Source organism: Thunnus albacares, chromosome 24 (genome assembly GCF_914725855.1).
Source record: "Thunnus albacares chromosome 24, fThuAlb1.1, whole genome shotgun sequence".
Taxonomy (NCBI): Eukaryota; Metazoa; Chordata; class Actinopteri; order Scombriformes; family Scombridae; genus Thunnus; species Thunnus albacares.
Window position 1 is genome coordinate 2,236,947 of NC_058129.1, and position 144,179 is coordinate 2,381,125.

Here is a 144,179-nt window from a genome sequence, read left to right on the forward strand (position 1 = left end):
CACTTTTTTTAAATACTTTTTTTTTGTACTTGCACTTTTCCTAAAAAAGGAAAACTGTAATAAAAAAAAATCACTTCAGAGCAGCAGAGAAGGAATTGTGGCCCTTGATAAAAAGCATAAAATTGCTGAATGCCATGACTAGCAAATTACAATTCAACTATAATGAAGTGGTTGAAGGAAAGACTTAGAATTTGTTGAGAACAAGGTCTGTTTCATGTCGCCCCTGTCAGAGACTTAGCCCAGGAACATAATTTGCAGATAAATTGGGGAAGGTGGAGAAGTATGAAGAGCTGTTTTCACTAATCCCACTTCACCTTGAAGCCCTTTTCTCTCATTTTTTTGCAAGACCATCAACTCAAATCCCACGGCCTGGAAATCAACTTCTAAATTTCGCTCTTGTTCGTGGACAAGGGAGGGAATGGAGCCAGCGATTCTTGTGAAAAAATAAATAAACTGTCAGTATAGAAAGGTCTGCCTTTTTGTTGGAGTTCTGGATGTTCCCTGGTGATGCAGAGAAGACAGGTAATCCACAGTGAGATTATCTGGCTCTCTCATGTTGCACAGGTGCCAGTCGCTGATATGACACAAAGTAATAGGCCTCTAACAGCCCATGTGGAGATGGCGTCAGGAAAGCTTTAGATAGCAGCAGATAAACAGCAGCAGCCTGCCATTATGTCAACAGCAACAAAAGCAGGGCAGCGTTTCCAAGATTTGACTCACGACCATCATTCTGACATTACAACTTACTGTCATATAATGATGACAAATGGAGCAGCATTAACAATAAATTCATATATTGGTAACACTTTCTATGACACCCATCTCTAATGCATTATATGTGTTATAATCTGCTTATAGCACTGTATAATTATAGTCATAAGGACTAAGGAAACATAACACATTATGAAGCATTTTATGACTTAGGTCAAATCATAATACTTCATAACTGCTAGTCACTCACTTGTTGATCAAATGTTGACATACAGCTACAGGTAATGTAGTATTCTTTCAGTTATTATCTTTAATTTGAGTCAATTGAGTCTTCCGGGTGAGTTTTTTTTGGAGGGGTGGAGGGGGGGGGGGGGGGGGGACATTACATAAGTGAAATGTAAATGTCCATCATTCATCATTCATCATCCATTATTGGAGTACCTTACCAGTATTCAGTCTATTGTCTGTTATGACCTGTTATAACTATAAATACTTTACAATGTGATTATTATTATAGCATTAGGCATATTTATGAGTTCTTATAACTATAATTATACAGTGCTATAAGCAGATTATATCACTTCATAAATATTTTTATAATGCATTATAGATATGGGCATCATAGAAAGTGTTACCAATGATTTTTTCATTGCTTTATTCATTTCTTGATAACCTTCTATTTGTCTGGTTATGGCTCTTAAGTGATGTTGTTGTGGACTATTAGCTGTGGGTGTATTCAATGGATCTGGCCAACAAGTAGCTTTGGAAATGAATGCGCATCTTTAGTGACCACAATGCAAGGAAGGCATTGAGATTATAATGAAGCATAATTGTAATACCATTGCTGTATTCCCTAAAATGTGGAAACTTGTGTTTCCAGGTGTTGGAGAGTACTACAGCATATGTATAAAAAAAAAGAGGTATAAAGCCTTTTGTGTCTCCAGAGAGAGCTGTGTGTGAAATCTGATAAACTGCCTCAAGTGATGTCACTTGAGTCAGCGTCTGTTGGGGCTGAAGACTACAAGTTTGAAAATGAAAATATCTGGGGGTGTGGAATTAGACATTCCTCATCTCTGCTGCAGGCTACATTAGCCACTACTAGCATAACACTCTTGGACTGAACAGTTGGCGGTTGAGTTGTGGATAATTTATGAGCCTGGTTGTTGATTGTGAGTCCATTCATTGTGAGTCCAACAATGTGATAGAAGTGCAATGCTAAATCAGAGTACTCTTTTAAAAGGAAATACAAGCAAACAAAATGACTGTAATAGCATTTTATTTAATCTCTAGTTTAGTGACTTGATTCAGTTTCTACATATTTTATATTTATATGTTTTCATGCTTTACAGGTAGAGCTCATGCATTAGGCCCCACCTTCTTGCTATATTTATGGGGGCAAATCAATAACAAAGTGCATGAACCCAGCCACCACCATATGGGCAGAGAGGTCTGACATACAGTGGACCATCTTCTCCCTTTCATTGCATTCATTTATGCCTTCTAAAGTCAATGGAGAAAAAAGTAATTGGTTCCCTTTTTTTAAAAGTGCACATCCTGTGGAAACTTAGTTGGCCGGTACCTCCAAAAACCCTGAGGGCCCGAGCCTGGAGCCAGGTATGCTGAGACAGGAAGCGGTTTGCACATGCTCAAACATATTTTCACAAAATTAACTTAGAAACAGAGGGATGAATATTCAAAATATATAAAGAAAACAAATCAACTTACATTAAAAGTAAATAAGTTAAATATGCCCTGCATGAGTTTGAGGCTGGAGGTTTAAATCAGGAGGACTTTTACGGCAAAATAAAGAATCTAGAAAATTATAAACATATTTGAAAGTTAGAATTTACAGAAAATGCTTTTACAATAAAGATACTTTTTTAAAAATTATGTTAAATACAAATCAGATCAGGACATGAAATACAGATGATGTGTGTGCTGTAGAGGAAGATAGAGAGTGATTTGGGATTTTCTCTTGTTGGTTTGAAAGAGTAGAAGGACACATATAAAACATCACTTCACACATTATCACAAACATACATTTGAATGGTTAAGAAACAAGGTTTGTTGAGGCAGATTACAGTATCAACAGAACGTGTGTATGTCTGGAAAAGCACACAGAAAATAAAGAATTTGAAAGGTTTGACAGATGCTGACATCATCTTTGGTGATTAGTGGTGGTTACAATGACTTCACACCAACAACAACACTAGTAGTGTCTTGATTCTAGGATTGGGGTTTACTGTAGTTACTGCATATGGACTAGGACTATCACTGTAGGAGAAATTCACAGACTGAAACATTTGTTGAGTTTGATTGCATAAGGGTTGCTACCCTAATCTAGTGCAACAGGGCTCATATTAGGACAACATGGTTTTAGTAGTATGTTCAATGCCTGGAGTGTTTCCTCCTTTTGGTTCAGTTTGTTTGGTCAGGTGTGAACAAGGCTATTGATACTCCAAACTGCAAGGATTAAAGGGTATAAGGATATAGATTCGGACATCTGACAGCCAGCAATTCCAACTACAACAGAATGAAACATCTATCTGGAACAACCACCATGGCTGAGTGTGTACATCAAGCTGTATTTCATCAAATGGCCACTAGATTCAGGACTGAGGGAATGTTACAAGTAAGACTGAATCTTTAACACTGAATCATCAAGCTGAATGAATTATCCTTTTCACTAACTGAATTTTTATCTTTTGGCCGTGAAGCTCAACTCACTGGTGACTGAAAAAGTCTTTATTAGCTCACCTGTGACAATACTTACTTACTTGCTGATATAAAGCTTATTGGAAAATCTGCAGAAACAAATAGGCCTATTAATGTAGAGCTGAGCTATTAAACTAATAAATAGTTACTCAGCTGAGCTAAATTGTTCAAACAGACTGCAAACTGTTAAAAACAGCACTGTAACATGGCGTTATGAACCATATGGTGCTAATTTAGCTTAGCTTAGAAAAGAAAACAAATTGCATAGTCAGTGGCTACAAAAGTTTGAATTCCCACCTCTACCTGGCTCCAAGAAAAGTCTGACTGTATTTAAATGTAGTTAATACAAAGTCACAATGTCTTTTTTCCAGCTGGGGTTTGGCTCTCAGTTACCAACTTCACTTCATTGAGAACCTTTGTTAGCATTTTCAAGTGAGTCTTTGTAACTTTTGAAAGAACAAATAACATATTATTCCTCTTACAAATGAAAAGTGGAATTCTAAGCAATAAAATAACACCTTGCTCAATTCAAACACACCCAGGGCTTTTGCTGGCTAACTCCATTTGGTATGAATAACTAGCTTATGGTGGCTAATTTTAGCTAATCTTAGCTACGTTTTAGCATTTTCCATTATTTTTAATTGCCACTTGTGGCAAACGTTACATTAGGTGTTTCCCAATACAGAGTACACCAAGTCTGAACTCACATTCTTGGGAATTTGAACTTGGCAAGTTAAACATTGGAGAGACTTAATTTAAAATTGGGACAACAGGGTTTTTGCCGACATCAACAGAGCTGCACACCAGAGCATGAACGTTTGTGAAACTGTATACCATCCTCACTGTATGTATATATAAAAGAACATTTTCATGTATTTTCATTCAAGTGTGGTGAGGTCTTTTCATATGAGTTTCCAAAAGTACACAGAGGCAGCACTATTCAACGTTAACTATACAATATGAAATATTAAACTTAACTTTACCAATAAAATACTTAAGAATCAATGTGGCAACAAGTATATATTTGAGATTGAAGTTTATCTTCCAAAATGAATTGTATTTTTTGTTTAAAATGCTTTTGAGACATCAGAGCCAGCAACAAATTACCAAAAAGCTTCAGTTCTCGGGGATGACCATGGATGCCGTCTGGCTGGTTTTGCCAGTCAGCATTAAATTTGATATCACAACAACAGTTTTAGGATGAACAGTTGTGAGTTTGGCTGTCTTCTGCCATTTCTGCTGGTTGATATGAAATGCATGCTGGGATACTTTGCTGGGATACCCCAAGTCCACACAAGTCAAATCCTGAAGCATCCTGGATAAAATACACAAAGTAAGAACACTTGAGGGTGTTTCACAAGAATGCAGATTGAGAAATGCTTAGACTTGCTTTAAAAAAAAAAAAAAAGCTGTTTTTGGTTGTATTTCCCTGACTGACAGTTGTGTCAGCCTATCACAGTCAGCCGTGGTGGTTATCACTTGCACCTCTCATCAGCTCCACCCAGGCTTTCTCCCCTTTGACCAAATTTCAATTTTCTGGCAGCATAGCTTTAAAATATCCCTCCAGAAAGCTGTATGTGATGCCACAGACACTTACTCTACTGTTTGTTATTTTACATTCCGGACTGATACACATTTACAGTATATAAACAATTTTGAACAAGAACAGCGCAGGCAAATCCACCATAGTTAGCTAGACTGGAATCCCCATACCTAATTTGGCGGGACCCTTTAAATTTTGCTTGTACCACATACAAAAAATACATCAGAGCAAACTGGTCTTTGAATTGGAGGGTGGAGCTGTGAAGCATTCTCTCTAAAAGTCATTTTAGACATCTGAGTGTGCGTAGTCTCAGCTTAAAATAAAGACTATATCCTTGCAACCTCAACTCTGCGGGAAAACCTGCAGCAAACCAGATAAAAACACTGTTTTATAAACAGCAGGGGGGACATTCTCAAGCTATCACAACACTGATAATTTGAGATCACAATACTGAACATATTAACAAACCTTGTACTGCAGACTTCCTATGAATTTGGTATAATCATACATGCAAAGTGAGTAGATCACTATTCTTATAAAAACAAGTGCCGTTTTACCTACAAGTTTCCATTCCCAAAGTCTTTTTTGTTACATTTGTCCTTTGTATAAAGTTGCATAACTGACTGAATAATAATCTTTTTCAAATATGTACCGCTGGCTGAGAGGGATAGCATGAAGCTATAAAAATCAAGGTGGAATGTAAAATCCATGGATTCTGACATCTGGATTTGTTGCCTCTTTCTTCCCAGTTACACACAGTCCAGTCTCAAATCCAACTCCATGACAATTCAGAGGGAAATATAAAATTCCACCAGTGAAACTTTCACAAAGTAAAGCCAGCAGTTTGACATGTCAAACACTAACTCAGGTGGTGAGTGCAAACTGGTCCTGCTCTATAGGTTTCTTCACCCAGGCGCCCAGTCCGGCTTTGTGGAAGGCTCTGAAGAGCGTCTGCTTGGCGGAGTGATATTCCAGCGCCGCCTGCTTGGCCTCGTGGTAACTGCTGGGCCTCACTGTTCTGATCCGCAGAGTGCAGGACAGCTACAGGACATGGAGAGGGGGGGGGGTCAGTCGGACAGACAACAAAGCTTGTTTGCTGGAAAAAAATCACAAATGCCAAAGAAGCAGGATGCATATCTTTGCTTAACAATTGCTTTTTCACTAAAGATTACTTTTTTTTTTTTGCCTGCCAGGGCACCTCTACCATGGAACGACCTGCCCGAGGAACTCAGACTTGCAAAATCAGCATCTTCTTTTAAGTCGCTCTTCAAATCTCACTTTTATCTGAAGGCTTTCTTGTAATCCTGTGCATGTGTGTGAGGTTGGGTGTGTATGTCTGTTCATGCTTTTGACAGGTCCTGTATGTACTGCATATGTTTACATATGTGTCAATATATGTGTGTATACATTGCGCACGTACATTTATGGTTGTATTGTTTTAGCATTACTTTATTCTCACTATTTTATCTACATTTTTCACAGTTTTGACATGAATTATTTTATTACCTTATGCCTTATGCTCATTATTTATTTATTTACATATATACTGTTTATTATTTATAGTTTGAGTAATGTATATGGTTCTACATTTCATATCTGCAGGGATTGACTTCAATAGGTTTAGATGAAATTAATGTAGCAGCTCATATTTACTATGCAGATGAAAAACACTGAAGCTTCCTCTAAGGGGATATAAGGCCATTAAAAGCAGCATATTTTATACCAACAGGGTAAGAGTGTTTAGATTGATTTTTAGATATTCATATTATAGTTGTGTATAGTTATTTATTAATGTATTTATTATTTATTCCATAGTTTTAAAGCATATAGCTTTGAATGTTTTTTTTAGCTCTGTGATAATATTTGTCTTACTTACTCCTATCTACTGTGTGTGTATGGGTTGATCTGGGTGTTGTCCTTACAGAGATAAATAAAGTTGTATTGAGTTTTTAGGGAAACAGATTAAAGATGCAAAAAAGAACATGATGCATGATGGGGCCATGCATCAGCAAAAGTAGCATACAATAGAAATACTCAGGTAGTAGGTAGGAAGTAAATACAAGAAACTCAAAATTGTTCTTAAGTCACTACTTGAGGAAATGTACGTAGTTACTTTTCACCCATAAGTATCCTCTACCTTCTAATGCCCTTCCTACAGTAGAGTACGATATATTACAGTACCATCAGTAGAGTGTGCTGAGTGTCAGCAGTCTGTTACCTTGCAGTGCAGGCGTATCCAGCGGCTGTAGAGAGCGTGTTTGCAGAGCCTGGACGGTCGACCCAGATCATCTTTCCCCGTGGTGGCGTTGATCACCTCCAGACCTTGGTCTCCCACTGTCCAGTTCACACTGAAGTTGGGTGCTTTTCCTGGTTGACGAGCTTCTGCGTTACTTATTCCTACAGACCACAGACACATGTCAGAGTTTCAGGTAACAGTGGACATGAGGGGGAAGCGAAGGTGAAATCCATTCTATAAAACAATATACATATATATATATATATATATACATAAACTTGATTGAGATTCTGCTTGTACCTGTATATTATATATTGCTCATGAACAATTCATATATTCCAAAAGACTTCAAAGGATCACTACATAGGAGGCCTTTCTCAAAACGCTGAGTATACTAAGTCTGGACTTGTGTACTTGGGGAGTTTGAACTTGACAAGTTCAACTCGGGAGTCCAAACTGGAGAATATGGGAAGATGCAGTATGATCATTTGCAGTTGGAACAGCAGCGTTGTTGTTGAAACCAGCAGCTCAGATAAGCTCTGGTGATCCAATCTGCTATGTATATCCAATTGGTTAAGTATATTAAAGGAGACATATTATGCTTTTTGTGGTTTTCTGTTACTTATACACTGTTATGATGTTGGATATCTATGCTAATCATGGTCAAAGTTCCAAAACTTCAGGTTAACGTGTATAGAGATGCTCCCTGCAAGTCAAAAGTCAGGGCTTCAACCTGTTCTGAACGCTTCGTTTTTTAAAATTTTTTCTACCTTGACAGTAAGCTGACGTCAGTTTGGTCATGTATGAACGGATTTGAGAAGTTGACATTTTCAGCAAAGAAAAAGTAATGAAATCCTACTACTCCTGATGTGCTGATGTAGCCTCCAGAGAGGCTGGACGTTGGCTGTGAAGCAGCTTCCAGAAGCTGACCAATCAGAACAGAATGTGCTCATCAGGAGGAGGGGGGCCTTAAAGAGACAGGAGCTAAAACGGCCTCTTTCAGACAGAGGCTGAACTAAGGGGCTGAATAAACAGTCAGTATAAGATAAATAACGGTTTTATTTTAACTTTAAATCATGCAGATATTATAGTAGAACCTCAGATTAAAACCACCTGGAAATGTGCAGAATATGTCCCCATTAAAAATTAGAACAAAACTGAATATAGACTTTTTTCATGATTTTAAGTCTGAGCCTTTAAATATTAAAACCATTCTTCTCTCTTTTGTTTTATTAATGAGACAAAATGGAAAACATACTTTCCTACAAGCTTTCTTTGCCTGAAATATACTCCTCCAGTTTCCCCAATACTCCATCAAATTCATGACCTGTGAGATTCCTGCTTTTTTGCTCTTAAAAATGTCACATCAGTACTGTGGGTGTGCTGGGCATGTTTCTCACCACTGAGCAGTGGTCTGTTCAAGCTGAAAGACTGTGGCAGGTCCTCGATCTCAGTAATCCTCTGGTACATGGCTCTGGAGAGGTGGTCGGCATGGTACAGGCTGCCCAGGATGATGCTGGAGAAGTAGATGGGCTCAGTGAAGTAGCTCATCAGAGAGCCTTGAAATCCAACAACGTTCCACCTGCGGGGGACAGAGCGAAGCTTTCATTCCATCAGGAAAAACACCGAGCCACTTTGTCAGCACATAGATTTTATTAGATCACGTGCCTTTTTTTTTTTTTTGTAAACCACCAGGACAAAGAGACAAAGGAGGTCAAACCTGAGGGAGCCCCAGCAAGTCTTCAAAACACAAATCTGCAAAAATCAACATTATTGTTCTGATTCATTCTCCTGAAAATACAAATGTGATTCCAGCTCAGAGGAGTCCCGAGCTGTGAGCAGCTCCCCGGCGATTCATCAAGAAGCCTAATCAAAGCTCCAGTGGCCTAATGACACCTGAGAACTGCAGCTGACAACACAGGCAGAAATGGAGTGATTGCAATGTGACACTGAGATAATTCAGCCTCTTTACACATGCACATAATCATCAGGACTCCAGCTGGTCTGGTGAAAAACATCTATCAACAGCTCATGAGGGACTCCTTTTAATATTGTGAAAGAGTAAAGTAGCTAGATTATCGGTAACGTTGATTCATTTACTCACACTGAATGTATGTGTACTATAAGCTTTTCTTTACAAATATTTTTTACATTTCTCTGTAAAAACACAAGATCCTGTCTACTGACCATAATGTATGTACTATTACTCTATCAGAGCACTAATGGGGTTTATCTTTAAATGTAAGTATGTGTAGGAAGTAGTGTGATACCACGCTACTATCTGTATCACAAAAACATCTGTAAGAAACTAGAGGTTGTACATGCAATGAGAGGAGGCCCAGATGAAAATAAAGCTGGTTTGACTGTGATAAAAAAAAATAAGCAAGTTGACAGAGAACATGTTATAATAGCTCACTGGGACACATTGTGTTATAAATAACCAAATAAATACAAAGGATGTTGTGCATGGAATTGCAAGAGGTCCACAGTTATTTTAAAGGGTCCATGTAAAAAACTATATCAAATATTACTGATGAAAATATGACATTTTTTGTTGGTCATTTTGTAAGCACTTTTTCTTCATAAGCCAAAAGGCTTTTCTTTTCTAATTTTTTTCTTATTTACCTTTTTTTCCAAGTATATCTTGGCTCATTCAGGAAAAATATACAGCTGCACAGTGGCCGTCAGTCTTTAACACACTAATAGACAATGATTCTATTTAAACATTTATAGCTGTTTTTATTGCTCCTTCATGTCTGTTCTGTTCTTTCAGCAATGAACAGATTTTAGGCCTAATCATCAATCTGTGTTATTTCTATCAGTAACATTGTGTGTGACCGCCAGACGCAGCTATAGATCTATAATCAGTATTGGAAGTTATCAGGCGTCAGGTGTTTTTCCTTTAAACTGTTAATTTTGATAGTTGACCTCTTCATATTTGACAATGGAGGTATGTCATGAGTAGACCTCGTTGTCCCATTTTGGTGAATTAAATTCCTCCATCCTTGCGTCTCTTCCTCACATCCTCGCTGGGAGGAGCAAAAACATGAGGAAGAGATGCGACTGAGGGAAGCGATGACACACGTTACCCAAATGGAAAGCACCCCATGTCTTCTGTAAAGTGGTTTATCCTGCACTGACATCAAATTTAATTTATGATCTTATTCAAAAGTTATTGAGAATGAACCTTACTGAATATCTGAATATCAGACATGTTTTTTTAGCGTGTTTTACATTTATGCAAATCTGAACCAGTCATGCTGCTTTGTCTGCTAGCACTGTAATCATGGATGTTCAGATAGCAGTCACCTGGATTAGGTGACAGGTCAACTGGTATTTGTTTAAATTCTGCTCACAACCTACAAATGTTAACATCTAAGAGCCAGTGAGCCAATGAAAAGTCAGAGAATTATGAGGTAATGAAACAACACAAACCTGGCGATTTTGTCGCTGCAGGACATGGTGAGCAGCCTCTCACCCTGAAGAACCCCGTCCCACGTCTGAATGGTGTTACTGGAGCGCACTGGGATGGTTCCTTCACCAGACTCGATTTTAGTTCGGAGCTGCCCGCGAGCCTTTCTGTTGGGATGTCTGTCCCCCTGGTCTGACAGACAAAAAGCAAGTACAGAAAAGTTCAGGATCTTATAGCACACGATATATTTTCATATGTCTTAAGTCAGAGCCACACAGAACGTGTACAGCCAGTTATTTTCCTCTTGATCCGCTCACCCTCCACTCCAGCTTCATGAGGTGAGAAGATACGGGCGTCACCGCAGGGGGAGGTGCTGATGTACAGGTGGAACTGGACGTTTTCCTTCAGCCTGAAGCCCTGTCTGTTGTCACACCTGGTGAAGATGGATTTGTGGTGCTCCTCTTCAATGTTACTGGAGAGAAACAAACGTGTTTAGTTCTCCTAGCTAAATGAAAGGACTAAAGCAAGAGACATCATATCATGTCTATGGAATGTATCAGTTTCTGACGGGACAGCAGGTGTCTGATTCTGTGACTTTTATTTTTAACTGAGAGCAAGTCAGTCTGGTGTCTGCCACACTGTTGCACTGGGTGACATGTTCCTTCATTACCATGAACACACACACTGTACTTTATTTTGACTCAATCCCACACACACACACCGTCCTGCTGCCAGAAATACTCACTAGAGCACCTAATGTGGATTCATCCACCGCTGAACATAATCCCCCAAAAATGCACTATTTCCTCCTGTTTAAGTAACTTTTGTTAAAAAAAACTACAGTGAGCAGCTGTTTTAAGAGATTACTGAGTCTTTTTTAAAAAATGAAACTATATATTTATGAGCCATTTCAAAGATAACACCACTGACAGGGACAGAAACACACTTGTTGACAAAAACAGGAATACTGAATGTTACCTTGCACTGACAATTTTTGACAAAGTGCCTTTGTGGTGTTGAATATTGTTGACCAGTTATTGACTGGCCACTGCTATTACCCCTTGTGTATTTCAACTCTTTTTGACATGATCATCAAACATCATTCAGTTTTTGTTTTTTTTTTGTTTTACCAGTTGACCAGAAGACTGTAAAGAGCTTTGTGCCTGAAATGTTGCCTTCACTCAGTCAATTAAGTTTTAGAAGTCCAGGGCATTGATACACTGTACTCTCCTAGACTTCCCTTTCTGAGATCTCTATTTCCATGTAAAGTAATCCAGCTTTGTTTAAGGCAGACGACAAGATGACTCACCTGAGGAAATGCTCCAGCTGGGAGTACAGGTACCTGATGAGGGACCGACGAGCCACGATCTCAGCATGGCAGTCGTTGAGGGCCAGACCTCTGTCGCTCATGTATTCACCGTTGATGCACTTGGTCCCGGTGGACACACAGATGACCTGAGCCTCCTTCACATCTGTACCTGAACAGAGAAGCATGACCATGATCATCAATCATTCAGATTGATGGATTTATTTATGGATTCTTTTATTTATTATTATCTATCATGCGTTTCTTATCGTTACATATTGGGGTTCCATCGTGATTGGTCCGTCGACTGATGAAACAAGGTGTTACACCTCTCTTTATCCCTCTCGTCTCTGTACATTTATAAATTGAGTCAAAGGGGAGATCTTTTTAGTTGAGTTGTTCAAGTCAAGTCAATTCTGTTTAGCCCAAAATCACAAATTTGCCTCAGGGGGCTACAACACCCTCTATCCTTAGGCCCTCAATTCGAATGAGCAACAGAAGAGGGATCCCACTTCCAGGACAGACAGACATGATTTTGTGTGTACAGAACAAACCAATCAAAAGGCCTTCTCACTGTAGAAAGCATCTATGTCAAAACATCTGTCTCTGTGCTGTGCATGTAAGTTAATAAAAAGAGAGATTTATGTGTGAAACCTTTTTTTGACTTTTGATTGTTTCCCTTGTGGAGTGTACCTGAACTAGATATGTCATTTATTGGTGCATATTCCCAAACAAATTTGTAATGAATACATTTAGCACAAACCAAAAAGCCCAGGAGCTACGATCCTGCTGTGCCCATGAGGTTTTGATATTTGCTAAACCACCGCTCTTTCCCCAGTGTCAACACACAGAAAAGCAGCAGTTCTTTCATAATCACTCCCCAAACTGGCACATTCTGGCTACCTGGACTACTTCTACTGTCTGTAAGGTGTCTGCTGACACAAATGACACAGCGCGGCTACATGGCGCTGCTGATGTGTGTAGCACTTTATAGACTTATGGGAGCTGTAGTTGGCGAACCCTATCAAAATAACCGTTGTATTAAATTGACACTCACATTTTACTGTCCAGAACAGAAGTATGGTGTCATGTTTTAGCTTTTCAGAAAGAAGCTCAAACTTTTCTATACAAGGAAAAAAAAAAAAGACTTTTTAAGCATCTTTCTGTTGTCACTTAGTTTGACTCTAAAACTCACAGAGTGACAGAACGCCTTTATGGTCTGTGTGAAAGGAAAGCTGGGGTCATAGCTGGGTTAGTTTGAATATTTTACATAAAAATACAAAGAATAAGTTAATGCAGCTGAATCAGGTCCCTGCTGATACAATATTCAAAGAGTATAGAAACATTTAGTGAAAAACATGCGCAGCAAACATCTCTTTAATCACTTGACTCTATGTAAATGCACAGCTGCAGTGTTCCAGTATCCAATCCTCTTGACATTTTCTGCATCGCTGACACACTTAGAGCTACTAAATGCTTCTTGGATAAGGGTTTGAATATTTTCTACAGCAACTGTTTGACTCAAGGTCTGTCAGGAGTAAAAGGGACACACACACACACAAAAAAAAAAAATACCTGTTGTCATGACGACACCTGCCAAGACTTTCCTTCGAGCGTGCGGGGACGTGAAGTTGTCCGTCAGTTCGCTGAATTTGTCGACGACCAGACGAGAGACGGCGTCCGCGAGGACCTGAGGTGGCAAAAAATGTGGATATGAATTACACATAAAGCAAAACGGTTGAATGATATAAAATAGGATAGAACTCTTTGAAACAAAGAAGTTTGAAATTTTAATTTCATGAGATTTTTTTTGTAATACTAACTACCTAATAGCAGAAGACAACAATGCAAAAGTGGGATGAAAGCTCTTCTTATCTGCACTGAAACTATTACTGAATATTTCAATTAGGCAGCGCTGCACTGGTGTGAATGACAGGCAGGGATCTTAGCAGCTTAAAACAGTCAAATCCTCTGCTTCACTGACTCCTCTGTAACTAAAGCAGACTGACTTGGAAAGTCTGGTATAATGAACAGCAGTGTTTGAATAGCACTCAGAGGGTGATGGTAATTAAGATAGCAGCTTTGTTATCAGCATGCAGGGATTAGAGGCAAGGATTAGTTCATGTGTAAATAGATTCCCGGTGTATTGAACTTCTCCATCTTCAATCAGACTTTGTCAGGTTGGTCACGAGCGATGACATCCGTAGACGAGATCTGACAAGGTGTTTGTGGCGCACAATCGAACAGGACGCCGCCTCTTTCAGCCAGATATTTTATCCGTATTTGACGACATTCATGCGTTTCTCATGTTGTTACGGCTCCGTTTTTGTCTTTTGAAGACAGTGAGGACTTCATTTGAAATCTTGATACTTTTGCTGAAACGTTACTCAAGTCTCCTTCCCGATCGCAAAACGATGAGTTCTTTATGAGATGCGGTTGAAAGCTCTGAACACCAGCAAGTTGAAGTTACAGATGCTTTTGTACATTTACTCAAGTACTGTACTTAAGTACAACTTTAAGGTAATTGTAATTTACTTGAGTATTTCCATTTGATGCTACTTTATACTTCAATCCACTACATTTCTGAGGGAAATGTTGTACTTTCTACATATATTTTTACATAAAATAACATAATGATAAGCTACTAAATTACACTGCATTATCAAAGAGTAAACCAGTGGGCCTGCCCCCAGTAGCCTACTGGTTAAGATGCATGACATATAACCGCAATGTCCACAGTCCCAATCCAGCTGCAGACCCTTGCTGCATGTCAAACCCAATCACCCTCTCCCTTCAATTCCTGCTGTCTCTCCACTGTCTCTACAATAAAGGCATAAAATGCCGCCAAAAACATATATATATATATAAAAACTTTTGTAAAGCTCTTTACAAAAAATCTGTGTGTACTTGTGTCTCTTTGTCATGTTTCAGATGTGGCTCAGTTCATGCGGAAGTGGCAAATGAGCTCAAAAGTATGACAACGTGTGATCTTTATGTGGCATTTAAACAAGAGCTTAAACTGGAAAAGTATCTGTTGAATGAAAATCAAAAGTACAGACAGGCTACTTGTAACTTAAGGGTGAACAACACCAGAATTCCCAAGTTCAGTGGAAGATGTGAAGGGCTGAATAGGAATCAGAGGATGTGCAACCTTTGTAATGACAGCCGTCTGGGAGATGACATTCTTACATTCATATTTTGTTTGAATGTAAGCATAATGAATTATAGAGAAAGTTACTTGCCAAAGTATTATTTAAACCACCCATCTATGTTTATTATTACAATCAGATAAGCTAAAAGTTATTTGTGAATTAAGTACCTTTTTGAAGAATGTCCTTCCATTGTTTAAACGCACAGTATGTAATTTCAGCCGCTAGGGGTCTCTCAATCAAAACAATAACAAAAGACGGAGTGTGATGACGGTGTGAAGTAGCAAGGGATCATGGGAGTTGTTGTCTTCGTTGTTAAATCATGGATTTATAAAAAGAACTGGATACAGGAAGAGCGCCAGGCTTTGAAGCAAATTTGACATAGCGGCCAAACCGTGTAATTACAACGTCATGTGACGCACACTGGCCCAAAAAGACTTTTCCCCATAGACTTACATTGTGAAAGAGACGTCTGTAAATCAGCGGATAAATTTTTCTGAGCGTCACAACCCCCGCGAAATGACTTGTCTCGCTATCAGAATTAAATCCGTTCGGTCCGATCACGTTTCAAAAGCCTAGAAGAGCCGAATGATTGAATTGTTTTATCCCCATTCAAGTTAGCCGGAGGGCTAAACCGGAAGTAGGCGACTCGGCCAGCGGAAGTCACTAGTGCGCATGCTCTATGGGCCGCACAATGCGGAAGATCCGGGTACTTTCATACCGGGAAGTCGATTTTTTATTGCTTCATGCGCCACTGAGCAACTTTCGCAGGAATGAACGAGGCCCCGTGTCCGACGCTGTATCCAGTTCTCTCATCCATGTGTGAAATAACCAGCCTCACCGGGATAGGATTACTCCAGTGTGAATCATTCGGGATGTTTTTACCTCTCCAGAACAAACGGACCCGGAGATTACAGGTAAAAACACCGAATAAAGCTGTTTCACCTAAAAAAATCAGTGTTTCTCCGACGATGTACGGCGACCACCGGACGTCTGGTACGGGCTGTTAGCCGAACTGCTGCTAACACTTGTTCGGTTTGTTTCTCTTATAACGTAAGATCCAGACATTCGGTCGGTTTTTCCCTGGAGCCAAATTATCCGCAGAGGTCTCCTCCTATCCAAAAACAAACGTACACGCAGATTAAAATCATTAAAGATACTAATTAAAGCTGTTTCACCTAAAAATTTAATATTTCTCCGACGATGTTTGGCTACCACCTGACTTCCTGGAGGGGCTGTTAGCCGAGCTGCTGTTAGCCGAGCCGCTGCTAACATTTGCCCAGTTTATGTCTCTGATAACTTAAGATCCAGACGTCCAATGACTAAAATCCTTCTTCCGGCTAAAAGGTATAGTTAAAAGCGACCTAAATTTATCATGGAAATGTGGCTTAAAACTGAAAAAAAGTTACTTTATAAAAGTTTCTGTGGAACAACCACAACGCTGATGTATTATCTTGTATTTGTGTAAGTTACTCTTTGGTAGACGTCATTGTAGCAGACAAACACAGCGCCGCCGTATGCATCTTGTGTGTGTTTACTCTTTGGTAGAGGAGGTATGACGCCATTGACATGCGACCAAATTAAACGGTTCGTTACTTTGATTAAATTACAGATTTCTCTGGGTTTATATAACATAGGTCTAGTTGTTTTTAGACAATTTAATGTGGAATAATTACATATTATACCTTTAAGTAACACTTGTACTATCATTTTGTTATTATTTGTATGTTCTGTTGTTCCATACCATATGATCACGGTCTTGAGTCAAAATAAATGAAAATTAAATGAAATGAGAGATGGAGAGAATCAGCTGATTTTTTTTAAATCTCACCTCAAAATGTCATATTATTAAAAAATTAAGTGCTGCTCTGGCACAAAAACACTGGACTGCCCACAGCAAAGGTCCTCTACTTCATATTTTACTGGACAACAGGCTTAACTGACGGAAGGACTGATGTATATATAGAACAGACTGGATGTGTCAGACAGTAGGTTTAGATAGATGTTAATGAAGTGCCATAAAAACCTGTGCGCACAAGATTAAAATCCCTAAACCCTTCAATAAACATATCTCTCAGACCTTTATGGGCCCTGAAGGGAAACAAACAATATGCATTTTTGTGTGGTTTTTTACAAGGTTTTTCAAAGTAGTAGTAGGTATAGTAGCTACCAGTATAATTACTCAGTATTGTGTATACATATGATGCAATGATACAAAGAATACAGTACATAAAGGCTTTTTGAGCATCAGTTATTTATCTGTTTGGTAAATGACCAAACATCTGGTTGAGTCGTCAGACAACTTAGAGCAAACAACAAAACCACTTCCTTGGCTTTATTCTTATGTCTTTTTTTCTTTTCTTTTGTAAAGTTGTGTATTTTTTTTATAGTAGTAACATTTAATAGCCCCTATTAGTCATTTTATGCTTTGGGAAAACAGGAACAGAACTTGCTAACTGGGAAACTAAGAAACTGCTTACTTCCTCATGAGCCCTGTTATTTTTTTTACAATTTTTTTTGTCTGACACAAACATAATAAGCTTGATACTGTATATTTGCTTGTAGCACCCAGGGGATGCAAAACCAAGTGAGTAATAGCGAGCAGCTATATAAAAACTGAAAATAGATAAAAAGAAGTTTCATGCTGCATTGCTAAAGGTGTCCCATATGATCAAACCTTAAGTAACCCTCCTGCAATGCTACCATTAACTCTGCACCCTGTCCTTACATCTTTAAACAAGATTCAACATAGTAATCAACAAAATAATGAGGTATTTCAGTAGTCATTTACCTTCCAACATGCTTACCTGTGGCAGGTGAAGCTGCAGTCCCTCTCTGGGTATTGGCTGTCGTGATGGTGCCTGATCCAGCTGCATGTTAAACAGAGCGGACAGAGCAGCCTGGGCAGCCCGGGCCTTGGCCAGCTTCTTATTCCGCCCAGAACCCTGGAAGTTCTGAGCATCTACCTTCACAGACATGACAAAGTTCTTGGCGTGGCTCTCCCCACTCTCCGACACAAAGTCATACTTGAGGCCCGGCCGTAGCTCGTTGAGGATCATGACAGGGTTCTTGCCGCTTGTCGGGGAGATGAAGGTGGAGGGGGCTGGAGGTAAGGGGGCCTGGACCAGGTTGGGGACGGGGGAGGGTAGTAATGGGTACTCTATTCCCAATGAGCTGAAGGAACCGTTACTGTTGGAAGCGAGGTAAAATGGGTCATCTACTGGGGTGGATGTCTCAAAGGCATTAAAGAGCATGTCCGGAAAGTCAGCCTGGTCTGAAGTGAAGTCTGTGTGGACAGACAGAGTCCGACCCATGGCCATGTGGGCTTCAGATGCATTGGGGAACTGGACAAAGGAGCGCAGGGCCTTCTCTGCTGCATTCAGCTTGGCCTTCTTCTTGGTAGGACCTGAACCCTCGAAGAGCTGCCCATTGACCTCCACAGTCATCACAAAGACAGGTGCATGGACCGGCCCGGTCTGAGAGAGCAGTTTGTACTGCAGCCCCGGCTTGATCTCATTCAGCTGCATAAGGGCATTCTTAGGCAGAATGGGCCCAGGGACTTTCTTACGCTTCTTGGGCCTGTACTTGGAATGTGTATGCCCATTATTGCCCTCCTCTAAGGGACGTTTCCTCCCACCCCCAGCACTCCCATTGGGGAGCTGAGCAGACTCAGCTGCAACCCCCTCTTTGGAGAAGAGGTTGTCCAAGTTCCGATTTTCCTTAACATCTGTGCTGCATGAACCTGCGGTGCCCAGAAAGAGTAACTTACAATGCCTTCGTTGCAGGATCTTGTAAATGTAAAATTTAGAGATTCCTTTATCTCTCTTTGCAACTGAACAAGTGATGTGTGTTCCTTAATCAATACTTTTATGGTGATATTAGAATGAAAACAGTGACAATAAATTATATTGGTACAGATGTATTCTGAACAGATTAACATTAACTTATGACAACCATAACATTAGCTAACACACAATAAAGACTAATAGGTCAGGTATGTACAGCACTAGGAGAAAATTTAGATGAAATTACATTTAAGCAATAAAAAGTTCAACATTTCATATTTCCTTTACCAAAGTACAAGTATGACTAAGTTTTAATATGCATGATATTTGTTGCAGTACCATCCTCCAAATATTCAAACTGATTTTTTTCAAAATGTACTCTTTCTTAAATATCTTTTCAGAAAGATCTTCTGTGTTTTGGGAACACATATCACCAGGCCCTGTTAACAAAGCCGATGGAACTTAATGTAAATTTCCATTTATAACATCCTCCAGCAAAAGCTCGATAGGTTACTCCTTTCGGTGCTCAGGACAGAAAACAATCCTATAAAATGCAGGTTTAGAGGGGGTGTGGGGGAAGATGGGGCTGCAAACAAGGTTGTCAACTTTTTTCCCAAAATAATTCTGCATTTCAATTGAGCCTGAAGAAAAATACCAGAGAAATTATATTAACTCTTAGCATTTGATTGGTTAAATAGGGCCACTTGAGACAGAAAAACCAACAGCTACTGTACATTACATTGAATTTGGGTATGAATACAAAATACTTACTCCTGTCAGAAATTAGAAACTATGCCAACCAGTTAAATAAACCACAGTTTAGACACTACGGTAGTTGTTTTCTCTCTATAGTATATAACTTGACAGAATTTTGTGATAACTGTAAGACAAATTAGGCTGTAAACATGCCAATATGAATTTTGAATCACTACGTTCCGAACCAATTGCACAGAGTTGAGTTGGGCGTTCAGTCACGGCACAGTCGACTATGCAAAGTAAATAACAAGCATGCGAGAGGGGGGCGAAACTCAAACATGAAAAACACAATAGTAGATAATGCCCTGAGCAACAAGAGAGGGAGAGTGATTATAGGTCTGCTGGGGAAAAGGGAACATACTGTTATTGTTACTCCACTGGAACAGCCAGTGCTGCAGCTCGGCAAGCAAAAATATTCACTTCAAGCAGAAACAGAAATTGTCTTCATGAAACGGACTGAATCCAACTGTAAGGTTAGGGTCTAAACGTGTCTTAGATTTGATTTGTCCCATGAAAAGCGATTCACTGCCACTATCTCAGTTCATAACTTCATCACAAAGCCTTTGACAACCTTCACAACACGATTACAAGCTGCCAACTGCCTCAATGAAACTGTTAAGATAACATAATCAACATGAGGGGTATGTCCACTTGTAAGGTCAGTACTAAATGGTTGCCTGGCATTATATTTGATTTCTTCTATGACTTTTTGTTTAGAATTTTAGCAAAAAGCCCTTGAACAACCTTCACTACTCCCATCATCAGCCTGCGACCAATCTTCCATACGCTGCCAGACATAATCCACATGTTCTCCCGATTGGTTTCACTTTGGCTCACACCAAACAGGGACAGGATTTCTGCTGTCCGAACACAAATAATGAAGTGTGTAAAGAGGCCCCATCAGTTAGCGTTGGGGTAAAGCAGCAGCAGTCCGCATCACGATGCCAAATTGGCTATCTGGCTCATGTCTTCGAGCTTTCCTTCTACCCTGACAAAGAGCCAGAGCCACTCTCTCTTGAAAATGGAATGCCATCGCAGCCTGATGCTTGATCGTATCATTTTTGCAAATAAACAGCCAACTTATCAAGCCAAGCATCCTTTCCCTGTGAATAAACCATCAGCCTTGAAAAAAGCAAATACTGACACATGAATGGTGTCAAATGAAAGTAAAGCTTGATTTTGTTTGCTTTTCTATGCATGTTAACTTCACTTAGAGCCTTGCTATATCCATCGTTTCCATAAAGTCCTATCGAGGCTTATCCTGGGTCAGGTGGTTTTAGGCTGAAATAGAACTATGTTTCAAATCTGGAGGTGGCTCTCAGGGGACTTTAAGGAGCTTTTTTTTGTTGAGAGCAAGAGGACAAGCTTAGAACCTGCCATCAAAATGGACTGAAATCTCACAGTGGATACACCCTGACCCTGGGATTAAGCTCTGATCCTGCCTCCTGAGCTGCCCAAAGGAATTGGATGGTACATTTTCAAGGACAGACCTAGAGGATAATAGTGGTGCACAAGGGATATTTATTCCCTTTCCCAGTACAGCACCCAGTACAGTACATGCAGAACATATAAAACCTGGAACCAGTGTCATTCTCTGGTACAAAAAAAAGTAATTAAAAATCTAATTATACTGGAGGATGAAAAATACACTGTGTAAAAGGTACAAAAAGAAAACCACACAGATATCAATAACCTTTATAGACTTGAAATGGAAAAATGGACTCACTCATGCTTTCAACTTCGCCACTCTCAATAGTGAGCAGCCTCTGTTGGTTTCGAAGTGGCCGGGCTCCTACTCGACCTAGAGGAAACACAAATTTGACCAAGTTTAATAAGAGACACTTCAAGGAAATGACTGTTTAAAGCAAACGGTTAGATTTGGTGGAAAAGGCTCTGCTGTTTGAGGGAACTCTTGAAGAATCCGACCAGTGATGAAAAATCTTGCTGAGAGCTAGTCCCTCTTATAAATATACATGAACAAAAAACTTTGGTCATCAACATTTACTATGTTTACATGCGCACTAATATTCCACTATCATTCCAAATTTGACAATATTCTGAGATGCAGATATCTGAAGATATCTTGTGATTCCCATTCCCACTGGAGCAGAAGGAAACCCTGAAAACCTTCTACATGTAAATATTAGTGGAATATTAATTTTCATTAGCCATGTAAACAGCTTAGTAGGATACTGTCTTTTTTGGAATGAGGGAGAAAACTGGAAACTTTTGTGCATGTAAATGTAGTCACTGATAATAGCAGATGAGGAGGAGGTTTAGATGATAGAGGGAGCTGCTGTGGCAAACTGCAGCTTTTTCCGCCACAAAGAGTCTTCTTGACCAGCATGGCAACATCTTATTTATCACCTTGGGGAATATGAATAAACACTATTAATATGTTTCTACAAAACATTTAGTACAATAGCAAAATTCTTAAGATTCTACAACCCTTTATTAAAAGAATGATTGTTTTTATGTTTGAATAATAAGAAATTGATGATTTCTTCAATGAACTGAATTATTGCAAAAAAGAGCCTAAGGTGGCATTTCTTGTTCTGACCACAAGTCCAAAACCCAAAAGATATTAAGTTTACACTGATATTAACAGAGAAAAGCAGCAAATATTCACATTGGAGAATTACTGAGCCTGTAGCATTTTTGATTGATGAAGGGCTTAAAAGACTGACTAATCAATTAATCAACAAATTGTTTTGATACTAACTGTATCAGTAGCCTTTGTTATCCAGGTCCTGCAGTTGTGGAACTCTGTACCTCTCAATATCAGCCTTGCAAGATTCGTCAGCTTTTTAAATCAATTCTTAAAACGTGTTTTTATGCAAATGCCTTCCTATTGTTTTTTTTTATCATGCTTTCCTCTCTTCTATAATTCTGTCTTTACTTTAAATATTTCATTGTTCTTTTTACGATGCTTTTGCTGTGTAAAGCACTACACAACTTTGGTTTGAAGAAATAAATTATAATATTGTTTATATAACCACACAGCAGCAGACAGACAAATCCTAATGCAGGGAAATTTGCTCACTGCAAACCAGCTTGGCAGAGAGCACAAACACTAACTGGCAGGTGAAACATTAACATTCATCAGACAGCACCCAGAGAAGCCTGAGCAGTCTTTTGGGACTGATACGTTTGACTAACTCTCATATTCTAACAGCTTTTTATTCATTCCATATGACATGCTGAACATTTGGAAATGAAAATAACTTTTCTGAAGCATTTTGGTTTTATTTGATTTCACATAGCTCAGGGAAAGAAGAAACACGAAGCAGTCGTCACAGTCAAATTGGTGGTCATATTTGGAAAGTTACCAACAACATATAAAAGTGTGCTTGACAAGAGTTTTGTTTTGTAGTGTTTCTCTGTTATCAGTATTGTATTCATACCTTGTGGTTATGATTATATTAGTTTTCATTTATCATATAGCTACTCAACAGTGGGTTTATGATATTTGTCTTATAAGTATTATTTTTATTGGGGCTGTCAGTGTCTGTGTCCTCTCCAGAGATTTCCAGATAACCAGAGATAGTAGGTGGAATATTCATAAAAGGGCCGTATCAGGATTACTGGCCACTGGCATAATACAGTATATTTTATGAAAGATAATAGTAAAATTGTAACAGAATGTAGCAAATCCCCATTTGGCATTTTTCCTTGAAAAATGACTCAACCTTGTTGCTGGTCTGACTTACGAAGCAAAGGATCTTAAAGGAGACATATTCTGCACATTTCCAGGTCTATGTTTTTAATCTAGGGCTCTACTGGAATATCTTTGCATGATCTGTCTGAAACAGGCTGTTTCAGTGACTCAACCTTGTTTTTAATTTTCTGTCCATGTACGCTTGACTGTGTAGACTGTTAACTACTGTTTGATATATTTTAATAGTCTTATTGTTTCATAGCTTGTCTTTAATATATGTCCCCAGGGCTGCCTGAAAAGCAGAACTGATACTTAATTTATCCTGCAAAAATTAAATGAATTCAATTAAATTAGAATGATGAACTGATTAATCTTAAATGTGTTGTTTCAGCTATACAAATATTATATTATGTTCTGATTATAAAGTACTTATTCATCTTTATTTTTAACTACGTGCCTGTTATGAAAACATTTACATAGCTGAATGTTGAATCTTATTCAAGCAGATCTGTAGCAGGAACACATCATTTAAGCTAAGCGAAGTATATTTGAAGCTTTGCTCATAAAAAGACTCAGAGTAGATAACACTGCTTGGATGTTTCTCAGGTAACAAAGCTTTCATGTGGATTCATTTGATAGCAAAATCACATGAAACAAGCTATTTAACCAAACTGCTAGATAGATCATAAAAGATTGAAAAGTTGTAATTGTTTCATCTTCTATGATTTTTGATGTTTGCCCAGCACGATGCTATCAAAGAAAGTTGAAAAAAGATCTGTGATTAAAAGAGAAGGTAAACATTGGCTTGCTCACTGTCATCTCTTTCATCAAGCCATGATAGTTGATGGTGTACTTCTTTACAAACCTTTTGTTATAATATATCTATCATTGATATTGTCCTGTTAGAAACAATCCAGCTTCATTCCCCTCCTTTGCTCACATGTCACAACTCATCACCGAAGCTTATTGTCCCCTTCAGCTAGCCCCCTCCACCTCCACCCCCACCCTGCCCAGAGCTACTCCTGTCAGACACAGGTACTCGCCTCTCAGGCCGATAAGAGACACTGAGCTGCCATTATTTCCTCCAGTCTAATCAGGAAGCTGTCACTCAGTGTGCCAACCCTGGACATAAATAAACAAACGGAGGCCGAGAGAAATTACATGATAATTATGGTGGCTGTGGAGAGATGAAGATGACGGCAGGGTTTCACTCCTCCGTCCGGCTGCGCTGCTCAAAAATTATGTGGGGTTTCTGCCAAACGATGGCATGCATAGAACAAAAAGTGCTTTTTGACTATCCACTGATATAGAGGAGCATCTGAGTTTGTTTCATGTCTGACAAGTGGAAGAAAAAAAAAATTTTTTTAAATAAGACAACAATCATAACCTCACTAAACATGTAAAGACAGATGGGAAAGAGCAACAGCTCTGGTAGCTCCTCAAATAAGCTTCAGCATACGAGAACCAGATTTCAGCACCATGGACAGCAACCCTCTGAGTAAAGGGAAAATCAAAGCAGCAAATTTGGAGCTATCCTGACTTTTAATCCCCAGTATGGGCCAAGATCCAAAAACACTTCCCATAATGCAATGTAATGGCATCTTTCATTAGATCCTCTCTGCTTGCTAAACACTCATGTTGTTCAAACTCTGTGCCTGCTGTTTGTATACCAGGCTGCAAGTCGACATAATTTTAAGTCCCCCTCCACTCAGAAAATTAGTTTTTCTTATTGTTACCTCACTGTGATGTTTGAGCTTCCCTGTGCAGAATGATGCATTTGTGTTTTCACATTCATCCGCTGTAGAGGGAAAGTTTCTCTGTGCTCACCTTCAATCACACGTATGCCTATGAGCATGATTTCTGACATCAACTCACAGCTAACCAATCCTGGTCCAATATGCAACTTACACAAGTGTGATGTGGAAACTTGAAGCCTCCAGTGCACAAACGCTGAGAATGGACTTTACAGTGAAGTAGGAGACATCTTGTGTCCAGCAGTTCAACTTCTGAAATCAACAATATTTACACATTTAGAGGTTGGATTTTTCAGTGAGGGAGAAGGAGATTTTAAGGGGGTAATAAAACATTTTTGTGCGTATCAAAGCAGAATATTTTTATATATCTCAAAACTTGTCTGGAGGGGATCTTTAAGTTGTGTGACTTAAGTAATAGTTTCTAAGGCTACAGATAATTGATTGATTAATTGTTTGGTCCAGAAAATAGTGGAAAATGCCAATGACAACTTCAACAACTTCAACAAACACTTCAAAGCCTAAAGATATTCAGTGTTTTCTACTATTACATAACACTAACAAAGTAGCAAATTGTCACAACTGAGGAGCTGGAATCAGGTTACATTTTTGTTGATAAATTCCTTAAACAATCAGAAACAATTATTAAAGTATTTGCTCATTATGTCATTAATGGTTTGATGAATCAACTAATTGTTTTAGCTCTAATTTGACGTCTCCAGGCTGAGTAGTACTCCTCATGACAAGAAAATTTGATGTGGAGTGACTCAACCCATTAGCTAAGTTTGTCTTCATCTTCAGTTCAGCCTATTTTTATAAAATTCTGTGAAGCTAGGTTGCTTTTTTGTCCCTGCAGGAACTCCATATATAGAAGTTGTTGGTTCACATTGTTTGCTATACTCAGCTACAAGTGAGAGGACCTCAATTAGACTCAATGAAATGGCTAATCAGCTTTCCTCTGGAAGAAGAACACAGCACAGCTCCAAGCCAATGGGATTGACAGGAAAGGCTCCAGTCTCTATAATCGCTCCTCTGTTGGCAGATATGGCCTTCTGCCCCGCTGCCACTCAGCTGTGTGGCTCCAAACATTAAAAATGACAATGTTATCAGGGTTCTCGGGTTCTATTGTGTGAGACGGGTGGAAGGAGAACAGGGCTTAGGTTGCCTTTCTCAAGATAATGGAAGCAGAAAATTAACTCTGGAGGGAGTAAAATGTCAACAAATGTAGTTATCAGGAAGGTTTGTCACCACATGATGTTGGCAAGAAGAGAAACAGAAACTTTGGAGGGTTTGAAAACTGTATTGTGTTTATTCAAAAACCTTGTTTACCTCATTATTTACAGTCTAATTCTCATATACGTTATGGTGACTTCTTGGCATTTGCTACGGATGCAGACAGTAGTTTAATATGCACTGTTTCATATGTACGTATATATGTGGAACATTGTTTGTTGAGCAGTAACACAAAGCGCCATCAACAAATTGGAAAGAAAATGAGATTGTGGAGGATAAACAGCCAGCAGGAATGGGAAGTGGCATGTGTATTAAAGAAATCCGTAGCCTACCATCCATGTCGTATGGAAAATCTGTTTATCAGACAAGCAGGACAAAATAAATAAAAATCTATTTACGCTGCCTAGTTCCACGCTCTGACACACTCCTGCCTCAGATCAGGCATCGAAGCACACAAACCGCAACAGCCCTCGCACATTTACACGCCGAGGAGAAGAGGCAGACGCTATGCACATTTTGAACAAGGTTAGGAGCAGCTAGCTGGTTAGCATGCTAACTTCAGTAGATATCTCTGCAACACAATACATAGATGTCTGATTTTGGTTAATTTTTGAATGTTTTGAACTAAAATTCTTACATAAAGCCACCTTAAGTAACATTGTCAAAGAAAACTTTATATTTATTGCAAGTTTCATGTCCCTGCAAGTTCATTTTAATAGTGTACTGAAATTAATTGAAACCAATGGCTGCCTGGAAAGGAAATCCATCTGATAAGTAATGGGAGGCTGTGGAGAATGATTCATTTGTTAACAGACTAAAGCATGCTAAATCAATTGGTCTTATTAACTGTGTAGTGTCTCTACCTCGCATCAGTGCTTTGTTGCTCATTCCTGTATGTAAAGAAATTGAAATAACACACATCTTTCAGTTCATGTTCTCAGTAACATGAACTTGGCCTGTTGTGTAGCCCTCGGGAAACCCGTCAGGAAGGACAGAGAATTTGGACACTGGCCATCAGCAGTAACTAGCCACTGCACCGACAATGATAAATGGATTTTTGGAGCCTTTTTTTCTGGTGCTTGAGGCAAGTTACAATCATAGCCTGAGAGGAAAAAGATGTGAAAACAGCTGTCAGAGAACTCTTTTGGTGGCCTAATGCAGATGGATCGATTTGGAGGCGAAGCAGACAGCGAGGGGAGAAAAAAAAAAACGAAGGCCTCAAACATGTGATGCAGAGAGAAGAAAAAAAAAACTTCCTTGAATGTTGCCGGCAGCACTGCGCTTTTTCTCACACACAAACTCCATTTTCTCCCCATGAAATGACATTTTGAGATGTGCAGAAATTGGACCCTGACGGACCAGGGTGTGACATATTGATAGGCCAGAGAGAGGTGATGAGATGGTGGATGAGAGGGGGACAGAGAGGAGAAACCTGGAAACATTGGAGGGAAGTTTCTGTCTCATCAGATGGGAAAACGGTTGTTTATCATTAAATTAAAACATTAGTTTAGCGAGTGTGTTAAAAACACTGAATAGGGCTTCAATTCCGTAATTAAGCAGCCCTACATCAAATAATACAATCTACAGTGTGGTATTGTACTAGAATGTAAATGTAATTCACAGTTAAAATGTGACATTTTGACTGTGAACAAAAGTATCTCAAAAAAAAGACATTTCAAGTTTGCTCAATTCAACAGTATCATTGTGTGACCTTTTCAGCTTGAAAGGTACAAACAGAAAGCTTATTAACCCGCCTCTGGAAGTTTCTCCTTTTTAAATTCACTTTTCACAGGCTTCTGGAGCTGCATGGAAATGTGACATTTGCAGCAGATTATAAGGAAATCATAACAGAATCTGCCTAATACATAACTGCAAAACCATTTTATTTAATCACAGGAAGCAGCGGGTGACACACACACAAACAAGCGCACACACACACACACACACACACACACACACACACACACACACACACACACACACACACACACACACACAAGCATGCACATACACAGCTGTGGTTTATTTACAACCTCAGTGAGAATACATAGAGCTAAAAAACACATGGTTAAGTTTGTTCTTGTTAACAATGTGGTAAAGAGACACTTGGATCAATACACATTCTGACAGTATGAACACCTATTCCTTTCTATCAAGTCTGCAATACTGCAAAATATTCCATTACAAGTAAAAGCCATGCATTAAAAATCTCAGCAAAATGTTCTTAAAGTATCAAAAATAAAAGTACAGTAATCATAATTAAGGAAAAAATGTGTGTAATATTATTATATATTAACTTATTGGATGATTATTGGTGTTTAATTTTATGTTATTTAAATGGTATTATACTCTGTTCAACATAAAGACACAATGACTTGCTATGACTATGCTGATGTATGTACTATATACACACTGGCACATTTATTCATCTAATATCATTCAATATACTTTTAAATGGAAAAACCTGTTAACTTGTGTCTTAATTCCACCAACATACAAATTACACACAAAATGTACTATCCACTAAATATCATAGTAGGCTCTTTTTTGCGGTTAGTATCCAAGAAATAAACATATTAACTGTTCTTTTCCAACAGGAAATGACAATATATGTGTACTACGAACCCAACAAAGAAAAAATGTTTTTCTAAAAATGTAATACTTTTGTAGCCGTCTCACCACCGACATTTTTCATAGCTCCTCCATTTCCTTTGTGCAGTGCATGATGTACATAACTAACACACTCAAATATCAAGAGATTTTTAGTATGCATGCTGACTGTTGTACACATCATTTGGTCACTTGTGAACACAGTACAGACTCAAAACCTGCTCAGAATGAGTCTGGGATTAATTGTAAATTTGTTAATTAAGTTTATTTAATCAAGATACTGAAGCCTTTATTTCTCCCAATCTGTGTGTACAGTATATATGGGGAAAAATAGTTGCTTTGAAAAAGTCTGCCAAATGAATGTAAAATATAATCTTGTCAATAACCAATGATAAATACACAAAAATCCTGTAGGCTAAATTTAGAAATGAGGCATAAAAATCCTGCAAAGTGTAACATATGTACTGTAAGTGTAACATGTTTCCTACATGAATAAAATATCAATCTCCGAATACTTTATTGTCTGTGGAAGAAATAAAGTTTCATGTGTAATAAAGGCTCAGTAATTCCCTAAAACAGCTGCTCAGTTTTTATGAAACTCAAACAGGAGGATTGTGCATTCGTTTGGGAACTATTTTCAGTGGTGGATTAATCCACATTTGGTGCTCTAGTGAGTGTTTCTGGCAGCGGGACGGTGTGTGTGGGATCGAGTCAAAATAAACTACAGTGTGTGTGTTCATGGTAATGAAGGATCATGTCATCCAATGCAACAGTGTGACTCACTGATGTGTTTTAAATAGTTTTTGGACCATAATTGAGCTCTACAGCACAGAGGAATAAGATATATCAGGCTTTGATACACACACCGTGTTTGCAAGTAGATCCAATTCATAGGTGCAGATGAAATTTGTTGACAAGAGGAAAAATACAGAATATCACTTATTATAATGATTGTAATGATTTAAAAAGTGTTTCAAGTAACTTAAGGTGGTTTCCTCTTCACTGTCTCTCTGTATACAGTTTTAAAACAGCCCCGTAATTTAGCTGTGCTGCAGCAACTCTGCTGAACGAGAGCAAATAAATTCCTCACTGCTTCCCAAGGACACTTGCTGGCTCCAGCCATCTTTCTAACATTTTCACGGCGACTCTGTGAAATCTTTATGACGGCTTTAATTTGCTGCGTGGCCCCGGCGGTAGCTGCAGGGGCCCGGGCAAATGCTGTAGCAATTCCACACGCTAATGCGAGTCACTTAACCAACAGGGCTTCCATGCAGACCACCACACAGCCTCCCCCTCCCAGAGACATTTGTGCTGCTGACAGCAAACTATTCAAACTGCTGTAGTGCCCTCTCCACTGGGGGCCAAGGAGAAGTGCCAGCCTTCCTGAAGGTAAAGCAATTAAGTGGATTATATACTTCCATATACTACAGTGGAGACGGAGAGAGAGAATGCTTCAAGAGTGCATTGAAAATGAAGCCTCGGGGCGAACAACCACAGGAGGCACTTATGAAATAAGCTCATGTATTTAGCTCAAGGTCATTTGAGGTGTGGATGTAGCAGATCACTACACTCTTCAAAAGATACAATATGTAAATTTGAATATGTAGTTGTTAGTCCCACATTCTTCCCCTTCTGTTTGCTGAACCGTGCTCCTGACACCTGTCAGTCCTATCAAGCCGTCTTCTAGTCTGACGTTGAAGTGACCGCTACCCCCTGAACTCTGATCCTGATGCTTACTGTTCAATTTTTTAGCTGTAAACACATCAACTGAAATATATTCTCAAGAGCCGATGTGTTAGCAAACAGTTCTCTTTCCATCTGATGAATGAAAGTCCAATATTCACTCTGTTTTTTGCTCTCTAACAACTCCTGAGGGAAATATCTGGCTCTTTAGCTGCTAAATGCTCACAGCTAACTGTGTCTGTTTGCTGTTTGGTGCTGAGCATGTAGTGCACAGTGGGTTTTTAGAGCTTTTTCTTTGAAAACGACTGAAAACGACACCGTGAAAGCACTGAGAGTGAACCAAAACAGTAAAGTGGCAGCCGGACAGCTAAACAATGAGCGGAAACTCACTATGAAGCTCCGTAAAGACAAGAGGAGCTGCAAAGTGGTTGATAATTCTCTGTAGGTTCATCACTACGAGCCACGACCATCACATTACACACTGACACTTGACACATTGTTATTACAAAAAAATCGAGCTACAACAATTAGTCAATTAATCGATTAGTTGCCAACTATTTTGATAATTGATTAATCATTCTAGTTTTTCAAATAACAAGCCCTTTTGTCATGTTTTAGAGGATAAGGTATGTATAACTGTACAGCAAAAATGTTCACAAAATGTACTTTGTTGATGACCCATATTGGTATGAAGCAGCCTTTGATCTAAACCTACCCTTAATGATATGTAAACAGTTGTATGATTTCACTGCAGCTGTAATAAGTGAATGCCTATAGGTTGCGATGATACATTTTCCCTGTCAGCCTCAGGACTGTCTGCTGTCCATTTTGTGCAACTTTGCCAGTTTATTCTCCCTCTCTTCCCCACTGTTCCCCTGGCAAACACTCTCATTTTCATTTAACGCTATCGCAGGTAGCCTGGGCCTCCTGGGCCTGAAAATTGCTGCTGACTACATGCTTGTGAAAGCTCTGCTTGTGGTGGTCAACTGGGACATGGAGACACACATGCTGAAGAACCAGTGGAGTTGGAATGTTCTCCCATGGGAATACTATTTTCTTACAGTGGTAAATCTGCTCACTTTAATGTTTTCACCTTTTCGCTCTGTTGACAAGCTATGTGGATTATATTGTTTTCCCAGGTAGCTGAAGGGGTTATAGATGCATAAATTAAAAAGTTAGTATTTGGCATGTGTTGAATTATGGTTTAAGGAGCAGCTAGCTTATGTGTGAAAATCATTTCACAGTGGGTCAGGCCAACAGCACAAACATCCCGTCCTCATAGTGAGGCTGCAAGCCTGCATAAAATATAGTTAACTCTTGAATGTGATGGTGACTATCCTGCTAGCTAAAGAGATCAACATGTAAATAAGACAACTTTAGAGATGATGGAGGGTGTATTTCTTCCAAAATGTCCCATACTAGTGTTTTCTGATCTGCTACCTCTATAGTTAAGGCTTGGTTAAGTTAAAGCAACTGAAACCACTAAAAGATGAGTAATATAGTTAAAAGAAACCAGTTTTGACTGCGTGAAAAGTTGTGGTGCTTTAGTTAAAGAGTAACTTAAGTTTTGCCTCTCAACTTGCTGCAGTGATATAGAAGTGCACTCCAGGGTCTAACAGCACATCATCATTGTGCATGCCCATAAATGGCCGTCTATGCCGTAGCCTTAGTTGTTCCCAAGATTTTTGCTCACTCTCATATTTCGGATCGGATTCCAGCTCGAACATATACAGTATTTGAGAAGTTGACATTTTGAGTAAAGAATGAGAAAAAGAGGTGAAATCCTACTACTACTGTTTGTTTTCGTAGTGTCCTGAGCCGCCAAAAATTGGCTGAGATGCAGCTTCCGGAAGCTGTCCAATCAGAACAGAGTGGGTTCATCGGAAGGGGAGCCTTAAAGAGACAGGAGCTAAAACGGCCTGTTTCAGACAGAGGCTGAACTGAGGGGCTGCGTAAAGGGTCAGTGTGAGTTAAATAAGGAGTTTTTTGAACTGTAAATCATGCAAAGATATTCCAGTAGAGGTCCAGATTAAAAATATAGACCTGGAAATGTGCAGAATATGTCCCCTTTAAACTCACATTGTAAGGTCAGATACTGAAACTTTCCACGTGTCCTATTGTAAAGCAGTACAACTGAGCAAATATCAAATGCAACACACACATGCTTGATAGCACCAATTTCAACCCTGCTGTCTTGGTCTGCATTGTGCATCAGGGAAACACAATTTGAATACAGATCATATATTCAGACATTGAAATATTGTAAAATTCTATGCATTGCATTCATAGTGGAGACTACTCACGCAGGAAAAAAAAACACATTTGATGTTGACTCCATGTCAAAGTCGATGACAGGCTTCAGGGTGATTTTTGAAGCTTAAAGATTAATTTGCAGTCATTACTGTAAAAGGTCTCTGACTGGGTGAATACCTCTGAATTCAGTACTCACTACTCACTACCTCGGGGTTCCTTACCTTTCTAACTACATCCAGCTGTTTCTAACATTACTTCTTGCTCTACAAAATGAAGCTAATTTTGCCTTTACAGCCACTGAAAGTTGCTCTGCACAAGAGCATCAGTTACATATTTAAAATATGAACTCTGATGGCTTCACTGCCCGTGTCACAGCTGTCTAACAATATCTCCTCTGACAAGGTGGACTAAGGTGGTGGGCTTTGACTTTGCCGGTGCCGAGTGTATTGGCATTCAGTCATTTTGTAAATTTTTCAGAAGGTCTCAGAAGGTCGGCGTGAGAGATTTCAGGTTCCCCCTCGCACTCACTGACCCCCTTCCACCCCATTCTCTCTGCATCACTGGACTCGACACGCACAACAGATGGCTATCACTGTTCTCCTCACCCCAGTCAAGGCCAGGCCAGGTCCTGCGCTATCTCCCAGAGAGAGAGAGAGAGAGAGAGAGAAAGAGAGGAGGGGTGGAGGAATGGGAAGCTCGAGGCTGATGTTGAATTTCACACCCCACGGCGTCGGGATTAGCGAGAGCGGGGGGCTGATGGACAAGGCAGGTGGAGGGTGGAAGGTTGGTGCTGTCTACTAATGCCTAACAAGCAGAGTATGTGTGCATACTTCAGAGTGACTGTCCACTCCGCGCTGTGATAAACTCTTGACAGTTAATGAACACAGTGGTCATTTAGATTCAGGGTTTGGAGTGAGTCCATGGACCAAAGCTGTTGATCCAAAGATTCAAAAAATTCCACAAACCTTTTAGACCTTCATGTGACTGAAACTCAGCTGAATTCTTTCCCAAATCAGTAAATGGCAGCTGCTCGAGGGAGGCAGATTATCACTGCAGGCTGTACACACTGCTCAGTAAAATCCGTGACCGATACCACACAGGAATGATTTTTCCGCTCAAGACAGATGATTTAAATACAATAGTGATTAAAATATATCACATATTGGTGTAGAATCTGCCATTTTAGTTGGCAAGCGATGTTTGTCTTTGAGGAAAAGATGTAATTCTGCTGAATGCAGCTTTTTTTAAGCACATAAAGAGTCATTCACTGCTGTTATAAAAATACTCATCCACATATCAATAGATGAAGGTAGAACAAAAGTTCTGCTACAAAAGTTCTGCTACACAAATTTGTGTACATTTTTTGTATTTTCTCTAATCTTTGCTCTCTCTCTTTTTTGTGGGGGTAAAATATTGCATACTTTTAGCTCTTTGGGCCTTAAACAGTTATTTAAATGAAAGCAGGTAAGAAGTTTAGAGGTGAAATGTTTCTCTAGTGGAACTGCAGAGAATAAGTTTAACAACTATGCAGGTAGTGCTGGAAAGTATCCAAGTACACTTACTCAAGTACTTAAGTATAGTTTTGAGTAACAACTTTCATTTTCTGCTATTTTATGCTCCCACTCCTCTACACTTCAGAGTAGAGACTGTACAGTGAGAAGTTTCATCCAAAAATATGAAGAGATCATAAAATACAGTTATAGGTGAATTCAACAGTATATAAAGTAGTTAATGATAAGTTTCATAATAAGTTACTTCTGTACTTTCAATTAAATAACATTTGAACAAAAGTGATAAACTCCTGCACACTTTGACCGTAGCTACTATGTATTTATTTACAGCGTGAGTTCCTAAACCAGTGCTGTGCAGTACTGGAAACCAGTCATCTTATCATTTTATGCAGCAGTCATGTGAACAGTTAGTGGGAATCTTCAGAGAGTGTTTTAATTAATCACTTTCTGTTGACACGCATGATTTGACACCTGACAGGAGAACTTAACATGGACAAATATGGTTAATAAATGAAGGCAGATGAGATGATCTGATGGAGCAGATAACATGGATGTATTTTAAATTAAATCTTGCCTTAAATCTGCTTTTAAATTGAAAGTCAATATTAGTAAAACTGATCATCAGTGTGCCCTTCATGGTGTTGCCTCCTCTGTGCCTGCCTGATGGGGCATTCTGATGGACAGTGGGGGTGGAGAAGAGATGTGTGTATGTGTGTGTGTGTCAGAGCCCCAGGCAGAGCTCACAACCCTGAGTCTCCGGGTTTGAGGGGAGAGCCTGGGTTATCAGCAAAGCTTCAGGCCAAACCCCAGCTGGTGGGTGAGGGGGGGAAGTCGGAGTTGGGAGGAGGGTGAGGGGAGGTGGGGTGGGGGGTGGGAGTGAGGGGGGGGGGCTGCATCAACTCCTCCACATCACAGAGCGGCGGCTGTTTGCCAGACAGATATCTGCGGCTGCGGTTTTGGGCCGACAGACACATCCCTTAGCGGCAGCGTGCTGTACACGCCTCACAGAGCACATCGGCTTATACCTCGTCTGAAATTCACTTTTGCTCCCAGTAGATTAAACTCACACTTCAGTTCATCTCACAACACCCCGCTTAGCAGGGACACGGAAATGATGGGGTTCTTACTCATCCTGCATGCAAAGTATGTACAATGGCTCCATTTCTTTTAAACATTAATACTGTTTACCCCGCTTTCTATGAATAACAGTTCAGGCTAAATTGTATATTCCCGAGTGGTATAAAAAGATGAAAAATCACGGTGCACCTGCTGCTTTGGCTTTTTGTGGTGATAGCTGAAATTTGAATTAATGTGAGGATTAAGTGCACTTGAGTTTTGCAGCCAGTGAAAATATTAGCAGCCATTTGCAATCATGCACGGAGCCAATGAAGCAGGATGGAACAGAAAATGACTTGAGCAGAGCTGTAGTGCCGGTCCGTGCCTCAAGAGCCAGACACATGTTCAACCAGGCTCACTTAGAGGCTGAATACATGTATGTCTGACATTTACTAAGTGATGAAAGAAAATTATTTTATTTATTTGACCGAAGTCTAGTGCGGTTAGACGCTTGATATTAATGCTGTAAAAGTGTGCAGAAGAAGAACTGCTTTTTTTTTTTTTTTACTGTTTTTGAAAGAAAGGCGTAAATCCACTCTTTTCATGGATAAAAAAAAACATGGCTGCACTGGCGTCTATGGGCTGAAAGATTTAAGTCTGCTGAACCTCTGACCACACACACACACACACACACCATCAGGTTTATTAGACTGGGTGTGGTTACTCATTAAAACATCAGTGTACTCACATCATTCTGAATCGTGAAATCACTTGTAAATGACACTGCAGCAGTGGTGGAAAGTAACTAAGTAAGTACTTGTGCTTTACTTGAGTATTTCCATTTTATGCTACTTGACAGATATTTTGCACTTTTGACAGATATAATTACAAGTTAAGCTCAGAAGCAGTGCTTCTTAACCTTTTGCTTGTGACCCCTTACAAACAAGCAATGTCTTGTTAGAGCATCTTGTCATGTTTTAGATATCTACATTTCACCACTAAACTTCTCAGATGGCTTCATTTATTAACTGATCAAAGCCCAAAGAGGTGAAATGATCTAGTATTTCCCCCAAAAAACAAAGATTAAAGAAAAGACAAAAAAATGAATATACATTTTTTTGCTAGAACTTTGTTTTTTCTTCCCTGTCCCATTAATGTCTGTACGTTTACTTAAATAGGATTTTGAATGCAGGACTTTCATTTGTCGTAGAGTAGTTTTACATTGTGGTATTAGTACTTTTACTTCAGTAAACCATTTGAGTACTTATTCCACCACTGCACTGCAGACAGTCTGTAAGATTCTCAGAGTTTTTAGGGTCTGAACAGCTCAAAGGAAACTATGTTCATCAAAGCTCATGTATCAGACTTGAAGTCTGGTTCTTCAGGACAGGCCAGTGGTATACCCACCCACTACAGGCACTGATTCTGTGGGTGCACAGGAGCTTGGGCACCCATGAGGAAATCATTCTGCAGGGCAGCCGCAAAATATCAGAAGAATAATAATATTACCCAATGAAGATAAAGGATTGGATATTATGTCAGATTAACTTTAAGGTAAAGTAAGTAAGTTTATTTTTATTGCGTCTTTCTAGATCAGACATCACAAAGCGTTTCACAATCAAAGACTAAAGCACGAGACGAGAAGTAAAAGTATAAAGAGAGTCTAAACGAGGTTTTTAAAAGATTTACAGTCATCTTGGAACTTCTGACCACTCAGTGGTTTCATACAGTGATATAAAACTCCTTATTTTGCATAATTTTTTCAATCACAGTGGGGGATGCAGGTTAAACAAGCACACAATCACTTTAAATCAGTAACACATCTTGTCCATTAACAACCAGACCCTCTGAAAAAGAGATTTAGGTTTTTAGAGGGGACATATTCAGCTTTTTGTGATTTTCTGTTTTTTATATATTGTTATGATATTGGATATTAAACATGGCCAAAGTTTCAAAACTTGAAGTTAACATATGTAGAAATGTTCCCTGCAAGTCAAAATCCAGGGCTTCCACCTGCTCTAACACTTTGTTTGCAACGTTTTTTCAACCTTGCAGATGAGCTAACATTATCGTTGCACATACCCATAAACAGCCATCTGCCCCATAGCCTTGGTTGCTAAGGTTGTTGCTAAGGTTTTTGCATGTGTTGTTTACACTGTTCACTCTCATATTTCAGATCAGATCCCGGCTCGAACATGTACGGATGTATTTGAGAAGTTGACATTTTGAGTAAAGAATGAGAAAAAATAGTGTAATCCTGCTACTATAGTTTGTTTCATGGTTTGTTGATGCAGCCTGTAGAGCCGCCGAAAGTCTGCAAAGGGGCAGCTTCCTGAAGCTAACCAATCAGAACTTAAAGAGACAGGAGCTAAAACAACCTGTTTCAGACAAAGGCTGAACTGAGGGGCTGCATAAAGGGTCGGTAAGAGTTAAATATGAAGATTTTTGAACTGTAAATCATACAAAAGATATTCCACTAGAGCCCCACATTTAAAATATAGACCTGGTAATGTGCAGAATATGTCCCCTTTAATAAAACACCATATGGACACAGGTAGAAGCTGTAGAGACCTGAAGTGAGCAGTGACAGAAACACCAGTATCTGGATGAAATCTGCTGTATGGTTAATCACATTACTTTGAATCGGTATATTGGAGGCTATTTAAACAGAGTTCAGTAATGTGTGTATGTGGTGGGAGTGTGAGCGTGTCCCAACAGCAAAACGAACAAACTTTTATTTGCAATTGTTTTACTTGGTTGGTGACAGTCTGGCTGTTTTGGCTGATATTACAGTATATTACAGTGTATGGTAAAGTGACTGTTTAGCCTTAAAAGTATTAATATCTCCTGTTAGAAGACTTTTAAATGCTGACTGATATGCATTTTGCTGTTTCCATTGTTAATAAAGTACTAAGAAAGTTGTATTGAAATCTTTCATGTCAGTGAAAATAAAGGTTTTGCACTGACACTGAGGTATTCTACTTGTGTCATCCTGTCTCCTGCCTGTATCCGTTTAATACTTTGGTGACTCATTGTGTTCTTGACTGTGCTGAAGGGAGGTGCAGGACACAGCAGGGGTTCTGTCAGTACAGATTAAGTATTAGCAGTGATACTACTAGATGGAGTGGAAGTAGGGGTAACTTCTAAATTTTTTAGGAGGTAATTCTGTACATATTTTAAATAACAATGAGCTAAGACTGTTATTATTTGGTGTGTTTTCCTGAAGACACCATCTGCACTCAGTATAAAGCATGTGATAACTGGTTGGTGATGTCTGAATACTTTAAAGTATTGAAGCTAATCCGTTCTCTGGTTCTCAGTCAGTCTTCTGAGCTTTAATAAGAGTCCGACTTCAAACGAGCTATGACTTTCTATCAGCTTTTATTACAAACTGACTGAGTTTCAAATCAAACCTGTGATGCTCAAAGTCAGTTTCAAACCCAGCTAGCCTCAAATGTAATTTCTTTGTGCCTGTTATTTTGGGGGGTTTTATCAGCTCAGAATAATAAGGATCTATCGGGGTATCATGCGGTTCATCATCATCATATCATGTTGTTCTTCCGTCATGAACGATCAATCGAGCCATTTTATGATTTAAGGATAAAATTAACTTCAAACACAGGCCGTCTACTTTACTTTTTATCCGACAGTGTTTCCACTTCCCAAACCCTCAATCAAGGTCAAAATAATCAGTCTGTCTTGTATTGGACCAGTGGACAAAGTTGTCATTTTAAACACTAAGGAAGGGACAATGATGTTGTAAAGATGTTACATGCATATTAATCTTTACAGAGGGTGGAAAAATCACTCTGGAAAAAGAAAAGAAGCACAGTTACACCTCTTAAGGATGTTTAAAATACTCTTTAACTATAGGAAGATGAAGTTAACTTTGGCCGTGATATTTCAAGCAAAGCCAAGTTGTTTACTTCAAGGGCTCAGTCGAACCGGGATGTCAGAGGAGGCTGACGATGCTGCAATTCACACAGGAAAGTAAGTAGAGATTTCACCAGTTGATCTGCAAACATCAGGATCAAGACTGATTGACACAATATTTTGATCAGTATTGGCTCAATTCTTCCCCGTCCACCTCCAATCACTAAGGTGGCTAAACTGCACCTGAACTTGCAGCTGTTCAAATCTTGTCTAAGACATCACTATCACCACACATCCACACTGACAGACACATATAATACAGTAAACGCTATAGGGAAGGGGAGTTTTGATACAGGCTATATTTACTTAATTCAGATCTCTTCAGCTGTCAAACACGTACTTGCTTAAGGCTGTTGTATTACAGTATGAAACCACAAATATATTAGTATATATCAAATTGCTCAGATGCAAGTTAGAGCTAAAACAACTTAGGAGGAACATTCTTAGCCTACCATGTCTCCCAAAAATTATGTTATTTTGCTTTTTTTTTGCAAAACTAAAAACTTTTTATGGTTAAATTTAGGCACTGGCAACACTTTTTAAACCTTCCTTTTCGTCAGACTTTAATATTGGACACTGACTCACAGTATTCTCACGGAGAGGCACACCTACTATGACCAAGACGGTCTCTGAGGAAAGGCTGAGCTAAAAAAAAAAAAAGATTCATTGTCTAAACATCTCCGTCATTTGGGATCAGAAACAACATTTCTTTAAGAGGAGAGTGGTCTGATGTCAGATTTGCTCTCTTGCAGCAAATTATATAATCAAGACACCCAGAGTAATGACATAAGGAAATGACTGAATGATCAAAGGATAAGGATGATGTTATTCTGTATTTTTGTTATTGTCAACAAATCCCACGAAAAGATCTAAACCAACAATGTGTTAGTCTGTCTCTTAGTACTTTCTGACTTTCTAGCTTTCAGATCCAAGCCCACTGGTTCCTACTGAAGACATAAATCTTAAAAAAAAAAAAAACTCCTCACAAATATATAGTTTCATTTTCAAAAAAGAATGGGTAATTTACTAAAACAGCTGGTCGCTGTAGTTTTTAACAAACATTATACAAACAGGAGGAAATGTTTGTTGGGGACTATTTTCAGCAGTGGATGAATCCACATTTTGGTGCTCTAGTGAGTGTTTCTGGCAGCAGGACGGTGTGTGTGGAACTGAAAAAATAAACCACAGTGTGTGTGTGTTCATGATAATGAAGGAACATGTCACTCAGTGCAGCAGTGTGGCTCACTGACTTGTTTTTAATAGTTTTTGGACAACAATGGAGCTCTATGGCACAGAGGAATCAGATATATCAGGCTTAGATACACACACAATACTTGTTAGTAGATCAATTCACATGATTTGTTGGCAATAAGGAAAATATAGAATATCACCTGCCATGTACTTTAAAATTGCATCCTTTTTGTATTTTAACTAACAAAGTTTTGTTAAAACTTATGATTCATCACAAGTATATAGCATGATTTACACTTGAACTAAAATTATTTTGTGTTATTGCCATGATTAAGCATGTTCAAAAGTTTGGATAGCATTTTCTCAGTATTAATGGTTACAGGGCAAACATGAAAAACAAACCACTGAAAGAGCAAAGAAAAAAAGTAAAGAACCACTGAGATGAGAGATTAGATATTTCAGAGTTTATGTACAACTCAGTCATCACAACATTAAGTATCTGACAACAAGCAGCTCAAAAACAGACCAATCACTTTCAAACAGTCTCAGAGATTCACCTGACCGTCCCCAATGATGACAATAAAACCATACTATCCATGAAGCAAAACTAACACAACAGCGCTGTGTTTCACTCTGCCTCTAACACAGCATCAGACTCACAGACAGCAGCAGGTACGCATCATACCTTTGCGTTCAGAGCGTTTCTTTCTCCTCCTCTTGAACCTGCGGCGGATCAGGCAGTAGTAGGCTGCTGCCGTCTGAGAGCTGTCCAGCAGCAGAGCCATGGCTCAGGCTCAGAGACGCTGATCTGTCCCCCTCAGCTACCCTGCGGGGTCTGATGTGTCCTCACTCTCTGCCTAACGCCAAGTATAGACACAGACTGTGCCTATACAACTTTGGACAGAGATGGGAGGGAGGGGGGTGGGTGGGTGGAGGAGGGGCAGCCAGTCTACCATGAAGAAGGCAGGGAGCTGTTGGCACATTGACTCGGTGTGGTTAAATGGCTGTCAAATAAATGGGCTGGGATGTCTCCTCCTCCCTCCATCCCTCCTCTGTCAGCCTCTCCTCTCATCCCCCCCCCACATCCCCCACCCCACCACACACTCTAAAAACCACACTGTGATGAATGACACAAGTATTTAAAGTAGCTGTTAAAGTGCTAAGTACAAGGAAAAACAGCCGGTGCTGTACGGGAAACACTACTTGTCATAGTGGATAAAACAATATAAACACCATCAAACATCAATCTGTCTTTGTCACTGACCACAATCTGTCCACTGACTGGCGTCCAGATGTCTGGTTAGGTTCATTAACTTGCTTAGTATTTAATCAGATAATAGTACCTGATTTAAGCCAATTTTAGACTATTTTATTTGGGAAATTCAGTGTTTGAAAACTTCAGCTAATTTCATTGAGTGAGAAGGGGGTTAAAAACATTCTTTAAACTCCCTTCCAGACATATTTTAAGACATAAAAATACTTTTTCTTAAATAATAATTTCTGTCTGATATAGTTATTCCACGAAAACTTTCAATTAATTAACTGCTGGACACAAGATGTCTCCTACTTAACAAGTTCAAGTTTCCACATCACACTTGTTTAAGTTACAAACTGGAGCACTATTGGCTCCAAACTAGTAGTGATGTCACAAATCCTGCTTGTAGATACACGCCTTAAACTGAGATTTAAGGTGAGCACAGAGAAACTTTCCTCCTTCAGCAGATGAATGTGAAAAAAAACTCTGCACATTCATCATTCTGCACAGAGCAGAGCTCAAACATCCAATATGAAGGAACGAAAAGACAAACACATTTCTGAGTGGAGGAGGACCTCAGAGTAAAGTACTAATACCAAAACTTTACTTTGTTCAGCTATTTAAAAAAGTAAAGTTTTGGTATTAGTACAGAAACAATAGAAAGATGTCTGGCAACAAAACTATGAATGCTATGAAGCTTTACATTACTGTATGTAATACAATACACCTGTTACTTTATCATAATGATAATGATCACAAGTATTACAGTTGAGTAAATCTGCATTAAAAACTATGCTTGCTAAAGATAAACATCAGCCCAAATGCTTCATGAAAATGACCTACTGCACTTCCTGCATGAGTACATTATTAAGCTTGTTATTTCAGTGGACTTCTTGTATGCACCAATGAAATTACATATCCAGTGGAGAACCACTTCACTTGGTGGATACTAGTGCACTATTGGAAGATATGAGCCTTTTTTAAACAATACAATCGACAAAAAAGTCAAACATGAATCACCATCTGTCTCTGGTAGATGATTGGCTCTCATAGAACACTGCAAAATATAATCCTGTTATATATATATAAGTACATTATATACAAGTACATTTACACCCAATGTGTGGTAAAATTTCACATCATTTTACACACACTTCACATTTTTGAAGAATATTGTTGAGTGTCTATAAATGTACAGTTAATGGTATTTTTTTTTTAGATTTTCCTGCCATCAATTTACAATCAAATTCTATAATTGCTGAAACAGTCCATCTTTCTTTTAAAAATAAGGTCAACACTTGTTATTCTACAGCATGGCTGTGTTTTTGCTGTATTTTCCCAAAAAACATATAAACCCCAAGAGAAAAGAGAGAAAAGTAGATCTCAGTTGGATGTAGACAGGTCTTGCATGTCAACGCGTGACTAGCACCGATGGGGGAGTTATATAATCCATTTTGCTGTCCAGAGAACATTAGAGAACATTAGGCAACGTGATTGTTGGAACTGGCAGTTTGTATGGGTTAACAGTTAGCCTAGCTTGAACACCTCCGCGCTTGCCCCGCTTCCACGTCCTGTTGCGCCACTTTCGATGTTTCCTCACCAGCACAGCTCCAGGCGAGACTGTGGTCTCCTTTGGGTCCACTGGGTGTAGCAGACAAAGCACGCTCAGCTGATTTAGCTTCCAACCAGTATTTCTCATAGCAAAAGTCTTTGTTACAAATGTTCAAAAGAAACTGACAACCATAGACATATTTCCCTTGCAATCCACACGATGACATAGATGTAGACATAGACAAAGACAATGCAATATCTGAACTAGGAGAGACCACCGCAAATGTTGGTCGCATCGCCATCACACCAGTTCATGGAGAGAGAGAGAGAAAGAATGCCACCATCAAGGAGCCCTTCATTTCTCTGCTTGTCTTCACAAATAACTCTTCTGTTAGCTTCCTCAGTGCAGTTTCTCCTTTGGAATGTTGGTAACAGTGGCAAGTAGCAGTTAGCAGTTGACAGCTAGCTGTTTTGATTTTAAAAATATATCCAAAGATGATATCTCCTCTTCTGTTCTTGTTTATAAATGATGTTGCCTCTTCTTTAGAGTCTATAATAATATATATAGTATAGTATATATAGTCAATAATGTATAATAGTCCATATAATATATTTCTTTTGTATAATAAAATTACAATGAACCTAAGAGCTCGAACCAACTTCATTGTCTGCTCCCCTCTACTACTCATCATTATCTACCTTGTACTAACATATTGACATTTTTTTTTAATCTTTTTAATATCTTTTGAATGGTTTCTTGTTTGTTTTAATGTTTTATGCTGTAGTTCCATCCATTACCTAGAGCACTTTGAATTGCCTTATTGCTTATTTTAATTGCAATTGGATCAAAAGCAGATTGCTGATGAACAATGTGAGCACTGTAATTATTTATTGCTACAGACCTTTATTTGTTTCTAATAAAGGAGACACGTTATGGTCTGATTATCGTAATTAGGTCTGAAAGGGCCTTTACATGGATCATTTGGAGAAGTCGGGGCATTACAATGTAGGACAGTTTGAAAGCCAACACTGCCCCCATGTGAGCTCAATTGAAATCACAACACAGTTGAGTAGACACTTGCAGCACTTTGTCGTCATTACAAAAGGTATTATGATAATGAGTTTTATTGCTATAATTGCTGGAGAAATTAAGATTAAACTTTAAATGATCCCCTGGGGAAACAGAGTACACTTTGAAGAGAAGCACAGGTGTAACTAATGATATTAATAATGGCTGCTTTCAATTTAGGTGTTCCAGTTCCAGGGCTCTGGTCTTGGAGCTGGGAGCCAGGCTCACTGTTACACCTGTGTTTTTCCTGCTATGACAAGGCACAAAGGTCTGCCAAGAGAAAGGTTGTAAGATATAACCCTAACCCTAAACATAATGGTATAAGTATATAAGGATGCCTCTCCACTCATACATGCAGGTTTGAACAGCCTTTCCTCAATGTGTTCATTCATTCATTTATTCATTCATTCATTCATGTATTCACAACCTGAGCAGTGTCAGTTAGACCTACATGGTCACTATCACATTCTGCATTTTCTTCTTTACTATTGTAAACCACACTAATCATCTTAATAAGCTCCTTCTCAAGTGAATTTTGCTCAGTTGAGTTGGAAGAAATCCTGCCTAATGTTACTATTTGGTACAAAGAGCCCCTTAATACATTCCCTATTCATCAATTAATGTTTCAGAGAGGAATGGCAGACTGCAACAGTGTTTGCAGTTCTCTTATCATTTTTCACCTAAAGACTTGAAACCTGTTTTATTAAAAAAATCATTATATACTCCATTATGGATGTGGATGTAGACAGCACTGCAGACGGCAGATGCCTTGCAGTCCTGTACATACTGCATCGGATGACTGTGTAAACGTCTTTCATACACGTCAGACCCTCATGGTTAGGTGGATGTATAATTTTCCCTTTAAGAGGACAGTATGTCCTAGGCTGAAGGAGGCCTCATTAAAAAAGGAAATACATAAATCAAAACTAGGGGTGGATGATATAGCCTTAAAATAATATCATAATATTTCAACATATTTTTGTGATATCTAGGACAATATAATAACGTTGTCACTCACACATGACCCCCTAAATACAGACTGAGTCATTTCTCAACTCAATTTTTCCCCTTTATGGTGAAGAATCAGATTAACTACTGTGAGGTAAATGTTCAGTGTGGCAGATCAGTTATTGTCACCTGATCTGGGGTCATGTAGCACCTCTACTCTTTTTCTCTGAAGGTTTCTCTGAATTTTATCAAAGCTCTTCCACAGCAGAGCCAACTGCAACGTTATTTTGACTTTTAGCCATGCATTTTGCTGCTGTATGAAACCATGACGTATATACTGTACATCAACATGCAGACACGTTTTTATCACATTTAGATATATAAGGTAAGGCACAATTTAAATATGAGAAAGAATTATGGAAACTAGCAATGCTGGCCTTACACCAAATAACTTTTCAAACAATTTCACTGTCGCAAACAAATTTCCAATGTCAGAATAACATCATGAGAGTTTTGCTTAAGTTGTGGCGCTCCCATCATCCTGATTGTTTGGTGTATTGTGGTCATAAAACTCAGTCCAAGCTGTCTTAAGTATTTTTTTTCTCATCTTGACATTCCGATAAAATCAAACGTGTTTGATTTAAGTTTAATGATGTGATCATTGTCAACAACCAATAGGTGCACTCTCTCCAGCAAAGCGAGTAGATAGTAAACATAGTGGGGACTCCAGGGAGGCGCAATTATGTGAACAAGTCTCAGTTCTCTTGGACTGTGGAAAAGGAGGAAAACCGGTGGAGATGTGGAGTGAACAAGAATGCCTCTTTAATATGTCCTCCCATTTGTACCACGGTAGAGTGGAGAAGGAAAAAAGTGGACAGAAATTGCTACAGCCCTGGTTTTTCCGAACAAACCACTGCACACACAAGGGCAGCTGTGGCCAGAAGCTGCTTCTGTTTCTACTTCATTGTTCAACAGTTTTTCTTCTTGTAAAGTTCCACCAAGAGCAGGATGGGAGATAATCTCAAAAGAAATCTAGTTGTAGTCTTGCAAATAGTGACCCTACAAGATCCCCAGTCTTTGCATCTGTGACTAAAAACTCATGACTTATGACACATTTTGTTTTGATGTAAGAGGGTGTCAACTTAAGTCTTTTCAAAGTCTTCTAGTGTATGGTAGGCATTAGATAAAGCCAACTTCAACCTGAGCTCTAATCAACCAGAGTGAGAACACCTGTGTACTTGTACAGCTGACTGTGGCCACAGGGTGGTGCTACTGAGGCCTGTTTCTACAGTATTCTCCTGAAGTAAAATATATGGATTTTTATCAGCAAATTAATCAACTTTTATCTGTTCATTTTAACTCTCATTCAGCTCTGTTAAATCTAAATTGTCAAATTCCAATTGAACATTATTGCAAGTTTGGTATCAGCCAAAGCCATAGAGGCAATTTTCCAGCAATCCAGCTATTTCATATATTCAGTTTACAAGCCACGGTTCAGTTTGTACTTGTGAAAACAGTTGTATGTATAATGTATATTGTCTTCTGTGGAGCTTTGTCAAGCTTGAAAATAACCCTGATGATGTCATAGTGATGTCATCAGAGACTATATTTATAACAGAAAGCCTGTGTTATAAACAGGAGGTGTGGAGTTTGAAAAATATGCATTTATAAGGTAGGTCAGCAGGTCTAATGAACAGATGCTGTTGAGTTGCATGGGAAATGTAGGCTCCAGAGTTTCTGGAGTCGACCCATACTAAAGGATATCTCTCGGCCACTGCTGCTTTGATTTTGATCATTCTTTTTGTAATCTCTTGTGAGACTGCCAGCTTCACAGTAATGTAATACTAAACTGCTGGAGAGCCATTTTAATAAGGAAATAAGCAATAAGCAGTCAACCAACCTGGTTTATGTTGGCTTCAGGGTCTGGGAGGACTTTACCAATATTGTGCTCTGAAATAAAAAGAGACAAAAAAACTGTTAATTTGATGATGCAAATTGTATTCCGCAGACTACTATAATATTCAATATGTTGCACTGCAAACTGAGAGAAGACATAGTGATGTGAAAGGATGAGAGCAGCAGGTAAAAGGTTATATGGGATCGATATTAAGTATGATAATCTCTGATATAGTTATAATGCAGTCCGATTGATTACATATTCATTGATAATATTCAAATCCAAAGACATTGACTATCAGCACAAAATCAGCAGGCTCAACATTTAAATATCTCTATCTGCGTCAGTAAAACCTGAGATTACAGTGAGCAGCCTGTAGGTGGAGCTGCAGTACTTTCCATCCACACACGATGCGAGGCAGCAGATTGGAGTGATATTCCATCTTCCTACACTGTTCCCTCTCCTCCCACTCTTCTATGCATCTTAACATTCATCACAGCTGAAGGAGCTTATTAGGAAGAAGCGGCTTCCAATGTTTCAACATACAAGAGGAAGCTATGCAGTCAGTACATGATCTGACTGAGTGGATGTGGCCTGACAAGCAGATAGCACACACACACACACACACAGAAAAATAATATTAAAAGATTAGAATTACACGATACTCTGACTGCAACTTTGAAACCATCAGGGTGTCACAAAATTTCTTTTAATCAGTTCATTCAGTTTAATCAAGTCAAAGAAAAGACTTTAATGTCTATTTGGGAGAAATTCTGTATTTAAATACTGTGATTTTACACATATTTCAGTTGAATCTCATTACTGTAATGACTAATGAGAATGAACATCATAGAACTGGGACACTAGAGTCATTGTTTGAGTCAGGGTATCTTTTGATCTTTTGTTGTTCGGCCAAGGACAGCCCTAAACACAGTGCGGGACAATGACTTAAAGCTCAGAATACTCAGCTCCTACCCCTCTGCAAGGCAAAGAGAGGGGTCAGGTGATACCCGGTGGAAAAGGTGCAGGGTCTGATGTTGGGGACCTTGATAGCAAAAACTGGCAAAGGTTATGAGTACATCTCCCAGCTGGCTGAGAGTGCTTTTTAGTGAGCTGGAGGATATAAGGGTGGAGGATGTTTGTGATGCTCTGTGGCAACCAACACTGGTATGGAAGTCTAGAGTTGCCAGTGGTAAAATTAAGTAATTTATTTAAATTGAAATTTCATTCATGATTTAAAATGTCAATATTCATTTTACAGTTCATGTTTAAAATGCATCACTACTGCCAAAATTCAAATTTAAATGATAACTCCATTAATAAATCATTTCCAAAGCATAACATTGGCAATGAATGCGAAATGTACTTTTCATTTACATTTTCAAATTGGCGGTGTGCAACCTGAATTTGAAAATCAAATTGCAAACGTAACTTCGGCAGTTTCCTAATGGCAGGACTGTCCCAGGCCACTTGTGTGCAATCTGTTAAAATCAACCATCAAAACCACTGAGTGGGATATAACATCTACTGGCCATAACTAAAACCACCAAACTGCGGGAATACGTTGCTTTTTCACTGCAGTAAGAAAAAATCCATACCATCACAGCCCTACTATTAAGACTTACTTTTCTGGATGTTGTTTTTCCTTTTTTTTGTTGTTGTTCTGTTTGTTTTTTGTTTTTTTCTGACCTGCTCATGCAATATTCAGCTTATTTGTGTCTGGATGAATAATAAAGATTATGGCAGTGTTGCATGCTCTGGAGTACACTGAAAATGAATTTCCACCATCTTTTTAATTTGTCAATTAGTATTTAATTTGTGGCAGAAAAAAGTGAAAGGAAAATCATACATTGTGAGAATGTAAATACTATTTAAATTTGATAAAATGATTTCATTTAAATATTGGCAGCCCCTTTCCTCTATATAACTGGACCTACTAAACAATAGATGGATGGATGTATTAAGACCATCCAGTAAGAATCATGTCAGTGCCACTGGGCTGGTTACTCATCCAAAAATTAAGCAGAAAACAGCAAGCAAAGTTACCTAAATTTACCTTTAATACGTAAAGGCTGTGTTCATTAGAGGTGAATGTAGATACTTAAATTAAAGACATTTTAAAGTATTTTTTAAGTATTTAAATCTACCTTTTACTGTAGCCCTAAAACTAACAAGCCCTACATTTGGGCTTTTATTTCCACCCGGGTTAGAACCTACAGACAATAAACAATAAACCCATTGAAACACAATGAATGGACCACTTTTCCACCCCTGATACACTCCTACATCCCTAAAATTACAGAAAGAATGTGCGCTGCTTAGTTTGGACTGCGGAACAGACTTGCACTAGACCTGAAACAATACACACAGTCACCATCTGGAGAACTACTGTCCTCCTCTCCAACACTAATACAAGCTTCAGCAAATGAGTTCAACAGCACTGTAATCAGATTTACCCAAATCAAAGAAAACTATCCCAGCCAGGGTTGTGATTAAGTCAAGCCTCAGATTTTAATCAAAGAAAATGTCAAGAGGGAGCAAATTTGGACTGTTTGGACAAGGACACACAAAAAAAACAAAAAAAAAACAGCAGTGGGGGCCAAAGCCGTGGTGAATGACAGAGTAAACACAGGCTTCAGCAGCGGTGACTCGTTTTCCTGTCAATTGCACAACACCAGCGCAATTACATTCACATCATTTGCTGTTCCTTTTCTCAGTTTAAAATAATTGTGTTTACTGCTTTTGGTCACTTTCAACAGCTACAAATCTAAGAGTTGATTCATTACTTTTTTGTAGTGTTTGTTTGAATGTACAGTACAAAGACCCCTAAACTGAGGAGTCTGGATCAGATGCATCAGAGGAAGACAAAGCTGAGCCAAAGATACATTTCCAGTCAAGTATCTGAATTCAACATGTCCTCAATGTCAATCACAAAGCACTTCAAATGCTGTAAAGAGGAGACAAACTGTGTCTCTTCCTGACAGTGTCTCACACACACACACACACACACAAAAAACCCCTCAGATGATGGGGGTGTTATTTAGTTTACTGAGTGGCAGCTTCATGGACAAGGTCAGAGTGACAGTGAAAGTGAAGATGTGATTATATCATAACCACCCCCTAAACCATATATCAAATATATTGTAATAATATTTTAATATTCATCATGGCAAAGGTCATAAAACAAAAAGTGTTATTTTGTTTTTCTGAATATTAATTTTTAATTAACTGGTAATAAAATATTCAAAACACGATCAGCTTCCAGGTGCGCAGCTCTACTGCTCCTGACCCTGTGCTCACTATTGTATGTTTTTATACTTTTCCGTACTGTACGTGTTTTTGTTGACTGTTTTAACAAACCTAAGTGGTTGCATTTACTGCCGCTAGGAACTTTTATGCATTCTGCATTTTTTTATAATGATATTGACTGTGTGTGTCTTCATTGTTTTCATTGTTATTGTTTTTTTATTGTGTTGTTTTTAAATGGTGATGCAAAGAAAAGATTCCTGCCGTCATGGGATAATAAAGTTCTATTCTATTTAGAAGATATTATCTCCAAGAATTGTTTGGTTGATTCAGGCATACTTTCCGACTTTGCACAAGTGAATGACCCACAGTGCAGTTACAGTGTGTGACATTAAAACAGCAATGAGAGTGGAATTTCCTGCAGGCGCAAACTGTACTCATAAAAGATGAATAATAAAAACTTGATTTCAGCACCAGGAGCTGTCCACAGTTCTGTTAAACAGGACACAACATCGCATCAGTACTCAACTCTCTCAAAATGAAAAAAGTTGATTGATAAATGATACATTAGCATTCTTTCACATTGGCGTTTACATCACTTTCATACATTTCTGTCAGTAGTCATTTTTTTAAATAACCAACAATAAACCTAAACCTTAAATGTTTTAATGTCATTGTTGTTAATAGTAACTTAACAATAAGAAAAACACACTTCTGAATTTTGAGTTAAACATTCACTGAACTGAATGGGAAAAAATGAGTTGAGCTAACACTGGCCTTTAGAACAGCTTCAGCAAGAAACGCAGTAAAAGTTGAAAATGTATTATTTGGGAACAGGCCTGCCATGCAGAAGTGCAAAATACATGTTTAAATTTGATTAAACAGAAAAGTGGATTTCACGAAAATGTACGCTCTGTGCATCAATATTACTAATCGACCTGAAATACAACACCATATTTTAATATGCTGTAAGCATTGATCCACAGGGATCACTAAAAGGCCAGTGTTGATCTACCTCACTGTCACAGTGTTTGGCTTTCACTTTCACTTTTCTTTGACTCTGCTGCAACACATCATGAGTTCACAGAGAAAGGCAACTTCTGGTAATAACTGTATGTAGAAATCCAACATTCCTGTGGTTCAAGTGTCTGTGAAGTAAACTGTCCTCTATCTTTGGAGGTTGCTTGGCAAAGAAGTAACAAGGCATTTGTCTAACTGAAACCGTTGTTTACTGAAGCAGTCCATCAGATGGCCTTTGGCGTCATGAGGAGAAATTCCCACGATGCTTCTTAGATGCAGCCAATGGGTGAATGATCAGTCAGTAAATGACCATTTTAGTGTTCTCATGTGAGAGGAATGGATTCTGAAAGTGAACTTAGAACATCATGGGGCACCAAGCTATCATAAACCATAATCAAATTATTTTATGGTTTACCACTTTATAACATACATGACCTCATTTTGTTATAGCAACCAATAACGCCCCAAAATCCCAACTAAGAATTTCTGTAAACCTAGGCAGCAATGATGTTATCTTTCATTGCAAAAATCACCAGTTAAACAGTAGAAATACATGTTCACATTACAAAGAAATGGAGACTGCATTAGCATGTGTTTGATTGGCCAATGCAGTGCCTTGCTGGACAACACTGCATTTTATTCCAGGCGCCAACTGCACCCTCTGCAGTGCTGTTGTCTGTCTGAACATGACCTCATTGACAAAATAGGTCTTTTCTTTTTTGTCCTAAAAAACAACCTATTTTTTTCTGCTGATTCGGCTGAGACAAAAAGCGTTTCTGATATATCCCCAAAGACCCTTTTCTTCATTCAAATAACACAGACCTGCCAACCCTGGACAAATTTTTTTGAGTACCACTTTGGCGACCTAGATGCGAACCACTGCTGTTCACATGATGAGTTATTGTGCATAATCTCCACAGATACGCATTACAGTATATTGTTTGCATACATGAGGCATACATGCATGTTATGCAGACAAAAAAAAAGTGAGGGATGCAGTGATATGAAAATTCTTGATACCATTAACAGATTGTTTACAAAAATATCTGCAGATGTCAGTGCTGTTAGTTGGTCATTTATGCCTGTTTGTCCATTTGTTTTTCACTTGCCTAAACAAAGCTTACCAAGGAAGACAATTTCACTGAGGCTACACACTAACCTACCACTACTGCTGCATTTATATAGTTTCTATTGTTTACAACTCCACAATAATCTGGAAATAAATAATAATGATTTTCAGCTAATTTGAAAAGATGACAATGTAGCTATAAAACCCAAACTAGCTTAAACAGGCTATTTTGTGGCTAGCCTGAAATAAATATTTAAGAGCTGGTTAATACAATTGTTCTCATTATAGGAAGGCTATTACTTAATGGTATGATGACCTAATTACAATACAGGCTGAATATGAACATGGCTGTTAAAACTTAATTTGCAGTGGGGGTGTTTCCTGTCCTTGAAATTTTCCTAGAGTAGGCTAATTTATGGACTACAGTGCCAACACACACACACATACACACACACCTAGCAGGCCAGAGGCTCATTCTGCCTTTTAAACACACACACACACACACACACCACTCTCTCCCCTCAGCTCTCTCCTTCAGTATCTCATAGTGAGTTTTCCTTTCTTGCTCTCCTCACTTCAAAGTGTCCTCAGTGAAAAGCTAGCCAGGTTACTTCTCCTGTGCAACGTTAACGTTAGCTAGCACTATTGAATCACATGCATTCGTGGTTAGAACGCCTTTTTTGTCAGTCGAATGTATATCAAACCTGTGAGTGCTACAGTGTAATTTGATGTCAAAATGCAAATGCATACAGGTTGGCAGGTCTGCGGATGTGTTTGAGAAGTTTCGAGTAAATAACAAGGAAAAAGTAGTGAAATCCTGCTACTATAGTTTGTTTCATGGTTTGGTGACATAGCCTCTGGAGCTGGCTGAAGTCTGCCGAGGGACAGCTTCCTGAAGCTAGCCAATCAGAACAGAGTGGACTCATCGGGAGGCGGGCTTAAAAGAGACGGGAGACAAAACGGCCTGTGCCAGAAAGAGGCTGAACTGAGGGACTGCATAAAGTGTCAGTATAAGATAAATAAGGAGTTTTTTGAACTGTAAATCATGCAAAGATATTCCAGTAGAGCCCCAGATTAAACATTTAGACTTGTAGATGTGCAGAATATGTCCCCTTTAAGGTTAGAGATGGATTATAATTATGGTTAAAAAAAAACAACAAAAAAACACTGATAGATAGGAGATTGGAAGTGACCTGCCAGAGTCACACACATCGGTTTTGCAGACACAATGTCACACTATTTCATCATTTGTTTCTCAGAGACAACAGTCATTATTCACATGAGCACATGTGGGCGCTGGTCGGGACAGAGTAAACATACGGTGGGTTGTTTTAGGCATGTGAACTAACAATCAGTGCTGTCGTTTTTCTGTTGAGGATACTCATTAAAATTTGGAAAATATCAACAGTTAACAGGGAGGAAATTTGGGATTTATTAGCAATCCTGTCAAGCATACATTAGGTCTTTAAATGATTATGAAATAAAATAAGGGACTCGATTAAAATCAATCAAAGGAACCATTCAGTAAAACAAATACGTGATGAAAATGCACTCAGGGATCATATGAGGTGAAACTTTGAGGTTTAATATAAATATTATATAATCCAGCAGTTCAGGATGCTGCAAATGCCATGTGCATCTCTGTGAGCAGGATTCCTCATCCAGCAGACTCCTCGTGCCTGAGCTGCAGGGGAATGCAGCATCCTCAGAGCTTTCTCACATGGCTGCCTGCTGACCTTAACTGTCCTCCACAATCCAACAGGGACATTTCAGCTTCAGCCATTGCTGAGCCTTTAAAAAACAGGACTCTGCGCCTGGTTAGGGAATCTGTGTGGGTTTTAAAACTCTGCTTGGTCCACGCGGTCATTACACCTGTCACCAGGAAAATCAAATGTCCAGCTGTGATCCAGACAGAAGCAGTTGCAGAAGAGAAGCATTCGCAGATGCAGGTTTCTGTCTTTTTTTTGCAAAATCCCATAGCACAGATGGATGCAGAGCAAACACGGGGGGATGTCTGTAGCCTACTTTCATACATTTGCATATTTTGCAGAGTGGGGAAGAGGCAGTTGGGTTTATGAAGAGGGTGGGGGGGGGGGCTGATAAGGACAAAACAGGGGAGCTAGAAATCCAAACAATTCAAACCCCTTGAGGTCAATACAAGGAAAAAAATCTATTAGACACCAAACCAAAATGTATTCACAGCACCAAACTTTTAGTTATTTTTGACTCATTTAATTTATTCATGCGTGTTGTCTTTTCACTTGCCCATGAACACTTAAGTCCTACAGTCTTGCATATTTTATGTGTTCACAGATCAGCACGTAAAAAAAGGACAATGCAACCAATCCCATAATTTACACAGCAGCCGGTGACTGGGGGGAAGGGGGCTCACACAGACAGGCAGGGTTTCCATTCCCCCCTGCATCTAATCGGTTTTCTAAAAATCATTTTCAAAGGAGGGAGATTAAGTGGTAGTGGTGCTGCGAGCTGATGGAGGAGCGTACCTGCCGCGAGGTAGTGTGAGGAAATTATCTCCCAAGGAGAAACACAAACAAACATACAGTACATCAAGATGCATGCGTGCATCTCGAGGTCTTACAGGTCTAAAATCTCATGGTTATTCAGACCTGGCAGGGGTGTGTGCTCCTGTTTCAGTGTGTTAGTGTCACCTCTAACTCCATAACCTTTCCATGAGGACACAAAGTGCTCTTTTACTTTACTTACTTAAAGAAGCACACCACCTATTCCACACAGAAAGCTCATTTTAGCAGTGTTGGACAAGTTACTGAACATTAGTAATTAGTTACAGTTACTAGATACTTCTCTCAAAAAAGTAATTGAATTACTTTACTACTAGGGAAAGTAACTTTTGCATTACTTTTAATGCAACAGTCACATCATCTTTTTAAACAGCAGCATTACAGAGCATGACTAATTCATTTCAATGGAATAACAATGATGAGCTTATCCACCCACAGGGGCGAAGAAAAAACCAATCAAATTCTTCTCATCTAGTGAACTCTGATGAACACTGACATGCATATTTGTGATGATGACCTATAGTAAACCATCTTGAAACAGCCAGCCAAAACAGAGGAAGCTATCATATAAGGAATGCACCAATCCAATGTTTTATATCCAACACCTCGACTCAGGGTATCTGCCAATACTGATCAATACTGGTGCTCTACTTGTTGCCGATTTTAAATCTGTACACCTTGCTGCATGGAATTTATTAGAATCACTGAGTTGGTAGCTGGAGTGGCTGAATAATGTAACTGATAGTGGAAACATTTCATTTTACATTGATATTGACTAAGAAACTGTGTTTAATTGATCAGTCATGTCATGGCTGATACCAGTCCGGTGTATTGGATCTGTCCATCTACCTCTATAAACTGGAACACTGCACTGCTGAAGTATTAACAGCTCCACAAAAGAAGCATGTCTTGTGGTCAGTTGTCTTAGTCAACAGTACAAATACCACTCTTTAATATTAACTTATTGTCTGGTTTAGGGCTGAAATAATTGATTATTTTTTATTATCGATAAATCGGTTGATTGTATTATTTGATAAATTGATTGATTACTTGGTTTCTCAATGTCAATAAATTGTAAACAATTCCAATCACAAATGACCGCAGTTAAATTAGTTAACTAAGGACAATAATTACAGGAATTATCAAAATAGTAGTGGATACATTTTCTGTGGATCGACTAATAGCAGTAGTTTGACTCATTTTCAGCTATTTTGTGAGGAACTTTGCGGTGTCACTCTCTGGTGTGATCACAGCAACTACAGTAAATATCAAACCGAAAGATGTCTGGATCACTTCATCACTACTGACACTCGAGAGCACATCTGATGGACTTTCCATCTGCGGCGAAACAAGAGGACTTTTTGAAGAATGAAACAGACAAAACTGTCGTCATTTTCACCTTGAATTAACTTTATCCTTGTTTTTGCCAGAGTTTCCCTCTGCAGCATCGGAGACAAAGCTGTCAGCTGTGCTATTTTTACACGAGGAGAGCTCATTTGATCTCATCGCAGTACTCATGTCACCACTTCTGACTGTGTTTGGAAGTGTTTGGAAGGTTAAATTGTGGCAATTATTTTTTTTGATTTGCGAAGCACCTGTGGATGCCCTAGATCCAGTAAAAACAAGACTACAGGTCTGATGTCCCTGCTAGTGCTGCCCAGAGACTGCAGTGTTCATTACACACCACAGTAGTACAGTGTTGAACTGATTTTTGCTGTTCTTGGGGCCTTGCCAGAAGTGTCAGATTAAACATGTAAAGTTTGTGCTAAATAGATTGTTGCATATGCTTTGTTTATGCTTTTATTTAAAGGCCCCCTCCACTCAAAAATATGTTTTTCTTCTTGTTCCTACGGTTGGATTTTTGAGCTTCTCTGAGCAGAATGATGTATGTGCAGTTTGTTTTCACACACTGTGCTCATTGAAAATTGATTTTTAAGGGGTGGGCCTATGAGCAGGAACTAGTTTGGAGCCAATCTTGGTCCAATATTCAGCTTACACAAGTGTGATATGTAAACTTGAAGCCTTCAGTGCATGTTTATCCAGTGCAGCTTTTTGAGCCTGATGAACTGCAAAACCATTTCAATCCACAGTAATGTGATTGGTCCAATTGGGAATCAACAAACGTGGAGTTACAGTACAATGTTTTCAGATGGGAAAACTCTTAAATGTGTTATTTTATTCTTATAACTTGACTGAGTGTGTGTGTGGGGTATCCTTCAGACGAAAGGTATCATTATCAAGTCACTCTGTGTCTCCCGTCCTTTTATCTTTTTTTTTTTCTTCATGTTGGGAGCTTTTATCTGTGCAGCCACTCCGCTGAATGAGTCCCCAGAGCGCTGTTGAATTACGCCGGCACACAGGCCGTTCGATTGGCTGTCTCTTACTGTATTGGAAAATGTCTTGATGGAAGCGGCCGGGCCGAGGGGACACTTTGCTGACAGGGCCCGACACACACATACCGCCAGCCCACACACAGAAACACACACGCTCACACATTAACTGTATGCCATTTACTCTCCCACTCTCACTCCCATGCTTTATTGACATTGAGATGAAAATGAAAGTACGGGGCGCCCCCCGGGGGACACTCTGCTCCAGGAGAGGGTCACATACCTGCGACCTTCAACATTACAACACATCGGTCACAGGCTCTCAGTCCGAAAATCTAATCTGCAGGAGAGTTAATTCAATGTATGGGCTCGCATCAGTGTTCCTCTGCGACCACAGCTAGATAATATGTTTGCATCACCAGTATTGCTGCTGCTTCGCTAGCAGGTTGCTGGTCTGGTCCACCCAACGCTATTATTACTGATAGGAGTGATGCCACAACTACATAAAATAAGATCCAAGTTGTATAAACTGGAATTATCCTTTAAAACATCACTTTGGTGTCATAATTTGAATTAATGAGTAACTGAAAGAAGAAATTGACATTAATCAACAATGAAAAGAATCAATATGTGCAATCCTACTTCCATCTTTCTTCTCTGTATTGGTTGATTTTCATATATTGGTTCAACTCTCAAAAGTGGAACAAAAATAGATGGGAAATTATCCTGCTGCAGTAAAAAAGACACAACTAGAATAAGAAAATACTGAAGTAAGGCGCCAAGACAAAGAGTGCACCCTCAGTGGAGAGGAATGTTGAGCTGTTTTGCTTCTAGCGCCACCGGTTTCTCAAAACTAATTAATGCCAATGAAGATAACCCTGAGTTCCGATTCGATACGGCAGCAAAAATGACTCAAACCCTCCACTGTGCTCAGCTTTCTCCTCACTCAAAACAAGCTATTTACACTCTTTAATTTAATCACAAAACTGGGTGTATCAGAGATGAGATTAGAATGTTATTAGCTAATGAGGCTCTGATTCACCCTTAGAACAGGTACCTGGTATATACTGTACTGTAGCTATCAGTGCTTTCAGGCAATGGGACAGATTTATTGAGAAAATGACATTGAGCAAATGCGCACTGCAGTTTTCAATATTATTACAAATCAAATCAACTTTGCGTTACAATAATCATATATTGTGCTCATTAATAAAAGCATAATAGCCTAAAGTCTCACTCTACTCACAAAAATATGTTTATCTTCTTGTTCCTACAGTTGGATGTTTGAGCTTCTCTGTGCAGAATGATGTATGTGCAGAGTTTGTTTTCACATTCATCTCTGAAAGTGAAAAGGTTTCTCTGAGATCATTGAAAATCAGATTTTTAGGGGAGGGCCTACAAGCCTACAAGATTTGTGACATCACAACTAGTTTGAAACCAATCCTTGTCCAATATTCAACTTACACAAGTGTAACGAGGAAACTTGAAGTTTCCAGTGCACAAACACTGAGAATGGACTTTACATGAAATGAGAATGGACTTGTGTCCAGCAATTAAACTTTTCGAAATGAACAATATTTGCATAACAATAGATCCTGGAATTTTAATGAGAAAGAGGAAGGTGTAATTTTAAGGATTATGATAATTTAACTTCTTGTTATTCAAAGTGCTTATATACATCTTAAAACACGTCTTGAGGGGAGTTTTCTTTCTAATAATGATTTTTAGTCACATACTAGCCTGCACTATGTTTACACCTGGTCTTCAGAGGCAGAGAATTTTCCCCACAAAACTAACAGTTGCAAGTTGCATGACCTTAGTAAATCTAACAGAATACAAAAAATGCTGTCGAATGAGTGACACTGCAGGGGGACAGCAGTGGAATGTGAGTTGAGCTCCCCATGGTTCAGGTAAGGCCTGCATCCTTTCTTGCAGGCTCTTAGGTGAGCTTTTATACCACAGTAAAATGTCTCAGGGTCAGAAAAATAAATGCAAAAGAAAGTTTTTGGGACAGTTTAAAGAAAGGTTCATGTTTAAAGGAAAGAGATACAGAATTTCAGGTGATGTTTTTGAATAGCAAACAGCTGGTTACAAGAGAGGCACATTATCTACTGGCTGTACTGAATTTATTTATATTTTTGCATATATCAAATAGCTAATGTAAGTGCTTTTTTAATGTTCATATTAGTTTCAGATTTACAATATTAAAATTACATCTTTGAAATCAGAAAAAATCCATGCGATACAAATTCTGCTTAGGGGAATTTATATAAGCGAATACATACTGATACATACTTGTGTAAGTGCATGTTTGTGTATGATAGGAGAGAGAACGTGCACACGTGTACAATTATGCATAATGGTAATCTGTCTTTCTCGGTGTTAAAACCAAATCTTTGGCTTAGATATCTCCTCCTATCATTTGTGTGATCCTCCTTGAAATGCACATGCAATAGACGCACAAACACAACCCCCGCCTGCAGCGCCTGTTTGATAAATACCAGCAGCTAAGCCAAGGAACTGCCAATTAGATGTCTCCAGAGTCAAGCAATTACCAAACCTGGGCGTAAAATCCCCAAACCCTAACCTCAACCCTCATGTCCCTAAATATTAAACCAAATTCAAGTCCTCCCTTTCTCTCTGAAGTACTAGAGAGCTTTCCAATTAAGTAACTGTCTCTCCAGAAGAGGTATTTTTGAACCTCTCCAGGTAGTCTTCTCTTATCACAGAGGTTGCACTCACAAAGGTGGTAAACGACCCGACTAGTTGTCTTAGACTAGAGACTTCTACAGTACATTCATTAACAAACTGATAAATATTGTTTGTCTGAGAGAACACGCCATCATCTCGAAATGAAAAGGGAAAAGTACAGTTTTCAGCCATTTTGGCTCTAGCCCAGACTGAAAAATCTCAACAATTATTGGATGGATTGCCACAAAATGTGGTTCAGACTTTCATGACTACCGCCAGGATGAATTGTTGTGGTGATCCCGCAGCTTTTAATCAAGAGCCATAATCGGGTCAAAATTTTAATTTGTCCAATACTTTGGACAGAACTAATGACATTCCCATTAGCCTCAGCTGTACTTTGAGTAGAGTGCTAACTGGGCCAGCTCAATAACCTCAGGACGTCAATGCACCCAGCCAAGAAATGACTAAAACGTAACACCCTGTAAATCCCCAAATTGTTTTACACTTCAGTTTTTGTACTGTTTAAACAAATTAGCTATGACGTGATAATTCATGAGCTTTAGAGCTGCTGGTAGGCAGATTTATTAAAGCTTGGACAGAGCCAGGCTAGCTGGTTCTTCCTGCTTGAAGTCTTTATGCTAAGCTAATCGCCTTTTGGCTTTCACTGATATTTACCATACAGACATGAGAGAGGACTTCATTTAACATTGGCATTGTGAGCATGTTAGCAATTAGCTCAAAGCACAGTGACTGTAGACGTTTGGTCTCTTTTTTTTGATTCAGGCTATGTAGCTAATGTTTTGTTTTACACGTCAGTAAGATTTAAAGCTAATGTTAATAAAGTGTAGACTGGTCGGGGGAAAGAGTTAAATATCAGAGATAGTTTAATATTATTTCCAACCTAAAAGTATTTTTTATTCAAGAACAATGTACAGCAAGAATTCTAAGTTCATCCGTTTGAAGGGGATAACTTGAATAGGTTACGGCACATATGAAGAAAACCAAGCCTGAGCTTTGCTTCAGATTGAATTACTATGCTGAATATCAAAGTTCACACAAACACACTTGTCTTAAACACAACTACATATGCCCTTCCTTTTCCCTGCGCTCTGTTCCTCAGCAGACAGATGTAATCTCTGGCCTTCTCGCCTGTCTGCTCCATGTGGCCGCCGGTCATGTCATCTGCCAGAGGAGGAGGAGGAGGAGGAGGAGGGAGGATGAAGGCTGAGCTTGTCCGGGTGTCTGGATGGCTTGTCTCCTTGAGGGGCTGCATTACAGACACTGACAGTCACAAGCTGGAGGTGTGAGACAGACAGCAGCGGGTGGGGGAGCCGAGTAAAGTCGAACATTTTAGGGATTTTCGTACTTTAACGAGATATGAACAGCAGCTAAAATTTGGCTCTCTGACCAGTATTGTGATTGCAGTATAAATTGCGATTCTTTTTCATAAATTAAACAATTCGGTTTTAAAAGATACATTTGTACTAAAAGCATAATATATCATGTTTCTACATGAATAAAATCAGATAAAATAATACTGTTTCTGTTTGTTGAGACTCCCCTACTGAAGGTCTGTATGTTAGCTGCATACAGTAAGCTAGCATTAGCGTACGTCTTCTTCTTCTGTCTCCTCTGACAGAAGGAGCTTGAAACAATCATACGTATGACGTGTTTCTCAGTCAGTAAGCGATTACAGCAAGAAAAAACATGTTTCAATGTTTATTTGGGCTCCTGACTGTTGTTTAAGACAGACTTTCAAAATTGTGATCCTATCCTTTTAAACCTGTGACAGCTTGTTAGGATACTGTTCAGTTATATTCAAAATTTGGACTCATGTAATTTGAAAATTGCTCTTTCAAATTGCAACATAAAACAATAATTCATTCAGCCCTAACAGGAGTTGTGTCTAAAATCACTGCCTATATATTAATATATTATAATATAATAATATAATAATATTATCAACATAATGAAAAAAGTAGTATTCCTTCACATTCTATAGATAGATTTCATATTACTGTCAGTGATAACACAAAGCGATGATTATTTATTAATGTCTAAAATCTGGATTTACGGCTCGCTACAGAGTAAACACTTAGTGTGTGTTATATGGGGATTTTAGACACAGTCACAGCCTCTCTGCTCCACCGTACTATACAGAAACAGAAAGTCACCTTGTCTCCATGCAGAAGCAGCAGCCAGGGGTCCAGTCCTGCCCTCCCTGTCACAGCGTGGCCCCTGCTGGCCCCCATCTGACGCACTGACACCGCGCACACAGCACCCTCGTTTCCCGTCCCCGAAAATAAGCTTGATGACATACAAGCAGCAGAGCATCAGCTGCTGTGATGAGATCCTGGCTGACGTCTTTCCGTAGAGATAATTACATTTTCGAAATCTAATTTTTTGTCACGTTTTGAAGCCGAGGTTGCAGTGATGCCGCACACCCTTCCGTCTGACCTTCGTCTCAACTCCACAACGGAACAAGCTGCCTGAGAAGAGTCAGACAGTCCTTCCCTGCTTTCTATCTGTCATAATATAGAAAAACGCATCTGAAATCTGTCTCGATATTCAACATTTCATCCTTTAAAAAGCTCCACAACACTGAATCAGCAAACCTGAGCTTATTTGAGTAAATCTTCAAACTGCTACCAGCTCTTATCCTGATTCCCAAACTGATGGACCACACACACACACACACACACACACACACACACACACACACACATATTGATACAGGACTTGCAGAACATCACATTAAGACGCTTCACAACTGCGCTCATTTGTTGTCTTGTAGAAATGATTACACCGAAATACTGGATTCACTCTGCAGTGGTTGCATAAGCAGCTTGTGGTAGCGTCCTGAGTTAACCTCGTCTCCGCTGCTGTATCTGACTGTAGCGCACGATTTGCAACCCCTTAAAATCCACCTCCAGGCTCCCACTTCAATCACAGTGTGGTAAAGAAGTGGAGCAGGCATGGAGGATCGAGGTCGAATCAGGGATCCTTCGCTTGACGTCTGACAACCTCACGTGGACAAACGATGATGCAGCCATGTAAATACACGACCGGCAGCCCCAGAGCATGAGATCGGATCCTGGCAGGACCAGATCGGACCGCCACAGGTTGTTGTACTCGTTATGATAACCAAAGCATAGATTAACTGAAGTGATCAATTGTCAGCTGTCTGTCTGAGTAAATGCTGACGAACAAAGAGCTTCTATAAAAGGAAAATGAACTCAAATTATAAAAAAAGTATAAAATCTCTCTATTTACAGTAAAGCAAGACAAGTTGTTATTAAGATACAGTCATCACAGGGTCAGTGCTCCCCTGCAGACATGTATTAAGACATATAAAAATACTCTGCTTGGAACAATTTATGTGTGTCTGATATGGTTTTTCCACCAAAACAAAAACATAATTAACATTTTAAAATGCTTAAAAATGGCATCTACTTCTTCTCCCTCATTAAAAAGTTCCAGAATCTATGAATATGCAAATATATATTTCATTTCAGAAGTCGAACTGCTGGACACAAGATATCTCCTGCTTCACTGAAAAGTCCATTCTCTGTGCATGTGCATGTGAATTCATTTACTGTATTGTTAAATCAAATCCGCAAAATTATTTTTTTTTTCCAATTTCATTTTCCGGCAGTTTATTTAAATCATTTAATTTTCTAGCAAGGCTAGATAGTACTCTAGCAATGACCAGGGGTACTCTAATTTATCCTGGCACACCAGACATTTTGGTGATATTGCTGAGACTGTATTCCTGGTGGCTTTCTTCTTGCAGATGATGCAAGAAACAGTCACTCTATTAAACTCCATGGAAAAAGAATGAATTGTCCTCCTTTCTTGAAGCAAATCTGGGCTGCAGGTCAATCTTTCTTTTAGGTTGCAGTTACAGTAGCTGCAGCCTGCTAAATGTTAAATGTAAAATAAATATCAAACTTTTATGTTACAATTTTGCAGTCGTGCAAGACGATTAAAATGCTTGCTGTAAAGCAAATGGGGAAAATCTAAACAGGATAAAATAAAGTAATAATAATAATAATCTGCAGGCCGGATGAAAGTAACTGCTGCTAAATGCTGAACATGTAGGGAGGCCTTATGAAATGGTCTCGCACGTCAGACCCTCGATGTTGATGTAACAAGTCAATTATCATTTATTTACCATTTCCATGGCTGTTTTGGTGTTGAACTCGATCTTAAATTTAACAAGGTGAAATTATCAGGAAAAAAAATCCCATCATGTCTGAAGCCCAAAGTGATGTCATCAAATGTCTTTTTTTTTGTATCCACATAAGATATTCACATAAGCCGAAGAAAAACTCAAAATCCTAAGAAGCTGGAATCAGTGAATGTTCTAAATTGACTGAAGCAGTTAATCAATTATCTAAATTGTTGCCACTTACTGTAATTTTCTGTTGGTTCACTAAATTAATCATCTTACAGTTGGCACTAATCAGACTAACATATTTCACTGCAAGTGAAGATACTGGATGCCTCAAAGGATGTTTTATACAATGATTTCAACTGAAATTCATGAAAGTCAAAGCAATATGGGACATTTATACATGACATATTCTAAAACCACAAAAAAAAATTAAAATGTCACATCTGTTTAGGTGCAGCCTTATTCTGTTCCCGTCACTGTTCACAACTTTAACACCCAGGATGGAACTGAACCAAACTAAAGTAACAAAGCTGCAGACGAGTCATACTGATTTACTGTCAGTACAATGTGTTCTGACATTAGCAGAGATTGTGCCTGAATTGCAGAAACGCTGCTGCACAAAAAACAGCAGAATTACTGAATGTAATGTGGCAGGGGTGAAATTGTAGAAGATCATCTACCACAGACAAACGCAAACAGTAGATATCAGTGGAAGCTCACCATCAGACAGTCTGAATAAAAAAAACTGCACTAACCTGCAACAGCATTAGATATCAAGAGTGTAATTCAATATTCATGTGATTACTGTTCTCTCCGATGAGCTGTCAATCATTCGTGACATCCCCTGACAGTTTGGAAGTTAGGATTTAAGGACATTTGACCAAAGAGGCTTTAAAATCTTTAAAAAGGGAGAAAAAGATGCAACATGGTGGAGATGATCTTCCTCACCTCGTGATACTGAACTGAGTGATCTGTTTCCAAAAAGATACTTTTCAAAAACATCTGATACTGACAGTCTGGGTTTCAAAACTGACCGAAAACAGCCATAAAGTCCAAAGAATAAAACAGAATTTGAAAAACAACCAGTTTAATTAGACACATCAGCGATGGAATGAATTATTCAGTGTAATGACAAAATACTGCAGTCAAGTTTAGTTAAAACATGCTAATGTTTAGACAATTTAATTTCAGTTTTTCTGATTGGGTCTGTGGATTTTTCACCTTCAACCTATAAAATGGGACCAGATAAATATCATCCTGTTGTCATAGTGACCAGGACTGTGGCCGGGTTGAAGATGATAAAGGGCTTTGACCTGCTGTTATCATGACTCTTCATAAATCACATAAACAGTAAACTGTGTCAGGTTTGCCCTCCAGAACACGACCATCTTCAATACTCATGTCAAGCGACTGTATGACACACACTGTGTAATAACGATCATGCGGATATCCGGTTTAGCTGCCCTGCACAGCACTAAACAAACCCATGCATTCATTTTAATAATCAATAAATGTCTGCCATCTCTTCTTAAGATACACTACTGAAGACCAACATCAGCTCTCAGGCTTACACTCATCTTTCTGTGGTCGTTCCAGCATTGACTGCCTCACATGTCTGTCTAATGATTAACATTCATATGTTACAATTCTGCTACATGTATGTTCAGCATTTGTCCAAAAACACCACCAATAACAGCTGCTGCTTGCCTGCTTCCAGACCTCTGACTCACATCTCGCATATCCAATTTCTTTAGCATTTCAAATAGATTAATTAAATTAGGGCTGGCCAATATATCGATATGCTATCGATATCGTGATATGAGACTAGATATCGTCTTAGATTTTGGATATCATAATATCATGATATGGCATAAGTGTTGTCTTTTCCTGGTTTTAAAGGCAGCATTACAGTAAAGTGATATAATTTTCTGAACTTAACAGACTGTTCTAGCTGTTCTATTATTTGCCTTTACCCACTTAGTCATTATAGCTACATTACTGATGATTATTTATCAAAAATCTCATTGTGTAAATATTTTGTGAACGCACCAATAGTCATCCTGCAATATCGATATCGAGGTATTTGGTCAAAACTATCGTGATATTTGATTTTGTCCATATCGCCCTGTCCTAAATTAAATAATTGATTAGCGAAGTGAAACAAAGTGGTGATTCTGTCTGATTATCAGACAAGCTCACCACTGCTCATAAAGCTTATAATTGTTAGTAATAATTAAAGGAAACCTAGATAAGTGCTTTTCTCATCTGAGCTTCAGTGTAGACTGAATTTTTACTAAAGATCTGATTTCATCTACATTCAGCATGCAGTATGTTAAGTACATGTGGTCCTCGCTTTTCAAACTCCTTCTACTTTTATAGTTTCAGTCTGTTTTACTCACTAAACAGTGCCCTCTTACTGAAGTGTGCTTATATTGTTTTTTTTAAAGTCTGTTTTCACAGCCAATGCTTCAGGACCTCATGACAACTGAAGGTGTCTACACTGTAAAAGTGAATGATGTCTAGTTGAAGGCAGCGCTCGGCTGGCTTTGTGTAATTATTGGAGCTGAGAGGCAATGAAATCCTCAGCACTTCCAATATCTCAACACAGATCATAAACTGTTGATGCAGCACGGTGCCGCTATTACATGCTCAGTTTACATCTGCTGCATTCTTGACATCAACAACACACACACACATGCCTGTACAGTATGTCCTCTCTCACACACTCAGAGCCTCCAGCCTTAAAGCATGTGTGTTCAAATATAAAAAAAAAAACTGCAGTAAATCCTCAGTCAGATGTAAAGTGGTGACTGGGCCTGAATGCATCAAAGAGCAGGTGAGGGAAGAAAAATCAGAGTGATAAATGATTCAGCAGCTAGACATCTAAGCATTGATAGCCTGACTCCCATTAATGAGAGCCGGCGTTCCCTGTGCTTCATCAAAGTGGCGACCTATGAAATATTAAAGCGAGCTCGACAGCAGCACAACACGGCTCTACAGAGGGCTGGGCGTGACCTCCTGCTAAAAGAAAGTGAAGAAAAAAAAAAAGAGGAAAAAAAAAAAAGAAGGAGACGGGAAAAGAAGGAGAAATAGCGCTGACTCGAGTATGGATTCGGGGAATACTCACATCGGGTAGTCTGAGAAACTGAGGCAGCGAAAGCGAGGCGAGCGCAGTATCGACACGAACGGCTGGAAGGAGAGGTCTGAAGATGGGGAAAAGGAGATCAGTATGATAGATTTACAGATATGGATCAGAGCGTTCATTTAATTTAGTTAAAAGGCTTAATTTCTGCAGGCGAAAAAGGGCAAATGTCACTGTATTAAAGACAGAAACCCTGATGAAACTCAACAATGAGCTGGGAGGGTGTTATGTGATTTAGGTGGCTACCACAACAAATCCTGGAAGTATAATTTTAATGTTGAACGTTAAAGACGTTTGTGATTTCACTGTACTTTTGCGGTTAATCTTAAGTCGAAAAGTCCCAAAGAAAGGATAGACTATAAGGCCTTTTTACATACACCACGATTCCTGAGGCAATTCACATCATTTAAAAAATATAACACTGGATGTAACACTATACACACAGTACAAGGAGAAATTTCCCTCTGCTGAAATGCTGCACAGCTTCACAGCCCAGTTCAACCTCTGTCTGAAAACAGGCCGTTTTAGCTCCTGTCTCGTTAAGGCCTGCCTTGTTCTGGGAAGTTGTCCCTCCACAGACATCCGCCACAAACCATGAAACAAACTATAGTAACAGGATTTTACTTCTTTTTCTCGTTATAAAATAACAGAAAACCACAAAAAGCATAATGTGTTCCCTTTAAAGTTTTTGCTCATAACACACTTACAGTAAGAGGAACTCTATGCTAGGATATAACCACAGCTGTTTTGAAGTCTTTTGGGGCACATCTTAAAGGTCTTTATATACTGAGTGATTTTAGGCTGTCCCACATGAAAGTTGACAGTTGTTATAGAAACATGGTGAAATCTTTAGTGGTCAATCCCAAACACTGGTCCTTTATCACACTGTGAGACATGTCCACAGACATGTGGAGCATTCGCAACCAAACACATCAAATTTAGAAGTTGAAGATGAAATTCAAGAATTTAGGAACAAATAGTTACAATGTGATTGCAGCTATGACCCATGTCAACAAACTAACTGGTCAGATGTTACCTGGCACTCCAGGAAGACAGCATCAGAACCGCTGATTAGTTGTCAACTATTAAATTTATCTAATCTTATTTTGATCATCGATTAATAAAGTGATTTTTTAAGAAAAATGTCCAAATTCTCTGATTTCAGCTTCTCAAATGTGAATATTTTCTGGTTTCTTTTGTCGTCTATGACAGTAAACTGAATATCTTTGGGTTGTGGACTGTTGGTAAGGACAGAAGAAGAAATTTGAGGACATCACTTTGGGCTTTGGGAAACAGTGATCACCATGTTTCACCATTTTCAAATATTTTTTAGACTAAACAACTGATTGATTAATCAAGAAAATAACCAACAGATTAATTGATACTGAAAATAATCATTAGTCACAGCCCTCATGGGACATCTCTAATGTTGATGCATTTAAAGAGCAGAGATTACAGCTAAAAAGCTGGAAGGATGACATTTAAGATCTCATGGATAAAAGAAACCAGCAGTTACAATGAGTTACTACACCTTCTGCTGCACTGATAAAACTTCATGGGAGCTAATCACAGGAAAAGGAGGCATTACTCACTGACATAAGTAGGAAATCTCTAAGATCTTGGAAAACCAAAACTAATTATTAAATCTTTTTTAAATATTTTTCTTTGGTAAGTTTAATTGTCTGTGGCATTTGGAAATTGCTGCTTGTTGTCTGGCAGCACACGAATCATTTCCTGTTATTTCCCTGTAAGTATGTTGATCACTAATACAAGATAATGATACATGCTTTAACATAGTGTAACAGTTAGTAGAGAAGTCAGTGAACTGACTCAGTAATGTCGTCATGTTGACAGCAATAAACATTAGCTTACATTAGCCACCATAAGCTAATGGTCATTCCAGACCAAAAGCTATAGAAACAAGACTGAAACAAGGTGTGTTTTATTGTTTATGAATGTACCTTTTTCATTTTTTAAACTTGCTTTCAAAATCCTACAAACTAAAATCTCTCCTCAGTCTATGACACATATATTTTGGCCACTGAAAGGATGCACAGAGATCTAGTTTCCGATACTTCCACCCCTGCTGCTGTGAACGGGACCTGATGCAGATTTACATCAAATAAAAACGGCCTGACATACTTCCAAAACACACAGCACATTTGCACCTCTGACGGTGTGATTTTAAGCCTGTTTTTAGAAGCCATCTGCCATGCCGTCAGTGAATTTCACAATGAGATCAGCCTTCTGCCCATCTCTCTCTCTCGCTCTGGCTCTGTCTCTGACTTACCAAGCAGATCTAATATTAGCACACTGACTCAAATAAAAGAGGGCTCTATCATTCTGCTGTATGATTAGAAAAATAATGAGGTCTGGACTGAAGGAGCCGGTTCATAATGAATGACAAACAAAACGCTATTCCTGCTCCTTGTCACACTACAATCACTCTTTCAGCCTTCATTAAAACAACTCTAGCTAGCAGTGCTGTGAGAGGAAGGACAACTTGCCGCTCTGTGAAATCCCGCTCAGGATCAGAGGATCAGATCTGGCCGGCGTGTAGCCTCTTGTCCTCCGTCAAGACTCTCACCTCTCTCTGAGATAAGGGCACTTCCTTTTTGCCCCGCCGTCGCCCCAGGACAAGCCTGTCATTAAGATAAAAGAGGAGTGCTTGCACATCCCTGAGCACCTCAACACTCCTCTCACTCAGTGTCAAGTTCAAAGGTGGATTGTTAAGGCAGGAAAGGGAAATAGTTTGGTTAAAGGAGGACAGGGACACAAGAGCAAAGGTGTATGTTATAGTAATTTGGGACATGTATTAATGTCTCAACGACACTTAAACCAAAACCAGTAAAAAATTCAAACCTTTTCAGATTCAGCAGTGTATACACTTTGTGCTGCTGTGATGTTCCATACAATTAAATTTGATCTTTTTCAGGCCAATTAATTCTAAAATATTCAATGTTTCTCCCATAATGTTATGTCTTTAAAATGACTTAGTAGCACAGTGTTGTTATAGTGCCACAAAACCTCCTAGACATAAGTGATTTGAAATGCTAAAGGCCTTTTCCAGTACACCATGTTCAGACTTAGGCGTATTTTGTCGGAACTCGGTGCAACTCAACACCACTGTACCTTGATACTAAGATGCAGTCATTTATGTTATCCAATATGTAATGTATATTATAAAATAAAACAAAATCAAACATAGACCACACTGATTTTTATTGATGCGCTATCTGTACATAAAAGGACCAACAAAATCCACAGCTGTAATGTCCAAAAAAACGCATGAACCTTAACTTTGCAGCAACAAATGTTATAGTTCATCTCTAAGACCAATTTATCTTCCAAAAGGAATCATAACAAAATGCTACAGAGACATCAGAGGCACTCAGAATGAAAGTGTTGGAGCAAATTTCCTAATAGGCATTATTGGGTTAAATTGACCACATATTGGAAATCTAAATGGTTACTTTCTCGCCTGAGACAATCTCAAAATTTAATAAAGTTACACAATAGCAGTCCTAGGATGAAAATTCTAACAGCTTGTAGCCAGGCTCAAAATCTCCGGCATCACCGCCGGGTGGTGCGAAATGCATTCTGGGATACTTGGTTCAAGTCTGCTCCTAAATAAAACGGACAAGAACACTTCTGGTCATTTGGACAGAACTTGGCTACATGTGGACTTTGAATTGGAGCAGCAGTTGTGCTGTGACTGAGAACAAGAACACAAGAACGAAGACTGAGAAAGGCCTCAAATGTCGGTTTCTTTTAATCACAACCATGATCTTTCCCTAACCTTAACAAGTAGTTTCCAAAACTTAACCATAGAGGTAGTAGATGAGAAAAGAAAGTCAGTAGACAAGAAAAGATGCCATGTCATCTGGGCATTCTTTGTCTTCAATGGGTACGCCAGCAATTCAGTGTTATACTTCCATAAAGTTGGGCAACCTACAAGTGATAGATGTAAATAAGCAAGGTCAAATTCAAAGCAGAACAGGCTAAGACATCCTGACTTTTAGTCCCTGATATGGGTCAGCTCCAAAACACACTGGATCCTACAATTCCTACAATGCAAACTCAGCAGTGTCTTTCATTAGACATCCCTGTATTAAAACAGAAACATACTCACACAATCAAAAGCTTAATCATTCCCATCCACTAGGAAACACTTGCCAATATTTATCTTTATTGCAAAGACAACATCAGCCATCTCCATCAGCAAATATACTGGATTACATTCCAAACCTTGTCCCACAGTTTAATACAAAAGTAAATGTTGTCAAGCCGGACATGACCAAACAAGCCATGATCTATATTTGTCAGCTCCTTGTGTTGCCCACAGTGTCCTTCCTTTTCAGTCCACATCCTCATGAACTGGACTGCACAGCGGAGTAAAGAAACTGACTGACTGAGTCATGTAAGACATGGGGTTAAGCTGAAGGCACATTAATTGTCTAAAAGAGGATTCACCAGTCTACAAAATGCTCAGACCACCCAGTCTGCCCTGCTAAGCCCCGAGAGTGGAGCCTCGCAGCAGTCCGCCAGTCTGCCCAGGATTTATTCCAAGATACCACGGGGTGACTATCACTAAGTAAGTCTATCAGATATCAGTAATATCAGAGAGCGGATGGGCAGAAAAAGAATTAAATCACTTTAAAGTTCCCTTTATACCTTGAGGACATTAACTGGGTGGATATTTTGTATATTAAACACAGTTAATTAAATGCTGAAGCAAATCATGTCTCAAGCAAATGTGCCAAATATCATCTAATTCATGAGAATTTGCTGCTTTTCTCTCTTTTATAAGCTTTATAATGATTAATTGATCAATCAGGAACATGCTCAGCATATTAATTAAAAATGATCAGAAACTTTAGTTGCAACCCTACATTTTTCAGTTGTCCATAACTGTATTGATGTAAGAACCTGATATAAGGATGAAGGTCCGTAAATATATGAGATGTAATTCCTCGACTCTTATTTCAACTCTGCAAAACACTGGATTACGTTCAATGTTATGTTATGTTATGTTATGTTATGTTATGTTCATTGTTAATGTTTTAAAACTTCTGTGTTAGGGAACTTGTAAAGGTTGGGGAAATATGGTGTTTAGGGTTAGTGAACACTGAATGCAGGTTTGTGGCAGAACACAAGCTCGATGTGCTATACAGCCATCCTCCACCCCAACCTTCACACCATTACTTTCCACTTTCCACCGCAATGCATAAAGGACACACTACTTCCTGGCCTGCAGAATCCTCCAATATGAACATAATTCCTACGATAAAATGCAGCTTATTTAAATATACTTGCCAAAGTACCTTTCTTCCAAATCTACATCCAAGTCCATCTTTCTTAGCGGACAACACCCTAGCCCGGGTGTTGCACACACCCTGGGTGTGCGTGAAACCAAGTAGTTCATTTGACGCGTCGTCCAACCACTTCTAAAAGGCAAAAGTATTTACAGCTGTTCCCAACCGCCACATTCAAAGGCAGGGTGAAAAGTCTGCCATTATAGGAGTGTGGTGGTGAAGGGGGAGGGGGGGGGGGGTGCTTGATCATCAGACAATATCTCTTTGATGGCATTCATGATCAAGCACTTGGTTGTAGCTGGAAGTAGTTGTGTGAGGAATGCTTATTAGATTGGTTTTGAAAAATTTGAAAAATTGTCAATTCCAACATGGGAAAGGTGTGGGGGGAGGGGGTTTCAGACAATATTCGATGATCAGACAAGCACTTCGTTTGAAGCAAACTGACACCATAACATTTATGAGTAGAGCTGAATATTGTACCTCAACACTTTTTTGGTATCAAGCACAACAAATCCAACATCTGGTCAGATTGGTAATCTTCTTTACTTATGCTTTGATTATTTAGTTCCTGATTTAAATAATAATTTCATCTTGTTAAGCTACTTGTAAAGTTCTTGTACAGCTGTTTATGTTTAAGCAACATTTAACATTTGAGAACTCCTTTTGTTAAATGATTTTTGAAACATAAAGCTGCAACGATTAATTGAACACCAACTATTTTGGTGGTTGATTAATCATTTTGAGTAATTTTTTTAAGAAAAAAAGGCAAAATTCTCTGATTTCACCTTCTCAAATATGAATATTTTCCGGTTTCTTTAGTCTTCTATGACAGTAAACTGAATATCTTTGAGTTTTGGACTGTTATGGTGCAAAACAAGACATTTGAGGACATCACCTTGGGCTTTAGGAAACAGTGATCGACATTTTTCACCATTTTCTGACATTCTATGGACCAAACAACTAATCAATTAGTCCAAAAAATAATCGACATATCAACCAATAATGAAAATAATCATTAGTTGCAGCCCTAAAAAAGGTTCTGAATAAAAAAAAGTAAAGTATAAAAAGAAAGACAGTATCATTTTGGTATTATTAGCAAAACCTGACGTCAAACAGCCACAAGTATTGAAATATTTAAAATAATACCCAGCTCTATTTCCTATATAACCTGGATTCATGTTTGACTGGTGTGCTGTAAACCTAAAGGAATGAGTCCAGTTTTGCTAAAGATGCCCACTGATTGAGTCACGCTTAACCAACTGTGAATACGCATGCATGGAAGTGAACATGCATTCTGTCATCCGCCTTTTTAGTTCTATTTTTGTGCATGTAGGCTAAGTGGAAGACAAGAGCAAAAAAGCCTGTGGCAAGTTGAGCCATGCCATGCAGAGGCCAGAAGTAATTGCAGCATAAATGAATTTGCCAAATCGGCATTCTGTTGCAACCAGAGGCACTTTTCCTCACAGGGGAATAACACAGGATGATCACTCTTCACGCTAGAATCCTCTTTTAATGTGTTACGCATAACTTATGCTGGTTTCAGAGTAAACTAATGTTTAACTCACCCGTTGTCAAAGATAAGCATCATGAATTTACAACTTTAACAACCTCATTATATTGAATAACAGGGCTTTAATATTGATGACAGTAATAGCACAAATTGATGAGGTTTTTTTGCATCAGTGAGTGTATATTCATTTGGAATTAAATTGTTTGCAAAGGGAATATAGAAAATTAAACTCCCATTAGAACATTCAGTCCCAAAGTCAATATATCTCTGTTTAAAATTCAGTCCAACTGCACTGGGTTGTATCTGAAATGACTTTAATGCTTGTAGATGATTAACATCAAACTCATTTTAACCATGCTTTATAGTGTAATATTGATTTTAACCCTCACTTTCCATTAAGCTTAGGCTACCAATGATTGTCATTAGAGCCAGTAGCACTGTATACAGTGCAAAAGGGAAGAACGGAGGGGGGGAAATGCATATTTCCACTCATATAGATGAAAATTGGCATTCCACAATGATGAGTAACATGTTTTTACTCAGATCTGTGACTGTACAAAACAGTGTGGACGATGTGGGCAATAATATTTTCACCAGAGGCGGAAAGCAGAGAACACAGGCTCAAAACCTGTGATAAACAAGCTGTGTAGCAACTACGTGTGATTATGGTGGTTTAAGGCCCTGACCGTGTCATCGAAACGCTGGTGTTCAAGACCAGCACGGGTCATCTCTCTCTCCTTATTTCCTGTCACCACTCTATCTTTACACTCTTGGTTATAATAAGGGAATAAAATTAAACAAAAAATAATTTCAAAAAACAATGTATGATTTTGTTACAAAGCAGTGAATGTTAAGTTAAAATCCTCAGTTGCTGAAATTTGCCATAAAGGTGTTGACAGCCGCTCCAATGTGGTCCATGAACATATCTCAATCAAAATGTGATGCCTCCATCCTTTCTTTTAGCAAAGCACATTCTCTAGAAAAGTTGTCATTCATTGTAGGTTCCTCTACTCATTGATCAGGCAGCATTTGCAATAAAATTTCATTTTTATAAAATGTTTCTTCTTTATTTATGCTACACATACCTGTTTGCCTTGTAAAAATGAAGCTTTTCTGCTTGTTGGGCTGCGTCTTAATGATTATGTGGTCGAAACATAAAGGCTCATTTCATCATTTCATCTGTTTACCAATATGAAAATCAAGATTAATTGTTCAGGTTTTCATAGAGTTTAGTGTGACGTTCATCAGCAAACAGGACAACGCGCGACTCAGGATTTGACATTTGCATTATTGTGGATTTAAGATCCAGAGAAGTCTCGGGATCCTTCATTGATGTCCTGCTGAGGAGTCGTCCTAAACATGATTTATTAAATGAAGCATGAACGTGAAATAACTCTTCAAATATTGCGGCATACACTACATATTTCAGGAGTCGTGCTCGCTGCGCTTCACTTATCAAGAGAAAGTCAAGCCAAACGTCATTAAATCAATCGTTAATTTAAGGAAATCTTAATTATCGGCAAAAGCAAATTCGTCATGAATTAAGTCAAGCGCCTGCCTTCTTCATTTGGGTTGACTCTTCAATTCGGCATACAGATAACACATATTGCAGCAGTAGGTACAATAATACATGTGTTTTGCCTGTTGTATCCCCAGTTTTCTTCCGCCAGAATTCACTGCGCTGTGCAGTGGTGAGCAGCGTTACTCTGTTAATTAAGTTGTAATTTCACAAAAGCAACGCTGCTTCGGATCCATACACACATGCCGTGTTGATCAGACTGTTGTATTTGTTAAACACGTATCGGGTTGTGTTTCAACACCGTGTGCTTAAAATGTTACGCAAAGAACGTTTAAAATGATATATTTTTGAATGGAGTTTTGAGTTATCAGATGACAGCCGCTATAAATGTGTGAACTCAAGCAAAAAAAATAAATGATAAAAGCAACCCGTTGCTGGGTACTTACGGTGAGCTTCTGTGAGAAGGTGTTTTCAGTCAAATGGTATGAGAAGTCTGTGCTAAAGCCAACCGACCGGTCTGATGCAGGTGATCCTGCAGCGTCTGGACTCCGCTGCGCTCAGTGCACGGCTCGGATCGGGAGAACACAATAGTGGTGGAGTGTACGCTCTGCGGGGTGAGGGAGGGGAAAAAAAACACACACACGGAATCACTGGGCAATATCACCCCGGCAAGGTCTTTCCTGGCTGCTCCAAAAACTGCCTTTTCTTATTGGACAGGCGGAAAGAGGTGGGCGCAGAAACATGAGGCCACATTGGCGCATTACGCACCAGCACACACACTGATTGGACACACTCGCCTATATAGTGACAAAAATATGTTTTTATATGCCATGTGTAACACTAGCTAGGTTTTTATAACAACCAGACTAAAATACTCCAGTGTATATAATTATCCTCAGATAAGAAATAGGAGGAGATGCAAATTTGTAGTTTTATTTTCTAATAATAATTCTCACAAAATTTCTGGAGCATGTGTCTAAATTTTCAACATACAATCACTGTTTTCATTAAACATAAAACATACACATTTTGTGCTGTAAATCAAAACTGTACCAAACCCTAACATGGTTCCAATAATGGACATTTTTAAACAATTCTGTGCTAATATATAGATACATATACAGAATTTTAAGACTAGTAGATTATGTAGCTGTTACAAACATTTTCAATTTGACATCAAAAATTATCACCAACAATCCAAATTCAGGGTTCACTTACTGGAGCTTTCAAACATGCTGCATGGTCTTCATCATTTTTCAGTTGCCATGGGGATGGATCCAGTATTCAGCCAGGCTTTGGCCCAATAAAGGAATTGTACAAATCTGTAGGCTAATATTTTCATACATGCTCTTTTGTTTGTTTGTTGCATATTTTAATACTTGATGAAAATAAGTTGAAGTCATAATAAACAGCATGACAGTGGAGCAATCATCAGTGATTCTGAGGACACTCTGGTCAGTTATCTACTGTGTTCTACTGTGAACTTAGTACAGCTGAGGGTAACAATGCTGTGGTTTTGTTACAGTTTTCATGTTGTTTTTGTTGGCTGTGAATCCCAGTGGACATGGGATAATGAGATTTTATTGTGTTGGCCGATGTGAGCTAAACACTCACAGGTGTGCCTGCTGTAGAGGACCACAGAAGAAGACCATGTGATACAATAAAAGCTCCAGATAATGTAAATGGACCTTGATTTAGGATTCTTTTGTGAAACTATAATTTCTAAGGTCAAGAATGACGTTTGAGGCTTAAATATCATTAATGTTTTGACGCTTTCATAATGAGGAGAATCAATAGAAGTTAAAGTTGAAGGACAGTTTTCTTTCTTTTTTTTAAATAATACATGTAGTTGAATTTTAAGTTGTATTGTCAGTTAAATTGTACATCTGTCTGGAATAATTATAGGTAGGAAGAATACTATGGCTGGTTTGTAATGACAATTTTATTAAGGAAACATTGTGTATATAAATAATAATAGTCTAACTCTACAATGTGACTGGTTATAATTATAATCATAACAATTATAACGATTTAAAGATGACCTGTAATTGAAGATAAAATGAGTTATATGGATATAATTCAGCTCTGACCATCTGAAATGTGAAATCTGGCAGGTCAAAACTTAAATTGAAGATATGTTTGGTTGTAGTTCTGACTATTACTATCAATTAATTGTCTTTCTGGATGTCTACAATTAAGATATCACTCATCAAATATCTATTGTATATATCTGAAGTGGACAGGTACTACTCAAAACTGAAATGGAGATTATTTCATCCGACATATAGTTGATATTTCTCATCTATCTCAGCTATTTTTCATATCCTTGTCATTTTTCTTCATGTGTGTATTTAATTTCCTCATTTTACTATGTTCTCGTTTGCTGTTTCTATTTACTGTTGAAGCAGTTTAATCAGCCAGTTTCCCCACAGGGTTCACTGTCATTTCATCTAGTTTAACCTTATTACCGAGGTTTAGATCTGTGGATAAACCTGCACTTTTGCATTTATTCAGAGCAGCAATTGAATTAAATTGCTTGTTGAATTAGAAAAAAAAAATACAATGAGAGTTGTAATTTGTGCTGTTTTCCTCAGAGCGTTCACAAATCTGTGAACCAAAACAGCTGCAGATCTCTCTCAACATCTGGAATTACTAGCTCTTAACATTCCTCCCTCTTCTGGAATCATAAATTTGGACTTTGAGGAAACTCATTACAATTTAATAGTTCAGACGTTCCCCCGTAAACATCATTTAGGAACACAGAGAGCTTCGGTTGTGCTACAGGAGACGTTGCTGAGGCCTGTACAGCAAACTACAAGTAAGAGCAATGACATGTACTGTGACCCTCTGACCTTTACTTTTGTAGCTTTTTGTGTTAAGGCTTTGTTTAGAACAGCTGGGAGTTTTATTAGTATGAAGAAGAATGGAAAAACATATAATCACAAGATGTGAATTGAAAGGTGAAACCTTTTCTTACCACCTCATAAATCTAAATGAGCTCCATTCAAAGTGCGTCATGTAAGAAGTTCCACACTGATGGATGTTTTATGAAAGATGTGGTGGAGGTCATATTTTATTCATATTTTTATTTGTTGCCACATCGCTTCGAGTTTAAAGGAGCATTCTGACATATTGAGAAATACACTTCTTCAGTTTTTTTTTTAAATCTCTTTTTGTGTGTGTGTCTGTTTCCTTATTACTTTTCTCCTTTTCTTTTGTATACTGTACATATTAAGTTATTGTATCAATAGAATATTGGATATACACTTGAGTTTATAAAGTTTAATCAGAAATATTTCATCTTTTATGCTTACTGTTGCTATTCCTTTAGGTTTTTCCCCCTCCAACTCAGCTGCTCAACCAATCAGATTATTGGAACTGAACTTCCACTTGAACTATATCAAATAAGTTAATTCCTTAATAACTCCCTAAGTCCTTTTTTTCAATTAGTCTCTCCTGATTTCTCAGAGTCAGATGAAAAGATCAATATTTATTTCATCTCTGTGCATACTTTCTGTTTTGTTATGAAACCCACCAGAGTTGAGGTTGTAAATGGCCCCCTGGATTGGAAAGTTAGATTTAGCAAATAATATTTATGAGATGGTTCAGTTTGGTTTATGCTTAGGTTACACACAGCTGGAGTTTGGTAAAAGGAGGAGCAACCTCCAAAAAATAAGAATAACTAAGGATGCATATGGTTGTCTGCAGCCTTCCCAGTGGGCTAGAAGACTGGATTACTGAATATGAAAAATAAAAATAAGAAAATGACTTTCCTCCCTGCATAACTACAGAGTGATACATAAGAATGTGTTCTGTACCTGTTTGAAATCAATATCTAGTATAAAATATCAATATTAATCCTCTACCATAGACTAAAAAGTTTAAACTCATTAAGGCCATTAAACAAATATGAGAAAAAAATGTGGAGATATCTGGGACGACAGTCTCTATCACATAAACATCTTCCAGAAAAGCTAAGCAGTGCTGAATTCAACTTAAAGACGACATATTCTGCACATTTCCAGGTTTATATTTTTCTTCTCTACTGGAATATCTTTGCATGATTTACAGTTTAAAACTCCTTACTCAAACTGTCCCTTTATGCAGCCCCTCAGTTCAGCCTCTGTCTGACACAGGCTGTTTTAGCCCCTGTCTCTTTAAGGCCCGCCTCCCGCTGAGCTCTTGGAAGCAGCTCATCAGCAAGGTAGAAAAAAAGGCAACATTTCTATATACGTTAACCTCAACCGCACTTTGACTGTTTAGCATCATAACAGTATATAAATAACAGAAAACCAGAAAAAGCATGATACGTCCCCTTTAAGCTGCTACACAGGTTATATTACTCAAAAGGTAAACTTCACAGTATATTCACTGCGGTGTCAGCACAGTGTAATAAATACCATTTTGCCAAAAGAACTTTAGTACACAGCTTTATCTTCTTCCTGACCTGGTTAAGGAAACTTGGAATTTTCTCAGAGGAGGTAGATGCAGCACCACCAAGACTTAAGCTGATTATTTTTGGCACATCACACACACTGACTACATTGCCTGAAAGATGTGTATTGCTTACAGCCTTATGAGAGCAGTTGGAAATCATCAGGTCACCACCTCCTATGATATTATCAGACTCACAATGGACAGTTACCAAAAAAAAAAAAAAACAGATCAAAATTGATGCAGCAGGGGCACATTTATTCCACACATTCTTCTTCCTTGTATAACCTGTTGCCTACATAACCCACTATGCTAGTTGTCTCGAGCTAAGATGTAGTATGAAGCAAACTGTAGGCAGTTTATCGGATTTGGTGCAGCTCCAGAGTGAACCCTGAGACCTGCAAAGAGACTGATGTATAAAATCTTTTAATGATTTTCATCCTCTAGCTTGAAAGTATCAGGTTCACTCTAAAGGATACATTTGAGGATTTTAGAAAAGAAGTTGCTCCGTCTTCACTGCTTTTTTGGTAGGAGTCCATATCAATTGATGAACTTGAAGATGAACTTTCACTCAGGATCAGTCTTTAGGTAGAGTTATGTGCGTGTTGTTTTTCTTATTTAATTCGTTTTATTTCTCTTCTGATGATCTGTTTGCTTGGACAGCTTGTATACTGTGTTAATCGTGTCATTATGAATACATTATGCTCTGTTCTCCTGGTTTTGTTTGATGGGAAAATGCAGCTTTTAACTAACTTGTGAACATAGAGAGAGATTCAATAAAAACACAGATGGTACAAGGATGTGTCCAGTACAGATGGGTCCAGGATGAGTTCAGTACAGCTCAGCACAAGCAGGAGGAGACTGTTAGCATCTGTCAAAAGTGAATTAAATTCATCTGTACACACACAGAAAAGAACAGACATCAATCTTCACATCTGACTCGGGGTCAGAAAGCAAACACAGATATATTTCTAAAACACATCAGGATGTTCCTTTAACACTTTAAAGCATAAACTGATGGTTTGAACACTGTATAAAAATTCCTTATGGGAATATAGTTGGTATGAAGTTTCTAGAAAATAGTACATCACACGATGAAACATCTGGTTCCAATACATCTCTTTTCAGAGTGTATAATATTTATGTTTTATACCTCAAGGATCTGAATATAAAGTTAGTATGTATTTATTAATATTTACAAGCAAAGTATGATAGCTTTTAACATGTAATGTAAAAATAAATCATATAGAGACATGTATATAGATTTGTATTTTGTTTAGTTTTTTTATTGTTATTTTTGGTCTTAGGTGCAGGCTGAAGGTTGTTGGATCTGTACTGTATTATGTGTTGAATTATTTCTTTTCATAAGTCTTTATTTTTTCCATCTGGTATTTATGTTTAAAATACATTTTGCAAAAGGTGAGTCTAGCTTACAGCCAACAATTTCACAGTTCTTTACTGGTTTTATTGGCTGCTTTACGAAAACAAACCTCTGCAGTAGGAATTTCATCGGTTCCAAACCTCCCACCGTTCAATCAATACTGTTAAACACAAATAACTTTCTCCCAAAGACCAAGACGTACAAAACGTAGAGCTGACTCTCTGACAATCATTGTGACGATGACAGAAAATATTTGTTTTCGTGAAGATTGTCATCCCATCAAGAGATTCATGTGTTAAAGAGCTCTGACGCAGGAACTGAACTATCTTCACTGTTAAACATCAGAGGCTGTGATAGTCTGTGTGCAGCACACATTTTCAGGCAGTCGATGGGGATCTTGATCAATATATCAATATTCAATTCATTGACCGGCTGCTAGGATTTCAGCATTTGAGCCTCATTCTCATGGGAAACTGCTGTCAAGACGCTTTTTACACTATAAGCCTAAAAACAAAAACAAATAAGAGTTCCAGTGTCTGATATGCTGACATGTTTCTTATTTTCATTTCATCTAAAACACCATGTATGATATTCATTATAAATGTTGCCATTTGGTGTATTTCTGCTGACTATTCCTTTTTTTTCTCTTTAGGAACATTTATTATAGAATATCTTGGTTAACAGTGAGACTGAGAAATCATGAAATGTCCCTTTGATGTAGTCACTGATAACTTTAGATTGGTCTGAGATATTACATTTAAAATTACAGTATTTTTAAATATCCACACCTTTTTCCATTCAGTGTCATAAAACTCAAGTTAACGCATTACAACTGGACTTAATGCTGATTGGCTCCCCTCACTGAAAAATCAACTGTATGAATTATTTCTCTCGTTTTTCTTTCTTTCTTTCTTTCTTTCTTTCTTTCTTTCTTTCTTTCTTTCTTTCTTTCTATCCTTCTAAGGAAGCCACTTTGTATTTTGGTCAACTCCTCTTGTTTTTGTTGTGGATGAGGTTGGAAAGGGAGATTGGAGATGTTATGAGCCATATTCTTAGAGCTCATGTTCTTCTTGTATTTCAACATAAAAAGAAAAGACTGAAATCTGTCAAATCAGGCTATTCTGTCATATCTGACCTTCAAAGCCTCCACTCAGCAGGAGTGAGTCCAGCTCTAAAAGGTAAAAAAAAAATGACAAACACTAGCACAGTACTAGTGATACAGTAAATGACAGCAGTTGTGCAGAACCTCCTTAAGTATTTCTGAATACATTCAAATATGCTTCACGGTACAAAATATAATCCATTATTAATTAATGGCTGCTTGAAACACGAGTGATTTGACGTGTCACTGGAGGATCATTTCACAAAAAACAAAAACAAAAGGAAAATGAAAAATTATAATAATAAGAACTTAATATTAAAAACATATTTAATCACGTTTTTACTCGGCTACTAATCAAAGTCATACTTAAATGTAGGAAACTGTAGTTCAAATATGAATGTGTTCAAAATGTATTTAACATATTGAAACATTAACTTACCATTTTAATTCATACACTGTTCTGTCCTATTGAGGATAGTTTCCAATTTTAACTATCCTCAATATACTTGATTTGAACTGTGGTTGTGTTGGTTTTCACAGACCAATAAAAAACACCAGCTAATTATAGGCTGCTGCAAAATCTGAGAGGAAACAATTGTTCAACCACAAATTCATTGCAACTTTTTTGCAATAATGCTGTCAGCCAACCAGAGCCCAGTTTTGTCAAAACAATCAATCCTTAAGAAGTCACTATCATCCCTTGTTGTGAAATATGCAAATCTAAGATTCTGAAAACAGCTTAATCTTATTTTCAATAGGCTTTTCCTTTACTTGGCCATGTGCTCAGGTTAACTCTAGTCCACAGTGACTCATTTACTGTATGCTGTATTTTAGAGGAAGCAGCGAGGCGAGAGAGGAAGCCCTGCGGCAAAGATACGTCTGCATCATGTCCTTGCAAAATTACAGTGAGAGGCCGATGCATTTCGATTGAAGAAAACACAACCGAGGCACGTTGCTTTCAAGAGGAAACACAAGAAGGAAATGGAAGGATGATCTTTTATGAAACGGGTTTCAGGTATGTGCAAGTTGATTTTTATTAATGGAAAGAGTATCATCTGTATTTCCTTCTTCACACCACAATTTTATGTAAATAGATATTTTATTCCAGTCAAAATGGCAAATAATTTATGCTTGTGTTAGTGTTTTTGCTCTCAAATGAATAATTCTTGGACATTAATTAATATAACATGACATAACATTAAACAATAATGTTAACACATCAATAATGACAAGATTACATGTTGTGATTCTACAAATCTTTGTCCAAAATCAAAAGTAGACTGTATTTAATCAAAGCATTAGCATTAAGTGAGCTTAATGTGCATGTATTATACTGCACAGTGGTATATGTGCATCTATCCGTCTCTGAAACATCCAATGTAGAATCACAACTGTATAAAAATGAATGTAAAATCACAAAAACATATGAATGAACGTGATCACCAGTTATATATAATTCAGTATTTGCAGGCCTCTAAATGCATCAAAACACAGCCGCTAGCTGGTTTACCAACCAGCCAGACTGGGCGACTGTCTTCAGGATAAAATGCAATTCAGCCACATATTTCTGTCCGAACCTGAGCCAAGTCCGAAAGAGTAATAACCGAGCCCGACCTGAACCTGATGCAGTTACTGTACGCTGAAGCACTGAGTTTGTATTACCCTGTCATGTAGCCCAGCACAGACAGTAGGTCCATCATTTTTATTCATTTTAACACTATAGTTTCACTAAAAAGAACTTGAGGCACCATGTCAAGTAGTCAAGCCCAGCTGACATGATCAAATTCACTGATTGTCAATTGATTTTTGGTAATTTTGACTGTAAATTTGTGAGGGAATGTGCACCACCTAAAGGGGACATATTCTGCACATTTCTGGGTCTATGTTTTTAATTTGGGTCTCTACTGGAATATTTTTGCATGATTTACAGTTCAAAAACTCTTTATTTATCCTGCGTTCTGATTGGTTAGCTTCTAGAAGTTGCGTCCCAGCTGATTTCCAGCAGCTCAGGAGGCTACGTCAACAAACCATGAAACAAACTGTGGTAGCAGGATATCACTACTTTTTCTTGCTCTTTGCTCAAAATGTCAACTTCTCAAATACATCTGTACATGTTTGAGCCAGAATCAGATCTAAAATATTGAGAGTGGACAATGCAAACAACACATGGAAAAACCTTAGCAACAACCTTAGCAACCAAGGCTACAGAACGGACGGCTGTGTATGGGCATGACCAATGAGCTGATGTCAGCTTGTCAGCAAGGTAGGAAAAACTGTTGCAAACAAGGCGTTGAGAACAGGTTGAAGCCCTGACTTTTGACTTGCAGGGAGCATTTTACATATGTTCACCTCAAGTTTTGGAACTTTGACCATGTTTAACATCCGACATCATAACAGTGTATAAATAACAGAAAATCACAAAAAGCATAGTATGCACTATTTCCTAATTTATTCACACAAATTAACTTGGGGAGCACAAATTCCTTATTTTATGTGCATGATTTATTCCTTTATGAGCATGAATTATGAATTTAGTTCCACAAATTAAAAAGAAATAAAAATCTAATCTATAAAATCTAAACCTTATCTATTTACATTAGTGGTTTGGAATCAATTTACACATGTTGCGCTTCATTATCACTGTTTTGCAGTAGCCTTGCACCAACACATGAAATGTGTGTAATGGTGTTCCCTCCATGTGGATTTTCACAGCATACCGAGATGAACCAATACCAACTGCTACCTGGAGAGGAAGTGTGAAAATGTATTGAAATTGAGATGAAAGGATGAGATCCCAAACGCTGTATGATGCTTCTCCCAACACCTTCATTAGACCATTAAACAACGTTTGGATCCACACAGGGATCTCATCAGGTCTTCATCGGGCCCTGTTTGATCTGACAAAGACCCCCTTGTGGATTGAAACATTGTTTGATGGTGTAATAAACGTGTTGCTGGGCTCCCATCCTTTCATCCCATGAGCCCAGCGCCTTCACAAAAGATGAACATGTGATTGTTGTGCTTTGGAAACCGGTAAAATATACAGCAGATGAAATTAATGCAGGGAAATATGCGAGACCACATGTGAGGTTCTTTAAAAATATATGAACAAGCAGGTTTCTAAAGCCTTTACATGAACATCAGCTCTGTGACGCTCAGTACGGTGTTTGTTGAGTAATATAACCTGACAGAAATATTCCCAGCGCCCATGAGTGTTTAAATTTTAAAGATGTTTTCATAGAAAGCTCTCACTGTTTACTGTATATTAGCTTCTTTCTTTTTTTCATTCTGAATCTGTCCGTCTACCTGTGAACGCTCACCTAAACAGTAATCAGTTTGTTTATATGCACACATCTACCTTCATTTTCCATATCTCCAGAGTTTATACAGGGGTGTCTCATTCATACAGAAGCAATCTCAGCACCAAATGAGATTAAAAGTTCTGTGTTTTTGCAGCGGACTACACAATGTCAAGTCAGGTAAAAAATACAAATGCACAATTTATAGTGAAAAAACTGGTGAATTTATATTAATATGATAGAAGACATTGTGGCTTCAGGAACAGTTAGAATTGCAGCTATTTCTTTGCCTGAATGTTTGCTCCGTCCAAACTCCACCATTAACAACACCAGTGGTGGGAGAAGATCCTTTACTCAAGTAAAAGTACCTGTACAGCAATGTAAAAATACTCCAATACAAGTTAAAGTCCTGCATGAAAACATCTGACTGATAAATTATTAATTATGACCATAGGCACCTGAGCAATGGCGCAAGTGGAGCAAATGCATCCCTGTTATTCAGTTAGGGGAAGCAGAGTTATGGTTTTGCAACCCCACTTTTTGTTTTTCATGCAGTCCCCACAATCAGGTGATTATATTTAGTATATAGTAGATTATATTTAGGAGTACTGTGTGGATAAAGTGTGAAAACAAATGACATTGTAATATAGCAGTTGTTGGTATAAAGGCAGGGATACATCTGTGAGAAATATGGTTCTGTCTACATAGATTGGAGGGTCTATTTAAGGGGAGAGATGTTGGTTTGAGAGAGAGCTGTGTGCATGTGAGCGTGCCTGAGTTTGTCAAGCTTTCTTGAGTTGTTTTTTCCATTTCATTTTTTTTTTTAACACTTTGGTTATTTTGATTTTTTTGTTACATCTGTCTGAAGTCATTCAACATCCTATCATCTTCCTTGATGCTAAGCTTCCTCACAAGACATTTTACGAGTCCTGTACAAAAACAAAACTTTTGATTAATCAAATTAATTTGATATATCGCCCGGCCCTATCTGTCTGTATCCTGTACACACAGAGGTGAGACTAATATTCATCTGGTCACACCAGCATTTATAATTGTAACATTTCCTACCAAAATCAATTCATTTCAATGATGTGGCCACAATCAGTGGATTTGCTCTTGTAGTTGAAATAAATTTGAGTTCAACTTTGGTGAATTGTCAGCTACCAAGATATTATATTAGCCAATTTAAAAACACCACTGTGTCGGGTTATAACATGCTCCACAAAAAAGATGTGTCATGAAGTCAACAGTATAAATACATCCCCTTGAATCAACTTCATTTATTGTCTGGAGATCTGAGAGCACAAGTGTTCACTACATCACGCAGCTTCCAGCACCACCTATTTTAAGACTGGAAAAAATTTCAACGCTCCCCTTTAAGGGAGAAAAAGTGTGTTCAGACAGCATGTGAAGTGGATTTTTGTCTCATTTTATTTGTGGTCTATTTTGTCCCAAACAGCAACTCCTTTTTCCTCTTAATTCATGAAGCCTCGAGATACGTGCAAAACAATTTTGAGTCACACAGAACTGTTTTTGTCTGGATTATTTTACACTCACATCTTTGAATCACTCTTCCTCTACAATGTTCTTTGTGTTCAGTCTGTGCACACCTTTAGTCTGCAAAGACTAAAACTGGGATAGAAAGACTTACAATAAAAAAAACTTTGATATTGAAACTTAAGGTTTCAAATCAAATGTTAAGTCTGTTTTCACTATTTCATAATCTACACTATTGTTTTCCAGAATTTTCATCTGGACATATTAGATTTTTTTTTTTTAAATCACAAATCCAGTACAAGAGGGGCTGAATATGTGGCCTTGTAACTGTATGTATAAATGCTGGAATTCCAGAATTCATTTAAAGCTAACATACTGGCAAATGATATTCAATATAACACAATTCACCTGTCAAGTCGTCTTTGGATTTAATTAATTCATAATAGGCCTCCACTTTCCTGCTCCGTGTCATCCGAAGCATGTTTTTAATTCTTGTTGGTGGTGCTGAGCCTCAGCAGGAACTTGAAGGATGACGTTAGCCTGTCAGGAGACTTGTTGCAGCTTGGTCTTTTAATCCTCTTCCTTCCCATCTCTCCTGTGTTTGCTTTGGGTCATCCTCTGCTGTCAATGAGTATCAGCTGGTGATGAGCCAGAGTGTCTCTGTCAAGTCTCACTTGAATGCCAGGTTCCATTTGGCAGCGCAGGAATGTAGGACAGCCAAATTACACAACATGTCATTTAACACTTGAGTCTGAGGACATTTGGAAAAATGAGAATACGCCCGTACCTGTCTGTACCTTAGTTAACTGAAGACTGCAGAGGAACACATCCTCTGGTCTATACATTCAGTATATGTTGATGGTTTCTAACGATGAGCTCTGCTTACTTTTAATTTGACACTCTGCTCTACCCATAGAATCCATTATTAATGAATCCTAATGGCCCGCTGCAGTGCTGAACCTTGTATTGATTAAGTTTTTCTTACCTCAAAGTAATCATAGCAAAGACTTCCGTATCTTCTTACATGCATGATGCAGATGAGCTCACAAGACAAGATTCAGAACTTCACTAAGAATGAGTGACATGATTTTTTAAAAGAGTTTTTCCATCACCCCGGTGCCGTCACACTTTGCACCATCGTCAACACTTTCATTTTTTTCAGGCTCTGAGTAGCTTTTGTATTTCTGTTGTGTGCTGTTGTTTGCTTTAGGCTGCATGCTGGAACTTTTAAGCACCTCTGTATACTTGTGTAACCTTTACAGCACCACTGTAAAGGTTACACGTTTCAAAATGATCAAGAGCAGATCGGGGACATCCTGGTGGCCCATTTAATCTCAACGTCTCTAGTTTGACTCCGGACACAGATCTTTGTAGCAAATCATCCCCCTCTTCCTCCCAGGTGTCTGTCTCAGCTGTCTCTATCAATAAAAAGGCTTTAATGCCAAAAAAAAATGTAAAATGAGTTTATTAGAGTCTCAGATTGCTTAAAGCAAAGCTTAAAGGCAGTCCTGCTGGAGATGATAACAGGTGGGTACACTCATTCATTTACTACGGAATTTAGAGCTGAAACAATTATTTGACAGAAAATTAATTGGCAACTATTTTGATAATTGATTAATTGTTCAAGTAATTTTGTTTCTGCAAAAATCCCCAAATTTCTCCTTTTAAATATCTTAAATATTCGGACAACACAAAGACATTCGAAGATGTCACCTTGGGCTTTTAGAAACAGATTCTTACATGTTATACAGCCAATGATTAATAAATTAATGGAAAAAAAGAATCCGCAGACTAATAATCATTAGTTGCAGCTCTAATGCAAAAATCCAGGGATTGTAGATCGAGTCTTGACTGATTCAGGTAAGTGTTGATTAGGAGCTGCTAATTTCAGCCAGGAGGTCCTTATAGTCTGAAAGATGATATCATATGTGGATGGAATCAAACAGCTATCATCCTCTGGAGGAGGCTGCTTATAACAATGGAGGTCAGTGTGTGTGTGCCGTCGCTAACAGATGGTGTATGATGATCTGAAGTGGCTGCAGATGAAAACCCTTTTTTTTTTCTTTGATGCGTAGATTAGATATGTACTATATGAAATGTTTAATTATGTTAATGGACATTAAAGATATTCTTACAGCTAAGCCTTTGTGATACCAAAGCTTTTATCTTTATGTTAATGACATTTTTATTAATGCAGCAGAAGTCTGTTTCTTCTGCTTTGTTGTTTTTGGTTTTTATTGTTATTGTACTGTAATGTTTGTTTTGCTATGATGTTTCTACTAAACAATAAATGGCAAATATGTGCAATTAATTTCAACTGATGCAATCTGGATTCTTTTTGTATTTCTTTTCTCTGAGTAGGCATGTATAGTATGCTATAGTATGTATAAATTAACTTTAATTTACTTACTTACTTTAATTGATTTAAATTGTGTTTTTTCTCATACTGTAAGTATACTGTATCTCATAATTATGAGTCATAATTGGAGAAAAAATATTATGAGAAATGTTTTAATATTTCTGCCTTCATATTTCTTATAATTATAATACTAAAATGATAAGAAACGTCTGAGAGAATGAGATACTACCTCATCATTATGAGACATATCATAAACTATGGCATGATAAGAAACTTTTTTGAAATTATGACTTTATATCTCACAATTATGAAACAAAAGAAGCCATAGTAATGAGATAGTGTCTTATAAGTGTGAGATACTGTTGTGAGGTAGTTACAAAAAGTCTTAAACCAAAATATCCTCCATAGTTTTGATGTCTTCAGTATTGTTCTGCAATGTAGAAAAAAGTAAAAATAAAGAAAATCCCTGGAATGAGCAGGTGTGTCTAAACTTTTGACTGGTACTGTATATACAAAGAAAACAATATACATATTACATGAATAAAATCTATTTACTTTTAAGATACTCTTCCTCAGTTTGTAACTATCACTGTGAACTCACCTGCAGTGCTTGAAGGAGGTGTGGGCATTCTTAACAAATCCTTACAAATGTCAAGTACACAATGTTGCTGCAGATGTTATGATTGTGCCTCAGTCTCAATAATGTTTTCATCTCCTTGCTGATGACAGTTTGACAATATTTTCATTCAGTTTGTGGCTCAGTGGTGCCCTGGCAAGATGTTCATTTACATGGATCAGTGGAGTTGCTATGGTTATTACTGATGAGTCACTCAGTGTTGTGAGCTGATCTTATTGTGAATACAGCAGAATGAGAAGATCCCCGAAATAGAAGAGTAGAAATAGTTGTGTGGGTGGGGACAGGAACGAGGCACTTTTGTTGCCTATTAAATGTTTAGATTTAGAGCCACTGCAAATATAAAAATCAAAACTTACATATAGAAAATACACGTCAAATTTGAGTTTTGATGGATTTAATACTGCCAAGGACGTGAATAATAAAACAGAAAGGATATCTGTTATTGTCATGATTTACAAATACTACATACTCAGTCTTTTTTTCTGGGACCGGTCGACAGCAGAGGTGTGACAGGGTACCACGTATCAGGTTCCTCCTCCTCTTAAACAAGGCTTGGGTTTCCCTGACGACAGGTGCAGACTGGGATTCAGGGCTTGTTTAAGTCCGTGGAAGCGCCTCAGTTGAGCTGCTGTTGCTGCTGCTGCTGCTGCTGTTGTTAGCTCGGACCTTGCTCTTCCTCCTGCTTCATTCTCTTCCTCAGCTGCTCTCCGATATCAGCCAGAGGATTCATTTTGGCGCTGAGCGTCTTCACTGCATCGCTGAACCGACTGGTCTCTGTTTCCCTGCAATTAGAGCAAAGGGACGGTCGTTTCACTTGCTGGATTTTGATGGAGACAAATAGCAAGGAAGAAAAATGAAAAGCTGCTTACAGGAGTTTACGTTTCTGTGACTGTTTCATCTGACTGAAATCAGTGGGCTCCGGCCTTTTCACTGGCCTGCAGAGAGGAGAGACATAAAGACAGACATTTATACATACAGCACTAAACTGGAAACTGTTGAACTGAATGTGAAAGGTTTTAACTGCACTGCTGGCTCTAATGGTCAATCAGAGCATTTCCTGTGGAACAGTCTTCCCGCTTGTGTTACAACAGCTCCTTGCCCAACAATGTAGAACTTACTGTAACTGTCTGGATGATGGATTGTTTGTTGGTTTGTCATTGTTCTAAATATTTTATCTCAGCCTATTTGAATTTGTGTTTCTTCATAATCTGTCAATTGTATTGTTTGTTTTTTTCTCATTTTCAGACACTCGTGTGATAATGCACTTTCACCATCAGGGCCTCTGTGTAGCAGCTGGTTATGCTGTCTCTCCCAGCTTACTTATGTAGTTAGCAATAAACTCTGTGTGAATATACAGTATATAAAATTACTGGATCATCACTTTATTAGGAACACCTGTGTCAGGAAGGTGATAATTGTACTTTATGTTTATTATTGAGGTCTTAGCGGGTGGTGGTGGTGTACTGGAGTGCTTTATATGGAGTGTTGCAAATTATTTTCCCACCCTCATGTATGTTAATTGGGTGGAAAAAATATTAGGAAGTAGAATTTATGGCAGAGCTGTCATATTGGATTGCATTAGATTGCACAGGTGTTACTAATTAAGTGCTTGGTGAGTGTACAGGATGTAGCCTGTTAACATGAATGTGCACTACTGCACAATTTTTTTTTAGACAATCCATGTTCATGAACACTGCTACACTTTCAACTGCTTGCACTAACTCAACCCTGCACACTTGTTCTTTTATTTATTTTATTTTATTGTATTGTTTTTCTTGCATTTGTACACACTAAATCACTTTTTACTTTCTTCTTGAAATTAAGTATAAATGTAACTTTATTGAGATGATAATATATGTCTTTGCAACCTTGTAAATAAATGTTGACTTTACTTAATTACTGACATGTTATGACTGCAGACTTGGTCGAGTGAGGGTTAAACAATACTGCGCATGAGTATTATAACACTACATCCATCAAGTTAGTGTTTATTTAAGTGAACAATGGACTTTAGCTTGTCTGGCCTCCATGTTTGTTCGTTTTTTTAGGCATTTAACACCATGTCGGCTGTATATCGAAGCTGCTAGAAAAGTTTTCCCACTCATAATCACGACTTAGTAGGACACTGGTAATTCTCAGTTATTCTATCTATCTGTATGTCCAGTTATACATATTATTTCCTACTGAAAACAATAATTAGCCAGTTGTGGAGTAGTTTAAAAATCAACAATAGCTAAAACCTGATCTAGTTGGTGGTTGCTGTCCACTTGACTCATCTCTTATTAGTGCAGAGCTGGATCTGATGAACATGAGCCCTCAGCTCTGAGACATTTACAAAAAAGGTGAATAACTGCTCAATAACACGCAGTGCACCAGCCTCCACAGCAGAACTGGAGGCAAATGCAGCTCCACGGAGAGGAGACATAATTGAAAAGTAAAAGTCTGACCCTGACTGGATTTATGTTTTCTGTGAAATTGCCTGAAGTGAAGCTTTTTTTTTTTTTAATCTGGCTTTTGCATCAAATAAGGAGGACTGTCCTTCATAGACTCTCACCTCTCCTTTCATTAATGTGAAGTCCTCCCCCCTTTATTACTCCATAATTCACAGACCGCACCTTTAAATTCACCTGCCTCTGTCTTATCACTGACAGCTACTCCACTTTAATGAATTGGTTATGGCTTCCTGGTGAAGTAGACCTGATTCTATCTGGATACACAAACTGAAATGTGGGACTGGTCTGAGTGTTGAACCCTGACAGTCCAGCCATGTTTCATGTCTAACGACCCTTACTGAAGAGGATTTCAGTAAGGAATGAGTGATTCTCACAGTAGACTGGTGACTGGTGATGAGGAATTACACCGAAAGAGATGACTTTATTTGCTGTTTATCATTTACTTGAAAGAACAATTCATTTTGTGAAACTTTATGTCTGCAACGAAGAAGATCAGTATCAACCCCCTGTTCCCTGTTCATGTATACCTGGCTGTGTTTACAGTAGAACATCATTAAAAAGGACATATGATGCTTTTTTGTGATTTTCTGTTATTTATATCCTGTTATGATGTTGGATATTTATGCTAATCATGGTCAAAGTTTCAAAACTGGAGGTTAATATATATAGGAATGCTTCCTGCAAGTCAAAAGTCAGGGCTTCAACCTGTTCTCAACGCTTCGTTCGCAACAGTTTTTTCTACCTTGCTGACGAGCTGATGTCAGCTCATCGAGCATGCCCATAAAACCGCCATCTGCTCTGTAAGCCTTGGTTGCTAAAGTTGTTGCTAATGTTTTTCCATGTGTTGTTTTGCATTGTGCGCTCTCATATTTCAGATCTGATTCCGGCTTGAACATGTAGGCATGTATTTGAGAAGTTGACATTTCCAGTAAAGAACAAGAAAAAGTAGTGAAATCCTGCTACTACAATTTTTTTCGTGGTTTGTTGACCTAGCCTCAGCAGCTAACGAAAGTTGACCATGACACGGTTTCCAGCTGCATAAATATGAGTTAAATAAGGAGGTTTTTTTGACTGCAAATTATGTTAAGATATCCCACTTGAGCCCCAGATTAAACTATAGACCTGGAAATGTGCTGAATATGTCCCCTTTAATAAGCTAGCATTAGCTTGTTGCTCCTGAAAGATGTTTTTCAGAAATATGTACCACCAGCATGGAGCAAAGGTCTGGCCAATGCCAACAAAAACGACTGTTAGTAAGTGTAAGTAAGTCTTTAGGATGCTGCTAATAGCATGTCCATGAGGATACCTTACACACAAGTCCAGGGACTCTTAGTGCACATAGCTTATTGCACAGGGGCAGATATTTGTGTGTCACCACACAGTAGAAAGGAATACACATAGAAGACTGTTTGACTCAGACAGATCTATAATGAAACACTGCCAGAGGTCTGAAAGGTGTGACACCAACTTACTTGTCACTCACTATAAATACAGTGCAGATCCAGCCCCTCATTCACCTCACTGCACTTTTTAATCAAATGCTATTTGTTGATTTAACAACTAACAAAGTGCTACAAACAGTGTGAGGGCAGGCAGCAGATGGAGGCTCATCAGTCAGTCTGCTGACACTGATGACATCACTGTGTTCAACTCAAACACACCACATGTGCTGCTCTTAGATAAGACTCTGAAGGACAAAAGAAATGTGATAATTATGGAGCACCCACACTTGGAAGATCGACAGCAACCGTCATGCTGACACTCGATGCCCGCAGCACGGTCACGTCGGCACTTACACTTTGTTTTTCCTGCTCTTGCGACGAGCAGCGGGAGCCGTGGCAGCAGGGGTGATGAGCTCTGAGAGCTCGGGCAGGGCGTCGGCCAGCGGCTTCATGTCTCCCACCACGGGCGTGGCCTGCCTCCGGGCCTCGGCCGCCTGCCGCTCCTTCGCCTGCTTGATGGAGCTGATCTCTGAGGAGACATCACAACACGCAGAGAGAGAGAGGGTCTGTTATATCCAAGCTAAACAAAACGACAAGGAGTACAGTGAAGGGTAAGAGCTCTCACTCTGGTACAAACTGTACTCCAGCATGTAACAGTTAAAGGTCTTGTGAAATGAGGAAGACGTTTCCCAGACTCAAGCTACAAAGGGCATGGTCAGACAGTAGAAAAAAAATCCCTAAAAAAGCTTTCATCGGCCTGTCAACATAATCAAACATTCTACAAATTCAGTCTACTTCCTGTTATATCATAGTTATCATGTCATGTTTTAATGAATACTCTGCAGATTCAGTATGCAGAGCATCAAACCTAAATGAATGAAATAGTTTCACTGGTTTTGTTATTGAGTCATCATGTTTTCATTTTTTTCCCCTCAAATTTGTTATACATCTATACCAAAGTTTGGCCCTGAATCAAATGTTACATCTTGTTTCTCCAGAAGATCTTTAGTTGTAGTAGTAGTAGTAGTAGTAGTAGTAGTAGTAGTTTAATAGAACATGCATGTTCCAGCATAAGGAAAGGCACAAATAATTCTAGAGTATAAGGGAAGCCTAATATTAATATAAGGCTATTGCCACCACCACTTCTAATAGTAATGCAAAATTAGAGTCCTAAAATAATCAAACATGAGAAGAACAACATTACCCTGACAGCCTCTGAGCATGTAGAGAACTGAGGAAGATGCTGGACAAAAGGTTGCACTGAATGCTGTGTTGCCACCACGACCCTGACCAGGATCAAATACTGCATAAAAGCGTACAATAAGATGTGTGCACTTGACACCTGTCATCACTGACAACATCCCGCTGCAGATATCAGGCATCAGGGTCATGAATTTAGAAAACTCAACTGATGTTATTCAACTGTTATTTATTTTATGCCATGTAAATGCAGCATCCAACATCAAGCAAATCAAAGGGTGGTTATATTAAGGTAGAACAAATGTAATGAAAAACTCTTTAGCCGAGAAGCTTTTCTTTCTACCAAGGTCATATGATGAACATATTAGCTTCCACTGAATTCCTGGTAAACCTTTTGTTCCGCAGGAAGTTCTGGGAGCTGGAAGGTGATCATACAGTGAATGCACGTGTCCAGTAATGTCTTAAAGGTTCAGCTGCAGGATTGTGCTCTTCACAAAGCATCATGAGACGACTGTTTATAAAGGACTTACCAGAAGCCCATATTTGGACTTTTTTTTTTTTAATGAAATATGTCACCTGCTTCCTAGGTTGGGTTGTTCTTGGACTGAAAAACAATGCAAAGACATTGATCAACTTGCAACCAAAATGCTAGAATCAGCCTTCATAACAAAATCCACACAACTCCGCTGTCTCTACTCCATGTCTCTAATCTGAAACAAGATTATCTTTCATTCTAATTTTCTTCTAATTCCTGAAAACTGTCAGCCATGGAGCCGGTCTTGGGTTTCAGCAGGACTGGGTCGCACAGCCATTAGCACCTAATTATACGCCTGAAGAGGATACGTGTTGTGTTACAGAGGAATTGACCGGCTCAGCAGAGGGGTACGTTTACAGGCCTGATCGCAATTATGGGAGATGATGGCGGTGGTGAGGACGCTGGCAGTGTTGAGGAGAGAAGTTATAATTATAGAGAGACCGAAAGATGCACCTTCATCCAAAAAGCCCCAAACTCAATGACTCACTCATCAGTCAGAAATCTTTTTATTGTCCGCTTTAGTATTCTATAGAAATTAACATCAGTGCAGAACTGTAAATATGTGGATATTGATTATTTCTTTTATAGATTTGGCTTTTTCCCTTCATCTTATTAATTTAAAGTGCTATTTCCTGATTTCTGACTGTACATGCTACAGGTATAGACTCTAAAAAAATCTATATGAGAAATGAATGAATGAGCGTTTGCAAAAAAGGTTCAACTTACATTTTCATTTTCACACCAGATAACAATCAAAACCTTTATTAAAAAACACACAAAACCAAAAAGCACATTCCAGCTAAACAAATGTAGTTTGATCAGACTTCCAGCAGTTGGACGGTTTGATTGGTTTTTTAATGAAGCAGCTGCATGAGCGTAATTGTGTTTCAAATAGCCTGGAATGCTAACTCATTGCTGTCTGGCTCTCTAACACTGTCATCTGCAGTGTGTTAATTGTGAAAATGAATATGGTAATGAGGATAAAAATACTTCATTGAGAATTTAGGTCTTGGAAGAGCCATTGACTTGTGTTGTAGAGCCTCACGCTCTGTTCTTCACACGTGGATGAATGAGTTAGCCTGATTTGATTGTTGATCACTGAACACAAGTTTGGATTTTTCAATCAAGCTGGTTTAAAGTTGATCTAGTTTAGCTGGATTGTCACCAAGACTTACAAACAAACCTTCTCATCATCTGAATCTGTAATTATCACAATTTAATTTCCGCAATAATTAGTCAAATATCGATACATAATAAAATATTATATAAATAGATTTCAAAAACATACTGTATATAATCAATCAATTTTTAATTTGGGTTGCAAAAGCTTTTGTTGTGTTGTGAGGATGGGAATTTATCATTTTAACAGTACAATGTCTATGAAATGTTACATCAAATGTTTTAATTGCATACAGTTGGACTGAATAATTAATTTTAGTACATTAAGCAGCTTAATAAATGATAAGTATATTATATAAGGATGATTATTAAAACTATTTAATCTCTAAAGTCGAATCTGTTTTACAAGAGATTTGTGTTTATTATTGAATAATTTCATATTTTAAACATGTTTCAAGTGGTTCTGATCAAATTCCCCCTCCGCTCAAAAATATGTGTTTCTTCTTCACACGTCACTATTACGTTGTTCTCTTCTCTGTGCAGACTGATGTATGTGCAGTTTGTTTTCACATTCATTTGCTGAAGGGTTGAAGTTTCTCTGTGCTCCCCTTAATCATCACAAGTTGTGTGACATCAGAACTAGTTAGGAGCCCATTGTGGTTTAGTGTTCAATGTACACAAGTGTGATGTGGAAACTTAAAAGCCTCCAGTGCACAAACACTGAGAATGAACTTTACAGTGAAGTAGATCTTGTGTCCAGCAGGAGTAGAAGACATGTTAAGAACTTCTAACAAGGTAATTGAACTTTTTGTGGAAAATACTTAAAATCAGACACAAATTATTATTCAAAGCAGAGTATTTTTATATCTTAAAACATGTTCAGAGGACAACCTGAAACTCACCTGTCTCACGGAACAGATATGATTCCATTTGATCAAATGTATCAACCCATGCAACTTCTCCAAAGACAGCTATTCCAATCATACAAACTTCTTACTGGTATCTGTAATGATTAATCAAGGTTCCCAGTGTCACTATGAACTTTCTGATTTCACTATATGATTCCCTCCGCCTGCTACAGTGAGCAGGGAATAAAAATCAATTAACCAGTAAATAAAAACATTGCTGTTTTCTTCTTGTTTACTCCTTCTGTATACTCCTTATCCTCTACTTTTTTTTTGTAAAACCATGTTTAAGTGTGTTTGTTGAGATTACTCCCAGCCCTGGTCCTGGTTGTGTCTTCACACAGTCTGCACAGTTTCAGATGTCAGGGCTCATTTTCCTCCTTTCAGCCATTGGCTGCACCAGGGCTAGATAATCCTTCAACCCATTATTTCACTGTACCTGAGTTTTCATATCATTTCTGGCATTGTGTTTTGCTCTATATACTTTCAATCACCTGATATTCACAAGAAGAATTGGATGTCCCTAAAAAAAAATAGACTTTCTTATACAGACTATCTGTGTTTGTTAACTGGGGCAATGTAGAAAAGTTTACAAAAAACAAAATTTTGAAAACCAAATAAACAAGACACTATAATGAAATATTAATGAGAGGATTAACAGATGCCAAGTTGGCTCAGATATCAGACTCACTGAAAGTTAAAAATGTGGTGAGGTCATACCCAAACTGTGACTTAAATGTGTTGAAATTTAAGTTTTACATCAGTGAAAGTGAAGCCAACATGCGCTTAACATGTTGTCTAAGATGCTGCCAAACGACGACATCACTAACAAGCTGCAGCGTATGATGATATTAAATGCTTTAGATATATAAGTGATATTTAACAACATATAACATAAGTCTTATAACATGTATCTGTCTGATATCTGCGCTGAGCGTTGATATATACTCACTGTTGAGCCATCTCTCCCTTCTCTCCTTCATCTTCTCTTTCTTTGACTTGATTTTCTTCTCATCTGGGCCTGTAAAAACACACACACACACACATATAGTTACATGACAGCACACATCAAACCCAGCAGGCTCCACTCAGCAGAGGGAAAAGCCTGCTAATTAAACATGAAGAGAGGCAAATTCATAAATGTGTTAAAGATACATCAAAGGTGGCGAGGGAATGACTTGGCTGGGAGCTACAGCCCCCCCCCCCCCCCCCCGAGTGAGAGCTGATCGAGCTGAGAGAACACACTCTGAGCTCTGTTTAACACACACTCTTGCCTTTTATTTCAGTTTATTTCCCCTTGTGCTTTTACTACAAATGAGCTCAGGCGGTAGCTGCAATAAGAATACTTATTGGGTCGAGTCATCTTATTGTTTCTTTATTTTCTGAGGTGAGCTTGGACGAGCAGCTGAAGTACAATAACTTCTGCTTTCGGTTGAACCTGGTCAGGTGTAACTTTTACATGGCTGAGCTTTGGCTTATTCTCTCTATTAGCTACACATCATGAATAAGAAACTGAAAACTTCTGCCTGCGATGAGAATAACAACCCTGCCAAGTGATGAAATCATAATGCATAAAGCATTTTTTTAATGTGAAGGCAGTAATAGGCCTTTATTGTGAATTGACATTGACATTCATGATATGGTATCATTACCAAAAAAAATTCATTTTCTGCACTTTTTGTCTGGTTTTGCAGCATTATATTGATATAAAGTGATGTTAGTTTTTATTACATGTTGGATAGGATTGATAGATATAGATATAGATATAGAGTTTGAATATCAGAATCATTATAGGAAGAGAAATAGTCAAATTCGTGCACCCCTATCGCAGTCCTATCCCTGCCTGGTAAACAGGAAAACTAGAAAACTCATGCTTCCTGTTTTTAATGCAGGCTCACTGTCAGAAATGTGTAGTTTCCAACCCCAAGCTGAGATAACCCTTTTCCAAAATGGGAAAAAATAATAATAAAAAAATATATATATATAGATGTAAGAGTAAAGGCAAGTAAACACAGTGGTGCACACTGCATAGTCAGTTGCAAAGGAAGAAAAACAACATGGGTTCAATCTGTTGTCCTCCTTTGTAAGAGAAACATCCCGGTCCAGCAGGGAAAGTTTGTATAATGACATCTTATCAGCAAAGCCACCTTGAGGTTTCCTGTGGTCAGGACATCCTCTGGGGCCACAGAGGCCAGGGTCATACAGATACTGAGCTGCTGTGTTAAAGAGAATAAATAAAAAATAAATTGAATTCTGCTCAAAACCTCTGCACAGAAATTCTAATTTAGCAGTAGTCTAGTAGTGTAGTACAGACAGGAGTGAAATGGGCAGAACAGATGTGTGCACGGTGGTCCAGACCCTCGCTGAATATTCATGTCCCTTCCTGCTCTTCATGACAGCAGGGAGAGTTAACTTTGACAAGGGCTGATAATGTAAAACAACATGGCTGGTGTGACAAGATCAGAACATGTCACAAAATGTGAGTGGAATGAATCAGTCAGTGGCGCTGAGGAAAACGGAAGATAACCACGCCAAGATCAACAACTGGTGACCGGGCTTTTCCATCATCCAGTTTCTCTACAGTCTCCTACTGTATTCACATCTTCTTCTCCCTTTCCCCCTCTGCTTCTTTCTCCCCCCTTTGTTCTCTCGTTTCACTGAATTAACTAGAAAATATGAATGTGGGAAGTTAATTACAGAAACTGGTTGTACTGGGAAGCTTCTATATTTGAAAAACTCATGAGGAGGTCTTTCTTTTTCGGGAAAATCCTCTGCTACACAGAAAGGGATGCTTTCTACCTTCCCAGGGGGATGAGCAGATTGTTTGGAGGTATCTGCATCAAAGCAAACATTTGCTGAGAAATTAATTCATTACAATGGAATTGCTACAATCACTGGCTGAGCTCACGGGGGCGGAATAAATCAGTGCTAATTTTCCATGTCGAGTTCAGTTTTAAAGGGGACATATTCTGCACATTTCTAGGTCTATATTTATATTCTGAGGCTCCACTGGAACATCTTTGCATGATTTAGCCCCTGTCTCTTTAGCGCCGCCCTTCCCGATGAGCCCACTCTGTTTTAATTGGCCAGTTCTTGGAAGCTGTCCATTGGCGGACATCTGCTGGCTCCAGAGGTCACTCAAACAAACCATGAAACAAACTACAGTAGCAGAATTTCACTTCTTTTTCTGGTTCCTTACTTGAAATGTCAACTTCTCAAATACATCCGTACGTGTTCGAGCCGGAATCCAATCCGAAATATGAGAGTGGACAACGCAAACAACACATGGAAAAACCTCAGCAACAGCCTTAGCAACCAAAGCTATGGAACAGACAGTCGTTTGTGGGCATGTGCAACGATCTGAAGGCTTTTGACTTGCAGGGAGCATTTCTACATTAACCTCAAGTTTTGGAACTTTGACCATGTTTAACAAAGATATCCTACATCATAACAATATATAAATAACAGAAAACCACAAAAAGCATAATATATCCCATTTAATGAAGCCTAAGGAATAGCATGTTGTCTTAATAGTGCTGGCCTTTGAGGAAACTGAGTACCACCGAGTCCAAAATGGGGGAGGCTATCATATTGTATTAGCTGTGCACAATCCATTTGGATTTAACCTTCGTAATCAGTATAAACTGCTCCACAAAGAGGAATGGTTAACAGACAGTTGGTTCAAATATGTCTTAATGAATAACTGGGTGAACTTATTGTCCCATTAACAACCAAGCTAACGAGCTTACTTAGCAGTAAGTCTCTTCAATAAAACTCAATAAAAAGAAAAGCTCGGTAAGCTATTTTGACTTACTAGAGCTAGAATGTTCCCAGCTAGCTAATGTGTCAGCAATTATCCTTTCCAGTTACAGCATCTCACCAACCCTGTGATTAGTCACTATGTTACCAAGCTTCTAGAAGCACGTATTTGCAAAGACGCACAGATTAATTTTACAGTATCCCTTTTTTGGTGTAAGCAGGCCTTTAGAAGGTGGAGGATATTTACCTATTACTAGTAGAAGGTTTATCATTCCAATATGCTGGGTTACATACATGCTGCATCCAAAACAACAACAACATTCTCTGGCTACTTACCACCAAACAAAAGAATGGCAAAGTTGAATTTGGATGATAAAACAGGGAAATAAGACATAAGGTATTTAATATGAGCTTATTTCAAATGGAGGCCTTATTCTATCAGCTGTTGAGGTGAATAAAGGTAGCAGTCATTATTTGAGAATTTCTGATACTTGAAATGATCTGGTCTTGTTAATCTGAGGGTTTGGATGATGAAACAAAACACTGAACACCAGCCATCAGCAAATTGAGCGCGTGGACAGAAGGAAGATCGATGGTACCCTCCCTGAATGACATGGCAGTGTGTATATAGAAGCTCGAGGTCAATGGCTCTGTGATTAACAATGCAGTAAAGACCTTGACCACCATTTCTTAAAATGGCCAGAGGGTGAGAGCAGCAACTACTTGATGATACATTAGTTTGTTGATATATATATATTATATGGGGTCAATATTTGTTAAAATGACATATTGGTAGATCAATGTTACCTCTCAGTGACTGATTTGACAGTTTATTTAATTACATATGTGTCAGAGTATTATAGGCACATGAAAAAAGGTTGCAAAATTTAAAAGGGTACAAACATCGGCTATAAGTTTCAATCTCAAACTGTCAGCCGTCAAAAACCCATTCACAGTATACACATGGTTATATTTCCAGGGATTCCTGAAAATCTGACATATGGATGTTTGTATCAAGTCTGTACCAGATTATACAATATCTCCCAGCATCAGCAACCAATATAATTATGGAATCATAAAACAAATCTGTTTTTTACAGCGATTAAATGCTTTCCAGTTTATTTTTCATCATTATTGAATTCCATGTAAGCGAAATGATTGCACAATGTCATGCACTGGCCTTGTTTCTATCCATTGATTGGTGTCAGCTCCAGCTTTGTAGAGTTCAAAGGTCAGAGCCAACAGATAGGCCACATGTCATTTCAATGAGCACAGCAGGGTGTGATATGTTCTGCCCTGTACCATTCCAGTGTGCTGGCTTATTGATCCCATTTAGCCCAACTTCAGACATGAGGACTAGAGTGGTGGTTGAAATGTCCTCTGTTATCTGTATTCCACTGTCTTTACCAATCTCTAAAAGGCAAGAAATAGACTAATTTTCAAGTCCACTGCACCCGACGCATAACCTCGTGGACTTTATCTTAACATGTTTGCAAGATTATTTCACTTTTAAAGGACCAGTGTGTAAGATTTAGTGGCATCTAGTGGTGAGGTTGCAGATTGCAACCAACTGAATACCCCTCCTCCCCCCCAAAACCATTTACATACTTAAAGTAGTGCCCATAATGGCACCATAATGCATCACAAATATCATAAGCACACTGTAAATACATTAGAATTATTATCATATAAATAATACAGTTGATGACATTAAAATGTATGTAATCTTTAGATTTTGTTGAATTACATTAGAGAAGTTGATGTGGTTCCAAACTGCTGCCTTGTTTGTGTCCTAGTTCCATACTAATACTAAAAATTATACAGTGTGTGTTAATGTTTATAGGACACTACTTTGTCAGTTGGTGTGTAACGCTCTTCTTTCTGATTTCTTTCCGCATTGTGGGAAAACAGTGTCCATCAACAATAAGCTTAAACTGCCAAATGTTCCAATTTCTCCATCAGCAAGTTGTGTGTCTGCTGTTTGGCGCTGGGTTAAATAAAACAGGGTTGATGAAAGTGGAGCTTGCTGGCCACAAAACCAAAAGAATGAGCTAAAAAAAAAAAAGCTACAAAGTTCCATTGAACTGAGAAAAACTGCACAGTTGGTCATTGTTATGTGTGTAAAGACACCTTTCACATTACATTTCAGTCATTTGACCCACTCTGAAAGGCTTTCTTGTAAAGGCTTCATTTGTCTGTCACCTGAAAACAACATGCATAACGTTATAAAAATTGTCGTCTACTGATCAAAACGTGTTCTAATGGCCGAGCTTTGTGACTGAGATTTTATTCCACAGTATAAATTAATATTCCGTTTCTAAGAGGCAGCTGCATTCAGTGCTGGTGGCCATGACTAACGGCACGTCTAGACGGAAACATCAACCACAAGGGTCTCAAGGTTCCATGAACTCAAGACAGCCTTATCAAAGCACAAGATTCCAGATAAAACTTTTTTTCCCCAACCTTGGTCTTGTTTTCGTGGATGTGGTTGATTCCTATCTGTTGGGACAAGATGCTATTCATTGGCTTCATTCCTGAGCTCCGGGGATAGGCCCACACAATGGAGTCAATTGGGACAGGCAACTCAAGCAACAATTACACAGTTGAAGACCCTGATGATATATTTTCTCAACAATGTGTTTTTGTCAACAGAACATGATTGGTTAGGGCAAAACGGAATAAAATTCCCTTTCATTTCAATTGTTGCCAACTTGTTTTCAGGGGCTCTAAACACATCCTTAGTTTAACCATTTATCTAAAGCACTGATTTGGAAGTAAAAACAGAAGTGAACACCCCCAAAACCCGATGATAGGTCAAACCTGACGTTTGAAGCAGACGATTTGTTTCATACTTTTAATATTCACAGTTTCAGTAGTGTAGAAAATGGATAAACTGGGAACCTGTTTCAAATCTGTCTGATGACTTGTTTGCTCTGTGGAATTGGTTGTAAAGTTTTGTCTAGCAGAGTCATCATATCCTCAGCTTTTAGAGATGAAGTTGGTGAGGTAAATATTATCGTGAGGAATACGAATGATTATCCAAACTACTAAAAGTTTGTTCAGGATAGAATTTTCCTTTAATTCAACTTCAAGTCAACTTTCGTTTATGGGGCCAATATTTATAATTACAATTAAGACACCACTGAGAGTTATATGGAGTGTTTGAAATGTGCTGTGTACACATCCCATCTGCTGGTGTGTCAGTGTGTGCTGTTCAGACAGGCATATTATCTCCAGACTCTACATACTCCAGAGATCCTGGCAGGCCTTTATCTGCCACCACAGTGCTAAAAAACAGAAGTGTTTTTGCTGCTGTTTGCAGTAAGGGAACAGGCAAAGATAGGCATCTGCTGCTGACTACAAATGCGGGTAGAGGTGGGGAAATCCAATCTCTCATGAGTGGGAGGGGGTGTCTATTGTGTTTGTGGAGGAGAGGGGGGACTGGGGAGGGTGCTTTACCACCACTCCACTCCCATTGGGAGCATCATCTTCCCACTGTTAGATGAAATGGATAGCTGTGATTATGGCTGGCTGGAGGCGACCCCTCACCTAACCGGCCCACATCCACCGGTACATCCTGCTCTTCTGGGCTCCACTGACAGCTTGTTTCTAAGGGGCGGAGTGGAGCACAGACATAAATGATGGAAAGGTAGATAGATGGCAGGTAGTGAGCAATAAGGAGGACAGGAAGCAAGTAGTGGAAAGGTGAGGCAGAGTAGAGACACTAGGGAAAAGCAGAACTGGTAAATATGCCATTAACCTTTTGCCCGTGATGACAAGTAGACCTTTGACAGACTGCTGGCACTAGTTACTAGATTACATGAAATATATGTACATGCGTGTATCAATAAATTAGACTCTCTTCTTTTGACTAATTGTGGTCATTTTTAAAAACACTGTCTTTGAGCACGCAATCGAAACTTTAAAAAGGTCTGGTGAAATGGTATCATTACCTCCTTAATGTGATGGAATTCTTATTGAAACAGATTGTTTGAGGGTGACATAGCATCGTATCAAGTGTCAAATGCTGTATACAAAGCTCTTTGCTAGACATTAATACTGTTAACAGCTGGCATGAATGAAAGAAAATAGAGAATTTAAGGAGACTGATGGTCTTGATGGTTCGTGTGGATCTCCATGAGTTTGTTTTCTTTCTAATTTCTGGTTCAGAAACCATTTTCATCTTTCCAGCATCACTGAGTTTCACACGCGGATAACTGTTTCTTCCATTGTACGCTCTGATGCTCTGATGCATGCAGTCGCGTTATAATGATGCGAGTAAACATGACAGCTCTGCACAGGGTAAATTGCCTTGTACCAAACTGGAGAAAAACAACAGAGACGGGTAAAAAAAACAGAACACTGGGAACAGGGAATGCTGACAGGTAAAACGATAAAAATCTAGAGGAAATGATGGCGTCTAACAGGAGGGGAGAGGAATAAATGACCATGAGATGAGAGGAGGAAGATGTGGAGGGTAGAGGAAGAGGAGAGGATGGAAGAGCAGAGACGGGCGGTCTTTAGGGAGCTGACCTCAAAATAAAGAGGAGCTGGGGTCTTCCCCCCAGGGTCTGGTAGTGATACAATACCTCTAATTAGACTGCAGACAGAGCACTTTGTCAGAAGGCCGCGGGGGCTGTCTGATCAACTTCCAGCCGCAATCAGAACTTTAGACTACACGCTCAGGACAACACACTTTCATTATAAATGTGATCTCTGAGAAAGTGGATATGATACATTTTGATTACACAGGCTTCAGGGCTGTACTGTGCGAGTCAACTCCAGTTTAGGCTGAATATTTTACTTTTTTGTGCTTGTCGTTCCTGCTTTCTCTTATCTATGGTCTCTCATTATTATAAATACTCAACATTATTACTTATGTTTGTCTTCGGTGCAGCTCATCTGCAGAGCACTGATCTCCTATTAGAGATGTGCTTTATACCGTTTCTGCTATATACCGCGGTGAAACATCTGATGGTATCTATACTGCCAACTATTCCCATTACCATGATTATTGTCTTTTTCAAAACACAAAAGATATTCATTTTTCAATTAAATAAGCAACTAATCAATTAAATGTCTCTGCACTAGTTTTGATATTTTGAACTCCCATTCCTGTTAAACACTGAAATCATATAGGATGTTTATTATGGTCAGCTGGATGCATTAGCCAAAGAGTATCATACCAATTGTTTTTCAAAACATGCTGGAATGTTTTATGCATTTAAATTTCTCTTTTTCTACGACAGCACCAAACCATCTTATAGACAGAGAGTAAGGTAATCCATTACAGTGAATATTATGTCTGCTTTTTCATGTTATCAGAGTAATGTATTACAATACCATTATAACGCAGCTGTCAGTGCAGGTGGAAAACTTGTGCTGAGACAATCTGTTGATTACTTGACTAGTTGACAGAACGACAGAAAATTAATCGTCAACAGTTCTAGTTATTGATTTATTGTTCACCTTCAAACCTGGATTTTTTTATTTATTTTATTTTCTGGCATTTTACCACTACAATTAATCGATTATTCAAAACATAATTGATGGTAAAAATAATTTGTCAAAAAATGTGCTGCTTCCAGTTCCTAAATTGAAAGGATTCAGTGTTTTTCTCTGTTTTAATTTAGGGCTGCAACTAACAATTATTTTCATTATCGATTAATCTGCAGTTTTCTCACTTAATCATTTTGTCTTTAAATTGTCAGAAAATAGAGAAAATGATTATTAAAGCTCAGGGCAACATCTTCATATGTCTTGTTTTGTCCAATCAACAACATGGATTGTTTGGTTTTTTTGAAAAAAAAAAAAAATCAACAGACGACTCAATAATGCAAAGAATTGTTAGTTGTGGCCCTTGAGATATGATGTTCAAGATTCCACTTGACTTTCATACTGTATGGAAATGAATACAAAGCACTGACAGGAAAGATAGGCATGTTTTTGACATAGGTGGCAGTAATGTATATTTTGAGGCATCTGTAATAAATGCTAAAAGTATAGTTTTAAGGAGACTGGCAAGAGACTAAGCATGTATTAAAGAGGATTTTTTTCCATTTAGTCTTAATGACTTCCTGTTGTTTTGAGTATGATATTACACCTCTCAATCAGAGAATGTCCTTAAACTAAGATTTTTTCGCTAACTGCACCGGCCTTTAGCGTCTTCCAGTTGAAGCAAGGAAACACTGATGCAGCTAAAACTTGATTTCATGCATGAGCTAAATTTATACCGCGCCTGGTCTATAAATAGCAGCGGGCTGTTGTCTGGTGAGGTTTCATGCAGCACAGCATGCTTAGCAACAAGGCCCACATCCATCACTCCCCTCCATAGTCACAGGGAGATGCTTCCACCGCCTTTCATCCCCTTTGATCATGTTGGGTTTTTTTGTTAATCAACAGCCTTGCTTAGATCTCTATGCAGGCTTTTTTAAGCCACTGTTTCAAAGCTGGAATGAGATGCAGCAGCCTTCATTAGAGGGACAGAAATCCCTAAAAAACCTTTCCTGTAGTCTGCTGTGGAGCTGCTGCAATAATTATGAGAATACGCCATCTAGTGGCCTGACAACGCAATGCCACAAGACAGTACAGTGCTTCATTTTGACGGATCACCTATTCAATCATGTCTTGTTCATGACCTTTGAACTTTGCAAGACATAAATAATATCCCAGCATTTTCTTACTAACTCATAAGTTAAACACATAATTCAGAATACTTTTCTTGGTACATATCAGAGCTGCAACAATTAGTCCAATTAGTTGATTAATCAATCAGTTAATTGGCAGAAAATTAATCAGCAAATATTTTGATAATCAATTAATTGTTTTGAGTCATTTTTCAAGGAAAAAAATCCAAATTGTCTGGTTCCATCTTCTTAAATGTCAATCCTTTCTGGTTTCTTTAGTTCTATGATAGTGAACTGAATATCTTTGGATTGTGGACTGTTGGTCGAGGCCAAAGAAGAACTTTGAGGGCTTAATCTTGGACTTTGGGAAGCAAAACATCATTTTTCACCATTTTCTGACATTTCATAGACCAAACAACCACTCGATTAATCGAGAAAATTATTGTCACTTTAATCAATAATGAAAATAATTTTTAGTTGCAGCTCTAGTACGGATCAAATATGTCCATAACACAGTATCCAAAACTGTCAAGCATGACAGCTGGCATCAAATGCCTGCTCGGGTTCATGGTCTTATTACACTTTTTTTTTATCAGATTTAAATTACAATTTTGACAATTCTAAACTGTGTTGTTTAGGCAAAGTTCTTACACAGCCCCTTGAATTTAGACAAAATCTAAAATATCCGATATGCCGATATTTCCGACTCACTGTGGCCGATTGCCAATGCCGATACTGATATATGTGCCGATACTGATATATGCACATATTTTTTTCCAGATGGCTGAAGAGATTATTATGCATGCAAGCATAGATTGTACTAAGTATGATCAAGAAAGACAATATCTGAAGGAAGAACTTAGGAAGCCTTAAAACTTTAATGAACCTGCCAAGTGGGTGGAGCAGTAGAGTTTTCATTGAGTTCATTAGACAGACAGGATTAATGTGTAGGATTTAATCTCTGGTCCAAAAAAATATTACAGGCCTACTTAAAAAGTAGTATTGGCTGTTGTGAGCCATTAAAAGTAATAAAAGACGTATTCAAACAGGAGGCCACAGAGAAACAGAAACAGAAAGGTCAGGTTGTTGATGCTCATTTGACTTATGATGTGATGCTGAACACTGAGCTCCTGTAAAGCAATGTGTTTTCATTGGCTGAACTATTCAAGACCTCAACACTTCTCTCTCTCTTTCTGTCTCTCTCACTTGCTGTTTAGATGTTAAATTTCACACACATTTTCCTCTGCTGCAGGGGTCAGTCAGCAGGGATAAATCTGGTGTGGTGACTATTTGTGTTCACCTTTATTCTCTCCTTACATATTTGAGCCTCTGAACATGAAAACCTTAAACATAACACAAGCCCAAGCATGCAATTTTCTATTTTACCTGTGCAAACCTTGCAGGTAAACTGTGATGTTTTACATTGGTATTTCCCTTTAGTAAAAAAGGACTAACAAGAATGTGTAGCATCTAAAGAGGCTGTAAATCCTTAGTAAGAATCCAATCGACATTTGGTCCATGACTAATACTACACAAGGCTCACATAACTACATCAACAAGTCCTCCAATTAAACAACCAAGTACATGGTTTAACCATGTGACTCTAGAATGAAACATTGAAGTGTTTTCTAATCTGGCCCCTCTATCAGCAGTAATCTGCACCATCATCTGTCTGTGCTTTCCAATACTGTTACACATGTTAAATAATAATAGTGTTGGTAAAGGTCTGGTTAGGTTTAGGGAAAGATCATAGTTTGTGTTGAAATGATCACTTTGTTAAGGTTAGGGAAACATGATGTGTGGGTTAAAGTTACTACTTCCTTAAAGCTTTTATATACGTCATCTGAACTGCACCACTGATCCGGGTCATATTTACTACAACCACTAGATGGCATCTGTCACTCAAACGTAACTACATGTGGTTTTTGGGCGACTTACATTACCAGCTATTGTGCGGTTTTTCTTGAGAGGACAGTCTCCACTGACTTTATACTTCAAGTTGTCACACCGTAGATGATTATTCCATTATCTTTATCTGTCATTTTGGTCAGGGATTTTTCTTCCTGAAACATCCGTCTTATCAATGCAAACCATTTTAACTTTTACAAAGCAAACTATACTATCAAACTGGAGGGAAAGGGAAAAAATATCAGTAAACCATTGATTTAACTACTGACCAAATATTCATCTTTAAAAATATCTAATATTTTCAGAAACATTAACACTGGATTATGATATTAAAACATTTATCTTTAGTGGAAAAGAGCAGAGGTGCTTTTTCAAACAGCAGAACTGTCAGGTTACTGTAACCATTCCAGATGCTGATGTCACAGTGAGAAGATTCCAGATGTTTGATCACTATAGACAGCCTGCAAGGTAGACTTCAGTTTTGTTCTAGGACTCGAACTGAGAGAGAGCCTTTCAGAGACTTTTATTACTTCATTTGAATCATTTAGACTACCAGATATGTGGTAAGTAACTCAGTGTAAATACCACCTTGTTTTCTGTGTAGTCTTTTAAAATGTTCTAAACCAATTTAAAAAAATCAGTCAATGAGGTTCAGTTCACTCAAAAACTGTCAACAGTTTTCATACAGTGGGGACTATTTCTTTAGTAGAATGTAGCTTCAATAGAAACTGTTCACAGTGTGCTTTGTGAAATATCCAGAGCAACAGGGACACAGTTTTCTTGAAAGACATGTTGAATTTTAATGTGATTCCTCCATGCTATGAGCACCACAAACTAAGCAGAAATCTCACAGTCAGACATCACTAAACCTGGACCAATAAAACAAAAAGTTATCTGCATGCATGGATACCAACTGACAGTATCAAATAGAAGAAGTCAAGCCAAGTTTTATGACAAATCTTTTTCATACTGTTAGGCAATCTCACACACTAAGAGAGGACCATTTAAGGGCCAGATGCAACCTGCCACAACTGTCCACCAGCAAGAGCCTGGTGGCGAGTACACCTCTGCTTCAGGTGCTAAAGCTTGATGAGGCGTTTGCCTGTGCCCTGGGTCATGATGTTTCACGGATCCCCTCTGCCACTCGAGGCACCATGAGACACCTAACCTTCAGGCATGACGAGGTCAGCCAGCATCAGGCCCGGATATCTGAGATCATTGGGCAGGTGGACCGGGAAATCATTGCCCTGGAGCAGGTGAAGAGCCCCGCTGAGAGCTTTCTTGAGGAGAAGCTGCTGTATGGTCAGCTCATGAGCGAATGTGTGGAGGTCAAGAACAATTTGAACACAGGAATCCTGGTGCAAGACCCTGTGCTCATCGAGTTGAGGAAGGAGGTGCAGCTGACTAAAGAGATCACAGAAGTGCTCCAAAGGCAGATCTGCATCTTGGTGGATAAACTGAGCTCTCTGAAGGAGATACACACTCAGCTGCTGGTGGACTATCAGGACAAGAGTGCAGCCATCAAGCTTACTACCAAATGCATAATCCATGATGTCAGCTCCCCCATCTCCCACCTCCCTGCTGATCAATACAAGTCTAAACACATGGGCTATGACAAGTGGCAGTCCCACTACAAGGACCTGAAACTGACTGCTGACAGCCTGGTGACAGATTCCTCTACTTTCAGAGGGAACCTGAGCTTCACCCTTGCCAAGCTGAAAAATGCTCATGAGTGTCAACGCCGCAACACACATGGTGCCATGCGAAGAAAGATCAATGAGATGTGCAAAGTCCAAGAGGGGCTATGTTGGGAGAGGAAACAGATCACTGACGAGATAAAGGATCTGACAAAGGACACTCAGAAAGTGGCGGCTCAGATCAGGAACTGTGATTTCCAGCTGCATCAGACCACCCACTGCCTGGACATCCTCAACCAGAGGCCAAGGCGTGAGCTCTGCCTGGACCTGCCCCACCTCAGCCTCATGCTCGCTAAAAATGACCTGACAAAGATGGCATCTGGACTTCTCCCAAAACTGCAGTGCTGCCAACATGACATGGAGCCCATAAACAGGCGACTGTCAATCCTGGAGGACAGACTGGCCACTAACGCTGAAGCCCTGGAGATAGAGCAGAAGTGCCAGAACCTGCACCAGAGTTTCTTGCCCCTGCACAACACCACTGTGGTCATTCCCAGCAAGCCAAGGTTCTGCAGGAGCCTGAGGTCCTCCAGCCCCTACTCATTCTTTCAGTAGAGTGCATGTGCACTTTGCCTCAGCCCTGTGGTCTTCCATTTGGTGGGGCAAAAATGAATAAAATGTAAATTACTGAGCAAAAAGACATCCTGAAACTTATTTTCATTCAACTATCCTTTTAAGACACAATCACAAAGGTTTTTCCTGACCCTCTGAACAACATGACCACCATTTATGAAGGAGATTGACAGGATTGCTTGTCACTAAAAGTTAACCACATACCAACAAGCAAAAGAATTCAAAAGGCAAATAAATACCTCCAACGGAGTCCTCCTTGACAACAGACAAGAGAGGGCAACAACAGGGTTGTCAAGAGGAAGAAACAGAGTAGGTTACTTTTCAAGGAAGTTTAGGTGCTTCACTTCTGTATGTGCAGCAAGACATTCAAGATCATATACCGGTCTATTGTTGTTAGGGTTGGGTTACAATGGCAGTCTTGTTTATCAAATATCTCAACATGCTGTTTTTTATTAGCAAAGAACAATGTAGAGAACATTCAGGCCGCTGGCTTCTTGAAAGTTGCTTTTGCCAGTTAAAATGACATCAGCTGCAGCTGATTAACGTTAATGCCATGAGAGCTAAAATGAAACTTTTGGCTGTTGTCTGATTAACAGGCTCTCTGTAAGCAGTGGTCTGTGCTTGGGCAAAGATTTTGAGTGACAATGGATTTGGAAGGATTTGGATTCAGTACTGAACTGAATTAGTGTAGGCATGTCACCTAATGTTACATTCATCACTTAACGTGATATTCATGTTACCAAGTAATCTACCAGGAATGTGCACTTGCAGGTATTTGTTTGCACAGTGGGGGTGCTGACACAGAAGACTCACAATCAAAGTTGTCTCATCAAAATGAATCAGGGTGCTGAGTTTTTCAAAACAGTGCTAGTGTTGGTCTGACCGTATACTTAGAGCTGACGATGTAAAATAATCTGAATAAACGAAATCAGACAGGCTGGCTCTGTACTGGACCTACTCTGGAGCCCTTACAGTTACTAGTGGGGAAGAGGGGCGCTGCACAAACTGATGTACATCACAGAAAAAGTATTGCATCTCCTCCACTATCTACCTATAAAACAGCAGGGTACTTCTTCTACTGTGACAGGGGGATCACTCCTGCCAGCTGTTATCACTCTATATCCCAAATCCTCTCAGTGTGGGAACAGAGGGTTCTTCATGCAGTGAAGCCTCATTCTCCCATGACTAGGACAGACTGCTCACTTTACACTTGTACATTCATACTTATGTTGCTTATTTTTATTATTATTTTTCATCTGTCCTATACTGTTTACTGTTCGCTAGTATTATGACAATAATCTATATTTTTGGACTAAAGGGGAATTCTATACATAGAGGTCGGGTTACTAGTTTTAAAACTGTTTAATGTCTTCTAGTGGAACTTTGTCATGCCTATAAAAGAAGTTAGAAGTTCGAAAGACATGGGCATTTATCAACCAAGTTCTGGTTGCATTATGGGAAATGTAGGATCTGGTATTTTTGAAGCCTGACCCATTCTAGAGAGAAGAAGTCAGGATATCTCGGCCTCTGCTCCACTGATTTTTACCATTCTTGGTGACGCTTTATTTTGTGTGTCCATTATATCTTAATCATTTTGTAAGAAGTTTCCTGGAAAGAATTATGTAATTTGGTACAAATTACATGGAAGGTATTGTAGACATTGTTTTAGCTGACCATGCAAAAATGTGAATATTTTTTATTTATATTTCAAGCAAAAAATCCAAATATTCACTGGTTCTTATATGTGAGGATTTTATTCCTTTTCTGTCATATATGAGAGTACATATAATATCTGTTGGTTGAATAAAACAAAGCAATCTGAATACGTTACACTAAGTTGTGAGTTGTAAGTTTTTTAAACACTTTTTTAGACATTTTAAAAATAAAATGATTAATTGAGAAATAACTGGCAGATTAATAGATAATTTCAATAATTAATAGTAATAATAATAGCCCTAAATAAAACACTGAATATTTTCTGGACTTTAATCTCTGTAGTATTATGATACCTTCATCCTTCTATAATTACACACAGGTTCAACAACAATAACATTAGTCTACTGTACTGTTCACTATCATTGTACAAAATATACACTCAGTATATATTTAGATTAATAAAATACTCTTCTAGGAATAATAATATGTGTCTATGTTTTTTTCCTCAAAAAACTACAATTACCTCATTAACAACCTTGAAATTCTACCTATTCCTTCTTCCTTACTGAAAAATCCAGTATCAATGAATATGTAAATATTGCTCATTTTAAAACTAACTGCTGGACAAAATATGTTTCTTCCTTCACTGTAAAGTCCATTCTCAGTGTATGTGCACTGGAGGCTTCGAGTTTCCACTTCACACTTGCGTAAGTTACATATTGGAATACAATTAGCCTCCAAATTAGTTTTGATGTCACAAATCATGTTCTTAGACCCACCCTTTAAAATCAGATTTTCAGTGAGCACAGAGAAACTTTCCCCTTTCAACTCCGCACATACATCATTCTGCACAATGAAGTTCAAACATCCAACTGAAGGAACAATAAGCTAAACACGTTTTTGAGTGGAGGTGGACTTTAAATAACAACTTTCAGCAAATGTTACCTTTCTTGGCAGGTATGGGTACTTCTGGAGGTTTCTCAAACTTCAGGGTTTGCACAAGGGCCTCTGGAGAGATTTTAGTTCCTGCAAAGATCCCAGTGGGGAAGGAGCTGAGTGTCTCGGCCTGTGGAGTTCAGAATATGAGAACATATCAGAACAGGCTTATTAAAGCAATTATCCACCATGTTATGTTCACATCATGAGTGTCTCTCCCTCAGTGGTGGAAAAAGTACTCAGTACTTAAGTAAAAGTACCAATATAACAATGTAAAAATACTCCATTACAAGTAAAACTCCTAAGATAAGTACTATCAGCTTGATGTAGTTAAAGTATTGCAGTAAAAGTAGTGGTTTGGTCCCTCTGACTGATATATTATTATATATGACATCATTAGATTATTAATAGTGAAGCATCAGTGTTAGAGCAGCATGTTAGTGTTGTAGCTGCTGGAGGTGGAGCTAGTTCCAACTACTTTATATACAGTTAGCTAGTTTAGTTTTTACCTTGGTAGTTCGCAACCCTAGATTTTTTTGCTATTATATTTGCTATTACTCAAAACACCTCCCGTAAAACACTGCAAATTCACAAGCTGGTTCTCAGTTTACATGACGACATGTTCATTATCACATGTCGATGTTATTTATTTTTCTATTTCACATAATATACCTGTGTAGCAGGTTTTGGAGCGTCACTCTTATGGTCCAGAGGTGGTGGAGTTATTTTGTGTGGAGGCTCCTCTAAACTGTGAGACGACCCGGACCCGGACCCGGAGCCGGGGGGCTGAGTGAGGCCAGTCGGCCTGTCAAGCTTCACTGCCTCCTGGTGAAGCTTCTGGCGAACATGTTTAATCTTTCCAACCATGTTAATAAAGACAAGCGAACCTCTAATATTCAAGTTTATCGGATGTGTTTCACACAAACTGTCGCATTAACACTCCCCGTGTCGGCAGCGTGTGTTGTGTGTCAAGTCAGCTGTACTACCGCCGGAACAAGACTTGTTTTGCCTTCAGAATTCAATTACAAATTTCTCAGATTTAGCACTCTATTGTTTTACCTTAAGTAACTGTTATGGTTTTGATATATAATCTATATTCACAAGAGAGAAGCCATTTATAATTTTTTACTCCGCAAAAATTCAACAACAAAGCACACTGTAGTTTTAATGAGTTTTAGTCTGAAAGTAAATACCAGAAGTTCCTGTTTTCACTCCGGGTGACTTCACATTGTTGACATGACAAGCGTGACTGGTGTGCCGGATTAGTGGGTCGGGTGGAAAGTGGTGCAGAGAGAAAGTTCCGCATACCGTTAGTATAAAATAGAAGACTTATGCGCCTGCATTTACTAAAATATAATTTGTTTTAGTGATATTTTTAGAGAACAATATTACTGGAACTCATTTATTCGTTTGTCTTCCATGTTAAAGTTAGCATAGAGAGCATAAAGCAAATCTATGATTAGAGCAAGTCATCCAAGAAACTCAATACATGTGTGTTGAGTCTGTGAGATGAAAAGTCCAGATGTTGGCAAGCTTGCTAAGACTGCATTCTTTGAATGAATATCTTTATCCTCATTGGATTTAGGCTTGTACACTAATCTGTAGAATTTAATTTATAATTTGTTAAACATAAATTTGAGATTCAAATTTGGAAATTAGTTATACATTTAAAATGCAAAGAAATTAAAGACATTTGTGAGGTTAGATGCATGAAGACAAACAGCAGCATTAACCAAATGGTTGGATATTTCAGTTGATGCATGCCTGCAAACATCCTGCTCCAAAGGGCATGATTACACTGTATGGTAGTATTATATTCCTACTCCAGTAGAATGTACACTTGCACTCAAGAAGTGGGAAATGCCTGTAGAGCAATAAATCTGTAGCAGGAGAGCAGCAGACTAGTATCGAGTACATTAAAGTGTTCTTTTCTCTGTGCAGAGGTGCAAGCATTTTTTCTAATACACTCATGACATGAAATTCTTTCATACTGAGTTCAACTTTGGTATACTTTAAGATGCAGATTCCCTCTATGTATCTCTTGGAAAGCTTAGATGACTTTATCGCTAGGTCCAAGTGTAAACACTACCTCACAGTATGTTCTAATCTTCAGTCCTTAGTCACTTGCTAGTGTTGTTTAAGCTCAGGCACCCTGTGTTGAGAGAATGTGAAAACATTTTGTAGATATCTCAGCTCAATAAGAAGAGCAGTAATCTCAAAGAAAATGAAGGACAAAAGAGTTGTGTGATTAAGTGAAAATCATGTTTATTTCCAGCTAGGTGTGGCAAATGAATATGAGGTCTTCTACAATAAAAAACAAGCAAATATTAAGTTAAACACTACAATGTGCTGCACTGTACAGTACATACGAATGTTTCAGCGTATACAAAAATAGACATATCAAAACACATTTGGGTAATATGTACATACCACAAAAATAACATCAGATGACACAAGACTCATCAGTACTAAATTCTGATTTCAGCCTGCCGCTCTTTAGCTTGAGATTCAGAAGGAAATTGTGTTATTCAAGCAAAACAAGAGAGCTTAACTACAATCACTTTTGCCTTTTCTAAAAGAGCCACATGCAGAAGAATTTGGTGTTACTGGAGAAAACAGGAACACAGCCAGTCAGATCTCTTCACTGGAGGGGTGTCATCATGCTCTCAACCTTTCAACCTCCAGGTGCTCCACTGAAGCTGCTCAGTGGCTGACAGTAGAGTTCTGTGGTTGTGATGCTAATCTCCAAGAGTAAATGTAAGTCAGAAATGTGAAGCAGTGTGGCTGAAATGAAGACCACCTTCCCTGATGGATAAAGATTATGAAAAGAATCCATGATGCTGTCATGGTGTCTTGGCTTACAGACACTTTGTATCGGATTTGCATTTGGTAAACCTAAATGTGTATTTTATATATTTGGGGGATTTAAAACAAGTTTAAAATTGTATTTTGATCACATAAAATAAAATCTGACTTATGAAGTTATATCAAAAACAACAAATTTCAAATTAAGTCCTTAAAATTAATATTTTACTTTCTGAAATGTAAAAAAACAAGCACAGATTATACTGAGTTGTGACAAAGTCAGCAGTAGAACTGATTATTGATTAATCATTTTGACAATCACATAATCGTTTCATTAATTTTTCAAGCAGATATGTCAGTTCCTACTTCTCATTTGTGAGAATTAACTGCTCTTCCTCCTCTCATCTGATAGGTAATTGTAGATCTTTGGGTTTTGGAGTGTTGGCTGGACAAAACAAGATATTTGAGGACATTTTTCACTATTTTCACGCCCTGTATCTCCCCTTCAGTTTTCCAACAGACAACAACTGTGCATCTGGAAGAGAATTATGTTTCAAGCGTTGCATTATAACCACAGTGAAAGCTGATGACTCCAGCAGTTAGACAGTGTCCACGAAGTGCTGTTAGTTAAAGGAAAATACTGACAGATTATAGACATCCTGATCTAAACTTATTGGTGGCACATTCTTCTCTACAACACAATATTTCTGCAAAACATACAGACACAGTACACCAAGCATGAGCAGCAAAGTTCAAGTCAATCACAGGAGCAGTTATACACACACTATAGTGAATAAAACAAAAACATACATGCATAGCTAATATTTCTGCTGCCTAAGAACCACTAAACATTTGGCGTAGTATTTCTTCACATCAAATTAGAATAATGCTAAATACTATTTTAGGAACTGTGAGTATTTTCTATATAATGATTTTACTCTTATCACTAAATGGTAGGTTTTTCTTTCCAGTACCTTCACTATATTAGGAAAGTGAAGAAGCTTGGTTTATTTTAGTCCTGTGATCCTGATGTGGACAAATAAGGAGGAGGGAGGAATACTGGTTCCATCTTTGGACAAAAGGTGAATGTGACGATAACCTGAGGACAGAAAACAACACCATTGACTTACAGTATTTATTTTAAGAGAAATCTGACAGTTCATGACACCGACTCCTACACATACAGCAGAGCCCACACATTTCTTTGTCAGGGCATGCCTTGCACAATGATAGGAAAAGTATTCACATACGAATTGAAGTGTGTTAAATGAATATTGTGCAGACTGGAGTGCACAGATCCTGTCATTATTCATTATATCTTATCTTCAGCATCTGTAAAAAGACTTTATCTGGTGAGAAATTATCTTGTCAGAGGCCTTAAAGGAGAACTCCACCGATTTTACTTTATTTTTTCTACCTTGCTGATGGACTGATGTCAGCTCATCATGCATGCGCATTAACGGCCATCTGATCTGTAGCTTTGGTTGCTAGGGTTGGTGCTAAGGTTTTTCCGTGTGTTGTTTGCATAGTCCACTCTCATATTGTTGTTCATATATTGTTTCATGGTTTGTTGACGTGGCCTCCTGAGCTGCTGGAAGTCGGCCGAGACACGGTTTCTGGAAGCTAACCAATCAAAACAGTGTGGGCTCATCGGGAGGGGTGTCTTAAAGAGACAGGAGCTAAAATGGTCTGTTTCAGACAGAGGCTCAACTGAGGAGCTGCATAAAGGGTCAGTATAAGATAAATAAGGAGTTTTTGTAACTGTAAATCATGCAAAGAAATTCCAGTAGAGCCCCAGATTAAAAGTATAGACCTGGAAATGTGCAAAATATTTCCCCTTTAATTAACTTGCAGTCTTCTTCTGTTACACCTTTGTTGGTGAATTACTGTGTTTCTTGGCACATCACAGCCTCCTGTAGATCAGTGGAAAAGTGGTAAACTACTGGCAGGAGTGTGTATAATGTCACCCTCGTGAATATGCACGAGAAAACCGAATTCTTTAAAAAACTGCTCCATAGTGCTACTAGATGTCAGAAACTCCACAGGGAACCTTTAATAATAATTTTTAAAAAACTACATTGATTAATCTTGTTGATGAACTAATAGATTTGTTCACAAATTATTTTCAGCATCTGTAATAAAAGGAAAATAAACAAACAGACAGAAAGATGTGATGTTCCTGCTCTCCCCTGAGGTTCCTGTGTTTCTCATACTGTATGTCCTGGGAACATTACGCTCTGCTTCCTCTATTGAATGCAGTAGAAGTTTCATAGATGGTTCATTATATTATGTTTTTTTTCTCTCATGATCACAGTTCATCATTTTTTTTGTCTTGACACAACAAGCTCTGTTTTTTATCATCAGAGATCATTTCATGTTTGCTGAACACAGATTATTATCACATCAGTGTCGGATGTCTTTATATAAAGATCCAATCACTGTTCATAGTTCAGGGTTATGAGAGAACAAAGAAAGAAAACTGAAGTGGTTTCTGTAGAATGCAAGAGATTTACTCAGAACCTGTCTTGTAGCTGCACAGCAAACTGATGCTATTATTACCAGAGAAACCTAACCTATATAACTGAGATGTCACTTAATTCAGCTTGCTCATACTGACCTTGCTGCATGCAGCCGAGTGGCAGTGTGTACTGCCCCACAAAGTCATTTTTTGATGTCTTGTCATAGTCTTCCACCACAAAGCGCACCATGGCCAACTCAGGAGTGTGAATGGTGAAGCGCAGAGTGTCGTACCACACGGGATTGAACCCTGCACAGGGAATAAGGAAAAATCACTTTTCATTTCCTACACTCATGCTGCTTGGGAACAACAGCAATTATTTGTGGAACTAAGCCAGATTAGAGTCTTTCCTGTACCATTGTTCTCAATGTATCTGGTCTCTTGCTTGGCCTGGTCCATAGGAACTCCATGGATCTCCACTCTGACCAGAGGATCCACTATAGAGCCCTCTTTGATGTTGACTTTGGGCAGCTGCTGGCCGCTGATCACCTGATACACATGAATACACAAATGCATACAGTGTTCTCAATGAAACAATGATTGAAATAGCTAGTAAATTACCTCAGGGATGCATATTATCTCAATGTCTTTGCCTTTTGTACCTGTATGGTGAGGATGCAGGGTTGGTAGCTGTCCCGTTTTTGCGGCGTCTCTGGGTCAAATCTTTTCTCCACTTCTCTCATGAAACAGGGTTTTAGGACATATCCACAGCTGCCGTTCTGACTAAACAGCCCATCATTGAGGTCCATGCCTTCCCCTGCAGTCTGGAAATTCAACGCAACTGGATGAAAGCAAAAGGAAACAAGGTTCATGTTTTTATTTTCTGACAAATCTATTCTTGCCAAGAATTTTTTCACAACATACTGTTTTCAGGCACTTTTCGAGAATGGAAGTATTATTAAAGCTGCACTGGGAAACTTTGTACATTTGATTTGAACTTCAGTAGCCAGAAATGATGTAACATGACCCCACAGCTGTTCTTTGACGCTGTATTGGCCATTAATGACTGTGGGATAATAGATAAAAAAGGAACTGAACAGTTTCACTATCTTTGGATGTGTTCACTTCGAATCTTGTTGTTGTAAGAATTTCCTTAAGTTTTATCACCATGTTGCCCACAGCTAACTTTGCCTTTTTCAAGACATTTCACAAGCATGTGGATGGCTCAAAGGTAAGTTGAGACATCTGTGATATTAAATATATGTAATATGTGTTAGGCCTGTAAACAAGACAGAGATAACTAAACTACACTATAGAACTCATTCACAAAAGTGCCCTGTTGAGTGCTGACAACTGCAGGACTCATACAATATTGATTGATTGACAGTACTGATTTGCAGTAAACCTTCCCTCTAAGGGGACAAGTGGACCCAAACTATGTCAGCAAAATGCCCCCCAAAGCATAACAGAGCCACCAGATCCCCTCACTGTAGGGGTCAAGCATTCAAACCTGTACCGGTTTTTCCTTTAATTTGTCACTTGGGTGTGTATACAATAACTCTGAGGAGGGAGCTCTTTCTTGCACTGGTCAAATAGATGATGGGAAAAATACCTTACAAAAAGTCCATAGTCTCATTCAATTCCATTGTGTTGAGTGTGTGTCAGCTTCTCTCTGTAAAGGTTGTCTAAGCACATTTTCACCTCTAATATTAGGAGCGAGTTTCTCTACTCCAATTTAAGGGAGGCAGCAGAAACATGTTTTTTTTATCCCTATAATGTATGGCAGTTTCATATTCCATATTTCCATTTCACATTTGCAACTTTAGATCACGTTTGGTCTGTCCAAAAGTGTCTGTACATTAGACTGCAAGGTCATTTTAGCATATACAAAACATGTGTTGACATGCAATAAGCGGCAGCAGAGTAAAGTGAGCCTGATGAAACCTTTGACAAAACACAATGTTTGCACAGTTGCACTAAAACAGTACCTTTGTTGCATGTCATACACCCCTCTCTGCCCATGTTCCCTGTCTGTCTGCACTTCAAACTGTCAGACAGCGTTAAAAATGCTGAAAAAATAATCTTAAAAGACATGAATTTATGAAGAAGACACAAGCCGGCCAATGTTCACAACATATTTTTGTTTTTTGCTAAAGTATGGAACTGTCAAGAATTTATATGACTGGGAACAGCTTTGTGCTGACCCTACAAGAGGTTCTGCATATATTCTGCTAAATGAACAAACCTAGGTTTATGACATGAAGCCAAGTTTCATGTAACGATTACAAGACAACAAACAGTTGGGTAGGAAAGTACTGTGGCTGTACCCATGTTACACTGAGCTACTGCTTTTGACAATGTTGCCTGAAATCCTCCCAAAATATGTTTCTGGCTATGGTGCTGGTCTTGGTACAAACAGTACCATGGACAGCACCCCATGTAGAGACTGAAAGTTCAGCACCAAGGCCAGCTAGGACAATACATAGCTGAAGTAAAACCAGACTGTCCAGAAAAGCTCAGTCAAAATTACACTGAAGTGTAATAAAGCAAATAACTACAAAGTCAGCAGTAGAACATAGCCTCATTCAACACCTAATATTATCGCTTTCTGATGTACATACTCAAGTGCATTTGAGCTGGTGACTCAACTTTGAAAAAAAAGTAACTACGAATCTTTGAGTTGAACAAAACTCTTCAAATCAGTGATGTGTAATTTCCAGTAGAGCTAGAGTGATAAATCGGCCAGGAGGTATATTGCAGATATATTGGTATTGGTGTATATTTGTCCACCAGAGAGTACTGAGAAGTTGATTCTTCAACTGTCAAATGTCTCCTGCATGTATCTTGGTCAAAATGGATCCATATCAAGATTGTTGTTTATGTTGTGTTTATTTATTTTACAGTTTACTATCAGCCAATATATAATTATTGGATTTTTTAAACTCCCAAATATTGCTATCAGTATCGGCCTCAAAAATCCAGTTTCAGTCAGGCTATAATTTACAGTAGTGCAAATCTCAGTGTCTCATGTTCTCTATTGCATGTTCTCTCTGTTTAGATTTAAGTTGAAGACATCTTATGCAAACATGAGCCAAGTGCAGCATTAATAATAATAAAAAAATGTGCCAGGTAGTCAAATCTAAAAGCCTGATTGAGATAAATCCATCTTTCAGTTGCAATCACCGATTTGGCATCCAGCATTCCACATTTCCTGAGGACTGAAATTGGAGGAGTCAGTTCGGAAGCCACTGGGATAAACCCTGGTCAGCTGCCGTGAGTTATGGTGAACAAACTCTGCCCCTAAAATAGAGATAATACATCAGAGGTTGAGTTGCAGTTAACAAAGAGGATGTGACTGACATGTGTTAAAAAGTGAATTCAAGCCCTTGTTACATGTTACCATGTGTGGCTCCTGGTTCAATTTAAAGCTTCTGAGAAAATAAGCTACTGAGACAAAATATCCACTGCAAAAAGAACAAAAATTGGAGCCCACTGAAATATCAAAAAGTCCATTTTATGCAAACCTTTTTATTAGTAACCATATAAAGGTCTAAAGCACAGATGAATAATGGGAATGTACTCACCAGCCTCTCTCAGCTGTTTGCGGGCTTTGGACTCTGTGAAAGAGGCCACCTCGTAAAACTTGGAGTGGATGCGGGAGTGTTTGAAGCTGCTGAAGTGGACACTTTTGCAGTAAACCACACAGTCTGACAGCTCCTTGGACAGACGCTGCTTTGACCTCTATGGAAATAAGAAGATAAAGGATAATACACTGATAGACTAATACATGTGGGTGTTTTGTAGACATAACCAGCTGCTTTTGTAAGCAATACTGTAAATATTTGTTTTGTGATGCACTACAACTGAGACAACACAAGTAAATTAACTTATAGCCATATTATGGAAGCTTCTGCTGTTTGCTTTTGCTGATAATCAATGCTGTTCTTTGTGTTTAATATTTAGTGCTGATTAGCAAATGTTTGGACGCTTACACGCAAAACTGAGATGATGACTATGGTAAACATGCTTCCTAATGACACAGTCAATAAGAAAATGTTGGCATGCTGAAGTTAGCGTTTAGCTCCAAGCACCACTGTGTCTAAGCACATCCTCACCGAGCTGCTAACACAGTTGTAGACTCTTAGTATTGTTATGTTTCCCTTTTTCTTTCAAAAATTTACTGTGCACATCCATAGAATCGCACCTCCCCCCAGTCTGTCAGAGTTACAGCATAAGGGCGAGATAAGCAAAATTAAAACAAACAAACAAACATGCTTATAGTTAGCAATGAGAATGTAGAACAAACAGACAAACAAGTACAGAAGGGGGGTGACAGGAAAGAAGGCCATAGACTCCCAACAGGTCATAACACAGGTAAGAGGAAACAGGAAACAGATACAGCCAGGAATTGCTGAAAACAACCCTATCACCACACAACAGTCAATATTGGACAATTTTGCAAAACCTCAGATTATATTCAATATTTTTGTGCATCCACTGGCAACATTTGAATTTCAACTTGAAAGTCTGATGCACTACATGACCAACCAACATTCTGATCTCAACACTTTTATTTCCTGCAGTGGCATTGAATGTGAATTGCAAGGTAAAGATCTGGATCTAATGGAATAAGTGGCATGTGAGCAAACAGACATGAGAGACAGGGAGGTGTTGGGTCAGGTGACTGGCAAAGGGCAAGAAACTCTATGAGGGCTAATGGTGGATAGACATAGAATGAAAGGTCTGATAAGGTCCATGAAACTTCAGCGGGTAGGTAGAGGTTGTGTGGCTGAAGGGGAAGAAAGTGATTGCTCATTTTCTTTGTGCTACCTTTCTATCTCTGGCACAGAAAGATGACATCCTCAATCTTAATCTTATTTACAAAACTCTGAATTGGATCTGTTGTGTTTCCAACTGGGGACATAACCATCAACGAATGCAACACCAGACCTGTTTGAATTGCTGAACAAATCTGAGATAGGGGCAAAGATTCAGATGTCTGGAACAAGGATTCCCGGGTGTACACGTAGGATTTGATTCCCAAGATGTTTCATCACCTATCCAAGAGGCTTTATCAGTTCTGCTGACTGGTAGGAAGAGGCCAAAACCCAATGACCCAAAGAGGCATTTAACCCTCACTGGATCATTAATACATTGATGTCACATGAGGCTCATTGAGGTAGACTCATGAACTTGTTCTGCATTCTTGTCAGCTGACTGTTACTTCACGTGATAAGGTAAACCCTTGTGATGCAAAGGAATCCTGTCATGGGTGGAAGCACCAGGCACATCGAGACAACCCGCCTTTAGATGGTGTAAGTGATATTCAACCACAATGCCAAGCAAAAGCAGGTGTGCTGCCAGGGTAGTTTCCATGATCAGAAGTGTGGCAAGCCAAAACAGCACAACAACAGTGAAACCTACCAAGCACCTCCCAAGCACCTCCACATGCATGCCTGCCTGCTTCCACATGAAAGCTGATCTGGCTGGTCCACCCAGGCTTCAGAGCATCACCCTCCTCCCCCCACACCTTCATCCATCTACCAGACAACAACACAGCCATCTATTCAGACACTTAAACCATCAGCAGGGGCACCACCCAGCTCACATCACTGCCAAACTTGACGGTAGCCTCACCTCCGATGACCTTGCTGACAGTAGTCCCAGTGTGGCGTTTCATGCTTCTCAGAGTCTTGTTAATAAACATGACTCTAAGTGCCCAATGATTCCTTTACACACTTAGTTTGGACTGGACATAGATGTACGTTCAACATCAATCATTCTGCCATAATGTCTGTAACATCAATACAAAGCCATATTACATGTAAAGTACAGTACGTCAATCAGGGATATATCTGGGTCAGGAATGGAATACTACCCCCACCCCAGCTGTATGTGGTTGGATACAGGGGTAACTAGGTTCGAAGCCTAGGTCATGTGATAACAACTTCATACTTCTCCATAAAAACTGGGCAAATTCCACCCACTGAAGAAGACTGAAAGATACAATCGAAAGCTCCTAAAAGTAGGTGGACCTTCTTTGTCCAATTAGGTTATTTTTATTGAAGAAATTACCTTACAGGATTATTACTTAAAGAATTATTCCATTAATGATTATACCTATCATTAATCCTTTGTGGCTGAATGGATATTATCTGGAGCAACAGGACTCCCCATAATCCCAGGGCTTTCTATTTTTGAAAGTTTTAATGGTTGACACCACCAGGTTCAGGTGATAGCCAATGAGAGCATCCCTTATAGCCCAAGTCAGACATGCAACGTATCATCAAAACAAAGTCTCAGAATGCCATGCATGACTGACAGAGTTGTCAAACAAAAAAGGGAATGAGGGAAATTAAAAATCTACAAATAATAACTACAAATAAAAAATATAAAAATTAAGTAAAGAATACCCCTTTAAAGCTGCATTATACAATATGTTTACAAACTGCACAGTCAAACTGGTTTATTAAGTATTATTTCTATACATATAGATTAATCATTTTTCAGATTGATGAATGTGTTGAGGTTTGTAAAGTTATAAGTTGTAAATTAATCTTTCTTTTAATTAATTTGCGCAAAGTCATATTTATGATTTTTTTCCAAAGTCTATCTCTTGATGCAGTAATTATGAACATTTTAGTGAAATCACAATGACCTAAATTAGGAGGTTCAATACTTTATGGAACCAAATTAAAGTCAGTTGCATGATATTGAATTGAATGATATTTTACCATTTGCATTAATTATTACCTTTGTGGCAAGTACACAAAGATGATAAGTAGTCCAAAAAGTCACACTTGATAGTACAGTCTAGCCTACTTAAAGACACTACATAACAGTATTTACCAACAGATGTGATTACTGACTGCAATTAGTGCTTTTCAGAGTATCAAATATCCCATTTTAGAGAAGACTACACAAACTTCACCTTGCCAAACTTAGCCTAGTTTGGCCCAGCCGAGCATGGCTTGGGTTTGTCTGGCGTGACATGGAAGAATGGGTGGACAGCAACAATGAGATCTGTGGTGGGAGAAGTATTAACTGTATATCCTATAGTTAAGTAAGCATTACAATATCTAATAGAAAAACATTCTTTTTCTAAATCCTGTTTTTAAGCATTAATTCAGTTCTTCACTTCTGGACAACTGTGGTGAAGGACACCAGTGTCATGAGTGGTAGCACAGTGCTGAAGCCTGATTCTCTTTTTCATTCTTCCCTGTCCCTGCCTGCCTCTGTGTCTTGCTGTGCTATCACAGTGTAAGAAGATCACCTTATCTAACACCCAGTGTCTGCTCCCTGCCCTTCAATCCTCTGTATTTTTCATGAGGGATGACAGAAGTTTATGCAATCCTTTTCCGCTGGATAAAAAGGTGACCAGATTTCTGGGCGTCTCTGAGTGGCTTACCACAAAACACTTGATCGACCAGGGACAACAAACACTCATAGAAAAAAAAAATCTGTGTTCATTGTCTTTTAGTTTTGCTGTGATGTTGCTTTAAGTTGCAAAATGTTAACAGTAGGCTGTTAACAGAAGACATTTTTGCAAGTTAATGGTGCTATTGGGTTATAAAACAAAATCAAGTAATGTATCTTTATATGCTTAATATACTATATATTATAACAAAACTGAAGTACTGGCAGATGGTTCTGTCTTTACGTGCAGCAGATAGAGATTAAAAGAGACTGTGTCGTTTTCCATGGAAAGCTTGAGGGGGGGCAGATAAAAGAGTGAGGCATTACATGAGACCTGGAAAAACCTGAACTACATGAAATATGCACATGACTTAACTGCACAGGCTGAACTAATACTCTGGCTGTTTTCTTCATATACACTCCAAAAATTGTAAAGTGAAGTGCAGATAAGCACATTGTAAGTGCATGATAATTAATCCAAGTGATCCAATGCAAACTATATTTAATGTATAATAGTGTCAGTGAATGAGGGACTAGGGAACACTATCCAAGGACCACTCCAGTGCTTTTGCATATTTTATGTATTGATTTTACATTACTGCTGATCCTTCTCCAAAGAATACTGTAGTGTTTTTGACTTTTGAATATGTTTTCCTATCTGTCAGACAGCTATACTGGCTTTCTGATTCCTGAAGAGTAGTTGCACCAAAAATGAGCTCCTGAATACACCTCAGACTTGGACCTAAAAAACTTTAAAATAATCTTCAGAAAGGACTCTATAAAAAGAAGAGGAAATATCATCTTTGGATATATTTTTTAAATCAAAGCAACTAGCTAGCTGTCAACTGCTAACTGCTACATGCCACTGTTACCAACATTACAAAGGACAAACTGCACTAAAGAAGTTAACAGAAGAGTTATTTTATGAAGACAAGAAGAAAAATTAAATGATCCTTGTTGGTGGGCAGTACATAATATGTCTCTTTTTTGCCAGTGTTTGTGGGCTGGAGAGTCTGGCAGGGTGAATAGTTAGCCAGCAGCAGGCAGCTAAGCACAACGCAGCTCTCAGAGCCGAGATCAGGAAGATTGAATACCCTGCTAAATGGAAGAGTGGAACAGCCAGGGAGAAACACTAAAAGACAATATGTGAAAACCCAGAGGTCATCTTCACTGACTACGCCCAACAAAAAGAGGGAAGGAAGAAGAAGAACCTCAAATTCTTTACTTATTCCACATACATCTGGAAAGATATTCTGTGCAGCAACTATGCATGGGTATCCAGCAAGGGCATTGGCTCAGGAGGCAGATCAAAGACCTGTATAGATGAACACCTTGACAAGGATGACCCTCTGCTTACCATCATATATTACACCAAAGGAAAGGTCATGAGGGGGAATGAAGCCAACCTGGAGTCGTTAGAAGAGACATTTCTGCCGTTGAAAGCTGAGATGGACACCAAGAGGATCAGTGTCCCCTCTGACAGTGAAGATGATGAGAGCCCAGTAGAGAACCCCACCACCTTGTCTATCTCTGCCCGTCCCACACCTGATAGCTCCACCAACCAGCTGAAAGAGAGTATAGTCCTGCTGGAGCTGGACTTTGCTGAATTCAAAGAGCTGACCCAGGCCAGACTGTCTGACCCCCCAGACCACATGCTGGAGCTCCTCTTTAAGCAGCAGCTTATGCATCTGACCTCAGGAGTCTAGAGGCACTTAAACAGGAGAAAAGGGTTCTCTGTGCTCAGTTAGCCAAAGTGAAGGAGGATGCTGGGAATTGAGAATGGAGCATCACCAGGCAAGTCCAACGCCGACCAACCAACTTTCATCAATCCCCACAGTGACAAGTACAGAGACACAGACTCTCCTTGCCATTGTCCCAAACCCTGCCTTGTGTCTTTCCCACCCTCTCTGCTCTGCACCCAACCCGACAACACCCTGGCACTTCCTGATACATCCACACAGCCAGCTGCCAACAGCCAGCTCTGCCCATCCCAGCTACCCTCCACTCAGCCTGAGGAGCAAGCAGACAGTGTTCCTGTTGGCCAACTCTAATGGAAAATTCCTGGACACAAACAAGCTTTTTCCTGGTAAGAAAGTGCTGTGTAAACGCTGCAGCACCACAGGCCAGGCAATGAAGCTGTTGAAAAAGAAGACTCTCAGGAGGCCTTAATGCCTGGTGACACACACAGGAACAAATGACCTGCACAGCTTCTGTTAGGACACTGCTGAGGCAGTGAGGAAGATGGTGGAGCAGGCCAGTAGGGAGTTCCCTGACACCCGCATTGTGGTCTTCATCCTGCTGCATAGGACAGGGTAATTTACAGGGTAAATCACACATTTGGTTAAGGTTAGATCAAATCCTGGGCATAACTGAGAGGGATCTAGGGATCTCTGTGCTATTTATATACCCCTCATAGATTCTTCTTATTTTGAAGAAGACATTTTTGAAACTCCCTATTCAGAAATCGCCTATTTCCAAACTCAGGGAAATGTGCTTCTAACTGGAATTGAACTTGATGTCATCAACCCACAGGGCAACAACCATGTGTTTGGTTAGTCTACCCTATTTACCATACCAACCATCACCCATTGGAACAACCTTGACTCTGAAATAAACCAAAGTGGCAGGGAGGTAGTGCATCTCTGTCAGGCCATAGGCCTGTACATAGTTAACGGTAGGTTCAGAGGGGACTCTTTAGGGAAATTCACATACTCCTCAGCTCTTGGGTCAAGTGTAGTAGACTATGTAAACACTTTGTGTTTTTGACATGGACTCCTTTACTATCAGGACATTCACCGTCAGACAGCAATCCCCCTTTCAAGACCACAACCAAATAAATGTGTCCTTTAAACTCTCAGGTCAAATGTGTGACACAAAAAGGGGACCCAGTAAGCTGTATAAAGTAAATCCTACTTACAGATGGGCGCCAGACAATGGAGACAAATTCATCATGGCCTTGAACTCACCTGATCTGAGTAGGAACAATATGTCAGAGCTGTGAGGGTTGTGGGTGTGTCAGTGTTTGTGGGATAATTGTCTAGATTTCAAGACAGATTGGACAAATGAAAACTGCCACCAGGTTGAAGGGGAGCTTGTAATTGCATTTCAAACATCAAAAGACTGCTGCTATTCTGGGTGCCTTAATGAATCCAGCTCAACAGGATGAACAACATTCATTCAGCTGCAATTCACTAAATTGAATTACTAAAAAAGATGTGTTTAATTAAAAGAAGTGACTTTATTTTGGGTCAGCTTAATCTATTAAGTGTTCCATTCACAAATTGAAATCTACTTCCTGATTTGACTTAATATTGCATCATCAGCCTAAAAATGACAAAGAACTGAGTCTATATCAGGCTGGCTCACTAGACTGTGTATAACAGTGTCTAGGTCCAGAGCAGACCACAGAGCTGTGTTGAACAACCTGACCCACCTTAACTCTGCGGCGAATGCTCTCACGGTGAAGGTTGTCTTCATCGATTTCAGCCGCCTCGTCTTCATCGCTGACCTCCGTGGTCAGAGAGTCCTCCATCATCCCATTGACACTCTCCTCCAGGCCACCAATCTTCTTTGCCTTCAGCAGAATTTTTCCTTTAAGATCCTGACAGGAAGATCAAACAAAAATCATTAACACAGTTTCATTTTCAAATCATTTTTGAGAGGTAAATAAAAAAATAATTTTCTTCACAAAAAACAGAGGGGGTCCAACTGAACATACTTTCTCTCTCTTTCTGTCTTTTTTGTTAATTGGATTGGTTTAGGCACTGTCATCTGAGAGAAACCAGCTTTACTAAATGTGTTTAATATAATAATAATAAAAGACAAAACTCAGTGTATTTATATTTATATTCGGAAACATGAAAGTTTTGTTTTTTTGAGTTTTCAGATTGCTGAAATGTACATATATACAGACTGGCCAGTGGACCAAAAAATATTGTGGTGTTGAATAATTCAGGGTGCCAGTGTTGCATGTAGACAGATCATATGGCTCAGGAGGCTCTGACAGGCTTTGGGGTGAAAGTGAAGGTGCCCTCTGGATCACTGTGAGCTCTGACAGGCTCTAAAGGGATCAAGCTGCCTACCCAAGCAGATGATAACCACCGCATCTCACAAACAGCCATGCCTGCCATGTTCTCTGTAGGTTTTATCACAGGAAACTGATGGGATTTGATGAATTGGTCAGTCATTACGTTGTTAAAAATCAATACCAGTGCCAGAAAGGATGACCACACACTAAGCTCCGATTTTAAAAGATTGAAAATTTATTTTTGACTTTGAAAACAGTATTTGACAAAACAATTTCACCACAAGGTTGATTTAATTACTGTTCTGGAGCTTTCTATCAAATCCCACAGTCTTAGTTCATGCTTGTGGTGAAACTGTTTTGTCATCAAATGACACTTAGACTTTTTTAAGGAACAAGAATAAGATACAGCCTTAAATATACATAGACAATCTAATGGTATCATTAACAAGTTAAAGGTAAACCAGAGTTAACATGAACTTGTTGATGAAGTTAGTGAGTGTAGATTTCTACATGTGTTAGAGCACAAGTCACAAAGGCAGAGGTCAAAATTAATGGACATTCAGTACCACATCGATATCCGTGAACTACTTTGTTTAAAAATTTGATAACTTGGAACTCATTTGAGTATCTCCATGACAAGGATGGATCAAGCTGTTAAAATGAACATGGCGATGCTGTCTTTACTATCTTTGCTGGGGTGCACATATAGAGAATTACTGTAACTTATCTTTATATAAAAGTGAGATATATCGGTTTAACTAAACCACCTTTCAGAAGTCAGTTGAATTAAGCGAAACAAGTTTCTTCTTTTTTAGCTTGCTGATAAGCCAGTAGTTTAAGTTTAGAGTGAACAGTGTTACATTTAACTATTAGCCACCACTAACTGATCAGATAATATAGCAAGCTAGTTTACAAGTTGAAGTCTCTCTCCACTCAAAAATATCTTTTTCTTCTTGTTCCTATAGTTGAATGTTTGAGCATCACTGTGCAGAATGATGAATATGCAAAGTTGGACACTAGGAGGCTGTTTTCACATTCATCTGCTGAAAGTGGAGACTTTCTCTGTGTTCACCAAAAATCAAATTTTAAGGGATGGGCCTATGAACATGATTTGTGACGTCACAACTAGTTTTGAAGCCAATCATAGTCCAATGTTCAACTTGCACAGGTGTGATGTGGAAACTTGAAGCCTCCAGTGCACATACACTTTGGATGGAGTGGACTTTACAGTGAAGTAGGAGACATCTTGTGCCAGATGTGTGTAAGAGCTTTAAAACTGTAGTACTATGTCCTAGACATGGCCACTGAAATGGAGCTCAGAACCTCTGAAATGGCTGTCAGAGGTATATCAGTCGCCCAAGATTCCCTTGAACAGCTCTTTTTGCAACCCTGTCTACTAGCAACTACAATTATCCATGACTAAATTGCAACAGCATTATTGTATATACAGCATTATTGAACTTTTTATGATTATGTTTAGGCACTGGCAGAACTACGGTAAGGAGAGATCATAGTCTTGATTTAGTGCAGAAAAAAGTGACAGGAAGCATCTTACACCAACCTTAACCAGAGTGCTTAACCACACACAGGGCTCATGATGTGAACCCCAGTCTCTGCTGTCAACACCCTTCATTTCATAAATCCATCATCCACCACCACGACTTCCCTACAATTTCAGTGTAGCACTTCAGTAATTCTAAAAAATGTTTGTGAGCATAATCCCAGCAGCGAAAGCCAACTTTCCAGTTCAACATACAGTGAAGTAGGATTGGGACAACTTCTCACCTCAGGAGACGGTAACCCAATGGGGGCCTTGCCGTCCAATGTGTTTTTCAGCAGCTTGTCACCGAGGATGTGGTTGAGGTGCTGGGCCATGACTCTCTGTTGCTCAACACTGCAGTGGTTCTCGATGGACAGGATGACTGGATATTCCGATACCTGATGGGGATGGGAGGAGGGAGAGGGATGGAGGGAGTGCGTGAGTTTGTAATTTAACACTGGAGAGCATTATCATAGCGGAAAGCTAATACGCTTACTGCCATACACCTGTTGGTTGTGACTGGCTGGCTGAAAGACTGGCAGACGGATGGACAAGGGGTCATGAGGCTAGAATATTCAGTTGTTGACAGATGCTCATACACAGTATCTTTGACATGCATATGAACCTGGCAGCTGTTCACTTTGGCAAGAGGATGGCACTCCATGGCAGATCCCTGAATGGATCATTTCATAGGGCTTTCAGATTATGCCTTGGATATCAATGCACAGTTGTACTCAATTTCATAAATTTACAATGAGATGCTGAGAGATTTGTTGATACAGCTTTACAGAACAATGAAAGCAAAACAATTGCAATGCCAGCACAAGGGGATTACAAAACATGCCTGATCTACTTTAAAAGCCTCATTTCGACCAATCAGGCTATGACTTTGTGACATGTGCAGCTTGAACTGTTCTCGGAAAGAATGATTATTTTGGCCAGCCTGCATGCACATCAGAAAGTCACCATACTTGGAAAAATAAAACAATTATGTACTTTGTTCAAAGCTTGCAACTAGATTTTCACTCTGGCAAGAATTGTTTAAAAGACGTGGCCAGCCCATACCGCTGTTTTCTAACACCAGTCAGTGTTTGCTGTAAATTAGTGACATATACAGGCAGGTTGAGGTACTGTACTTTTAAGGTTCTCCCCAAAGTGCTGTATCCTCCATGTTGTTTTTTAGTCTACATGGCACAGCCAAGCAGTGCACATGCAGGCTCAGTGCAACCCCACAGACTTTTTTGGTTTGATCCTTGTAGTAGATCTGTCTGTGAGTATAGTTACTTACCTTTGCAATTTAGTTATGTGCTTCAAAAACCCTGTTAAATGGATTTTGTTGTCAGCAGTTTTATGAGAAGAGCTAACTTGCTCCTGAGCTGATCATCTGTTTAAGTTATGTAGGTTAACTGTTACTTATCTCATTTTGAAACCTATGAAGAAGAAAATTGTTGTGATATTGTTGCACATATTTCATTGTAACTGTGTAACGTGTTGTGTATTCTTGTGTTTGTGCTTGCAGTTTTACAACCTAAGCTTAAGTAAATAACACTCAACATGAAGTACAGCCAATTGAGTTTTGTGATAGCTATCTGTCTATCTATGCAGTGTGATGCATGTGTGAGGGAAGAATATGCTGAGAATTGAAACACTGTCTATAAAGAAATATTCTATTTGCAAGCTTTAGACAAGAACTTCCAACTGGCAGTAATCCACAAAGTGAAACAACCAGTGCAGGTGATGCTACCTTGAAGGCGTAGTTACCCACTGCGATGACCACATCCTTGAAGAGTATCTTGGAGGTGAAAGTGTGTCCGTGATAGACGATGGGCTCTCCATTGGCACCATCCCAGCAGTCAACTTCCACACACCGGCAGCCACGATTCAGAGCCCTGCGCAGAAAGCACAAGTTCAGTCACTCATTCATACTCATTCATACATTCAGTCTTTTTATTTAGATATTTTATTTAGGGTCACAGGTGCATAAGCTAATGTCTTTTGTTAGTGTCAATGGCAACAATGTAACAGCTTAATCCAATGACGGTCAGATAAAATAAATGCAATGAAACAGAATTAATCACTCAAAAATAGGTGTTTGACGTCAAGACTCCCATTTAATTAACTTGGGTAGTTTTTATTTGATTGATGAATGGGTTATGAATGGTTAAGGGGTTTTAAAGCAGGGCAACATCACAGTAAATCTCAATCAATTACCACGGAAAGGTTCAATGGAGCATGGTGGAGAGCGCATTAGCTGAGGGAAACCCTGAAAATAAAGTGGCACCGGAAGTGGATTTGGATTTGGGCGGCTGCGGCTCAGGAGGTAGAGCAGTTCATCCACTAATCAGAAGATGGCAATTCGATCCCCAGCTCCTCCTGTCTGCATGTCGCAAGTGTCCTAGGTCAAGAACCTGAACCCCAAAATTGCACCTGAAGGCTGTGCCATCAGTGTGTGCTTGTGTGTGAATAATTAGATACTCCTCCTGATGAGCAGGCTGGCACCTTGCATGGCAGCTTCTGTCATCAGTGTATGAATGTGTGTGTGAATGTGTGAATGTGGCATGTGTTGTAAAGTGCTTTGAGTGGTCGGAAGACTAGAAAGGCTCTGAATGCTTTCCATTTACCTTTCCATTTATGTACATGGTCACTGTGTGCCCAAGCTTCCAGCTCTACCTACTTCACAATAACGCACAAATTAATTTTGCTTTGCCACATTTCGCTGTGGGCAGTCATTGTGTTCATTTCCAACATCACATGCAAGAACATTGTAGCCAAACCAACTGATCAAACTTGACAGAGCCTGTAAAGTTAATCCAGCTGTGCTACCTGATGTATCCCTCAACACTGCTTTGTCCTCTGAGCTGGTCCTCCATCAGATAGGTGTTGTGGGAGGAGGAGATGAAGTAATGGCAGAGCGGCTGGCTCATGTCCTGGAAGACAGCCCGGCGCTGTGGGTTGAAGATGGAGCCCTCTGCTGAGCCCAGGTACATCAAAAAGCCATCAAAAGTCATGGCATTCAGCAGCTTGGCTGGAAAGACGGCAGGATGGTGTCACTCATATTGTACCAGAATCCATCTATTAACGGTACTTTATCCAGTTCCAAGAGGCACTACATAGGACTTCTTAATAATCTTAATTTTCATTGGGTTCAATAGAATCACACAAACATCAAGATACAGAACATTCTTCCATGTACCTGTGTCAGAGGGCTCATAGCACTCAATGAGCTGCTTGGCATGCTGCTGGATGTCATCCCTCTCCAGCTGCTCCTCTTTCAGGAAGTCCTCCAGGTCACCCTGAGATAGCTTCTGGCCATCAGCTGAGAACTCCTGGAAAACCCTCAGAACATCCTCCCGCTGGGTCAGCATTTTGTAGAAGAGCACAAACTCGTCATCCTCAAGTGCACCTGTCTGGGACTTATCAGCCATCTAAAAGAAGAGAAAGGAAAAGAGGTCAATGGACATCAAAACTCAACAGTTCAAACTGTCGACTCAAGCTGGTCTCAAGCAAATGGCTACAGAAAGCAAACACTATGTTGAATGTTTAAATCACAGGAGTTCAGAGGCTCTCACTGTGAAGAGACGATGAGCATGGTGCTCATTCATATCCACATTCATCATCTTCAGTAAATCTCGCACTTCCTTGAAGTTCATCCTCCCGTCGTTGTTCTTGTCTGCCTTCTTGAACCAGTCTCCAATCCATCTGGATACGCCAATTAAGGAAGCTGTCACATTCAGTAGAGAGGGAAACACTCAACTGTGTTTCCAAGAGGCTTGAAAGAGATACTCAAAGAGGACTGACAAGCTGATTTCTCATAAACTTAATAGAAAGTGCTGTATATTTACTCACTTATCAAACTGGCAAATTAGAATGTGTAACAATAAAGCTCTGACTGTATCGCGAATCCAAAGACTAATTTGCCTGGAAGGTGCATTGGGAACCATGTTGTTGCAGGTAAACTCAGGATGATTCAAATGGCTTGGTGGATCTCCAAACTGTCCTCGAGTGCCACAGCCAAGTCAAAGTTTACCCTTAACCAACCCCTTGGTCCTTGAAAAGGCATCTTAAGAACTAATGAATGGATTTCAATGATTTAAAACATTGAGTGAAGGATACTGGTCAAGTTTCTCTCGCTCCCCCATGTTCTCCAGGTTCTCAATCAGCTTCCTCATGCCGCTAATCCAGGACTTTGCTTCCTCTGCTGACTCAGCCACCAGGTCCAGGTTGCCCCTGCGACCGCGGAAGACCAGCGTGAAGCAACGGTCAGCTGGGAACTCATCTGCGATGCTGAGCAGTACCTCAGATTGGTGGCCCTCTCGCACTGCCTCCACATCACTCACTGAAACTGGACACAAAGACCGACACAGTACAGTCATGGAAGCTGAGCAAAGTACAGCAAATATACAGTATAAAGTGATCACTGATCTTGTGGTCACCAAGGGTTAATCATCATAACACAAACAAAGGAATAAGCAAAAATCAATTACATTGCTCTGAGGTAGGCTGTCAAAATCATGCTCCTATGAAAAGAAAAATGGTCAGAATGCGAAAAAGAGCAAAATGATGAACTGAAGATAACTGAATCTTTGCCACAGTTAGAAGACAACCCTAACTGACAAAATGAAAAAAATATAGCATAAAAAGCTACAAATTTCAGCTTTTCCTAACAATATCACCACCACTGTGATGAAAACTATGGATTTTTAGATCATTTTATTGCCAAGAAACATTTTATGGCTGTTGTACCAGAGATGCTTAATGACTTGGTGAACTTCTACTTTCATGGACAAGTCAAAGTTTTCCCATGAACAACTTTTCTTCGTCTAAGAGAAGTTGCTTCAAAAATTAACAAAAGTGGATTTTAGATCATTATGAATCCACAGAAAACTGGGTAAACTGCTCAGTTTATCCACCTCTATATTTCACAATATTGAATGAAGTGATGTCTTGTATAAGCAGAGGCACCATTTGTAATTATAATTGTTATGTTGGGCTCAGTGTTTGACCAGAGATGTCCATCACATCAGCAAATCATGTGTCCTTACATGTGGAGTGGGCATTGCCAGCCTTCTTGGACTTGTACCAGATGGTCATGCAGTCATCCTGCAGTTTGAAGTAGCGCTGCTTTTTCCAGGTACGAGACTTGATTTTTCTCATCACCGTCCCCACCAGCATGGACTGGAGGTTGTCATCCCCCTGTATGCCTGCAGAGAGGAGAGAGTTATTATAGATAAATATATATATATATGTGTGTGTGTGTGTATTAGCACTATATACTGGTACTTTTGCTTAAAAGTTTGGAAATTCAATTGTAAACATGTCTGTAAATTCATTTTCAAGTCTTGGTTGCACATTGCCTGCCAATTTCAACATGAAATAGGAAGTTCATATTCAGTTTCTAGCCAGGGGTACGTGTACCCCAGGGGGTACTTGAGAAGCTTGCACGGGGTGCGTGGAATTGGGGATTACATTTTTTTTCCAAAATTATAAGAAAATATATAATCATTTTATAAGCACATTCCTACATTGGTGGTACCACTAGGTCTTGGTAACACTGATGACTTCTTCAATTGAAAACTGTCAGAATTCAAGTCAGACTACACTGAGGAAAGCAACAAGTGTGTCAAGCAAAACACCGGAGGCGTCGTATGTTGTGTCGCTACTTGTGGTTAAGTAAAAAAAGCCACACTCTATTGTCAAAGATCTCATTCTTCCTGCAGCTATAGTTTTGGCTGAAACTATGATTGACAAGAAAGCAGCTGACACGCTGAAGACAGTTCCATTATTAAACAAGATAGTGTCCCGTCAGATCAATGATATATCCATTAATATTGTTCGACAAGTGGTGAATAAAATGAAACAAATAGGTTTGTTTTGTAATTGGATGAAATAACTGATGTTAACGGAGAGGCTCAGCTCCTGGCCTTTGTGCATTGTAAAGACATGTTGGACATAAATGAGCATATTTTAATTTGCAAGAAGCTAACAGGAAAGACAACTGGCAAGGAAATTTTTCAGGTTATAGACACCTCTTTCAAAGAAAACAATCTGGAGTGGAAATACCGCAGTCACATTTGTACCAATGGCATGGCAGCAATGACAGGGAGAGTTAATGGGTTCCCTGTGCGTGTGAATATGATAAACCCTGACATAAAGTGGATGCACTGTATTTTCACCGGGAGGCACTCGCCAGCAAGAGAATGAACCCAGAGTTAAGTGCTGTTTTGGATGATGCAGTTAAGGTGATTAATTTGATTCAGTCCAGGCCAATGAATCACAAACTCTTTGTCATGACAGCGGGTCAGAACACGAGCAGCTACTGCTTCATACCAACGTCCACTGAATGTCCTGTGGCAAAACATTACTGAGGCTGTTTGAACTTCCTGAAAAGGTGTTTGTTTTCCTGAAAGAGCACCTGCACCCTCTCACAGCAGTGTTTGAGGACGCAGAGTGGGTTGCACATCTGGCATATCACATCTGACGTGTTCACCAAACTGAATGACCTCAACCCATCACTTCAAGTCAAGGACTATCATATTCTTAACATGTATGAAAAAGTGAATGGATTCATAAAGGTCAAATTATGGGAGAGGAAATGTGAGGATGGAGATGTGAGCTGTGAGCTGCAAAAATGGTCCAAATGTCCAAACTCAACACTGATTTCAAAAAGTATTTCCGTGACATTGAAGCAAAGTCAAAAAAACTGGACAAGGTGACAAATCCGTTCAGTATGAATGAAAAGAGGAGCAGCAACCTTCCTGCAGGGCTGCAGAAAAGATCTGCTGGATTTGTCCTCTGACCGTGGGCTAAAGAGTACAGTCTAGACCTGTTCTATGAGAAAAGCGCCCCGAGATGACTTTTGTTGTGATTTGGCACTATACAAATAAAATTGAATTGAATTGAATTGAATTAAAGATGGCACATGCTGAAAAGTCACTGACAGAGTTTTGGTGTGATGTTGAAAGGGAATATCCTGAGCTGGGAAAACGTGCATTAAATTAACTTTTGTCTATTGCATCTATTTACATGTATGAAGTGACCGTCTCAGTTTTGACTCACGTTAAAACCAAGCAGAGGAACAGATTAAATGTAGAGAACAGCCTGCTAACAACTGTTGCCACACTGCCAACAGAACTATCAAAGGTTATGGAAGACAAACAAGCTCAAGTATCTCATTAAGGCTTAAGTGACTGATGAAAAGGAGTTGAAACTGCAACTGAGTGAGTCTGAATATTATTTTTTCACCCAGAATAAATGCAAATATCTTTGTATTAAAAGGGAGTCGTTGAAATGATTTTCATTTAATCAGTTGTGTTAAGTTTAATATGAGTGTAATGGAACAAATTTAGGAGAATCATCAACATGCATGAGTGAGGGGGTACTATTGGCATGGCAAAACAGCTCAAGGTGTACATAAGATAAAAAAAGAGGTTGGGAACCACTGCTTTAAGGTAAAGTGAAAATTATTCGTAACTGAGTTTTCATTCTAATTTTCAATTTGACAGTAACAATGTCGTTTCACATATGAAAATGAAATGATTTTGTCATATGTTATGCACATAAAAATTAAAGATTTAATTTCAATTTGATTAAATGATTATATTTTATTGTTGCAGCTCTGGACTTCCATACAAAAGCATAAAAAGTTCATTCAATCTGTGAATCATACTTTGAAGTCATATTCAGTATTTTCATTTTTAGCTTTTATATGTGGGAGGATTTTGTTGAAAATCCTCCCACAACAGACAAGAGTAATTTCTCTACTTAAAGGTGGACAACACTTCATGTTTTAACAAAATAACCAATACCAGTTAGATATTGTTCTGACAAACTCCACATAGAGGGACAAATTCACACCAAATATTCTAATTCAATTCAACAAACTAGTTTGTATGTGTTGTTCTCTGTTTAATATTTTAAGAAGCAAACCATAATCCCACTAGGAGACAGAAACAGACTTACGGAGGCCACTCCCTATGAAAGCCATTTGTTGTCTTCTCACACTGCCATCTAAAGAATAGAAAACAACAAGGGATTCAATCATTGAGAGACAGTGGCTGTAGTTTTCATTTCCAAACCAAAGACATTAAGAAATTATATGATAGCTGCAACTTTAACTTAATTTTGGCTATGGGAACATGTGTCTTTTTAGACACATAAAGACTTGAAAATAAACCATAATAAAATATGTAAAATGTATATATAAACATATGTTAAACATATGCAAAAAACCTGATCATAAGTGACTGAAACAAGATCACATTTACCACTGTCACCTAAATTTATATGCATATAAAAATAGAAAATGTATATGCATCATCAGTTTACAACAATTTTAAAAGTTGTATAAAGGTAATGCAACCATTGCAGGGATTTCATTACTCTTTAACACACTTGGATGGCCATGTTAGTCGTCATTGCATATGAATTCAGAATGAATGGAGTTTGAAGATGTTGTTACTTTTTATCAAGGCAGTAATGAAAATCCCGCAAAAGCCTTATATCTGGTCATTTATATTCCTTATGTTCTATATTTTGACAATATGTATTGCCTCTTTGTGAGATTCATACATTCTTAATTAAGATTGTATAGTACAAAGGTTGTGCAATGGCAGAAGCAAACATTTAAGAATGGGTTATAGCTTCAGAAAGGTGTATGTGAACTCTATTTCAAGCTCTTGTAATCACTGAAGAATTACGGATGAACCTTTTCTGTGGGTGTTTTTTTTCACTAAATGCTCCAAATGGCACCAGCAGCCTCATTATTCAGCCTTCATCCCCTTGCTGTTTACTGTGTCACCATGCGGCTCACTAAGCTGATCTGGATGCTCTTTTGCTGCTCTGTTATGTTTTCCCTGCATTCTGTCCCGTCCTGCATTTTTTGTTCTGTCTCTGTGTTGAGCTCACTAAGCCAACTAATCTCCACAAATCCCCGCTGTGGTCTCAGCATTCCTTTCACTCAGGGCCTGAACTGACTCGGTGTCGGTCCGCCTCATGTTCAAAACACCTGTAGTTTCATTAAAGTGTGTTCTTCTTCTGCACAATCTGAGTTTCAAACAGTCTTAACCAAACCACCTTGTCTCAGCCTACATTGATGCTATTATGATCAACTAAGCTTCCACTGGGCCAATTACTACAGTCATGTAAAGACAGAGTTAAAGAATTAAGTCAAACACAGTAAATACACAAAATAGACATCAGTCGTTTTAAAGTAAGTAAAAGGTAGACAGTGTACACAAAAAGCCAACATAAAATCGATCAGAAACTGAAAAGTGAGTTTTGAACTGAAATATGCACTTGGCTGCTGTTTCTCTGTCACAAGTGGCTGATCTACCACTCTGTTAGGAAAATACAGGACCAGACAGAAAGCCATACAACAAAGTTGACAGTATATCATGTGCTAGGAAGCGTCTAATCTTTCAGTGTGATATCAGACATTTTCATGTTATCTAGTCTAGCGATAACTGGCAACATTTCAGTTTGAAAACAAATTTGTGCTGAATATTCCCATGACTTCCTTCATCGCTATCAAACATCCACACGTATCAGAGGTCCAACTATTACTGCAAGTACATGTAAGTCTTTTAACATGAAATTCTCTTATAGCCTTTTATAGGTTAAGTAAAATAAGACAAAGGAAGAAAAAGCAGCATTATTTTGTCCATCCATAAAGGTCCGTCTCACCTGTTGCAGGATCATCCCTGAGTCCTGGTCAATGATCATAAGGCCCAGGAGCTGCCGATTTCCCTCTGTATGCCACACTATAGTGATGGAAACCAGCAACCACTGAAGCTGGAGTCAACTCACTGTGACGCTCACCTGCCCCTCCTCCTCCTTCCCTCCTCCCATCCCTTCCTCTCTCTCTGGATCCTTTTTGTTCCACAGCTTGATCACCTGTTTGGCCCTGTTTAGCATTCTTTTCATTAAACTGTCCTAAGAGTTGTATTTTCATGACGTTCCTTCCTGTGAATTCGCTGAGAAAAGATGGGGAGAGTAGTGCAGGTTAAACACATTTCATCCACCTATCCAATTTATTAATGATGTATTAACATTTATACTGTAATTGCAGAATGATTTAGTTTAGCTGATGGCTTATTAGTAAGAATCTCTTTACCATTTATGAATTTTTGATTTTATTAACATTTGTAAATACAGAATGGATGGGTTATGAGAAAGATAGAGCCATTCATTTTTATTAATGACTCACTAATATTTATGAGGTACTTAATAAAGGAGCACTCCACTGATTTTACACAGAAGGTTCAGTGTACTGGTCATGGTTAATACTACTCAGCCTGTGGGAACAGATGTATGATGTCTCCTGTGGCTCTGAAGGTCTGAGAAAACAACCCTGATGATGTCATAGTGATGTCATCAGGACTATCTCATCTTGGAATTGGAGACAAAAAAAATGTCAGAAAGTCTGAGTTACAAACTGGAGGTGTGGAGAAAGATGTAGACATTTACCAGGCAGTGAGTATTTAACAAAAATCTCTCTCATATTGCATTATGGGAAATGTAGGATCTAGTGTTTTTAGAGTTTGACCCTTACTATGCACTAAAAGTAAGGATATCTCAGCCTCTGCTGCTTTGATTTTGCGCTTTATTTGTATCTTGAGTCCTTCAAACTTACGGGGGTGTAATACT

The 144,179-nt window shown here is 38.8% G+C and overlaps 4 protein-coding genes and 1 long non-coding RNA gene across 6 annotated transcripts; 2 read left to right on the top strand and 3 right to left on the bottom strand.

Annotated features, from left to right (window-relative positions):
- Positions 1-1,970: 1,970 nt before the first annotated feature.
- On the bottom strand, positions 1,971-76,444 carry LOC122976466 (double-stranded RNA-specific editase 1-like). Of its 2 annotated transcripts, XM_044344967.1 has the most exons (12): positions 76,218-76,444; positions 67,413-67,488; positions 47,216-47,265; positions 21,340-21,414; positions 17,880-18,814; positions 13,499-13,613; positions 11,927-12,095; positions 10,935-11,089; positions 10,641-10,809; positions 8,606-8,787; positions 7,188-7,366; positions 1,971-6,010 (listed from the first exon to the last, which is right to left on the bottom strand). In XM_044344967.1, exons 4-12 carry the CDS (start codon positions 21,341-21,343, stop codon positions 5,834-5,836), a joined length of 2,085 nt encoding a protein of 694 aa, XP_044200902.1. In that variant the 5' UTR covers positions 21,344-21,414; positions 47,216-47,265; positions 67,413-67,488; positions 76,218-76,444; the 3' UTR covers positions 1,971-5,833. The 2 variants fall into 2 exon arrangements, with proteins under 2 accessions (XP_044200902.1, XP_044200901.1); XM_044344966.1 differs by lacking the exon at positions 67,413-67,488.
- LOC122976467 lies at positions 30,127-32,472 on the top strand. Its single transcript, XR_006400941.1, has 3 exons — positions 30,127-30,254; positions 31,462-31,613; positions 32,358-32,472. It is a non-coding gene; the product is annotated as an uncharacterized LOC122976467 (long non-coding RNA).
- Positions 76,445-90,857: 14,413 nt separating the features above from the next.
- Positions 90,858-116,265, bottom strand: slx9 (SLX9 ribosome biogenesis factor). The gene is made up of 6 exons (XM_044345231.1): positions 115,962-116,265; positions 115,299-115,419; positions 99,087-99,155; positions 94,730-94,904; positions 91,350-91,415; positions 90,858-91,262 (listed from the first exon to the last, which is right to left on the bottom strand). The coding sequence occupies exons 1-6, from the start codon at positions 116,154-116,156 to the stop codon at positions 91,136-91,138; spliced, it is 753 nt and encodes a 250-aa protein (XP_044201166.1). The 5' UTR covers positions 116,157-116,265; the 3' UTR covers positions 90,858-91,135.
- Positions 110,853-112,773, top strand: LOC122976650 (tektin-B1-like). The gene is made up of 2 exons (XM_044345230.1): positions 110,853-110,990; positions 111,404-112,773. Exons 1-2 carry the CDS (start codon positions 110,986-110,988, stop codon positions 112,677-112,679), a joined length of 1,281 nt encoding a protein of 426 aa, XP_044201165.1. The 5' UTR covers positions 110,853-110,985; the 3' UTR covers positions 112,680-112,773.
- Positions 116,266-117,568: 1,303 nt separating the features above from the next.
- On the bottom strand, positions 117,569-143,810 carry plcd4a (phospholipase C, delta 4a). The gene is made up of 16 exons (XM_044345177.1): positions 143,804-143,810; positions 141,495-141,542; positions 138,578-138,736; positions 137,649-137,877; positions 137,105-137,234; positions 136,729-136,960; positions 136,359-136,560; positions 135,280-135,424; positions 133,781-133,933; positions 131,402-131,569; positions 124,137-124,293; positions 123,736-123,852; positions 121,215-121,393; positions 120,969-121,101; positions 120,712-120,861; positions 117,569-119,193 (listed from the first exon to the last, which is right to left on the bottom strand). The coding sequence occupies exons 1-16, from the start codon at positions 143,808-143,810 to the stop codon at positions 119,102-119,104; spliced, it is 2,301 nt and encodes a 766-aa protein (XP_044201112.1). The 3' UTR covers positions 117,569-119,101.
- Positions 143,811-144,179: the final 369 nt, after the last annotated feature.

Coding starts and splice junctions, on each gene's coding strand:
- LOC122976466 (XM_044344966.1), bottom strand. Junction 7,367..8,605: donor GAACAGACCACTGCTCAGTG/GTGAGAAACATG, acceptor TGTGGTCTGTAG/GAATAAGTAACGCAGAAGCT. Junction 6,011..7,187: donor GGATACGCCTGCACTGCAAG/GTAACAGACTGC, acceptor CATGTCCTGTAG/CTGTCCTGCACTCTGCGGAT.
- slx9 (XM_044345231.1), bottom strand. CDS start 116,156: ATGGTTGGAAAGATTAAACATGTTCGCCAGAAGCTTCACCAGGAGGCA. Junction 94,905..99,086: donor AAGGGAGAGATGGCTCAACA/GTGAGTATATAT, acceptor ATGTCTCCTCAG/AGATCAGCTCCATCAAGCAG. Junction 91,416..94,729: donor AAGAGCAGGAAAAACAAAGT/GTAAGTGCCGAC, acceptor TCCTCTCTGCAG/GCCAGTGAAAAGGCCGGAGC.
- plcd4a (XM_044345177.1), bottom strand. Junction 137,235..137,648: donor GAGCGAGAGAAACTTGACCA/GTATCCTTCACT, acceptor TGGCGTATCCAG/ATGGATTGGAGACTGGTTCA. Junction 119,194..120,711: donor ACTCGGCTGCATGCAGCAAG/GTCAGTATGAGC, acceptor TTCTGTCCTCAG/GTTATCGTCACATTCACCTT.